General features: G+C 45.3%; 2 protein-coding genes across 7 annotated transcripts in view; both read right to left on the bottom strand.

Moving 5' to 3' along the window:
- Positions 1-36,657, bottom strand: part of YEATS2 (YEATS domain containing 2) — a 94,051-nt gene extending 57,394 nt beyond the window's left edge. The window contains exons 1-13 of one of the 3 annotated variants that reach the window (XM_044290798.1): positions 36,489-36,657; positions 36,116-36,231; positions 32,494-32,591; positions 31,856-31,948; positions 25,155-25,382; positions 18,906-19,015; positions 14,840-15,001; positions 12,765-12,876; positions 11,675-11,719; positions 11,046-11,199; positions 7,076-7,297; positions 6,888-6,985; positions 4,257-4,364 (exon numbers count right to left, since the gene is read on the bottom strand). In XM_044290798.1, the coding sequence (XP_044146733.1) occupies positions 4,257-4,364; positions 6,888-6,985; positions 7,076-7,297; positions 11,046-11,199; positions 11,675-11,719; positions 12,765-12,876; positions 14,840-15,001; positions 18,906-19,015; positions 25,155-25,382; positions 31,856-31,948; positions 32,494-32,591; positions 36,116-36,215 (1,530 nt within the window). In that variant the 5' untranslated portion in view covers positions 36,216-36,231; positions 36,489-36,657. Of the gene's footprint in view, positions 1-4,256; positions 4,365-6,887; positions 6,986-7,075; positions 7,298-11,045; positions 11,200-11,674; positions 11,720-12,764; positions 12,877-14,839; positions 15,002-18,905; positions 19,016-25,154; positions 25,383-30,522; positions 30,633-31,855; positions 31,949-32,493; positions 32,592-36,115; positions 36,232-36,488 lie in introns of those variants that run through there. The other 2 variants (XM_044290797.1, XM_044290800.1) reach the window with 2 other exon arrangements.
- Positions 36,658-39,124: 2,467 nt separating this feature from the next.
- On the bottom strand, positions 39,125-120,789 carry KLHL24 (kelch like family member 24). Of its 4 annotated transcripts, none has more exons than XM_044288550.1 (9): positions 120,654-120,789; positions 104,437-104,633; positions 98,663-99,628; positions 97,799-97,983; positions 89,154-89,272; positions 88,318-88,506; positions 86,528-86,716; positions 67,567-67,602; positions 61,264-67,320 (listed from the first exon to the last, which is right to left on the bottom strand). In XM_044288550.1, the coding sequence occupies exons 3-9, from the start codon at positions 99,577-99,579 to the stop codon at positions 67,120-67,122; spliced, it is 1,836 nt and encodes a 611-aa protein (XP_044144485.1). In that variant the 5' UTR covers positions 99,580-99,628; positions 104,437-104,633; positions 120,654-120,789; the 3' UTR covers positions 61,264-67,119. The 4 variants fall into 4 exon arrangements, with proteins under 4 accessions (XP_044144489.1, XP_044144485.1, XP_044144486.1 ...); XM_044288551.1 differs by having other exon boundaries at positions 104,499-104,633; XM_044288554.1 differs by lacking the exons at positions 61,264-67,320; positions 67,567-67,602 and adding an exon at positions 39,125-39,271.
- Between the last annotated feature and the right edge of the window lie 23,390 nt (positions 120,790-144,179).

The raw sequence follows: 144,179 nt of genomic DNA, 5'->3' as shown, positions 1-144,179 counted from the left end.
AGATCCTGGACGACGCAGGCTTCCTGGCCATGAATCATAGTGTGCCTCTGAAAACCCTCTGCACGTTAGAATGGCGGTTCAATGGCCACGCCGTCAAACGAAGAGGCCTTAAATGCTGATGGAAGACTGATCCCTGCGAAAGAAGGTCGTCTCTGAGAGGTAGTGACCACGGGACGTCTCCTAGAAGGTCGGCGTACCACGCATGACGGGGCCAATCCGGGGCGATGAGGATCGTCGGAATGCCCTCCATCCTGATTTTCCGTAGAACCCTGGGTAGGAGGGGGAAGGGGGGAAACACCGTAAAGGAGGGAGCCTTGAGGCCATCAAGTCCAAGTCGGGTCGCCTCGAATACCTTCGGGTGGAGGGACCACTCGCCCGGATCTATTGTTGTCCTGCTGAGGAAGTCCGCAGTCCAGTTCTCCACACCCGGGATGTAGATTGCTGAAATTGCTGGTACATGGGCCTCCGCCCACCGCAAGATCTTGGCAGATTCCTGCATCACAGCGAGGCTGCGTGTACCCCCCTGGTGGTTGATGTAGGCCACCGCCGGACTCTGACCGGGGCGACCCTTCAGGAGGTGGGTCCAGTGCCGTAAGGATAGAAGAATCGCCCTGGACATTGATCAGGAGCTTGGACTCCAACCGAGACCATGTGCCTTGGACTGTCCTGGGAGGGAACACTCCTCCCCTGGGAGAGAGACGGATGGGATAGTCCAGGCTCTCGGACGATTTGTCCCAGGAGGACAGGATCTCTCTCTGGAAAGTGCGAGAGTGGAACTGGGCAAAGGGAATCGCCTCGAAACAGGTGACCATCTTCCCTAACATCCTCATGCAGAGGCGAATGGACGGAAGCCTGCAATCGAGAAGAACCCTCACCGAACGGTGCAAGGCCAGTTGCTTGTCCGGAGGAAGGCGAACTTGTGTCGCTTCCGTGTCCAGAAGCATACCCAGAAAGACCAGTTGTCTGGAGATGACTGGAGATGACTTCTGCAGATTGACCAGCCACCCGAAACGTGCAAGGGCTTCCAGCGTGATCCGTATGCTGCTCGACGCCCAAGCGAAAGAGGGAGCCTTGATGAGGATGATGTCCAGATAAGGCATGAGGAAGATGCCTCTGGAATAGAGCAGGGCAAGAAGAGGTCCCAGAATTTGTGTGAAGACCCGAGGAGCAGTTGCCAGTCCGAAAGGGAGGGCGACTAACTGGTAATGATAGTCTCCTATCGCAAACCTCAGGTAGCGTTGGTGACTCCGCACGATGGGGACGTGAAGGTATGCGTCCTGGATATCTACGGCCGAAAGGAATTCCCCCTGCTCCAGAGAAGCAATTACGGAACAAAGGGATTCCATCCGAAACCGCTGGAGACAGAGGAACCTGTTCAGCCGTTTGAGGTCCAGGATTGGGCGCACTGAGCCCTCCTTTTTGGGGACCACACAAAGGTTTGAATAGAACCCCTTGAACCTTTCTGCTGGGGGAACAGGAGCGATGACTCCCCGGTCCAGGAGGGACTGAATGGCCTGGGAGAAGGACGGCCGCCCGCTCGGGGTCCCGTGGAAGACGGGATTGAAAAAACCTGTGTGGGGGAAGAGACAGGAACTCGATCACGTATCCCGAGGATACAATCTCGAGTGCCCAAGTGCCAGAGACGTGGGCCCGCCAGACGTCCTGGAAGAGGAGGAGGCGGCCCCCCACCCTGTTGGGCGGGGGCGCACCTTCAGGCTGAGGACTGCTTAGCCGCAGAAGGTCGAGCGGCTTGAGGCCTGGGATGCCAGGAGGGCAGTGCCCGAAAGGATGTCTTTTTGCGTCGATCTTGGGAAGTAAACCAGCCCCCCAGCGGAAGAGCTCGTTGTGGAGCGGGAACTAGAGAATCGACGAAAGGGCCTACCACGTGAGGAACCTGACCTAATGTGAGAGGCCCGCTTGGCTCTAGGCTGTGGGAGATGCGTGCTCTTGCCTCCCGTGGCCTCAGAAATAATTTCGTCCAGCCGAGAACCAAAAAGACTGGCGCCGGCGAAGGGAAGTCCGACTAAAGAACGATTGGAAGTCGCGTCCGCTGCCCACACCTTCAGCCAAAACTCGCGGCGTAAGGTGACTGCAAACGCAGAAAAGCGCGGCGCCAGTGTCCAAAGAGACATCGCAGAGGAACTTCCCCGCCTGGGTGATCAGCTGTGCCAAGGATCGGAGATCATGAGCAGAGACCTCGGATACCAAGTCCTGGTCCAGCTGGCTGCCCCACTCAGAGATTGCCTTTGCCACCTACGCAGAGGCAAACACGGGCCTAAGGGCTGACCCTGTAGCTGCAAAGAGGGACTTCGTCAAGGATTCCATCCGACGATCTTCAGCTGACTGGAGGGAGGATCCATCGGTAATAGGAATAGCCGTATTTTTGGCGAGCCGTGCCACTGGTGGGTCGACCTTAGGAGGGGATGCCCACATGGACACACAATCCGCTGGGAAAGGATACAGGACATCCAGCTTTTTGGGGGTGGAAAAATGCATGTCCAGATGATCCCAAGTCTTGGAAACCACCGCCGAAAAATCATTACGGAGAGGAAACACCTTCGAGGCCTGTTTTGGACAGAAGAAGGATACCGCCTGTTGGTCAGTGGGGGGGGGGGGGGGGGGGATCATCCTGCACCCAGAAGGTGTCGCGGATGGCAGAAATGAGCCTATCCACAGTGGAGGCCAACTTGGAAGGCTGCTCCGTATCCATGTCCAAATCAGAATTCTCAACCTCTCCTTCGGACAGCACGTCCCCAGGAGAAGAAAAACCTGAGTGAAGACCGTACACGGGGTGGAGAGGGAGATGCGTCAGAGGAAGAAAAGTGGTCTACTCTGGGACGCTTTTGTGAATACCGTGCGCTGACGGAATCACCGGAGGGAAGTGACCTAGGGGGGTCGCCCGAGCAAGAAGCTCTGGAGGGTACAGCCTGCGCTGGTGGCGGATTCTCAACCAAGCGACCCACTATAGATAGGGTGGATTGGGAGACTTTAGCAAGGTTTTCCACCGCCTGAGAGAGAGTTCTGGCCCAAATCGGGTAACTCAGATGCCAGAGGGGGAGGCAGCAGTACGGGCTGAAAGGGGGGCCCCTGCCGGGCGTCTGACAAGCAGTGAAGACAGAATCCGGTTGCCTGCAAAGGAATTTTGCATGACACATAGAGCAGGCATAATGGACAGCTATTGGCAGCCGAGGAAGAGCACCAGAGGGATCAGACATGATGGTACCCAGGAAGACACGCCTGAGGCTGGAGAGGAGACAACAGATCCTATCAGAGCCAGGAGCAGATGCCGTCCGGAGAGGATGTCCCACAGAAGACCTGCCTGAGCACTGTGGCGGGAAGAGAAGGTCCCGCCCCCTCAGGTCCTGCATCTCCCGGTCAGTGCCGCGGTGGTGCGCGCGCACACCTCCCAGTAACCCTCGCAATGCCGGAAGACAGTAACCCCCGCAGTGCCTGGAACAGGCAGCCGCCCAAAGGATAGAAGCCACCCTCTAAACCTGTGACGCTTTCTTCCCGCTCCAAGCGCTAAGATATGCCCCGCCCCCTCCCAACCCGATGTGCTCCCGAAGCGCTAAAGAGAGCGTGAGTAATGATAATAATGATAATCACCCCCGCCGGTCAAGTCACGCAGGAGACCAGAGAGTGCCTCTTCTAGAGAGGGAGGAGGAAGGGAGAGAGGAGAGGAACTGTGCAGCCGAGAGGGGGGTGGGGGACGACGGTCGGGAGCAGGCATCACTTATCTGTGCAGCCGCCATCTTCACCCTGCCTCTTCTCCAGCAGGGCCACCCCTTCAGCTTCTGGCACCGTAGTGGCAGGACGCTGGAAGAGGGAGTTGGACGGGTTACCCTTCTGCTGGCGGGATGCAGGGGAGCGAGGCTGCCCTGGTCCCCTTGTCTTCTTGTGGGGGAGGAGGCAGCGTGGCGGACCAACGCTGGCGTGCTCCCCCGGGAGAACAGGGAGGCTAAGCGATCACTGTTTCCCGCCTGAAAAAGAATAAAAATAAAAAGACTAAAATAAAAGATCTTCAGGAGCTACCCTGCAGGGAGGTATTGCCTCCTATTGACACTAGAAAAAACTGAAGCTCTCTCTCCAGGCTGGAGGGGGTATAGCTGCCAGGGGAGGAGCTAACAGCTTTATCTAGTGTCAACGCCTCCTAGAGGACATAGCTATACCCACGGTTCCTGTGTCCCCTAATGAATATGGGCGAGAAATTATTGTACAGTAATTTCTTATAGATTAAGGAGAATAAAAAATGTTACCTTTGTGAAAGCACCAAGTCCTCCTGCCACTGGTTTTGGGCTCTGAGCCTTAGAATGACTTCCAATAGGACAAAGTGGAGGCATTGCTGCAAAAAGAGACTCCTCCTGCTAAGAAAAAAAAGTAAACGTTGGTGTGGTTTATTCATGGGAAATACAGGGAAGAGAAATTAAAATTTACATCATTTTGTAGTGAAAAATAAATTTTTTAAATCATTGAAGGGTTGTCTGGCTCCTGGTCTGCCCAGTAAGCCACGGAGCCCAAGTCTAACGGAGCGGCAGGCAGTAGATAAGTATAGCATTATTCACAGACCCGATTGGGGAAGAGGGGTATTAGAAAAAAAATAACCCTCAACAACCTCTTTAAGGTTTATGCTGATGGACTAAAACAACAATTAACTAGCTATTGCAATATCATGTTCTGAAAGGAAGATGTTAAAGAAATGGGTAGTCTCCCCATAGACTACTGTGTTGCAAGGTTACTTTTTAATGTGGGGATATCATTTAAAGGTCCTTTCCCTTTATTACCCTTTAATGTAGTGGATTAGGAATATAAATTGTTTAATGTAGTGAGCTAGTGAGCAGATACAAGCCCAATTGTTCTATAGTTACCAGGACTGGTAACTGGTACTATGCCGCATTCCTAAAGGCTGAGGTCACTATACATGCATATTAGGGATTTACCGATATTATCGGCCGATATTCAGGATTTTGAACGCCATCGGTATCGGCATTTATTTTGCCGATATTCCGATAGCATATGGGGAACACAGATCGCGCTGCTGACAGCGCTCTCCGTGTTCCCCTTAGCAGCACAGGGGAGAAGGAAGCAGTGTCTCCTCCCCCTGTGCTGCTGCTGCTGCCGCTGCTGCCAATGAAAGGACAGGGGACAAGAGGAGGGGAGGAGCTATAGCCACTGCGCCACCAATGAAGCTTAATCTCTCATTTATTCATATACAGGAGGTGGGAGCTGCAGAATGACATAGCCGGCTCCCGACCTCCCGATCAGCTGTTTGAAGAGGAGACTCGCATGGTGTCAGCGCTGCCTCCTCTTCACTGTTTACCTTCTAGCCGTTGCATCTGCAGTGGTGAGCAGGTGTAATTACGGCTTGTCCCATTCATTTCAATAGGAAAGCTTAGGTGTAATTACACCTGCTCACCACTGCAGATGCAACGGCTAGAAGGTAAACAGTGGAGGCAGAGGAGGCAGCGCTGACACCGTGCGAGTCTCCTCTTCAAACAGCTGATCGGAGGGGGTGCCGGGTGTCGGACCCCCTCCGATCTGATATTGATGACCTATCCTGGGAATAGGTCATCAATAAATATAACTTGGACAACCCCTTTCTGTGCGCCCCCCCACCCCAGTATTAAAAACATTGGTGGCGCAGTGCGCCCCTCCACAGGATCCCCTCTCCCCTCCTCCTCCGATCGGAGCCCCAGCAGTGTAATGCTGGGGCTCCGATCGGTTACCATGGCAGCCAGGACGCTATTGAAGCCCTGGCTGCCATGGTAAGCTCCATGCTGCTGTGTGCACAAAGCACAGAGCAGCAGGGACAGTGTGATCCTATTCAACCTGATAGAGATCTATCAGGGTGAATAGGACAAGGGTTCTAGTCCCTAAGGGGGCTAAAAGTTAATAAAAAAAAAAAAAAAAGTTACAAAAATAAAACACCAAAATATTAAGTATAAATGAAAAATAAAGATTTACAAAAAAAAAATACACATTAACAATAAACATTAATTTTCAGCAGATTTGTGGAAATTTTTTTTTTTCAAAAATAAAAATTCCCAGAATATCGGTATAAATTATCGCCTATTGGCCTGAAAGTTCACAAATTATCGGTATCGGCCCTAAAAAAAATCAATATCGGTCGATCCTTAATGCGTACTGCACACTAGAGATCTTTTAGTAGGGGCCAGTCACTGAGCAAGATGCATGTAACAAAGAGCTCAGCTCCACTGATGGCATCGATTGGATAAACACACATGAATGCTTAGTAAACCCTTTTTTATTCACTTAAGCCTTTTTAAGCCTATCTTATTCCCACATCTAAGAATTCACAGCAAAACAGGTACTAACTTATATTGGAGCTTCAGCATTGATCAACTGATCACCGTATGTTTGGTATAGAAGTCCCAAGTCTGAATAATACATGGATGACACAAGTCCCCCAAATTGGCTCCACTTTTTGTCACATAGAGGGGTATTCCCAAGTCTCAATGGAAATAAAATCTCAGGTAAATACTTAAAGTGGTTTTCCGAGATTTTAATACTGAAGACCTAGTATAGGTCATCAGTGTCTAATTGGTGGGGGTCCGATACTCGGGACCCCTGCCGATCAGCTGTTTGAGAAGGCATTAACGCTACTGTGAGCACCGTGGCCTTCTTGCAGCTTTTCCTAGACCATTTCAGCCACATGGCCTAGGTGCAGCTCAGCCCCATAGAAGTGAATGGTGGCTATCAAATGTACGGCGCTGTGCTTGGTAAGCTGAGAGAAGGCTGTGGTGCTCACCAATGGCTTCTCAAACAGCTGATCGGCGGGGATCCTGAGTGTCGAACCCCAAACAATCAGATAGGTCATCAGTATTAAAATCTCGGACAACCCTTTTAAATAACAAAAAATTTATCTTTACCTTTATATTTTGAGTTATGAAACTGCTGCCTTGAATCTTGGGCAAAGGGGAGCGTGTCCCGGCTTGAGATACATTGGAGTAGTTGCTTGTAGGACTACCTGGATATTTAAAGAAAAAACATTTTAAGGATCTATTAAACATACTCATAACGTTAAAATAATTCATTTTAGCACTAACCAATGCCTTACCAGATACAATTTTGCAGCTCATTGTAATTGGCTGGAAAGATTTCCCAGGCGATTCAGCCAAGCTTGTTGCTTGACCCTGAGGAACAATTTTACAGCTGGCAGTAATAGGTTGGAAAGCGGTGCTGCCATGTGCTCCAATAGTGAATCTCTGAGTCATTTTTGTTGGTGTACGCTCAAGTGATGAGGGTTGAGTGTAAAATGTGGGATCTGGTGCTCCATATCCTTATTAAAAAAATAAGTATTAGTCAATACATATGTATGATCATCAAAATCTACACTACTTTATGTACTTCAGCTTAAAGTCCATCTTTAAAAACATCATTAAAATTTTTCTTAACTCTAAACAAGATCAAGATTCTGTGCTAATTATTTCTTTTATATAACTTTATAGTGATCACACCTATTGTGTAACAGCTAGAAAGCTCTTGCATAACTAAATACTGTATATACTGGCGTATAAGACTACTTTTGAGCCCTAGAAAATATTTTTTAGAGTGTGGGGTCGTCTTATACGCCGGGTATGGCGGGCGCTGCAGTGCCGGGATGCCCGAATTATCAACAGAGAGAGCCCGGGCTATTGCCTTGTATCCCCAGCAGCTGAGAGCTGCGATGTAACCCACGGCATATGCCCCCCCTGCGCTGTACCTTGTATACCGCCCCCTGCTCTGTACCTTGTATGCCTCCCCCCTGCTCTGTACCTTGTATGCTCCTTGTACCGCCATCCTCCCGGCCGCTCGCATCTCGCTCCTACGCATGTGCAAGATTTCATGCGGCGAGCGTGGATACACGGGATCCTCACGGCCGCTCGCATCTCGCTCCTGCGCATGTGCGAGATCTCCGTGCGGCGTATCTAAGTGCGGCGCAGATGTGCATATGTGAATGTGAATATGAAGAATAACATAACAAAAACATGTTCAGGGTATAGGTGGCACATGTTTAGGGTCTGGGAGGCAGGGAGGGAGGACAAGGAAGGTGGTGGGATGCAGGGATGGTGGTGATACCTAGGGATGGTGGTGGGATGCAGGGATGGCAGTGGTATCTAGGGATGGTGGTGGGATGCAGGGATGGTGGTGGTACCCAGGGATGGTGGTGGGATGCAGGGATGGTGGTGGTACCCAGGGATGGTGGTGGGATTCAGGGATGGCAGAGGTACCCAGGGATGGTGGTGGGATGCAGTAATGTACTGCTGTGTGTTGAAAAAGGGGTAGTCTTATACGGCGAGTATATCCCAAACTCTATATTTTCAGTGTAAAAGTTGGGGGTCGTCTTATACGCCGGCATATACGGTACTTAAATGGCCCCTGTACTTTCAGACAATTCGACATAAATCAATGCCACAGGCTAAAGAACTTTGTAATATATCTTATCAGAAAAAAATGCCTTGTTGTAAAGTACTCAGCTGCTTTCTCCTCCCTTTCCTAAACTAACTTTCTCTCTTAAAAAATGTGGTCTCCAAGAGGGACTGCCTGCTCACTAAAGGGTCAGAATACATCATCCCATAGAAGTCTATGGAGAGGGGAGGGTTAGGAGTAACAGAAGTGCAGAAAGAAACAGAGAGACACACACAACACAGACATGGTTCATCAGCTAATAGAAAGCATTAATCTCACCCCAACCTGGTGCTTTAATCACATCTACAGTGGATATAAAAAGTCTACACACCCCTGTTAAAATGTCAGGTTTCTGTGATGTAAAAAAATGAAACAAAGATAAATCATTTCAGAACTTTTCCACCTTTAATGTGACCTATAAACTGTACCACTCAATTGAAAAACAAACTGAAATCTTTTAGGTAGAGGGAAGAAAAAAATCTAAAAATAAAATAATATGGTTGCATAAGTATGCACACCCTTAAACTAATACTTTGTTGAAGCACATTTTGATTTTATTACAGCACTCAGTCTTTTTGGGTATAAGTCTATCAGCATGGCACATTTTGACTTGGCAAGATTTGCCCACTCTTCTTGGCAAAAATACTCCACATCTGCCAGATTGCGAGGGCATCTCCTGTGCACAGCCCTCTTCAGATCACCCCACATACTTTCAATCGGATTCAGGTCTGGGCTCTGGCTGGCCATTCCAAAACTTTAATCTTCTTCTGAAGCCATTTCTTTATTGATTTGGATGTATGCTTTGGGTCGTTGTCATGCTGAAAGATGTGCAAATATTGACTGGTATTTGGAACTGTTCATAATTTCCTCCAACTTAACTAAGGCCCCAGTTCCAGCTGAAGAAAAACAGCCCCTTGGCATGATGCTGCCACCACCATGCTTCACTGTGGGTATGGTGTTCTTTTGGTGATGTACAGTGTTGTTCTTGCGCCAAACATATCTTTTGGAATTATGGCCAAAAAGTTCAACCTTGGTTTCATAAGACCATAACACCTTTTCCCACATGCTTTTGGGAGACTTCAGATGTGTTTTTTGCAAAATGAAGCCTGACTTGGATGTTTTTCTTCGTAAGAAAAGGCTTTTGTCTTGCCACTCTACCCCATAGCCCAGACATATGAGGAATACGGGAGATTGTTGTCACATGTACCACACAGCCAGTACTTGCCAGATATTCCTGCAGCTCCTTTAATTTTGCTGTAGGCCTCTTGGTAGCCTCCCAGACCAGTTTTCTTCTCGTCTTTTCATCAATTTTGGAGGGACGTCCAGTTCTTGGGGTAATGTCACCGTTGTGCCATATTTTCTCCACTTGATGATGACTGTCTTCACTGTGTTCCATGGTATATCTAATGCCTTGGAAATTCTTTTGTACCCTTCTCCTGACTGATACCTTTTAACAATGAGATCCCTCTGATGCTTTGGAAGCTCTCTGTGGACCACGGCTTTTGCTGTGGGATGCGACTAAGAAAATTTAGGAAAGACCAACTAGAGCAGCTGAACTTTATTTGGGGTTAATCAGAGAAACTTCAAATGAGGGCAGGTGTATGCTGACTCCTATTTAACATGATTTTGAATGTGATTGCTTAATTCTGAACACAGCTACATCCCCAGTTATAAGAGGGTGTGCACACGTATGCAACCACATTATTTTAGTTTTCTTCCCTCCACCTAAAAGATTTCAGTTTGTTTTTCAATTGAGTTGTACAGTTCATAGGTCACATTAAAGGTGGAAAAAGTTCTAAAATGATTTATCTTTGTCTCATTTTTTTTTTTACAGCACAGAAACCTGACATTTTAACAGGGGTGTGTAGACTTTTTTTTTATCCACTGTATACTGCCCAGATCTTCTCCATAATTTCCTATATGGTGCTTTATAGTGAAAGACAGTTAGGAAACATAATCTGCTGTCTCCATGTGTAGTCTATGAGAAGCTGGTAGTCTCCACCCACCAGTCTAGATACAACAGAGAATTAGAAATACAGTATGGAAAGCAGAGAACTGCTAAAAAAAATGTCTGATAATGATCAGGTTGTGTCAAATAATGATCAGGTAAAGTTTTATAACTCATGTGTGCACATAGTGTATGGCAGCTTATCCTGAAGAGTTATCTGAAGATGTCTGGAGCAACCGACAGCCATAACTTCATCAAATACATGATGATACATGATGTCAGCAGCCCATCCCCGATTTACACGGGAAGATGTGCTGCCAACCAGTGAGCATTTTTATGATCCCATAAAGGATCTGATCAGCTGACAAATGAACAATTGCTTATTTGACATCTTATCGACTCGTGCAGAAGACCTTATGTTTCTGCAGGGATTTGGAATTACCAAACAAAACTCCATCTACTGTAAAAACTATGATCTATTGAAAACAATGTTCTGCTAAAAGGCTGATGGTTAAGCATTACATTTCCACTAAGAAATAGATTGTGAAGGTGTGACACTTCAATGGGGCATCCCGGTCAACACGTCTGAAGACAGTCTAAACGTACAGACAGTATAAAGATGAGAAAGATTTATCACAATCAGTGTGTGAATGGAGGTCTAGTACAAGCTGAACATCTACTTTAAATGCACCTTTTTCTGTTAACTCATGACTCGCTTTCTGCGGTGAAGATTTGATGGCGGTAGGTCCAGGCGCAGATCCTTCAGACTGACTAGATTCATTAGAAGACTGCGAATAGAGGTAATCTTCTCCGAAGGAGTGTCTAAGAAGTTCAACTTCAACAACCTGAAGACAAACAAGTAAGAGAATAAATACCCCTTAGGACTCCGAGGGTCATGTATTATGCGAAGTACGCCAATTTTTGTCGCAAATTCGGTCGCAAAGGGGATATGCGGCCGAATCTGCGACTTCTCCCCACTCATGTAATTATTCTGAGGTGGCGTAAAAAGTAGGCATGGCGTGGGCTGTCCGGCTTATCTCATTTATCATTTTCTACACCAGCACCTCTACATAACTTAGGCGCATCAAGTGCCAGCAGACATGGACTAAGACCGGCGTCTAAATTGCCAGTCTTAGTAAATGTCCCCCTTGGCCTATTAATGTAGAACTATGTCAATACGTCCAAAATATAAGAATTCTGCTTGCACAACCAATTCCAAAGGACCCAACAGCCACATCTGAACAAACTTACACAACGAAGAAAACAAACCAGAGTCTCTGAAAGGTAGAGAAATTTGGAAAGACATAAAACAAACCATACCGTTTCAGCGCCCAGTGTCTGCAAACCAGTGTATGTTCTGTCCAGCTAAAAATTCAAATAAAGAATGGTGTAAAATGATAAATGCAATAACAAGATCCTCTATGATTTAATATAAATTAACTGTTAAACATCTTAGAGTCACTGCACTTTCACACAATTTCATTTCATTTAAAAGAGAATGATGTAAATAGCTAATTTCTAAATCATTTTATTTACAAATTCTGCCTCCATCCACCTAAAAAAAAAAGCTGTAAAGTAATGGCCACTAGAAGACTCACTACCACCTAATTTGCAATCCATTGCCTGTTGTCAAGCAAGATCCATCCCTAGTAATAGAGACTCAGAATAGGACTGAGAGGAAGTACGGCGTGTCAGAGGTAGCTGAGCTCCTTGGCCTCATAAAAAAAAGAAAAAAATGTTTCTACATAGCTTCTGAAGTCACACTGCTTTTCTGTAAGTGTGATCTCCCCATCCTTATCTGGTCTGTGAGCTCAAGATAAACAAAAACACAGTGGGAATGGGAAGTAAGGGAAAGGACGTCACAGCAGTACAATGCAGGCAGATTCCGCAGAAGGGAGACATCCCCTGCTTCTGAGAGAAATGCATCTAGCTGTGCAGCTGAAGTAGGAAATAATTAGGCTCAAAAGACATTAGGGAAGCCCCCCAAAGGAACTGTTCCTTCACAACAATGATAGTACAAAGCACAGCCATTATGCAAACTTTTTTATATTTTTTTTTTAACTCAGGTGCGCTTTATGTCAAATTCACATGGTTTGGATTAATCTAGGGCAGCTAATGTTTTATTTTATTCTTAAATCAATCCTATCCACAACTCAAAAAAAAAAAAAAGATGTGTTTTATAGTGAGTATTACTGCCCCCCCCCCCCCCCCGAGAAAGTAATTTTATAACTGGCAAAGATACTGAAACTGGATAACACAACTAAAGGAGTAATCTAGCTGTATTTAAATGATTAATGTACTAAGACTCTGTTCACACTGCACACGGGCTCTGCCTGCATCTTATAAGCTGATGTGACCAAAGACTCCAAAACCAAAAATGTAGAAAAAATAAAAATAAAACCCAAAATACCTTCAGGTTATGAATGATATCGATCCTCTTATTTTGGCTGTCTTTAAAGTGTATCTGGACTCTTACAGGAAACTCACCCCAACCTCTGCGTGTCAAGTGGAAAGGAGGCTCCCTAAAGACAAAAAGGTTTCGCAAACAATCATAAAATCAACACAACTGCATAATACGAGCATAAAAGGGAGTAACAAGGGAACCTGACTGCTCTTCTTATACAGGTGAAACTCGATAAATTTGAATATCGTGCAATATCTTTATTTGTTATAATTTGGATGATTATGGCTTGCAGCTTATGAAAACCCCAAAGTCACAATCTCAGGTACCCTCCGCTCAGGGGGTATGGATTAATTAGCTGACTAGAGTGTGACATTTTGGGCCTAGAATATTGAACCTTTTCACAAAATTCTAATTTTAAGCTGCATTAATGCATTTCCTTTTAATTTGCATTACTGAAATACATTTTTGCACGATATTCTAATTTTTCGAGTTTCACCTGTACAACAACTTCCCAATATATAACATAACCAAAAGCAGGTGGACAACTGAAAATCCCATTCACAAGTACTTTTTGAAAATCTTACCCCAAATCCAGTTTAAATTAAGACTCTCTAGAAGAAGATTCTGAAATATGCTTTATGGATTTTAAGCCCATTTAGCATGTTGCAAAGGCACAATGCATGAAAAGCCGATGCAGTGCAGTTCTCAATGGAGAATCCACCATAAATATGCTTGGCTAAGTGTGCATGTTTATTTCAATAAGAAGTAGGAAATATTCACTGCCGGACCCTATGCAGCTCAGTTACTTGAATGCGACTGAGCTGCAGCACCAGGGACACCGACATTTTCATGCATGGTGCTTTGCCAGTGTAAGTGTCCAGTTCATTCTGCTGATTGGAGGGCGTCCTGAGGGTCGGATTGGCTATCAGTGTTTATAAGTCCTGGAAAAACCCTTTAAGATTGGCTCAAAGTAAGGCCTCATGCACACGACCGTTGTTCTGATCCGCATCCAAGCCGCAGTTTTTGCGGCTCAGGTGCGGACCCATTCACTTCAATGGGGCTGCAAAAGATGCGGACAGCACTCCGTGTGCTGTCCGCATCCGTTACTCTGTTCCGTAGCCCCGCAAAAATAATATAACATGTCCTATTCTTGGCAGTTTTGGGGAAAAGATAAGGCATTTCTACAATGGGCCGCCTGTTCCGTTCCGCAAATTGCAGAAGACACACAGACGGCGGACCGTAAAAAATGGCACAGTCGTGTGCATGAGGCCTAACAATCAGAAAAATCTATATAATAAAAAAAAGTCATGAAGTGTCATTTTTATTTGTTAAATGGGTTTTCTGGGAATACAATCTTGATGACCTATCCTCAGTATAGCTCATCAATACCTGATTGCAGTGGCGTAACTTGAAATGACCGGGCCCCACAGGAAATGTTTGAACGGGCCACCCTCTTTCCGAAACTTCTTCCCAACTCCTGTGCAACCCCCACCCCTGAGGATAATTAAGATTGCGCTCTCAGACGAGGCCCAGCAGCCGCGCCTTTCGTTTCCTACAGTGTCACTATATATAATGTCATTTTATAATACAGTTGTGGGGCCCTGACAAAATATTTTAGTCGTCCTCCTAGGTGGGCCCCTTCTGAGTTTGGGCCCCAAAGCAGTCGCTACACCTATAGCTATGCCCCTGCCTAATTGGTGCTGTTCGACTGATGGCACCCCTACCGATCAGCAGTTTGAAGAGGTCGTAGCACTCCGGTGAGTGCTGTGGACTACTCATAGCAAATCAAGAACAGTGCTGTACACTTTATAGTGGGTGTCCTTGGTATTGCAGCCCAGGTCCATTCACTTAAATGGGACTGAGCTTGCAACTAGGCCATGTGACTGATGAACGTTAAACTGGCATAGAAACAGGCCCTTCAGTGGTCATAACCCTATAAATCTGATTTTGATGACTTATCCTGAAGATAGGTCATCAATACTATACTCCCGAATAACATGCATATTATATAAGTTGTCCTTACTTCTTAATTATTTCATTATATCTATGGAAATTCCAATAATGTTTGTTCTAAAACTCACCTGACTTCAACAAGGTCATTAGGCTTGTAGCTCGGGTGCAGAAAGAACCAGACCTTTTTCACAAAATGATCAATGCTTGGTTCCTTTCTAGACCCCCTCACATAAATCATCCACTTGTGAGTTGACTGATCATTTTCTTCTCGCTTGTCTGGAGGAATATACCTTAAAATAAAGGAAGGAGTTAAGATAGCGTTGGAATAATACAAATGCAGTCACACAATCAGTTGATTTCAGGGTATAATTTTCATTTTACAAAGTTGATTAACCCTTTCATGACCAAGGGTCATTGATGCCCCAGTCTCCAGGTCAAAATTTACAAATCTGACATGTGTCGCTTTATGTGGTAATAGCTTTGGAACACTTTTACTTATCCAAGCCATTCTAAGATTGTTTTCTCGTGACACATTGTACTTCATGATAGTCATATATTTGAGTCAATATATTTCACCTTTATTTATGAAAAGATCCCAAATTTACAAAAAAATTGAAAAATTCACAATTTTCCAAATTTCAATTTCTCTGCTTCTAAAACAGAAAGTGATACCTAATAAAATATTTATTACTTAACATTGTCTACTTTATGTTGGCATCATTTTGGAAATGTCATTTTATTTTTTTAGGATGTTAGAAGGCTTAGAAGTTTAGAAGCAATTCTTACAATTTTAAAGAAAATTTCCAAAACCCACTTTTAAAGGACCAGTTCAGGTCTGAAGTCCCTTTGTGGGGCTTACATAGTGGAAACCCCCATAAATGACACCAATATAGAAACTGCACCCCTCAAGTTACTCAAAACTGATTTTACAAACTTTGTTAACCCTTTAGGCGTTCCACAAGAATTAAAGGAAAATGGAGATGAAATTTAAAAATTTCACATTTTTGGCAGATTTTCCATTTTATATATTTTTTTCTTTAACACATTGAGGGTTAACAGCCAAACAAAACTCAATATTTATTACCCTGATTCCGCGGTTTACAGAAACACCCCACATATGATCGTAAACTGCTGTACGGGCACACGGCAGGGCGCAGAAGGAAAGGAATGCCATACGGTTTTTGGAAGGTAGATTGTGCTGGATTGGTTTTCTGAACGCCATATGTTTTTTGTTTTTCTGCCGATTGTCTTGTGCAGGAGCTCGTTTTTTGCAGAAAGTGTTGAGGTTTTTATTGGTACCATTTTTGGGTACATAGGATTTTTTGATCATTCATTATTACACTTTATGGGGCAAGGTGACCCAAAAATTGGCTGTTTTGGAACAGTTTTCATTTATTTATTTTTACAGCGTTCATCTGAGGAGTTAGGTCATGTGATAGTTTTATAGAGAAGATCGTTACGGACGTGGCAATACCTAATATGTATACGTTTTCTCATTTATTTAAGTTTTACACAATAATAGCATTTCTGAAACCCAAAAAATTATGTTTTAGTGTCTCTATAGTCTGAGAGCCATATCTTTTTTATTTTTTGGGCGATTTTCTTAAATAGGGAATCATTTTTTGCGGGACGAGATGACGGTTTGATTGGTACTATTTTGGGGGGTCATAAGCCTTTTTGATCGCTTGCTGTTGCACTTTTTGTGATGTAAGGTGACAAAAATAGCTTTTTTGGCACTGTTTTTTTAATTTTATTTTTATGGTGTTTATCGGACGCGGTCCATCATGTGATATATTTATAGAGATGGTCGTTACGGACGCGGTGACACCTAATATGTGTATTTTATTTTATTTTTTCATTTTTTTATAGGAAAAGGCAATGTCTTTTTTTATTTAAATTTTTTTTATTTATTGATTTATTTTTACTTTTATTATTTTCACTTTTTTTTTAATCAGTTCCCTCTTGGATCTTGAAGATCCAGTGGGGCTGATAGTTGTACTATACTTTGCAATGCTCTTGCATTGCAAAGTATAATACTTCCAGATTGCCTGTAGGTGGCAGCACTGGACACCTTTGCCATGGCAACCGGACGCTTTTGCAAAGCGTCCGGTTGCCATGGCAACCATCGGGTGCTGCAATCACAGCGCTGCAGCCCCGATGGTGGAGAGAGGGAGCTCCCTCCCTCTGTTAACCTCATGGATGCCGCAACCGCGGCATCTATGGGGTTACAGGAGAGTGTCAGCATAGAGCTGACACTCTGCTGATGGCGGCGGCTCAGGAATGGAGCCGCCGCCATCACACACAGAATGGGGAATCGGGGGCAGCGCTGGAAGGGAGGGGGGATAAGTCGGGGGGTACAAACTACAGGAGGGGCGGAGGGGCGGCTAGAAAATTAATGCAGGGGGCGGGAAGGGGGCGGATCGCATGGCAGGAAGGAGATGAGGGCACAGATCGGCGAGGCACAGTGGGGCATCATGGTCTTAGAGCGGCACAGATCGGGGGGGCGGGGGTGCATGAGGAACACTATCGGCTTTCAGGCTCTGATCTGCAGAGCGCAGATCAGAGCCTGAAACCGGCATTTTAACGCTGCCGCGATCCGATTGGTTAGTCTGCACAGACTAACCAATCGGATCGATTGCCGGCAAGGGGCCACTCTGATTGGTCCCTTGCCGGCATTACTGCACTGGATGCTGTCCGTGACAGCATACAGTGCAGGGGCAGAAGCTTTAATCCAAGCGCTTTGCAGCGCTTGGATTAAAGAGCTTGTTTGACGTTTATATACGTGGTAGCTGCACGGGGTATGTGCAGCTATCACGTATATATACAGATTGCGGTCCTGAAGGGGTAATATCAGCATCACTTAATCACCAGATCAGTTATAAAGCTTAACCCGGTTGAGCATTTTCGAAACAGTTAGGCTCGGTCACATCTGCATTACGGTAGTCTGGTAGTCCGTTCCGGCAGAGCTGTAGGCTACTAGAATTAATGCATCAGGCATTGCCTGGCACTGCTGGGGCCCTTCCGGATCCTGTGCGCCACAGCTATGCTGGATACTTAGTTCTGGTAGTCTGCTATTCTGCCAGAACAGACTACCAGAATTACGTAATGCAGATGTGGATGCAGCCTTAAAGGCTATGTACACATCTGGGGCAATTTTTTTATTACTGCACTATACTCATTTTAAGCTTAAAATATTTTTTTCAATTGGTCTTTATTAAAAACATGGAGTCCTTTTTCTGTACAGAGCTGAGATGCTCTAGTAGCAAGCTTTGGATTTTATGGATTTTTCGTTACACCAGGAGCTGACTGGGCTCCTTATCTCTGCTCTCTGACCTCCTGAACAATGATTATAGCTCAATTCTTATCTTACTGATAAGAATGTGGCTTAAATAAGTGTTAGATAACTGGCACAAAGTGAAAGTAATAGTGACACAGATAGAAAAACTGTTAAGCCTTTGTGACAGAACAGCTCAATGTTTTTAATAAAGACCGATTGACAAAATTATATTTAGACAAAAATGAGTAACATGCAATCAAAATAAAATAGTCCATATGCCCCAACAGCCCCTTTAAAGAGGACCTTTCACCGATTATTACAATGTGAACTAATTATACAGACATGGAGAGCGGCACCCGGGGATCTCACTGCACTTACTATTATCCCCAGGCGCCGCTCCGTTCTCCTGCTATGCCCTCTGGTATCTCCGCAAAGTTATAGTAGGCGGAGATTTCAGTCACTAAGTTATGGTAGGCGGAGATTTCAGTCACTAAGTTATGGTAGGCGGAGTCTGCCCTTGTTCTGCTCTAGCGCTGGCCAATCGCAGCGCAGAGCTCACAGCCTGGGAGGTTATTTTCTCCCAGGCTGTGAGCTCTGCAATGCGATTGGCCAGCGCTACAGCAGAACAAGGGCAGACTCCGCCTACCATAACTTAGTGACTGAAATCTCTGCCTACTATAACTTAGTGAGCGAAGATAACAGGGGGCATAGCATGGGAAAGGAGCGGCGCCCGGGAATAATAGTAAGTGCAGTGAGATCCCCGGGCGCCGCTCTCCATGTCTGCATACTTAGTTCACAGTGTAATAATCGGTGAAAGGTTCTCTTTAAGTAACATTTAAAGACATGGACCCTGCAGAATGAACCAGTCGGCATACATGAATAGGACCAATATTCCATTTTCAATAATGAAAACATACTTTGAGACATTTCCCACTACGATAGTTTTCTTCACAAAACGTCGAGATGTATCTTCAGATCCTGCAAACCCAGTGGATTTGTCGTTAATATTTTCTGTTGAGGCAGCATCCTACAGAAATAAGAAATTACTTCACTACATTGCAATGTGAATAAACTGTGCTGCAAGGCAGGATCACAAGATTTCATTTTATATAGTGAATATAGCATTAGTTCATATTTTCTATGTTTGCAGAGTGCTACTGCATTGTGTTTGCTTCTACTTTTGCAGTCTGAGCCTTGGCAACGTAGATTTGTGCATTTACTTCAGTTTACAGGAAGTGCTGACTAAGGGCTCTTTCAGATGAGTGTGTGCAGTCTGGAAATCATGTTCCATGTGCGAGCGTGATCCTCTGTTCTGGACACTGCTCGTCTTGCAGGAGCACACAGGATTATAAATCATGATAATGCTGTGTGCCTCTGCATGATCGTCCTTCTGCAGGATCATACTGAAATAACACTGTCACTATGATTCTGTAGCAATATAATCATGCAGAGGCATATAGCATTATAAATCATTATAATGCCATGCGCTCCTGCAAGACGAGCAGTGTCCAGAACGGAGGATCATGCGCAAACACGGAACGTGATTTTCGGACTGCACATGCTCATGTGAAACAGCCCTAAGCTTGCCGTTCGTTTTTGCAATATGCATTCGGAGGTGTGGTGGTCTCCACTTTGGTCGTGTACTCCTGAGTAACTGCCCTTTTCACAGACTGTGCAGTGTATATAGCTGTCGTTTGCTCTCCCTGAATTCACCTGACGCCTGCAGGCACAGATAGGTATCCTATAGGGCAGATTCATTATATATGTAGAGCCTTCTCTCCTTCAATTAATTTGAGACCGTTGGCATAGGAGACGTACGATACATAGTAGGCTCCTGTCCAGAATAAGGTCACCTTGCCGTGGTGGATGGGCACAAATTATTTTTATCCAAATACATTTGCTAAGTACCTCATAATTACTTTATATAGTGAATATAGCATTAGTTTATATATTCTATGTCTACTGTTGTTGTTTTGTTTATTTTTTCAGGATCATTAACCCGTAAAGGACCTTCGTCTCTGCTGCATACGCTGGCATTGGTGAAAACACAGATGCCAGTGTATTAACCCCTTGTATGCCGTGGTCAGCTAGCTGACCGCGGCATGAAGAGGGTTTGCGGGGGGTACAGGTGCCCTCCGCATCTCCATCAGGTCCCTGCACTGCAGTAACCGAGACCCGATGGCAGCCCGATGTCTTCCATAGGCCTCGGGACCTTCCTTCTACGGAAGCCTGTGAGATCCAGCCCCTTAGGCTGGGTCTTACAAGCAGGCTGTCAACATAAAAGCTGACAAGCAATGCATTACAATACATGATGTTTTGTAATGAATTGCAGAGAGCATCAGAACCCAGAAGTTTTAGTCCCAGAGTGCGACAAAAATAAAAAGTAAAAAACAATTATTATTTTTGTTTAAAAAATGCTTTTATTGTGTAAAACTTAAAAAAAAAAAAAAGTATACATATTAGATATCACCGTGTCCGTAACGACCTGCTGTATAAAAATATCACATGACTTAACCCCTCAGGTGAACACCGTAAAAATAAAATAAAAAAAAACTGCTATTATTGGTTACCTTGCCTCACAAAAAGTGTAATATAGAGCAACCAAAAATCATACATACCCTAAAATAGTACCAACAAAACTGCCACCTTATCCTGAAGTTTCCAAAATGGGGTAACATTTTTGGATTTCTACTCTAGGGGTGCATCAGGGGGTCTTGAAATGTGACATGGCAACTTAAAATTATCCCAGTGAAATCTGCCCTCCAAAAAACACATGACGTTCTTTTCCTTCTGCGCCCTGCCATGTACCCATACAGCAGTTAACAATCACAAATGGGGTGTTTTTGTAACCTACAGAATCAGGGCAATAAATATTCAGTTTTGTTAGGCTGTTAACCCTTGCTTTGTTACCGGAAAAAATAAATGGATTAAAATGGAAAATCTGCCCAAAAATTTGAAATTCTGACATTTCATCTACATTTTCCTTTAATCTTGTGGAACCCCTAAAGGGTTACCAAAGTTTGTAAAATCAGTTTTGAATACCTTGAGGGGTGTAGTTTCTAAAATGAAGCCATTTATGGGTGGTTTCTATTATGTAAGCCCCAAAGTGACTTCATAACTGAACTGGTCCTTAACCCCTTTAGGACACAGCCTTATTTCACCTTATGGACCAGGCCATTTTTTGCAAATCTGACCATTGTCACTTTAAGTGGTGATAACTTTAAAAAGCTTTGACTTATCCAGGCCATTCTGAGATTGTTTTTTCGTCACATATTGTACATCATGACACTTGTAAAATGAAGTTAAACAAAAAAAAATTCTTATTTATAAAAAAAATAAAAATTTACCAAAAATTTGAAAGAAAATTGCAAATTTTAAAGTTTCAATTTCTCTACTTCTATAATACAGTCCTGATCAAAAGTTTAAGACCACTTGAAAAATGGCAAAAAATCATATTTAGCATGGCTGGATCTTAACAAGGTTCCAAGTAGAGCTTCAACATGCAACAAGAAGAAATGGGAGTGAGACCAGACATTTTTTGAGGCTGTGATTCAGCCGAAACGTTGCTGTTTTTACTCGTCTGGGGGTCGCAATAAAAGTTTGGAAGATGTGAGATGCTGCCGGTGCCATTTCTTTTCTACATGTATCTTATGGCCTGTTGGATTAAGGGCCAATGGTGAGGCTGCTGCATCCCTTTACACATCGACAAAGGACCGTATAGTGCTGCTTCTATTTACAATTTGTGCAGTTCAGGTCTGAAGTCACTTTGCGAGGCTTACATAATAGAAACTACCCAAAAATGACCCCATTCTAGAAACTACACCCCTGAAGGTATTCATGACTGATTTTACAAACGTCGTTAACCCTTTAGGTGTTCCACAAGAAGTAATGTAATATAGAGATATAATTTCAAAATTTCACTTTTTGGGCAGATTTCCCATTTAATATTTTTTTTCCAGTTACAAAGCAAGGGTTAACAGCCAAACAAAACTCAATATTTATTGCCCCGATTCTGTAGTTTACAGAAACACCTCATATGTGGTCGTAAACTGCTGTACGGGCACACGGTAGGGTGCAGAAGGAAAGGAATGCCATATGGTTTTTGGAAGGCAGATTTTGCTGGACTGTTTTTTTTTTTTACACCATGTCCCATTTGAAGCCCCCCTGATGCACCCCTAGAGTGGAAACTCCAAAATGTGACCCAATTTTAGAAACTACGGGATAGGGTAGAAGTTTTGTTGGTACTAGTTTAGGGTACATATGATTTTTGGTTGCTCTATATTACACTTTTTGTGAGGCAAGGTAACAAGAAATAGCTGTTTTGGCACCATTTTTTTTTGTTATTTACAACATTCATCTGAGGAGGTTAGATCATGTGGTATTTTTATAGACCAGGTTGTCACGGACGCGGCGATACATAATATGTATACTTTTTTTTATTTATGTAAGTTTTACACAATGATTTCTTTTTTTAAACAAAAAAAATCATGTTTTAGTGTTTCCATTGTCTGAGAGCCATAATTTTTTCAGTTTTTGGACGATTACCTTGGATAAGGTATGTTTTTTTTTGCGGGATGAGATGACGGTTTGATAGGCGCTATTTTGGGGTGCGTGTGACTTTTTGATCGCTTGCCATTACACTTTTTGTGATGTAAGGTGACAAAAAATGGTTTATTTAGCACTAGCATTTTTTACGGTGTTCATCTGAGGGGTTAGGTCATGTGATATTTTTATAGAGTCGGTCGATACGGACGTGGCGATACCTAATATGTATACTTTTTTTTTTATTTATGTAAGTTTTACACAATAATATAATTTGTGAAAGGGGCGTCACTGGACCCCCCTGCGCATTTAGCCAAGGAGCCTGCTCAATGATTTCAGCAGGCACCTTGTTCCGATCACCGCCCGCCGGTGATCGGAACAAGGATAAGGATAAGTAAAAGCGTTCCAAAGTTATTACCAGAAAAAGTGACATGTCAGATTTCCAAAAAATGGCCAGATTTCTAAAGGGAACCTGTCACCGGGATTTTTGGTATAGAGCTGAGGACATGGGTTGCTAGATGGCTGCTAGCACATCCGCAATACCCAGTCCCTATAGCTCTGTGTGCTTTTATTGTGTAAAAAAAAACGATTTGATACATATGCAAATTAACATATCTTAGGGTACTTTCACACTTGCGGCAGGACGGATCCGACAGACTGTTCACCGTGTCGGATCCGTCCTGCGACTATTTCGCCGTGCCGCCGCTCCGTCCCCATTGACTATAATGGGGACGGGGGCGGAGCTCCGGCGCAGCACGGCGGTGCACGGAGAAAGGGCGCCGGACTAAAATTACTGCATGTCAGGCTTTTTAGTCCGGCGGCTTTCTCCGTGCACTGCCGTGCTGCGCCGGAGCTCTGCCCCCGTCCCCATTATAGTCAATGGGGACGGAGCGGCGGTCCGGCGGCACTGCGAAATAGCCGCAGGATGGAACGGACGTGGTGAACAGCCTGTCGGATCCGTCCTGCCGCAAGTGTGAAAGTAGCCTTACTTGTATGATAAGAGAAGAGTCATATTTTCAAGCTCTGACTCATCTCAGGTTAATTTGCATATGTATCAAATCGGTTTTTATACACAATAAAAGCACACAGAGCTATGGGGACTGGGTATTGCGGATGTGCTAGCGGCCATCTAGCAACCCATGTCCTCAGCTCTATACCAAAAATCCTAGTGTCAGGGTCCTGAAAGGACCAAATAATTTTGTACAAGATGTATTTGCCAAGAATCTCAACTTTACAAAATAAGCGTAGCATTAGCACCATAATATTTTCTATAACTATGGTATTATTGTACTTTGTGTTTGCAGAGTGCTGTTGCATTGTGTTCTTTTCTTCGTGTTTCTAGCCATAGCAGCGTGCACCTGCGCATTGGGATGTGCTGACTGACCCCTTTTTTTGCAAGGGTTCTGAAAGGGTTAAGTTTACTAATAAAACTTAACCTTTTAAAATCAGAGATCGTTGACAGCAACAAGTTTTTGTTGCTATTTTATGCCTCTCAGCCGATGCTTGTTCATAGACTGGATAAAGATTTTACTACGGTGCTAAATGGTGTATTGTGCAGGTCCCATGAAGGTTTCTCTAATATCCCTCTCCTTTATAAATCCGCCTCCACTGCTTCTGATGAGAGTACGTATTCACTCCTGGCAGGTGGCTCAGTCTGTGTTAGGGACCCCTCTGACCTGATGTACCATAGCACCCTCTTGTGAGTTAGCCCTAATCTGTCCAATTTACAAAACCTGCGAGGAGGAGCATTTTGGGCACTCAAGGGTATTAAATATAGTAAGCACACCTAACCTTGAGCCGTCTGGTTCCCTGCTTATGCACATGTAAAGCTAGTTTAATTTATCTAATTCTGTGTGTTTTACAGATATCCACAGCTTTATTTTTTAACTCCCCCCAAACCCACTGCCAACATATTTTTTTTTCCAGCTGGAAAACTCATTTACCATTGGAGTGAGCACTTAGTAGGGATGTTGTGAATGCACCAAATCCCTTTTTAGTAGGCATGGAAAAGAGTATAAAGGGCTTTCTGGTTCTTCTGTCCTTAGGATAGGCCATCAATATCAGAACGGTGGGGGTCAGACACCTCCACCGGTCAGCAGTTTAAATGGGGCCACACTGCTCCAGCAAGCCCCGCATCTTCTTAGGGTATTGTCCACACAGGACGTAAGATACAGTGGAAATCCCTGCTGCAGATTTTGCACCACAGGTCATTTTATTCTGTGGATTTTTTATGCAACATATTAATGAGAAATCTTAAAATCTCATCCACTTTACTGGTAGAGGACAAAGCTGCATGAAAAGAAATGTATCCACAACATGTGAACGTACAAATCTATTACATTCTCTGGACAGAAAAGCTCAGCACTCTGCATAGTATTACAGCTCAGTCCTACTTCCGTGACCGGGAAGATACTGTACTGAACTTGAATACCAAGCATAGCCACTACTAAAAGTACAAAGCTGTCACTGACAACCAAGGGGACCGCCATGGAGCTTTAAAACTGCTGACCAGTGGGGGAGCCAAGAGTCGTACTCCCAACTGATGTAATATTGATATGCCATTGATTTAGAAGACCTGGAAAACCCCTTTAGCCATACTGATTATAGGACTTCAGAAAATATACCTTCACAAGGTTGACGTCCGTTGGAGAAGTCCCTTTATGAATTGCTTTGCTAAGAACTTGGTTGTCTTTATCCAACTCACTATGGGTGCAGACCGAGTCAGTTTCTGAATTATTGGCAGAGGGTGTATCAGAGCGGTGGTTTGCGGGAGAAGCAGCCCGAGAGGGGGATTCTATAAACTTCTTTATCGATGGATGGTTCAAAATGGTAGGATCACAAGAAGATGTCGCCTGGGTAAACAAGAGGCAAATTCGTAATTAAATTGTCATTATATTTTCACTGTTCAAAAGTAAACTCTACATAATCAGTGGTACAAAAAGGAAGAAGAGTAAATGACTAAATATCAAACAGCAGTAATAATAATAAGAAGAAAAAAGTATTTTCTTCATTCTCAGACATAGTTAGACTGCTGGGGGCTTCCGAATGAGTTTCCAACTCTGCCAGACACCGCATCACAGATTCTAGGTTAAGCAAGACACAATACCTAAAGTCTGTATCTAAATGCGGGTGTGCAAAACGACCACTGGCAGTGGATCTAGACTCTTCTAAAGTCTTTGAGTCTGTCGAGTAGCAATATTTATGGGAACTCCTCAGCAGATTGAATTTTAAAGCCCTGTTTTCACTACGTTGCCCTAAAATTTCTTGACAAACAGTAAGAGGCAACCTAGCCCTTTGGAAGCACTTGCCAGTGCTCATAGGACAGATTAACATATTCAAAATGATCTACCTACATTTTAGTATGTGCCAGTATTTCATGTTTCACCTTTCCTCATCCCAGAAACGGCATTTGGACTACTTGACTATTTTTTTATTGGCAAGGTCAAACACCTAGATGTAGAGTACGGCTACACTGGTCACGGCCAGGATCGGAGGGGCATCACAGAGTATTAGTGATCACGTAGAAATGAATGGGGTCGCAAATGTGCCGTGACTACGACCAGTGAATCGCATTATGGGTCGCAGTCACAGCTAAAACCCCATCCATTTCTATGCGATGCCCTTGAGATCCTGGCCGCAACCAGCGTCGCCGTGTATAACCATATTCTGGCTGAGTTGCAGGCCCCCAAACACCAGAGTGGCATGCCGGCCCCAAATTAGTATTTATACTTTTTAGCCTCTCAACTGGTCTATGCCTATTGGTGTATAGATATTTACATAGCCATCATGGTGACAACATTAGCAAGGGCCATTGGGAAATCCCATGAATGCCTCACAATCTACTACATGGTATAAATCCCCTTCTTTTGGCTAAAGTGTGGAGGGTTGCTCAGTATCTACCTGAAGGTGCTGACAGCCAAACGTATTTTCCTACAACTTCTCTTAAGTCTAACCCTCACCTGCCCTACTTGCAATCACTGCACCTTTTGCGTGTCCCATTTACGATACACCTATTCTTAGCTACTTGAGAACCACTTTGCGTTGAGGAAATCAGGGACCGGTATGGAACTGCACAAAGCTCATTCTTTTATTCTTTCCAATTCCGTTATGCACTTAGGGCCAGTTCGGCACATTCACTCATCAAACTAGTCTCTCTTAAAACTGTGAGACTCTTGGGACATCCGAGTTACCTAAGCCCCTTGCGTAGGCATGTTTACTTCTATAGACTATAAGTCAAGCCCTTTGATAAAGCCTATGCCAAATTGGTAATGAATTTGCCTGACATCTTCTGATGACTGGAAGGAGGTGACAAATTCCTACAATTCAATAGCAAGTGCTTGTGACTTCTCCTTCCATCAAGATTCCTTAATAGTATACACTATACCCCTGTTTGGCTTTAAAAAAAATTGGAGCTTCCTCATCAGACCTCCGTTTTGGATACCAGGCAATCGTTGGTACCTTAACTTACTCTGTACGGTCCTGTTGTAATGTATTCCCCTTCTGGTCTGATAGTCTCACATTCCTGAATAATCTTTATGGATTCCCTAAAATATTTACCTTACAAATACAGTAATGAGAAAAACAAACTACACCCTCTTTGAACTATCTGGTTTTATACATCAGCACATACGGAGGTAAATACAAATTCAGATGACCAACAATATATGGCATATTACAGTGTCTTTACTTACCAAAAACTAGGCCAAAATGCAGAAGCCGTGTGTGAAATAAAAAATACGCCCTTACCGCTCCCAAGGAAATATAGGGGAAGTAGCAGCCATGTGCTGCTAATCAAAAGCCATTGATTACCTGATCATAAGCAGGAGTGAGCACCTTAAGAAAAGAAGACATTTGGGCAGTTTGCCCAATGCCAATGCCAAGAAGGAAAGACATTGAAAATGATCTTAGAGAAGCAATTGACAACCTTCCCAGAAGTGGACATCCCAGAAAATTCACCTCAAGGTCAGAGAAATTGCAAAAAACTCAAGAGTCACAAGACTAAGACTCTACAGACTTTGGTTAGCATGTTAAATGTTCAATCTCATGGCAGTACAATTAGAAAAAGCCTGAACACGTATGGCCTGTTTAGAAGTGTTGCCAGGAGAAAGCCCCTTTTTCTACAAACAACATGGCAGCATGGCTTAACCACTTCAACCCCCCTAGCTGAAACCCCCTTAATGACCAGGCCACTTTTTACACTTCTGCACTACACTACTTTCACTGTTTATTGCTCGGTCATGCAACTTACCACCCAAATGAATTTTACCTCCTTTTCTTCTCACTAATAGAGCTTTCATTTGGTGGTATTTCATTGCTGCTGACATTTTAACTTTTTTTGTTATTAATTGGAATTTAACGATTTTTTTGATTTTTCACTTTCAGTTGTAAAATTTTGCAAAAAAAACGACATCCATATATAAATTTTTCGCTAAATTTATTGTTCTACATGTCTTTAATTAAAAAAAAATGTTTGGGTAAAAAAAAAACCAATGGTTTGGGTAAAAGTTATAGCGTTTACAAACTATGGTACAAAAATGTGAATTTCCGCTTTTTGAAGCAGCTCAGACTTTCTGAGCACCTGTCATGTTTCCTGAGGTTCTACAATGCCCAGACAGTAGAAAAACCCCACAAATGACCCCATTTCGGAAAGTAAACACACTAAGGCAGGGGTAGGCAACCTCCGGCTCCCAGCTGTTGTGAAACTACAACTCCCAGTATGCATACTTGCTCTGTTCTTCTAAAAACCTCTCATAGAAATGAATGGAGCATGCTGGGAATTGTAGTTTCACAATAGCTGGGAGCCAGAGGTTGCCTACCCCTGCCCTAAGGTATTCATTGATGGGCATAGTGAGTTCATAGAACCTTTTATTTTTTGTCACAAGTTAGCGGAAAATGATGATTTTTTTTTTTTTTCTTACAAAGTCTCATATTCCACTAACTTGTGACAAAAAATAAAAACTTCCATTAACTCACTATGCCCATCACAAAATACCTTGGGGTGTCTTCTTTCCAAAATGGGGTCAGTTGTGGGGTAGTTACACTGCCCTGGCATTTTAGGGGCCCAGATGCGTGAGAAGTAGTTTGAAATCAAAATCTGTAAAAAATGGCCGGTGAAATCCGAAAGGTGCTCTTTGGAATGTGTGCCCCTTTGCCCACCTAGGCTGCAGAAAAGTGTCACACATCTGGTATCACCGTACTCAGAAGAAGTTGGGCAATGTGTTTTGGGGTGTCATTTTACATATACCCATGCTGGGTGAGAGAAATATCTTGGCAAAAGACAACTTTTCCCATTTTTTTATACAAAGTTGGCATTTGACCAAGATATTTATCTCACCCAGCATGGGTATATGTAAAATGACACCCCAAAACACATTCCCCAACTTCTCCTGAGTACGGCGATACCACATGTGTGACACTTTTTTGCAGCCTAGATGCGCAAAGTGGCCCAAATTCCTTTTAGGAGGGCATTTTTAGACATTTGGATCCCAGACTTCTTTTCAAGCTTTCGGGCCCTAAAATGCCAGGGCAGTATAAATACCCCACATGTGACCCCATTTTGGAAAGAAGACACCCCAAGGTATTCAATGAGGGGCATGGCGAGTTCATAGAAAAAAAAAATTTTTGCCACAAGTTACTGGAAATTGATATTTTTTTTGTATTTTCTCACAAAGTCTCCCTTTCCGCTAACTTAGGACAAAAATTTCAATCTTTCATGGACTCAATATGCCCCTCACGGAATACCTTGGGGTGTCTTCTTTCCGAAATGGGGTCACATGTGGGGTATTTATACTGCCCTAAAGCGTGAGAAGAAGTCTGGAATATAAATGTACATGGATCGGATCCGCAAAACACATACGGACGTCTGAATGGAGCCTTACAGGGGGGTGATCAATGACAGGGGGGTGATCAATGACAGGGGGGTGATCAATGACAGGGGGTGATCAGGGAGTGTATATGAGGTGATCACCCCCCTGTCATTGATCACCCCCCTGTAAGGCTCCATTCAGACGTCCGTATGTGTTTTGCGGATCCGATCCATGTATCCGTGGATCCGTAAAAATCATACGGACGTCTGAATGGAGCCTTACAGGGGGGTGATCAATGACAGGGGGGGGATCAGGGAGTCTATATGGGGTGATCATGGGTGATCAGGGGTTCATAAGGGGTTAATAAGTGACGGGGGGGGGGGGGTGTAGTGTAGTGTAGTGGTGTTTTGTAGTACTTTACTGAGCTACCTGTGTCCTCTGGTGGTCGATCCAAGCAAAAGGGACCACCAGAGGACCAGGTATATTAGACGCTGTTATCAAAACAGCGTCTAATATACCTGTTAGGGGTTAAAAAAATCGCATCTCCAGCCTGCCAGCGAACGATCGCCGCTGGCAGGCTGGAGATCCTGTCTCTTACCTTCCGATCCTGTGAACGCGCGCGCCTGTGTGCGCGTTCACAGGAAATCACGGCTCTGCGTATATGCGTCAATCTGCGCAGAGCTGCCGCCTCCGGACCGCGGATCTGCGTTAGGCGGTCCAGAGGAGGTTAAGCTGGCAAAGCTGCTTCTGAACAAACCACAAGACTTCTGGAACAATGTTCTTTGGACAGACGAGACCAAAGTGGTGAAGACCAAATACCTCATACCATCTGTCAAGCGTGTTATGATTTGGGCTTGTTTTGCAGCCACAGGACCTGGGCACCTTGCAGTCATCGAGACAACCATAAACTCTTCCATATACAAAAGTATTTAAGAAGCAAATATGAGGCGATTTATCTAAAAGCTAAAACTTGGCCCAAACTGGTTCACGCAACAAGACAACGATCCCAAGCACACCAGCCAATCTACAACAAAATTGCAAAAAAAAAAGAATCAAGGTGTTGCAATGGCTCATTCAAACTCCTGACCTCAAACCAATTGAAATGCTGTGGCGAGATCTTAAAGGGGTTGTCTCACTTCAGCAAGTGGCATTTATCATGTAGAGAAAGTTAACACAAGGCACTTACTAATGTATTGTGATTATCCATATTGTCTCCTTTGCTGGCTGGATTCATTTTTCCATCACATTATACACTGCTTTTATCCAGGGGTAACAGGAGCGCACGCCATTATACTGATTTATAATGTTATGTGCCTCTGCTTGACCTTACGTCTACAGAATCATTGTGACAGCTTTATGTCAGTATAAGGCCTCATGCACACGACCGTTGTTGTGTTCTGTTCCGCAAAAGGGGTTCCGTTGTTCCGTGATCCGTTTTTGTTTCCGTGTGACTTCCTTTATTTTTGGAGGCTCACCAGACATGAAGGAAAGTAAAAAAAAGTCTAAGTCAAGTTTGCCATGCAAATGATAGGAAAAAAAACTGACACGGATGACAATCTTGTGTGCCTCCGCGTTCTTTCACGGTCCCATTGACTTGAATGGGTCCGTGAACCGTTTTCCGTGAAAAAAATAGGACAGGTTATATTTTTTTTACGGACTGGAACCACGGATCACGTACGTGGATGACAAACGGTGCATTAGCCGAGTTTTCAACTGACCCATTGAAAGTCAATGGGTCCGCAGAAAATCACGAAAAACTGAACAACGGACACGGAATGAAAAAACAGACGTGTGCATGAGGCCTGATTGTGTGGCAGTAAGGTCATGCAGAGAATTAGAAATCAGTATAATGCCATGCGCTCCTGCAAGATGTGCAGCGTCCACTTTAGTAGTGTATACTAAGGCTACTTTCACACTAGCGTTTTTGCCTGGTCTGGCAGGGTTCCATTACCGATAATACAACCATCTGCATCCGTTATAAACATAGCCAAGACGGATCGTCAAGAACTCCATTGAAAGTGAATGGGGGACGGATCCGTTTTCTATTGTGTCAGAGAAAACGGACCCGTCCCCAATGGCTTGCATTGTGGGTCATGACTGATCCGTTTTGCTCCGCATCCCAGGACGGAAAGAAAACCGCAGCGTTCTGCGGTTTGCTCTCTGGTATGGGAACGCAACCAAACGGAACGGAATGAATTTTGGAGCACTCCGTTCTGTTCAGTTAAGTTTTGTCCCCATTGAAAATGAATGAGGACAAAACGGAAGCGTTTCTTTCCGGTATTAAGACCCTATGACAGATCTCAATACCTGAAAATGTAAACGCTAGTGTGAAAGTAGCCTACAATGAGTAAATTGTGGTTTAAGAGTGGAGATTTTGTGGACTGGGAAATGACTGCCTGCTACATTGTAGAATCACCAACTCAGGCTGTATTCACACACAGTGGCGGTCACCCTGAAAATGAAGCTAACAACAACATATGGCAGATAAATATGAGAGAACATGAAGACAGTTGTTGTACCTCTTGTGCTTTGCTGACCCCAGCAGAGGCGTAGTAATTGGCCACAATGTATGCACGAAGTTTATCCATCATACATCTCGCTTCAGTCAAGCGCTGATTAAGAGAAAGTAGGAAAGAATGAAGATTAAATATCATCACGTCATTCACTAAAAAGCCAAAAAATTAGGGCATATGGGTATCACCGAAGGGGTCCCTCTCTCAACATCTGTGCACCTGTCATTGGCCACAACTAGCTCCTCCCACCCAACTAGTTACATAGACACTCCCCTATCACCACCCCTAACAACCCCCAGCTAGTTTATAGCTCCTCCCACCAGCTAGTTACATAGACACTCCCCTATCACCGCCCAGCTAGTTTATAGCTCCTCCCACCAGCTCGTTACATAGACACACCCCTCTCACTGACACTACCATGGACATAACATCACAGATAAATAAGAAAGAGCTGCATGGACATGGTCATGTGACCACAGCCCAGAACAGAAGATAGGAGCAATAAAGGTATAAGAAACACATTACAGAATTACAGGTATCTTCATAAATTATTTTAAAAGCATGTTGATGCAAATAAGGAAACCCCTCTAATGCACTGACTCTGTAATACGTGTCCACCTATGACGAAGCCGTACACAACCCACCTGATCGATGATTTCAATCTCATGCTCCTTGTTCTTCAGCTCAATAGCAAACTGCTCTTTCACAATGGACTCTATCTTGGAGATGGCAGCATCACGAGCTGGAAGACAGAAATAAGAAGTCTTCTTACAGAATTGTACAGAAGCCTAATTTATTATCTGGACCCTCATTATCTTTTTACCTAAAGACACTGAACTAAAAATGTGACAAATCTTCAATCAATTCCTACATGTAATACAACTGAATTCTTCTCGTTAGTCACAGCATACATGTTACATTAGAGGGGTATTCCCACTGCAGAAAGTGACAGCATATACCAATGGCAGGATATGGAATCAGCATAGGCTACACAGCAAACTGCAATGCACTGTGTGCTCTGATCCCTATCATAGGCGCCAATAAAAGGGTTATCCAGGAAATGATAATGATGACCTATCCTCCGACCAGATGTATCAGGGAGCCGTGGACTCCCAGCAGCTCACAAAGCTTAGCGCCGTACATAGTACTGCAGCTCAGCCCCACAGTATTGAAGCCTGCCACAGATTTGAGTCTAGCAGGAGCTGTAATGATCCATCGTGCGGCGCTGCGGGAGGATGGGGGCCGGAGCTGTAATGATCCATCGTGCGGCGCTGCGGGCGGATGGAGGCCGGAGCTGTAATGATCCATCATGCGGCGCTGCGGGCGGATGGAGGCCGGAGCTGTAATGATCCATCGTGCGGCGCTGCGGGCGGATGGGGGCCGGAGCTGTAATGATCCATCGTGCGGCGCTGCGGGCGGATGGAGGCCGGAGCTGTAATGATCCATCGTGCGGCGCTGTGGGCAAATGGGGACCGGAGCTGTAATGATCCATCTATCTCCAGCAGTCCCGCCGACATTGAATGGAGCAGTGGTGTGCATGCTTGACTATAGCTCCATTCAAACCGAGGGACATCAAATCCCTGTTTTCATGATTTTTTCACCCTCTCCCCTTTGAGAACACATGCACACTTGGTAAAAGCCAGGCGTATGTGTATAGAGTGGTTGCAAGTTTGTCTGACAGCTATCTGAGGTGTACGGCCACCCGTAGAGAGATCGGTAAGACCATCACATTGCTGCAGTTGAATTTCTGATCATCACTATGGAGTACTCAGCCCTCGTGGCTGGAAATCTGACCCAACCTACTGATCACACTATTAGGCCTCATGCACATGACCATATGAGTTTTGCAGTCCGTGTGCCATCCACATTTTATTTGCGGACCCATTGTTTTCGTCTTTGCAGTTTGCGTACATGTTCTATCTTTTCACAGAACAGACATACAGATGTGGAAAGCACGCGGATGACCCTTGTGCTTTCCACATTTATATGTCCGTTCCGCTAAAGATAGAGCATGTCCTATACCTGGCGGCAAAATGCGGACCACAAAGTCAATGGGTTTGCAAAAAATGGGGATGCAACACAGACCGCGTCCGTATTTGGCAGATCCGCAATGTGCGGACAAGGGCTGCAGCTATCGACTATTTTTGTAATCAAGTATTTTATCGATTAATCCAACGATTAATCTAGTACTCTAATAACAAAAAACTAAATAAAAGAAAGTTTTTCTTTATAAAAACTCATCAGCCCCCCCAGTGCCATCAACTTCCTCCCCAGTGCCATCAGCTGTCCCCAGTGCCATAAGCTTCCTCCCCAATGCCATCAGCTGCCCCCTAGTGCAGTGATGGCGAACCTTTTACAGACCGAGTGCCCAAACTGCAACCCAAAACCCACTTATTTATCGCAAAGTGCCAACACGGCAATTTAACCTGAATATCACAGTCCAATATAGTATATATTTTATGTACTTTATCATTTATCTATGATAGCCTGCCTACACTCTGTGTGCTGCCCATAGCGCGCCTGCGCTGATGAATGGCAGAAAAAGTGTTAGGCATACTGGCATGCCTTAGACTTTTTTTCAGGGTGTGGGTGCCCACAGAGATGGCTCTGAGTGCCGCCTCTGGCACCCGTGCCATAGGTTCGCCACCACTGCCCTAGTGCCATCAGCTGCCCCCCCCCCCCCCCCAGTGCCATCAGCTTGCCTCCCCCCAGTCGGGTCATAGTGCGCGCTTACATGCACACTATGTGTCAGGATACAGTGCACGCGGTGTGGGTGACCACGGAGCGGTGAGTTATAGCAAGTGCTTCACTCCCGCTCCGTGGTCACATGACACAAACGACTCCTCGATGCCAAAAATTTGCATCAAGGATTTTTTGGTGTCGAATTACTCGATTCAATTGAGTATTCGTTTCAGCCCTAGTGCCGACTACAAGTGTTGAGCGAACTTGTGTTTTAAGTTTGGCGTCTAAAGTTCGGGTTATCGAAGAATCGTGTTATGGATTCTAAATTCCATTATGGTCCGTGGTAGCGGAATCCATAACGTGATTCTTCGATAACCCGAACTTTAGACGGCGAACTTAAAACACAAGTTTGCTCAACACTACCGACTACATAACAGATACAGTCGTGCGCATAAGATCTTAATCCTAAGGCCTCATGCACACGACCGTGCCGTTTTTTGCGGCAATTTGCGGAACGGGCGCCGGCAAAATAAATGCCTATTCTTGTCCGCAAATCGCGGACAAGAATAGGACATGTTATATTTTTTTTGCAGGGCCGCGGAATGGAGCCACGGATGCAGACAGCACACTGAGTGCTGTCCGCATCTTTTGCGGTTCAATTGAAATGAATGGGTCCGCATCCGAGCCGCCAAAACGGCGGCTCGGATGCGAACCCAAACAACGGCCGTGTGCATGAGGCCTAAAGCACACGCCCGTATGTATTTTATGTCTGCAAAACGCGGATCCACAAAATATGGATAACATCCGTATTGCTTATGGTTCTTTCTTTGCAGACTTATTGACTTCAATAGGTCTATGGTCCGCAAGTATAGGACATATTCTATCCTGTGGAATGGACATATGGATGCGGAAAGCTCAAAGAAAAAAAAAAAAACATGTGCTTTCCACACCCTTATGTTCACAGAATATGTCCGCAAAATGCGGACCATGGACTCACTGAAGTCAATGGGTATGCAAAAAAAACATAGACGTCATCCGTATTTTGCGGACCTCAAAATACATACGGTTGTGTGAATGTACTCTAAGGCCTCGTTCACACTTCCGTTTTTCACTGACCACTTTTAGATGGTCTGGAAATTTAATTTTCAGCTGAGCAGTGTCTGTGGAATACAGATGACACACGGAGGGCAAAAAATGGACACACGGGTGAAACATGGACAGATTTTTCGGACACAGAAACGAGGCGTTATTGTTATAAATGGCCCTTTACTTAGCACATAGCGGCACATTTTTAGGTGAGGCCATGTTCAAATCTGCGTCTGGTACGCCATTCGGTGGTCCTCTGAGGATTTCCGTGATGGACTAGTGTCACTGGGGTGTGGCTACAAAGACGGAGCATGCATCCCAACCACAGAAACCTTGATGGAAGTCAATGGGGTGTGACGGACGGACGTTGTCTGTATACATGTGCAGGTCCCACCACTCACCTACGAGGATCGGTTCAGCTGGACTTCCACTTTGACAGGAACGCCTGAATGTAACACAAATGGATTTCTCACTACAATAATGAACGGTGCCACGTACCGGAGGTCTCAATCGCCTTGTGCCGCTTATTCTGCCGCACCATTGATATGTCGTCATAGTCAGGATCCTTATCGTCCATAGTTCTTTTTACCCCGGACATATTGCTCGTTAATTTACTAAAAGGTACAATAAAACACATTAGAACATTAACATAACATACACAGCAGAGAGCTAGAACACAGGAAATGAGCTGTGTGTCCTCACGTATTCCTACTGTAAAAACTAGAAGTAGAATTAGAGTGTATTAGAACTACTGACCACCTGCATATGGTACCATGCAGTTAAATGGCTGGCACCATACTACACTACTGCCTATGGGGCTTCACTGTGGGTGGCCCTGCAAGGGTTAACCTGCAGCCCCAGCGCCGCTCACCCAGCATATAACGGGACCGTGCACGGGCGTGAAGGGGTGTATCACGTGACTGCAGCTGTGGTAAGCCTGCCGGGGGATCGGCCGCAGCTTTGTGTTTACAGCAGTCTCTTGGACGCTCGGTGTGCAGCCCTGGAGAGGATTGCCGATCTATTCGATCATGGTAAGGTAGGTCCCTGATGGAGCGTACCACGTGGGTACAGACGATTGACGTTGTGCGGTACATTGAGGAGAGCGGACGCAGGATTCCTACGTCATCCGGCAGCCATATTTGTTACTGGCGGATGTTGCTGGGCAGGCAGCAGTGGACATGTGAAGTGTTACAGCGCTCATATGCGGTTGTAGATATAGAATATGCGCAGTTTGCCATTTGGGGGCAGCACTTTCTTGACAACCCACTATCAAAAAGGGGAAACCTCATAGTGCTGCATCTGGGATAATCATCTGCATTACACAAAGTGGGGATAATTGTTAATCCTTCAATAACCTGGCAATCTTCCATACTTAATTTTTTATTTTATTTTTCATTTTCACTTTTTACGCCAAGCTTTCCCAAAGCCATAACTTTTTTTATTTTTCCATTCACCTAGCCATGTTGGGCAAGTTGTACTTTCTAATGGCACCATTTACGGTTGCATACAATGTACTGGGAAGCTGTAAAAAAAATATATATATCCAAATGGGGAGGAATTATAAAAATAAAAACACAATTCCTCTACAGTTTTATGGGTTTTGTTTTTTTACAGTGTTTCCTAAGCCGTGAAACTGTTACTTCCATTCTCCAGGTCAATAGGATTACAATGATACCACATATGTATAGTTTTTTTTGCGTTTTAATACTGAAAAAATAATTACTTTGGAAAAAATTTCTTTATATCGTTTTATTTTGACCCCATAACTTTATTTTACTTTTATGTGTACAGAGCTCTGTGAGCGCTCATTTTTTTGTGGGGAAATTTGTACTTTTTTATTGATTTGGGGTGTCTGACTTTTTGATCACTTTTTATTCCATTTTTTGTGGGAGGTGAAGGTTATTTTTAGGGCTGCAACGATTAATCGATGTAATCGATTATATTCGATAACTGGATTCGTCGTCGACGAATCCAGTTATCGAATAATCGCCGATTCGTTGCTATTCGGGCGGGCGGGCGGTCGCTGCATCTTTATTTTACCTTTTTACAATGACGCTCCTGTAACAGCCAGGCAGAGCGGACGGCGGCGTAACGTCACTCACTCACGTGACACGCCTGCTCCGCCTCCTTCATTCATGAGGTGGGCGGAGCAGGTGCGTCACGTGAGTGACGTTACGCCGCCGTCCGCTCTGCCTGGCTGTTACAGGAGCGGGAGCGTCATTGTAAAAAGGTAAAATAAAGATGCAAGCATCGGGGCCGGGGCTGTTAGGGGGAAGGGGGAGGGGGGATCTGTCTATGGCACTGCTATGGGGAGGATCTGTCTATGGCACTGCTATGGGGAGGGGGGTCTGTGTATAGCACTGCTATGGGGAGGGGGGAGGATCTGTCTATGGCACTGCTATGGGGAGGGGGGTCTGTGTATAGCACTGCTATGGGGAGGAGGGGGGGTCTGTGTATGGCACTGCTATGGGGAGGGGGGATCTGTGCACTGTTATGAGGAAAGGGATCTGTGCACTGTTATGCCCATAACAGTGCACATATCCCCCTCTCCATAACTACGCCGTCCACAGATACCCCTCTCCATAACTACGCCGTCCACAGATCCCCCTCTCCATAACTACGCCGTCCACAGATCCCCCATAATAGTGTCGTCCACAGATCCCCCATAATAGTGTCGGCCACAGATCCCCCATAATAGTGTCGTCCACAGATCCCCCATAATAGTGTCGTCCACAGATCCCCCATAAGTGTCGTCCACAGATCCCCCATAATAGTGTCGTCCACAGATCCCCCATAATAGTGTCGTCCACAGATCCCCCATAATAGTGTCGTCCACAGATCCCCCATAATAGTGTCGTCCACAATTTGTTTTAATATGGCCTTTGAACATAATTTTTCAAGTAAGATCATATAAACCTCTCTGTTTTGTAATTTTGTCGTTTTTCCCGATTAATCGATTAATCGTAGAAATTAATCGGCAACTAATCGATTATTCAAATAATCGTTAGCTGCAGCCCTAGTTATTTTGACATTTTTTTTTTCGTTTCACCATTTTGCTATATGGGATAAATATTTTTATATTTTAATACAATGGATGTTATCGCACACGGCTATGTCCATGATGTTTATTTCTTACATTGTTTATTTTTATTTACATTTTGGGTAAAGGGGGGTGATTTAAATATATATTTGTTTTTCATAGATATATATATATATATATATATATATATATATGTATAATACATTTTAGTAGCTCCCATAGGGAACTATAGCAAGCAATTTCATGATTTTCCTAGTTTATGACGTAAAGTCATTATTTTATTAAAGACACGGAGATGAGTATTGCATCAACTCTCTTTACTGATCTACCATAGCAGCAAAGAAAAAAACTGATATTACATAGAAAAAACCATGGTAACCAACTCCTCCCCTCTATCCCAGTATATATAGTCTCAGCCCTCTGGGATCCTCCTCTTCCTTTGCGAAGACCACAGGAACAAAGAACAACTCCAAAATGCCGACTGCGACCTGGAACTGGAAACTAGTAGAACTCTTGACAGCAGAGATCTTCAACGGAAGATGGCAAACTCAACCCTACTGAAAACATCCCCTGGAACCTTGGGTACGACTCCTCCGTCGTGTCGACCGCTCAACCTGTGAACAAAAAAGAGAATCCAAATAACGTGTGACCATAACAACAAATTCCCGTATTCCACAATGAATGATAACAACTAGTTCTTGAACAACACTTCAAAAGAAGTGTGTAAAAACCCTCACATAAACATCTAATAGTGGGAGGGAAAAAGAGGGGGGTCAATACTCGCCTCCGTGTCTTTAATAAAATCATGACTTTACGTCATAAACTAGGAAAATCATGAAATTTTATAACAAGACACGGAGGCTCCTATTGCAAGTTTAAAGCTGAGAGACCACAGACGCAAAAGCATGAGACGGTGGCCTAAAATAGAACTCTCGAAAGGTAGACACCCTAGACCAATCAGCTAATTTCATGACATCCTCCAGGCGAGTGCCTGAGACTGTCATAGAGGTAGCTGTGGTGGAAAAACCTGGTCTGGGAGGCCAGGAAAGGCGAGACCCCTTAAAGAGGACCTTTCACTCGTATACAATCTAAAAACTAACTCTATCTGTGGGCAGAGCGGCGCCCAGGGGTCCCCCTGCACTTACTAGTATGCCTGGGCGCCGCTCCGTTCGCCCGGTAGAGGCTCCGGTGTCTCAGCTCCGTCTGTTGTACTGGACTGATTTTTTTGTAGGAGGCGTGTCCCTTGCTGCAGTGCTGGCCAATCGCAGCACACAGCTCATAGACTGGCTATGAGCTGTGTGCTGCGATTGGCCAGTGCTGCAGCAAGGGACACGCCTCCTACAAAAAATCAGTCCAGTACAACAGACGGAGCTGAGACACCGGAGCCTATACCGGGCGAACGGAGCGGCGCCCAGGCATACTAGTAAGTGCAGGGGGACCCCTGGGCGCCGCTCTGCCCACAGATAGAGTTAGTTTTTAGTTTGTATACGAGTGAAAGGTCCTCTTTAAGCAAGCGCCGGACAAGGGGATGTTGTCCCGCAGGATATCCCTCGAAACCCCTATGTCTGGACGAGATCGCTGACCTAGAAACATTTATGGTGCGATAGGCCTTACCCTCGTCGTACAAGGAAGACAAAAAGGATAAGATCGAACCTACAGGAGCTTGAAAGGGATCCAAATCGTGTGTGTCGCACCAGCGAGACCAAGAGTCCCAGGAGGATCTATAAGCCCGTCTCGTTCCGGGAGCCCATGCGCTCTCCAGTAAGAACGTAGTTGTGTCCGAAAAACCCGAGACGTCCCAGGAACTCCCGAGACCCTGCAAGCGAGGAGACGTAACAAACCTGTCTGAAGCAGGGGGTGAGACAGGTGATCTGGGAGAAGGAGGGGATAATCGACCAACAGATCCAGCAACTGAGGGAACCAGGGCTGTGACTTCCAAAGGGGAATGATCAGGATCAGTTCCGCCAACTGACGCTGAACCTGTAAGAGTACTCGTGGGATGAGGGAGAAAGGGGGAAACGCGTACATCAGAGCGCCTCCCCAATGCTGGAGAAATGCGTCTACCGCTTCCGCCAAAGGGTCTGGTCGCCAGCTGAAGAACCTGGGCAGCTGGGTGTTCAGGCGGGTCGCGAACAAGTCTATAGAGGGGGGACCCCAGTGAGCTGATAAGGCAAGGAAAACCTGTTTGTCTAGCTTCCAGTCGCTGGAATCTGAAGTATAACGTGAGTTCCAGTCCGCTATGGTATTGTGTAGGCCAGGTAGATGTTCCGCAACTACCATGATGCCTCTGGCTAGGCAAAACTCCCAAAAATCCTTTGCTAGGTAAGTAAGGACAGAAAAGCGGGTCCCCCATGCCGTTGACGTATCGGACCACGGATACGTTGTCCATCCGCAATCTGATACAAGACTTGATCGTGCCATTGGCGAAACTGCGTATTGTAAATGACCCTGCCAGCAATTCTAGGCCATTGATATGGAGGCGAGTCTCCTCCGGGGACCAAGGTCCCCCCGTGGACACTCCATTGCAGTGTGCGCCCCAGCTGTGCAAACTGGCATCTGATTCGATGATAAGGTCTGGCTGAGGACCAAAGATCGCCTTGCCATTCCATACCATGAGGTTCTGTATCCACCATTGTAGTTCGTCTCTCGTCTCTTTGTCTAAAACAATGGTGTCGGCATAGGAGGCCCCTGCCCGAAGGTGGGAAATCTTCAGGCGTTGTAAAGCCAGATAGTGAAGAGGGGCAGGGAAGATAGCCTGAATGGACGCAGCTAGGAGTCCGATAATCCACGCCATCTGCGTAGGGACAGGTGAGGATGCAGTAAGGCATGCCGCAACTCTTTGCGGATAGCGTGGACCTTGACCAGGGGAAGGTTGAGGGTCTGGGAGACAGAGTCCACCCTGAAACCTAGAAACTCTATCGAGGTGGAGGGGTTGAGGCAGGACTTCTTCTGGTTGATAATGAAGCCCAGGCTAGAGATAAGGTTGATGGACATAAGTAGGTGATGTAACAGTAGCTGGGGGGTCTGTGCCATAATGAGAATATCGTCCAAATAAATTATCATGCGGATCCCCCTGCTGCGTAGCCATGCAACCACTGGCTTCATTAACTTGGTGAAACACCAAGGAGCGGAGGAGAGACCAAATGGAAGGCAGGTGAAACGCCAGATCTGGCAGTTCCAATGGAAACGGAGTAGGTCTCTGGATCCTGGGGCTACGGGGACTGTCAGGTAAGCGTCCCTGAGGTCCAGCTTGACCATCCAATCTCCTGGGATGAGCATATCTCTCAGTAGGTGGATGCCCTCCATTTTGAAATGACGATATTGGACTGAGGGCTTTCAAATTGATGACTGGGCGCATCTGGCCACCCTTCTTTTGCACCAAAAACATAGTGCTGATGACACCCTCGGTATGCACCAGAGCGCGTTCTATTGCCCCTTTCTGGAAGAGTTCCAGCAGTTCTGAGTGAAGCTGACGTTGGGAAGAGGTTGGATGTGGCGGAGGTGGGGTAGGGAGTAGCCCCGGGTGAGCCACTAGATCTATTACAAAACCCCTGACGGTATTTAGAATCCATGGGTCGGAGGAGATCTCTGACCAGACATGGGAAAAATATTGGAGTCTGCCCCCGACACAATCTACCAAAAAAGGAGGAGAAAACCGGTCTGGACTTACTAACTGTCGCCTGGAGCTGGGAGCACCCCTAAAGCCTCTGGATTGTCCGGGAGCGCCCCGAGAAGGAAAGGAGGAGGGCTGGTGTCTTTGATCCTGCAGAGACGATCTGTATGTGTGCAGCATACGGGTAGGCTACCCGACACTGCTAGATTTGAATGTGTAGTTCCCTTTAAGCCAGTCAGGCCGGTTACTGGCAATCCTTATCACAGCCAGCAGAGGGAGCCCCCAGTTCAGTATAAATAGGCTAGGGCCTAGTTCAGGAAGTGTAGAAGTTTCCAGACTCAGTGCAGAGAGGGTTTCCTCCTGAGTCCATATGCATAGAAGACAGAAGGGCATAGCTAAACAGCCTGAAGACACAGAATACCACAGAGGCCGATCAGATAAAGCAAGAGGTACTCAAGATAACAGAGGAGGTACTAGATAAGGACAGCTTCAAGGGTACGCCAGATAAAGGGCCTTAGACCTTGGAGAGAAAGTGACATGTAGCAGGACCAGTCAGGAATAGTGTGAAAAGCCGCCTGTACTGCATCCCCTGTAATCAACACTCTGTATAATGCCTTGCTAAGACCGGCCATACTGTACTCCCAAGAACCAGCTGTATTCACTGATATTCAGTAAAAGTTCCAGTTTTTGTTGGCTATCCTATGCTTGCTTCATTCTTTTACAATACCATACACGGCGTGTCACCGTTTAATTGACACTGGCGTCACGAACTGTTAAATACCTGCCTGTTCCAGTATTTGCCCCAATTGAAGACGACAGTGGATCCCAGGTTAGTGGTCAATCTGCACTACAAAGCCCAGCATACACTACTGACCCCCTGGGACACTGCATGTGTAGGAGCCTCTTCCCGTACCACGGGAATGGGAGTAGGAACGGCCGGACATTCGGCCCACTGGAACTGCCGCCCCTATTGGAGAAACGGTTATTGAAAACCCTCTTCATTGATGACTGCGCTTTGTCTAGCGCTGTAAAGGCGCCCACATATCTGCCCAGTTCCTTGATGAAAGGTTTACCAAACAAAAGGCCTTGGGCATCCTTGCCTGCCTCAGACAGTGCTAGGTTGGTCAATTTCGGCTCCACCTTCATTAGGATCGCCTTGCGCCTTTCTATGGCCAGGGAGGTGTTAACATTTCCCGTAATGCAGATGGCCCGTTGGATCCATCCGCCCAGTTCTACAGGATCAACCTGCTTGCCCTCTGCTTTAGCGGCCTCCGCCAAATCAAAGATTTTTGCGAGTGGGCCAGTGATGTCCAACAGCTTATCTTGTACCGCCTTTAGAGCCGAATCTAATCCTTTCTTAGGATTGAACCCTGTTTTGGCTAAAAATTGAACCATTTTCGGATCGACTGAGGGCGTCTTACAAATCTTATGCGGTATAATGGGGCGTGGACACTCCGCGCGTAATTTGTTGCGCGACTCTTTGGAGAGAGGAGTGCGTATCTTGGCCTCTAAGTATTGGGCCACGAGTGTGGCGGGAAGCCATTCCGTGGAACGGGGGTGGTGAAGTTCGGGTTAAAGAGTGGCTCCCCCAACGTATCTACCAACAGGTCATCTGGCTGTCTCTCTAAAGGAGTGGATGTGGGTCTCATGACTAAGGGGATCTGGCCTGACCCAGAAGGCTCAACTGCCAGATCTGCGAACTCTTCCCCTGAGCCGCCCAGCGACTCCTCATGTGCCTCCTCTATAGACTCTCTCTCAGAATCAGATAAGGGCTCAGGTAACATCCTGGCCGTCTTCCACGCACGTGATTTTTCCGCCTGACGTGAGCAGGCTCTTTTACGCGGCATGTCCGCGTGTTCAATCGATGGACCTAAGCCATCCGTCAAGCTTGTTCTGGAGGCGGGCGGTAGTGCACATTGGCCTAAACCCGGTGCTTGGTATGAGACACCTGGGTGTGCGCCGAGCGCCTGGGAGATGGAATGGGAAATCACAGATGACCCGGAACCCATTGCAGATATGATGGCATTTGAAATAGACTGATGCAGCAAAGTGGCATGAGCCTCTGACGGTGGAATATCCACTCCTCTGCCCAGGGAAGGGGGGCCTAATAATTGGTGAAGGATTGTCCTGAACAGGGACCACATTAGTGCTTCCAACAGACATGATGAGGATGGCAGGAGTAATTCACCCCACACCACCGAACAAAGTAATGTGTTGAACTGAAAAGGAGAGAGAAAAAATAAGGTAAGGAGAGGGAGCCCTGGATATTGCGCCAGAGAGGGCAAGTGAAGAGGAAAAATGACTCACCAGCGAAAACATCAGGGTAAACGAGCCAGGAGAGCGGCAATGGGGAAAAACCGCCGAGCACAGTGAACGTCAGTGCAGGAGAGGACACGCCTGTGTAGAATGGCGGCGAGATCCCGTGAAATCTCGGGGAAGGCCGCCGCAACGCGCGAGATCGCGCGATACCAGAGCCACTAGCGGGGAAAAGGACTAAGATGGCGTCCGAAATCCCACCTATGGCTGGCGAGATCTCGGGCGGAATCGCGCGATACCAGAGCCACCAGCGGGGAAAAAGGACTAAGATGGCGCCTGAAATCCCGACTATCGCGAGATCTCGGGCGAAATCAATAAGGATGGCGCAAAGACTCCAAGGTAGAGAAACAGACTAAAGGATAAAGTAAGGTGATAAAGGGCTAAAGGGGGGGACGGAAGTGCCTCCACAAAGGGGGAAAAAAGGCACACGAAGAGGGGGGACAACCCAGGGGGCGAACAGATGGAAAATAATATAAGCCAAGTGGAAACCACAAACGGCCGGACAGAAAGGGGTGGGAATACCAGCCCAAAGAAACTGACACTAATAGCAATCAGAAAACGGCAATATATATATCTCTAAAAAGGACAAGTATTTAAACCCGAGAAAGGTACATAGGTACTTATCTGCCATGGTAGCAGCAAAGGAAGAGGAGGATCCCAGAGGGCTGAGACTATATATACTGGGATAGATTGGAGGAGTTGGTTACCATGGTTTTTTCTATGTAATACCAGTTTTTTTCTTTGTTGCTATGGTAGATCAGTAAAGAGAGTTGATGCAATACTCGTCTCCGTGTCTTTAATAAAATCATTAGATTGCTTTTCTCATAGACTTCAATGCATCAGAATTGTATTGCTTTCCTATGGAGCCCTACCACAGGTGCATGGTCAGGAGTGCACACTCCCGGTTTTTGACCTCACAGATGCTCTGGTCACATTTGACTATGGGTTCTGAGGGGTTAAATGTATGCGATTGACCATGGCGTCTGAGAGATTAACCACCTCAGCTCCCCTAGCTTAAACCCCCTTAATGACCAGACCACTTTTTACAATTCTGCACTACACTACTTTCACGGTTTATTGCTCGGTCCTACAACTTACCACCCAAATTAATTTTACCTTCTTTTCTTCTCACTAATAGAGCTTTCATTTGGTGGTATTTCATTGCTGCTGACATTTTAACTTTCGAAATTGACCCAAATTTTTGCAAAACAATTACATTTTTCACTTTCTGTTGTAACATTTTTCAAATAAAACTACATTTCTATATAAATTTTTCTCTAAATTTATTGTTCTACATGTCTTTGATAAAAAAAAAAAAAAATGCAATAAGTGTATATTTATTGGTTTGGGTAAAAGTTATAGCGTTTGCAAACTATGTACAGACTATAGTGCAAAAAAATTAATTTACCGTATTTTTCGCCGTATAAGACGCACTTTTTCTCCCCCCAAAATGGGGGGAAAATGCCCCTGCGTCTTATACGGCGAATGCTGTCAGTTTTACATCGCAAGCTGCGATGTACGAGCGAGCGGGGACTTGGGGAGGGACTGGGAGGAGGAGCTGGGGCCGGCAATAGCGGTGGGGTGGTGCAGTCACTGTACTATAGCCCCGCCCCGCCGCTCCGGTATACTAATATAATATGTCATATTCAATTAATGGTTATTAAATATGCCCCTTTATGCCTAATAGTACCTTAAATCCTAAGCGCTTCAGTAGTATGCAGGCCGGGCGGGCGGCAGCGTAACTCCCTGATGTCACGTGCCTGCGCCGCCTACTTTATGAATGAAGCAGGCGGCGCAGGCAAGTGACGTCAGTGAGTGACGTGCCGCGCCGGCCGCCCGGCCTGCCGGCATTGTACTGAAGCGCTTAGGATTTAAGGTACTATTAGGAATAAAGAGGCATATTTAATAACTATTAATTGAATAAGACATATTATATTAGTATACTGGAGCGGTGGGGGATCTGTGGATGGCACAGTTATGGGCTGGGAGGGTCTGTGGATGACACATGTATAACAGTGCCATCCACAGATCCCCCCTGTAACAGTGCCAGCCACAGATCCCCCTGTAACAGTGCAAGCCACAGATCCCCCTGTAACAGTGCAAGCCACAGATCCCCCCCACAACAGTGTCCGTCATCCACAGTTCCCCCATAACAGTGTCCGTCATCCACAGATCCCCCCATAACAGTGTCCGTCATCCACAGATCCCCCCATAACAGTGTCCGTCATCCACAGATCCCCCATAACAGTGTCCGTCATCCACAGATCCCCCCATAACAGTGTCCGTCATCCACAGATCCCCAGTAATAGTGCCATCCACAGACCACCATTAGTTCCAAACACACAGCACACCTTTTGGTTAAAAATATTTTTTTTCTTATTTTCCTCCCCAAAAACCTAGGTGCGTCTTATACGCCGGTGCGTCTTATACGGCGAAAAATACGGTACGCACTTTGACTTTCCTGAGGTTCTACAATGCCCAGACAGTAGAAACACCCCACAAATGACCCCATTTCGGAACGTAGACACCCTAAGGTATTCGCTGATGGGCATAGTGAGTTCATGGAAGTTTTTATTTTTTGTCACAAGTTAGCGGAAAATTATATATTTTTTTTCTTACAAAGTCTCATATTCCACTAACTTGTGACAAAAAAAAATTTTTTACATGAACTCACCATACCTCTCACGGAATACCTTGGGGTGTCTTCTTTCCAAAATGGGGTCACTTGTGGGGTATTTCTACTGCCCTTGCATTTTAGGGGCCCTAAGGCTGGGTTCACGCGGGCGTGTCCGGATGTGTTTTGACTGCGATTGCGTTCCGATGTTCAGTTTTTATCGCGCGGGTGCAATGTGTTTTACAGAAGTTCAGGTTTGGGTTCGGTGTTGTGTAGATGTTATTATTTTCCCTTATAACATGGTTATAAGGGAAAATAATAGCATTCTGAATACAGAATGCTTAGTAGGTGGTCAATTGAGGGTTAAAAAAATTAAAAAAAATTAACTCACCTTCTCCTCCTGATCACATGGTAATGGACCATGTGATTGGAGCATGTGATCTGACGTTACCACAGGTCCTAGCCGACAGCTCATCATTAAAGAAGTAAAGAAGAGACCGGGAACTACGCGATCAAGAGGAGAAGGCGAGTTAATTATTTATTTATTTTTTTAACCCTCAATTGACCACCTACTAAGCATTCTGTATTCAGAATGCTATTATTTTCCCTTATAACCATGTTATAAGGGAAAATAATACAGTGAATAGACTGTCACCTAGCAACCATGCGTGAAAATCGCACCGCATCCGCACTTGCTTGCGGATGCTTGCGATTTTCACTCAGCCCCGTTCAGTTCTATGGGGCCTGCGTTGCGTGATTTTCACGCAACGCATAAGTGATGCGTGAAAATCACAGCTCATGTGCACAGCCCCATAGAAATGAATGTGTCCAGATTCAGTGGGGGTGCAATGCGTTCACCTCCCGCATTGCACCCGCGCAGAAATTTTGCCCGTGTGAACTTAGCCTAAAGCGTGAGAAGTAGTTTGGAATCCAAATGTGTAAAAATGCCCTGTGAAATCCTTAAAGTACTCATTGGACTTCTTCTCACGCTTTAGGGCCCCTAAAATTCTAGGGCAGTATAAATACCCCACATGTGACCCCATTTTGGATAGAAGACACCCCAAGGTATTCCATGAGGGGCATGGCGAGTTCATGTAAAATTTTATTTTTTGTCACAAGTTAGGCGAATATGAGACTTTGTAAGAGAAAAATATATATATATATCATTTTCCACTAACTTGTGCCAAAAAAAATATATATTCTAGGAACCCGCCATGCCCCTCATGGAATACTTTGGGGTGTCTTCTTTCCAAAATGGGGTCACTTGTGGGGTATTTATACTGCCCTGGTATTTTAGGGGCCCTAAAGCGTGAGAAGTAGTTTGGAATCCAAATGCGATGCAAAATATCATTTATTTTAAACACAAAAGTGATTTTAATGCTGAAAAAGTAGTAAAACATAAAAAAAACTACTGGTACATAAATTTGGTATCGCCATAACCATATCAACCCACAGAATAAATTTATCATATAATATTTACCACAAGAGGAACCCCATAAAAAAATAAAAAAACACTGACAGAGTTGCCACTTTTGATCATTTCACCTACACAAAAAATTGTATAAAAAGTGATCAAAAATACATATGTACCCCAAAATAATAGCAATATAAATTAAAGCCTGTCCCACAAAAAACAAGCCCCAAACAGCTACATTTGTGAAAAAATACAAATGTTATGGCCCCTAAACTAATTTCAGCAAATTACATGTTAGAAAATCCTCAAGCCGCTTTTACCCTTCTGAATGCTGCCATGCGCCCCAAACAGCGGTTTATGACCACGTATTGAGGTGTAGCCGTATTCAGGAAAAAATGCATAACAAATTTTGGGGTGCATTTTCTCCTGTTACGCCTTGTGAAAATGAGAAAATTTGGGGCTAAAGCAACTTTATATTGGAAATAAAAGTTAATTTTTACTTTCACAGCCATGTGTTTTTAAATTCTAGGAAACGCTTGTTGGGTCAAAGCATTCACTTCACCACTAGATTCCAAAATGGGGTCACTTTTTGGGGTTTTCTTTCTAGGGGTACCTCAGGGTCTCTTCAAATGTGACATGGCACCAGAAAACCATTCCAGCAAAATCTGCCCTCCGTTAACAATATGGTGCTCCGTTCCCTCTGCATCCTGCCGTGTGCCCATAAAGCAGTTTACGACCACATATGGGTTGTTTCTGTAAACTGCAGAATCAGGGTAATAAATATTAAGGTAATTTTGGCTCATTAACCCTTGCTGGGTTACAGGAAAATTGGAATGAAATGGATAATCTGCCCCAAATTTTTTTTTTTTAAATGTCCCCTCCATTTTGCTTTACTTCTTGCGGAACACCTAAAGGGTTAATAAAGTTTGTAAAATCAGTTTTGAATAACTTGAAGGATGTAGTTTCAAAAATGGGGTAATTTATAGGTGGTTTCTACTGTGTAAGCCCCACAAAGTGACTCCATAACTGAAATAAAATGACATTTACAAAATTGTGCCAACATAAAAAAGACATATGGGGAATGTAAAGTGATTACTATTTTATGAAGTATCACTATCTGTCTTAAAAGCAAAGAAATTCTAATTTTGAAAATAGTGAATTTTTCTTAAATTTCTGCAAATTTGGGATTTTTTTATGCATAAGGGAAAACATATCAACTTAAATTCACCATTAACATGTAGTACGGTGTATCACGAGAAAACAATCTCAGAATGGCTTGGATAAGTAAAAGCGTTCCAAAGTTATTACCACATAAAATGACACTTGTCAGATTAGAAAAATGAGGCTCCGGCATTTGTTCCAAACTGGCTGTCACTTGAAGGGGTTAAAGTTCTGACTATCGATGTATATATGCGTACGGCGGTCGGAAATGGGTTAAATAGTTGTCCAGCCTTGGATCCAACAACCCCTATGCCAAGAAAACTTGTCTGTCTGTGGTCCTGCCTCTGCTCCATACATGGCCGCTTCCAGTCCCTGGGAGGCGAGAAAGTGGCTGGGCCACTGCCCCCCCCCCCCCCCCCCCCCAAAAAAAATAAAATTAAAATGACTTGGTCTTTTTATACGGTGGAGTCACATTTTTATGACCACCAGGTAATATCCAGAGTGACTGCTGTATCCAGCACACAAAGCAGTTAGATGAGCTGGGAGTGATAGGTATCACCATGCTGACTGCATCCCACAGCTGCCGGAGGGTGCGGGGTGGGGGGGATACATACAGTGATCACGACGATCGAGGTGGTCCCACAAATGCTCAATTGGGTTCAAGTCAGAGGAATTAGGGGCCCGAGTAGTACTTGGAAGTCTTGGTCTTGCTGTTCCAACCAATGCCAGACGTTTCTGGCCCTGTGACATGTCGCATTGTCTTGCTGGAAGAGCCCATCCGCCCTAGGGGAGACAATCGGCATGTAGGGGTATACGTGATCTGCAAGGGTGGATACCCAAAGCGGTTGAGAGTATCTTCCACATGGATGAGTGTCACCCAGAGAATACCACAAAAACATTTCCCAGACCACGCTGCCACCACCAGCTTGTGCTCCTCCAGCAATGGTTGCAGGGTGTTTGTTCTCTGATGTTTCTCACCAACGTCCATCTGTTAGATGAAGCAGAAAAGTGACTCACTGGAGAAGGCCACCCTTTGCGGAGGTCCAATTCCGATACTGCTGTGCAAATTGAAATTTATTTCGCAGATGCAACTTCATTATTAAGGGTGCAGTGTGACCGTCCATCTGCTTTAGAGCCCCATATGCAGTAGGGTTCACTGAACTGTTGTTGTAAACACTAGGATTTTCGTTGAGCAGCAGTGGACTCCAGCATAACGAAAACCGGACGGATCCATTATGAAGGCCATAGACTTCTATTATGATGGAATGCCTCTAAAGGGCAGGGAATAAAGTTTAATTTTCTCTGCAAATCTGAAACACAAAACCAGAACATACCATCGGGGAGAACACGCTAGAAATGACATTGTTTATCGGGGAATATCCTGTTGATGGGTTCCCTTTAAGTAAACAGTGGCAAGAAACTTTCAGGTGACTTTTTTTATGGTTTTTGAGATGTGATATCACACTGTGACGCGGTATTACGGTATTATCGAGTTTAGATCTGGTACATCTGTAACATTATTTTTATCGGCTAGGAAGTGCTGTGAAAAAGAAAACCATACAAAATGGCGGAATTTAGTTGATCCTGAGAACACTTCATTCATTCTGTATGGCACTAGAGATAGCAGAGCACAGCGCTCAGGTATTTCCAGCCTATACCCTATATAATAAGTTATAAATAATAAGGTTATCTGTCGTCCATTTCTCGCAACTGTTCCAACAAGTTTTTCCAGTATCCTTCATTATCAAGACATTATAAAGTTTCAGCCTCTGTCAGTAATGTAAAAAAAAATCTGAGAACTCAAATTGGAACCCAGTAAACTGTGTTTGTATAGCATGCCTACCCTGCATAGAATGAACACAATCTTTATCTGTAAGTGCAAATTCTTACTAATGCCTCATGTAGACAACCATATTTTGCATATATGTCCGATCTGCATTTATTGTGGATTGCACACAAACCCATTCATTTCTATGGGTCAGCACAAAAAACAACAACTGAGAGCACACAGATGTCATCCATGCAGGCTGAGACTGGCCCACCGGGAAGGCGGGGGATTCATCGGTGGGCCCCCAGTCTCCTGCGCCCGGAGATAAAATGGAGGAGTAATTATTTCTCCTTTCTCAGGAGAGATAATTATTGTAGCCACTAGGTGGCAGTATCACACAGTGATGCAGCCTCCTACTGGTGTAAATTGTACAGGAGGCCCCCCGCAGTATCTTCTAAACTTCCCGGCTGCTGGCAGTGAAGGAGGAGAGAAAATGTCTGGGCATCCTCCTGCCCTCCCTGCTGTCAGAAAACTGGCTGCTGGAGAGAAGGACTCCTCTGTGGTGCTGGAATGATTTCTCAGGTGTGTGACAGTAGTGAGCAGTAGGAGACTGTAAGGTCTCTGTCACACAAGTGAGTTTTCTGCGCAGGTGCAATGCATGACGTGAACACATAGCACCCACACTGAATCCTGACCCATTCATTTCAATGGGTCTGTGTACATGAGTGTTGTTTTTCACACATCACTTCTGCGTTGCTCGAAAATCACAGCATGTTCTATATTCTGTGTTTTTCACGCAGCCCTGGCTCCATAGAAATGAATAGGGCTGCGTGAATAACGCATTGCATCTGCAAGCAAGTGCGGATGCAATGCGTTTTTCACTGATGGTTGCTAGGAGATGTTGTTTGTAAACCTTCAGTTTTTTATCACGTGCATGAAAAATGCATCAAAGCGAATTGCACCCGCGCGGAAATAACTGAACAACGGCAGATAAAACTGACTGAACTTGCTTGCAAAATGGTGTGAGTTTCCCTGAACACATCCTGAACGCATCCGGACCTGATCCATCATGCTCGTGTGAAAGGGGCCTAAGGGGGAACAAGGCGATTTGTTGATAGCAGACACAGATCTATGAATGTGTGCTGCTCTCTGGAGAGTTCAGAGTGGCATTAGGGGGACTCTGCCCTAGGTCCCCCCAATGCCTCTGCTTGAGGTGCACCTTAAGGCCTCTTTCACACAGGCGTCATGGATTTAGGCCGGATAAGATGCGGGTGCGTCACGGGAAAATGTGTGATTTTTTCGGCAAGAGTGCAAAACATTTTAATGCGTTTTGCACGCGCGTAAGAAAAATCGGAATGTTTGGTACCCGAACTTCTGTAAAGAAGTTCGGGTTTGGGTACCAAACATTCAGATTTTTCTCACGCGCATGCAAAACGCATTAAAATGTTTTGCACTCGCGTGGAAAAATCGTGCATTTTCCCGTGACGCACCCGCATCCTATTGGGTTAGGTGTTGTGTAGATTGTATGGTTATAAGGGAAAATAATAGCATTCTTAATACATAATGCATAGTGCAATAGGGCTGGAGGGGTTAAAAAAAAAATAATGATAATTTAATTCACCTTAATCCACTTGTTTGCGCCCGGCTTCTTTTCTTTCTTCAGGACCCGGGTAAAGGTCCTTTGATGACATCACTGCGCTCATCACATGGTCCATCACCATGGTGATGGATCATGTGACGGGCCATGTGATGAGCGCAGTGACGTCACCACAGGTCATTTCCTCCTGCACAGCAAAGAAGAAGAAAGAAGAGAAGCCGGGCTGCGCAAACAAGTGGATTAAGGTGAGTTAAATTATTTTTAATTTTTTTTTTACCCCTCCAGCCCTATTTTACTAAGCATTCTGTATTAAGAATGCTATTATTTTCCCTTATAACCATGTTATAAGGGAAAATAATAATGATCGGGTCCCCATTCCGATCATCTCCTAGCAACCATGTGTGAAAATCGCACCGTATCCGCACTTGCTTGCGGATGCTTGCGATTTTCACGCAGCCCCATTCACTTCTATGGGGCCTGCTTTGTGTAAAAAAAGCACAAAATAGAGCATGCTGCGATTTTCACGCAACGCACAAGTGATGCGTGAAAATCACCGCTCATGTGCACAGCCCCATAGAAATGAACGGGTCCGGATTCAGTGCAGGTGCAATGCGTTCACCTCACGCATTGCCACCGGCGCGGAAATCTCGCCCGTGTGAAAGAGGCCTAATAAGTGCCCCCACTCTAAATGCACCCCTAATATTGCATCTTTTCCAGTTGCCCTCCTAATGCCTCTGCTCCAGGATCCCCACTATTACCCTGCCTCAGGCGACCCTAATGCATCTGCCTTAGGTGCACCCCCATTAGTGCCCCATCTCCAGATGCCCCCACTCTAAATGCACCACTAATATTGCCTCTTCTCCAGTTACCCCTGCTGCAGGATCCCCACTATTACACTGCCTCAGGCGACCCTAATGCCTCTGTTTTAGGTGCACCCCCATTAGTGCCCCATCTCCAGATGCACCCACTCTAAATGCACCACTGTAACGGATCTCCTAGCACCCCGACCAGGTACCTCCGTCGATAGATGCTCCTAGTGCTTTCCGAGGACACCAAGCACTCCACTTGACACCGTACGCCCTGCAGACCCCACGAACCGCCGCAGCTTGGTTGGGGTCTCACCGTCCTCCACCCACGCTGGACCTATGACAAGGCTCCAGGCTCCAGTGGGTGAACCTCTCCTACAGCCAGAGAGCAGGAACAGCTCTTACAAGAGCTAGTAGTTATGCCAGGGGAGTATAGCAAATCTTCAGCGTATAGCAATCCCCCAGTTTGATCAGTTATCCAAACACCAGTCTCAACATGATGAAGGATAAAACAGGAACACTTTATTGAGGGCTACTCGCCCGTATTTATGCAGGTCCATATCTGGTGGACACGCCCCCAGGGGACCAGAATGGAGACTGCGACACACCGAACAGATACAGCACATCCCCACAATGCATCATGGTTTCCTCCTCTCTGCCCCAGAGACAACCGAGGGATAATCCAATTATCTCTCAGGACAAAGGGGAGATCGCCAATACACATGCGGGGACAACAGGACAGAAATCACCAGTTAAACACACAATGTCACACCCTCCCAGCAACCACAGACATTTAACATATTCCCAGATAGCTCAAGTCTGAGTGCATATCATTAGGTGAATGGCACTCAGACCACACAAATACAATTAAACTAGCCATCTGGGTACCCTCACATAACAAAATACAATTCCAAAGACAGATTTAAGCTGTGCAGCCGGCCTGTCTTCTTTAAAGTTAGTATGGGCCATAATCCTGAGGCAGGAGGCTGGCAACCTGCCCCCTCCAAAACACCGTGGCGAGGTTGGTTTCGTCACACATCTCCCCCTTCCAGGGAAGACTAACCAGATACCTGACCTCATGGTCAGTACCTGAGTTAGTCTGGCAGTCCAACCACAACCCCATACTGGACCTGTTGAATTTTGGGCTCTGTTCTGTATGTCCCTAGCTGTTGAGTGGGCATCTGCGACTCCTTGCTCCCTTGTGGTTCTCCAGCTTGGAGCTGTAGGTACTTGGTGGGCAGAGGTCGACTGCGCTCTGCCCAGATGCCAGCTCTTCCGCTGGGGTCGCTTGTGGGGAGTCCGGCTCTGAAGAAGAGGATAGGGGAGGGCAGAGGCCGACTGCGCTCTGCCCAGATGCCAGCTCTTCCGCTGGGGTAGCCTGTGGGAAGTCCGGCTGTGGAGAAGAGGATAGGGGAGGGCAGAGGCCGACTGCGCTCTGCCCAGAGGCCAGCTCTTCCGCTGGGGTAGCCTGTGGGAAGTCCGGCTCTGGAGTAGAGGATAGGGGAGGGCAGAGGCCGACTGCGCTCTGCCCAGATGCCAGCTCTTCCGCTGGGATGGGATCAGGAAATCCTATCCCCAGGACCTTGTTGCAGATCGGCTGTGGAGAGGAGGAATCGCTTACCTCCTCCTCCAGGCATTCCTGCAGGGTTGGTGGGGGATCTGAACCGGCCGTCCAGTATCCTGGTAGGCCTGGTGCAGAGACCGCGGTCCCATCTGCACCATCGAAGTTAGGGGTGCTGTCCCCCTGTGGTTGGGGATAGAGACCGGTTGTCTCTTCTCTCTTTACAACACACTGCTGCTGGGGTGTCAGACCGACTGTCTCAACTCTCTGTAACGCTGCCTGGTGCTGGGTAGTGGGTGCGACCATCTCCACTCCTAGTAATGCTGGTTGCTGCAGGGACGGGGGACTGACAATCTCCTCTCCCTGTGATCCTGTCTGCCGCTGGGGAGAGAGACCGGTTGTCATCTCTCCATGTAAGTTAAGCTGTCGATGGGAAGTCAGACCGACTGTCTGGACTCCAGGTAATGCTGGCTGTAGTTGGGGATCTGGGCTGGCTACCCAGCATCCCTGTAGGGCCGGTGGAGAGACTTCGGTCCCATCTCTACCTGCCGTCGGGACGTCTTCCCAGAACCAGTCAATGAAGTTCCCTACTTTGGGAGTTGGTAGGGAAGCAGGGGGTATCGCCGGCAAGTCTTCCCAGTTGTAGGAGGGCAGATCTGGCTCTACTTGTCGAGTAGGTTGGGGATGAACAGAGCTGAGCAGGTGTTGGTAGGTCTGCTCCAGCTCCCACTCCCTTGTTACCAGGTGGATCATGTCTTTGCTCACCTCCCTTCCGTCAGCATAATCATGCATGCCCATCCGGTAGTCGTAGATGTCCCAAAACCTAGACTCCTCCGTGCTGCCAAGATCAATGTCCTCCTCCAAGGCATCCCATAGTAACCCAGGTCCATCATAATCCTCACCCTCGGGTCTGTCGTGCTCAGCCATCCAGGGGGAATGTTGAATGACATGCCATCTTAGGGCCTGGTAAGCGTCCTCTAGCCAAAGCTCCTTACATACCAGGTTCTGGAGCTCTGTTACCCAGTCATCCAGGGGCTGCTCTCCCAAGAGACCCATCCGCATCGCCACACGCTTTTGTAGCCGCTGCTCATAACTGGGGAGACTCTCACTTCGCCGCCGCTGGGCATCTTCCAGGGCATCATACCAGACTTCCTTTCTGTCTGCATCCCTCCAGTCCGGGTCATCATCCTCCTCGTAGTGGAACGCTGTTCGAAGACTAGCCAATTCCATCCTGCTGTAGCCAGGGGCGCTGTACGGATACTAGCGTTGCCCTCAATATACTCCACGAACGGTGTCTCCGAGCTGCTTCTCCTCACACTAGGACGCCATCCCACTGCTGCCACCAATGTAACGGATCTCCTAGCACCCCGACCGGGTACCTCCGTCGATAGATGCTCCTAGTGCTTTCCGAGGACTCCAAGCACTCCACTTGACACCGTACGCCCTGCAGACCCCACAAACCGCCGCAGCTTGGTTGGGGTCTCACCGTCCTCCACTCACGCTGGACCTATGACAAGGCTCCAGGCTCCAGTGGGTGAACCTCTCCTACAGCCAGAGAGCAGGAACAGCTCTTACAAGAGCTAGTAGTTATGCCAGGGGAGTATAGCAAATCTTCAGCGTATAGCAATCCCCCAGTTTGATCAGTTATCCAAACACCAGTCTCAACATGATGAAGGATAAAACAGGAACACTTTATTGAGGGCTACTCGCCCGTATTTATGCAGGTCCATATCTGGTGGACACGCCCCAGGGGACCAGAATGGAGACTGCGACACACCCAACAGATACAGCACATCCCCACAATGCATCATGGTTTCCTCCTCTCTGCCCCAGAGACAACCGAGGGATAATCCAATTATCTCTCAGGACAAAGGGGAGATCGCCAATACACATGCGGGGACAACAGGACAGAAATCACCAGTTAAACACACAATGTCACACCCTCCCAGCAACCACAGACATTTAACATATTCCCAGATAGCTCAAGTCTAAGTGCATATCATTAGGTGAATGGCACTCAGACCACACGAATACAATTAAACTAGCCATCTGGGTACCCTCACATAACAAAATACAATTCCAAAGACAGATTTAAGCTGTGCAGCCGGCCTGTCTTCTTTAAAGTTAGTATGGGCCATAATCCTGAGGCAGGAGGCTGGCAACCTGCCCCCTCCAAAACACCGTGGCGAGGTTGGTTTCGTCACAACCACTAATATTGCCTCTTCTCCAGTTACCCCTGCTGCAGGATCCCCACTATTACCCTGCCTCAGGTGACCCTAATGCCTCTGTTTCAGTTATGACCCTCCGTTTGTGCCCTTAGCTCACATTGCTCCTCTATAGCACCTTTGCTTGGGCTTTGTTAAAGGTATTGACCTGCAAAGGGGGTTGGACTTATGACTGAAAAATTCTGCACAGTGCATCACATTCTCTAGTATTGACACGTATGGTTTACATGGCGGCAGTGATGATATTCCGTATTTACCGTCATCACTGCTGCCATGTAAAGAGATACTGGTGGTGGAGTGGTGGAGGATTTAAAGGGGTTGTCCAGGTTTTCAAGTTATCCTCTCCACACCATAGGGCATAACTACATGATTAGTGGCGTCCGATTCTGCGACCCCCACTGATCCCAGGAATGGGTCCTGTTCCCCCTTTTTGATGGTGTGGCAGGCCACACATACACCCTGTCGCTGCTCCATTCATTCTCTTTGGGACCACTGGAAATAGCCAGTGCCATTTCCAGCGACCTCATAGAGAACGGATGGAGAGGCAGGGCATATGCTCGACCTACTACTTAATCAAGAAGGGGGAACAGTGGGGGCTCCAGCGTTCAGACCCCCATAGATCACTTAGTTATCCCCGATCCTGTGGATAGAGGATAACTAGAAAAGTGGACACAGGTCCTTTAACAGGCGAGCATTTCTATTTTAGTTTGACATATCTTTTGGGCCAGATTTTTTATTGTAATTTTATTTTTTATTTTTACACCCTAAGTGTCTGATGGGGGTCTGACTGCTGGGACCCCTATGATCAAGGGAAATTGGTCTTAAGACTTTTGTGTACATAGATTGGCGGTAATGTAATTGAATGTCTCAGGACCCCTTTTTTCATGATCAGTGGGTGTTCCAGCAGTCAGACCCCAGCAATCTGATATTTATCACCTACTAGCAGAAGGACCCGGCTTTGCTCGGGTATATTTAATCTATTTCATTTAATGCTTGTGTGTGTCGTTAAAAGATATCGACAGTATCCACTCTAACAGTGATGTCTACAGTACCCCGCCCCTTTAACAGTGACCTCCACAGCGGCCTGCCCCCCTAACAGTAACATCCACAGCACCCTCCCCTTTAAGTGACCTCCACAGCGGCCTCCTCTTTATTAGTGACCTCCACAGTACCCCGTCTCGTTAACAGTGATTTCCACAATAACCTGCCCCTTAACGGTGATCTCTACAGAGCTGTTCCCTTAAAATGTCACCTCCACAACACCCTGCCACCTTAACAGTGACCTCTACAGCAGCCGTCCCTTTTTTTGTGACCTCCACAGTACCCCATTTCCTTAACAGTGATTTCCACAACACCCCGTCCCCTTAACAGTGGCCTCTACAGCAATCAGCCCCTTAACATTGACCTCCATAGCGGACTGTCCCCTTAACTGTGACCTCCACAGCAGCCTGCCCCTAGGGTGGCCAGAGGTCCGGTTTTAGACTGGACAGTCCAGCTTTCAGACTCCCTGTCTTCTGTCTGGCGCAGGATTTGGATGGACACAGCGATGTTATTTTGAACAGCTCACTCTCAGACAGCAGCACTGTGATGTCTGAGCGTGAGCTGCAGGGAGAAAGTCACCCTCCCTCCCACCCCTGCAGCTGACAGAAGTTGATTTTTACCTCAATTTGTTCAATCCCCGTCGGCTGTGGAGTGGGAGGGGGCGTGACTTAACGGGACCTGGGGGCGGGGTTTTTTAAGTCCGTCTTTTGAGGATTGCCTGAATGGCCACCCTACCTGCCCCTGAACTGTGACCTTCACAGCTTTCTGCTCCCTTAACAGTGTCATCCACAGTGCCCTGATGCTTTAAATCTGACCTGCAGCAGGGGAAAAAAATGGCTGGGTTGTTATAGAAACCTGGTGTAAAACTGTGTGTATGTGGAGACTAAGGACCTGCGAGCTTCTATTGGCTGATAAGGGTCATGTGACCAGGCTTCTATTGGCTAATGCATTTTTTGGGAATATCTCACACCGGGATGTCCTTTTGAACAGCTCACTCTCAGACAGCAGCACTGTGTGTGAGCTGCAGGGAGAAAGTCACCCTCCCTCCCACCCCTGCAGCTGACAGAACTTGATTTTTACCTTCATTTTTTTAATCCCTGTCAGCTGCAGAGTGGGCGTGGCCTAACCAGATTAGGGGCATGGTTTAGTGGGACCTGGGGCGGAGCTTTTAAGTCCGTCTTTTGAGGGTGGCCTAAATAGCCACCCTACCTGCTTCCTGAACTGTGACCTCCACAAAACACTCTGCTCCCTTAACAGTGTCATCTATAGCGTCCTGCCCCTTTATAGCTGACCTACAGCAGTGAAGAAAAATGCCTGGGCTGTTATGGAAACCTGGAGTAAAACTGTGTATATGTGGAGACTAAGGGCCTGCCAGCTTCTATTGGCTGATAAAGGACATGTGACCGTGTGTATGGCAGTTGGGATATGAAGAGAAATACTTGCAGGCTTATATTGGCTAATGCAGGTCATTTTTTAGGAAAATCTGAGGAACGGTACGTCCTAGAGATCTGTGACCCCCGCAAGATTTCTTTCCAGGTAGCAAGGGATGTGTATACCAAATTTTGTTGCGTTTTTGTGTGATCGCGGAACATACACACATACATACTGTATATACGTCCTTCTTGTATGTGTATATATATATATATATATATATATATATAGATCCTGTAGATAGGCAATAGGTCATTATGGTAGGACAACCCTTTCAAATATACTGTAGATTATGTGCAATCTGAGGAGGTTACGATTTGGTAAATTTCATGCCAGACATTTATGCTTAAAGGGAACCTGTCACCTCCTAAAGGCATGTAAACCCGCCAGCAGTACCTCAGAGTAGCCCGCAGTGTGATACTAATCATACTTTTGATCCTGCAGCCCGATGCTGCCTAAGGTCAGAAAACGATCTTTTATCCTCCGTCCGCGCCAATTTGCACGTCAGCTTGCAGTCGAGGGGGCAGCGGCCACCTTGCTTCAAGTCAAGGTAACCACGCCCCCTCTTGCCTTTGAGTGACAGCCCGCAATTTGGCTTCGCTTTCTGAAGTCTCGCGCATGCGCGGTGCCCTCTATTTTACTGTGCGATCCCATGCCCTGACAAACTCTGATCGGGGTTGACTGGACTTACAGTTAACTCCTATAGCAGTGAATAGGAGCTATGCATACGGCGTAGCACAGCAAGCTACTTGGGAGTTACAGAAATAGCGTAGCACCAGCCGCTTGGCCATTTCCAGACCTCTGCATAGATCCATACATTACCAAGACCAGATCATCAATGAACTCAACATTAGAACTATTTATATATATGTTTTCTATGTTGTGTATACATTTTGTCATGTGAACTTGGCCTACATTTTGAATATAAGTGAGGATACATGTGAGGTTTAAAAAATAGAGTGGATGTGACAAAGCTTATGATGGAGAACTGGAAGAGGAAGATTAGTTGGACCCACTTTCCCCTTTTCTCTGATAGAATATAAACTCACCATAATTCCATAATTTTTTTAATCTTTATTAAGATCAGACATTAGTAACAATATTATAATTGCCATATTACACAGGAAACCGTTCCAACATATTCAAGAAAAAAAAAATACACTAAAATAAAGCATTACTGTACAAAAATAAAGGCTCCGGGCCGCCTGGTAACTGCTCCATCCTCTAGTCTCCCTTCATAACTTCCGGGTTTGTGTCCATCAATGAACATTTTAACAGATTTCAGATTTGTGGAAGGAAATCCCAATGACGAGATGCTGTCAACTCTGCAGTATCGTTATGTACTAACAATTACCAAGCGCGTCCCTATTGCAAGAAGGAAATCCTCTACAGTTTGTATATACAATACAAAACTCAGGCACGCAGATCATCCCTTTGTCCAAATGAGGTGAAAACCAGTTAAAAGATATCAGTACTGGTAAAAAACTGGCAAAGAAAAATTGCACTTAAGATACGCTTGTTATGTGCAAGCAGGCATGAGAGTTTTATCTGTGAAAAGTTAACAAGGACAGATGATAGACTTGGCTAAACTAATGTCTTACGAAATGAAGAATTAGAAAAGCATGTAGCATGGAGTATGCTGTATTATGGGGGTATATATTCCTACAAGAGTATGGCGGCGCACGGAGCACTATGAAGAGTCATATGGAGTGCCTACAGCTCCATGGTATGGGGTTACAGACTTCTGCATCAGGCTCGAGGCCTAAATCAAAGAACTTCTCTGTTTTATCAATATGTGGACACCAACTAGTGTCAATGGGGCCGGTGGGCATTGCAGTAACATCTGACTAATGCCAGATCCAGAGAGCTCCTGCAGGCTGTCCTCTGCCACAACAGCCTACTGGAGCTCTCGCCTTGCCATATCTGTGGCTACATGCGGTAACATTTGGCCATGCTGGATCCACAGAGCTGCCGAAACAGCCTGCTAAAGACCATCAAACTAGCTTTAGCTCTTTAGCATTACAATTCAGTACTAGAGAACATTAGACAGTGTGAAGCCTCTGTGAAGCACCAAACTCAACTCTAAAATCAATGCTCCTAGGGAAGAATACCGCCATAATACGGCATCCAATGAAAACACACCACCACATACTTTCTATAAATTCAGAAAGAATCCTTGAGGAAAAACCTCCACATCACTGTATGAAATGAGATAAATATGGAGTTACTATATGGGACCACACATTCCATATATTTGTATGCACAGATTACAACCCAGATCTGTAGTAAGGTTGTGTGTACGAGGCCTCATGGTGCACATACACCTGCTATAGGTATCCTACAGCTATCTTTTCTGTCTCAGGGCTCAGCTCGGGCGAATCTATATGAGTCTTCAACGGGGAAAGAGCAGAAATCCTCCCAGAAGAACAAAAGGTTCATTTGCTGAAATTCAAAGTTCCCGATCCTTCTCTTCCCCAACATCAGCTGTTGGGGCAGCGTTGAGAGCGCCCTATAGACATTAGATTGTCGGACAGTGGGTTTGGTCGACAATAGTCTAATGTGTATGGGGGCCTTTAGGGTACTTTCACACTTGCGTTGCTGATTTCCGGCAGGCAATCTGTATGCAAACGGATACCATTTGTAGACGGATCAGTCTCACAAATGCATTGCAATACCAGATCCGTCTCTCCGGTTGTCATCCGGAAAAACGGATCCGGTATTTATCTTTTTCACATTTTTAAAGGTCTGCGCAAAACCGATTCCGTTTGTTCTAGAACACTTGTGGCCGGATCCAGCATTAATGCATTTCAATGAAAAATAATGCCGGCATTTCAGCATGCTGCAGTATTTTCTCAGTCCAAAAACCGTACAGTGACTGAACGGAAGACATCCTGATGCATCCTGAACGGATTGCTCTCCATTAAGAATGCATTAGGATAAAACTGATCATTTTTTTTCCGGTATTGAGCCCCTAGGGCTAGTGTGAAAGTACCCTTAGAAAGAAGGGACATCCAGATTCCTGCAACTGCTCTGCAGCCTTTCAAAGAGCCAGTCAATAGTTTGATGAATTCTAAATGCAACCATGGCGAACCCGGCTTGCTGCTCTGTAGCTTTGGATTGCTCACTCTGCTATTCAGCTAATAAGGAGAGTTAATTCTGAAATTGCATGATAGATTAGCTCGGGCCCAAGTAAAACCATTAATAACATTAAACCTAAAGGGGTTTTTCCAGGATTATGGCCCTTTTTAACTAGCCCGTGGAGCGAGTGGAACCTTATGTAATAATAAGTGTAGCTGCTCCCCGCTGCTCTGTTTCAGCTCCATTTGGCTTTCTTCCGGTTCCTGGCCTCCAATTTGTTTGGAGCAAGTGCTGTTACTTTGCCGATCTCGCCACTCTGGCCAAAAGGCAGGGAGGGGGCTGGGCCAGTGGCCGGATGGTGCACCTAATTTATGATGAGGCGCATGCCGTGTCATAAGTCAGGCTCAGCATTCGGCAGTGCGCTGGGCTATGATAAATCAGGGTCATAATCTTGGAAAACCCCTTTAATGAAAACTATTTTCTACTAACAGCAGTTCACACGCAAACACAATACAGAGAAGTTTTTAAAGTGATGTTCAGCAATGCCAATAATAACTAAGACAGCAAATAGAAAACTGGAAGGCACATCGCATGTAGCCACAGGTATAGTCCTGGCGATCAGTGGATCTGCGGGATTTAGAAGACACACAGCTCGGAAAATAATATATACTGTATATATATATATGAAAGAAGTCTAAAGCTCCTACACAAAAACACACTTCTGTAAAATCTGCCTGCAAAACTTACTGTTCTACTTGCTTCACATGGATCAGACCTATAGCCAGACGTATAATAAAAAATATTAAAAAATTATGAAAAAATTAAAAGCAATTAATAATGAACATACTATAAATTTTAGGAAAAAAAATGTGATTTAAAAACATATAATGGCAAATGTTTGGATCAAAACTGGCCAAACTTTTGATTTATATTTTTGGTACATCTCTTGGCAATGCAGCAATCTTTAGATGGCCCAAAGCTGAGAACAAACCTTACATTCCATTGCTAGAGTCGTCCAGAGACAGGAACCTCATCCAGGAGAAGTCATTAAAGGGATCATCTATCAATGTCATGCCCGCCGATCAGCAGAAAGAAGGGGCGGTGGCGCACCAGTGGGAACCGCATCCCTCTCATTTTTTACACAGGCGCTATCTGTAGGACAGCTCAGCCCGCTATTGCATCTCAGGAGACAAACATTGGAGAGAACATGGGAATCACTGCATTCTGCTGGAAACCAGTGCGTAAAGGAGTTGTCCAAGATTAGAAAAAAAATGTCCAAAAACAGCAGCTTTGTCTATTGACTCCAATGGAGCCGAGGTGTTACACAACCCATGGAGAGAGGTGGTGCTATTTTTGGAAGAAAGCAGCTATACCTTTCCAATCCAGGACAACCCCTTTTAAGATCCGAAAAAACTTCTTTAAACAGCAACCAGCATTATTTTAAAGTGAATCTTAAATTCCACCTTTGAACACCCTGTTATTCCATCACCAAGTTTCTCTGCTGATTAGTTTCTGGATACACTTTTATAGCAGTGGAAGCTTAGTCGTTATAATACACAGCTCAAATGACCTCTATAGTCCTATAGGTACACATAGATAATATTCTGGCTGGGAGAAGGTAGGTTCTTGCTCTGTACTCTTTCATTACTGAGTTCAATGTATACATTTGCATCAAGTAAGCTCTGAAGCTCCCCCTATTGGTGGCTGTAGGCAGCCAGAATTGAATCATTTCACTCCATATTTATACGGGGCATATGAAGACCGATCACTTTAAAAGGTACCGCCACATGTAGCAAAAACACTGCAGAACTGCATGCAGAAACGCCACAGTGTTTACGGGTGCAGAGAAGTGGATAGATGTGACGAAATCAGCCTCACACACTGCAGAGAGTGTCCACACTGGAATCCACACATAACTGGACATGCCATGCAGAATTTACATCTGCAGTAAGTCAATTTACCTTATCTGCTGCATGTTGTCACTTGGGTGAAATCTGCCGCATTGTCGCACCATAAACCGCACAAAATCCATACGATTTGTGCCACTGTGGACTTTTCTCAAAAAGCAAAATCAAAAGAGGACATTGTACCCTAAAGACTTTTTAAATCCTGTTAAAACTTTGGTGAGGGCGCATGCACACAAACGTATCTTTTGTCTGTGTCCGTTCTGTTTTTTTGTTTTGTTTTGCGGCCCGTATGGGGAACCATTCATTTCAACGGGGCTGCAAAAAACCGGAAATGACTCTGTATGCTTTCAGTATCTGTATGTCCGCAAGTCAGTTTTGATAAAAAATTTAACATGTCTTATTCTTGTCCATTTTGCGTACATGGTTAGGCATTGTTACAATGGATCCACAAAAAAAAAAAAAGGATGTAACACGGACGTCACATGGATTTTTTTGGGGGGGGATCTGTGTTTTGCAGACCTCAAAATACAAACGGTCGTGTGTACGAGCCCTAAAGAGGAGAACACCGCTGCACCTAGTAGAGGATAGCACTGATTCACCCAGGGGCGTAGCTATAGGGGGCCCAAAGACCCTTGTGCCACATAAGAAGACACTGGTATTATAGAGAGCTGGTCAAGTTACACCTCTGGCTGGAGGAAAGGGGTGAGGTCAAGAATTTGGCATGGGGGGGGGGCGGGGGGGGGTTGTCGTTTAAATTTTTGCGTCAGGCAGCACAAAGGCAATGTGCTTCTCTGCCCCTGGCCACAAGGCACTGAGGGAAGGGGGGCCCAAGCTGAACTCTTGCACCTGGGCCCAGGAGCCCATAGCTACGCCTCTGGATTCACTTACTGCACTGCTGCAAATATTGTGTGTAATCAGGGTCCACCAAACACAATGCTTTTATTGGTTTGAGTTGGAAATACTGTAGGTATAAACTAAAGCTGCTCTGTCTTACCTGGGCATACCAACTAGGGTTGGACTCACTAGAAAATTACCATCTGTGATATCTACTCCTTGTGTAGGCACAATAGTCTGAATGCAACAAAATCTTGTCTGATCTGTTTGTCCACTGAATGAATAGTGATCCATTTGCCCAGTGTTAGAATACAGGATCTGCATTTTTGTTTCTGGAAAGAGCGCCACCTCTGTCCGTGGGCTGTGTTAGGTACTGCAACGGGTCCCCAATGCAGTAAATAGAGCTGAGCTGCAATAACGGACGCAGCCCATGGACAAGGGTGCTGTTGTTTTACTCCTTCCAGGTTTAGCTAGACATTAGGGGTAAGTACATACAAGAACTTACAATAGCAGTATTTTACCAGTAGCTTGTCGTTACCTCTCAACTACGCTTGAAATACCGTTTATACAGTGAACGCCCCCCACACAGGCAAAATCAATGATACTAAAGGGCAATACACAAGAACCTCTACCATCTGCGTAATCCTGAAATCACAAAATGCTTTCATGCGATTCATGTTTTAAATACACTCAGGACGCATACACACATAGAAAAGAGTGCATAGAAAAAATAGTTGTTTTTTTTTACAAATAATACAGATAGTCCTTTCGGCACGCCGATAAATAATAAGGCATTGGCCGCACAAAATCTATTTGGCGTACTTAAAAGAATGAAAAAAAAAAAATCTGAAAAATGTGCGATCTATTGCTGAGCACCGCCATCATCTTCTCGCCCCACACTTTCACCTGTAGGCCTCAGCTTCTCTCTGGTGACACCCCACCTGTGGTAAGAAAGCACATGGTCCCTTTGGTGCTTCATTTTAAACCACGTGACGGGATCCCAAACATTTTCGATGGCCTGAATAAATGACCAGTTTGCAGATAGTAAAGTGTCCTTTAATTGTGTTCGTGTATTAGTCCCTTCTTCTCCAGGAGGTCACATTTTGAAGGACTTCTCGTTGTATCTGTGAATTGTCACGCAGCCATGGTATGAGACTGGTCTGGGCATAGCTGCCACCCCTGTAATGATGCTGGTTGCCGGATCGTAACATAAGATGGTGTCTGTCGCCTCTCCATTCTCACCTCGTCCACCAAGTATGAAGATTTTCCCATTGCAGACAGACATACCGCAGTTCTCCTTAAAGAAGACATGAAGTCATATTAGTGATGTGCTGGAACTGTATTGGGATGCTACTAGATGGCAGAGACATTCCTATGTGGACATTATAATTACATGGCTTATTACACCCAGTGCCTATACTGTTTAACCCTGTGTGGTGCCATAGAAATATACAGAAACCAGTGCTACTAAACTGTTATCTGAAGTACATGGTGACAAAGGGTTAGAAAGTGAAGTTATTTTACATCACTGGTGACGTCTCACCTTGAGAACTGTGTTCAATTCAGAAGGCCCTACCACCTAAAGGACATGAAAAGTAGAGACATTCAGGGCAGGGCTACATAAAAACCTAAGCAACACAGGACAACAAAATGTAGATTATAAAACATAAAAAACATTGGAAATTAAACGGGTTTTCTGGGAGTAGAATATCGATGACCTTTCCCCAGGACAGGTCAGTAATGTAGGATTGGTGGGGATGCAACAAGCGGCACCTCCACCGATCAGCTGCTCTGGCGAGCTCTGCGGCCTCTTCCTAGGCCAGTACTTTGGTCACGTGGCCTAAGCACAGCTCAGTCCCGTTCATGTGAATGAGCCTGGGCTGCAATACCAAGCACAGTTGCCATACAATGCACAATGCGCTGTGCTTGGTAAGCTATAAGGAGGCAGCAACCCTCACCAGAAAAGCTGATTGTTGGGGTTGTCGGCACTTGGACCTCCACCAATTGGATATTGAAGGACAAATCCTGATTATAAGCCATCAATACAAAACTCCAGGAAAACTCCATTTAAGAACAATACACTAAGGCCGGCCACACATATTAGAGAACTGTCAGTTGACTGTTATAATATCTCTTCTTGGTTCCCCGTACACATATACATCCGACAAGCTGAGTAGGCATGTATCCCGAATAGGGGGTGAGTGGAGAAATCTGCTGCCGGACACCTCTAGCAATTTCTTGTCTTCCAGGGAACAAAAGGCTGAAAGCCAACTGCCTGATCCTTATCTTCCCCGACATCTAGTATCGGAGGAGAGTTGGGAGGCCCTAATATGTATTAGATGGTCACCACATCTGCCAAAATTGGAGGTTTGGGTTGACCTTTATATAGTGTATGGCCAGCTTAAAGAGAGTCTGTGGCCAACTTCACTCATGTCAAACTGTTAATACCGCAGTGTGGGTCACACACACACAGATAACTCATGGTACCTTTTCTTGCCACTTCTGTGGCTGCAATGTTCCAAAAATGAATTTTAAACCATATGCAGATGGGGTTTGGACATACCCAGGGGTGGTGTTTGCTGCTCCAAGTGCCCAGGCCCCACGACGTTACTCGCGAAAAATCCTCCCCTCTATCGCAGTTAGCGTGCTCAGTATCCATGTGAAGTGCATGCTGCTGCCCTCAGTGGGTATCGTATGGCACAGGCGTGGGCCAGCGCTGGTGTTTGCAGGCACACATTGAAGATAGGCACGTCACATGGATACTGGGCAGGATAACTGCGATAGAGGGGGGAGTTTTCACAGAGTAACGCCGTGGGCCTGGGCACTTGGAGTGGCAAACACTGCCTCCGGGGTACTTGTAAACCACATCTGCATATGATTTAAACTTCATTTTTGGAACACTGCAGCCACAGAAGTGGCGAAAAAAGGTGCCAGGTGTTATCCGTGTGTGTGGCCCACAATGTGGTATTAACAGTTTGACATGAGTGAAGTTGGTGACAGACTCCCTTTAAGGGTACAACAATAGCTTAGTGGGGAAAAATACACAACCAGCGGTATACTGTATGTGTTGATCCAGTCATCTAGTTGTATGTAGATAGTAGAGAGGAGCTGAAGCATGTGAGATATCCATTATTAAAGTCACAACTATAGGACGTTCTCTGGAGAACTGGACCTTTTCTCACATGGTATGGAAATGAATGACCTCTTAGATGGGTTAGCCATAAAAAAAAAATATATATATTCTTAAAAGGGTTACTGTCACCAGATTTAACCCTATTAAGCTAGCTGACATTAGCGATGTGCTAATGTCAGCTAAACCTAACTAGTCTACTCCTACTTTTATCTATGCCCCCGTTACGTCACCTCCCTCCAAGTCCTGATTGACAGGGCCAGGCAGCACTCGCATCTGTCTGCCAGCCCTGTGCTCTGGTGAAATCTTGCGCTTAATTGGGTCAAGTCTGGTGACAGAAACCCTTTAAATGCAAAGAGCATGTAAAAAAATTATTTATCAATTCAAATGTATAAAAAATATGTTGGGGGTCATTTATGAACAGATATACGCCACTTTTGTGGTGTATATTTGGCACAGATTCTGTCGCACGCCATGTTGCAGCAGAATCTGTGTCTTCTTCCCCGCTCACACCAGGTCTAAAAAAGGGCAGGACCGTCTCATTCGTCATTTTCTATGCCTGGTTTAGGCGTAGAAAATGGTCTACATAACCACCAGCGCTGGGGCTTATTAAGACTGGCATCTAAAATGCCGGTCCTAATAAATGTGCCCCGTTGTCTTTATTGAGATAACACACTGGTGGACGTGGTTGCACCTAGATATTCCTTTATCTCTGATCGCTCTGCCAACTTAGTGAATCCAGATGTGATGGATAAACATGAGCCATTCATTTTGGTCCACAAGCTCCTTCTCCAGTCTGGTGGTGCTTCATCTCTACTCGTCAGAGGAAGCTGAGCAGGCACAGTTGCACTACCACAAGTAGAGAAGAAACATCACCAAGCTGGATAAATGTGCAACCCCCAAGCCAAGTTGACCAAGCTTGACATGAATGCAACCTGTCTGATCCCTGTATCACCTGGCGACAAATGTCAGGGGGTGGTTTGCCAGTCACCATAATACCTGGCTGACAAAGATCTCATATCTATGGCAAATATAAGGCAGAGAATAGAACCCTTGCAAGATATTGATGTTCATATCTCTCGACAAGGGTAAATTCACACTAACGTAAGCCATCCATGCCTGTGCTGTGGACTGCAAATTGCGGTCCACAATGTATGGGCACTGACTATAAGAATCCAGTTTTGCAGCGCGGACCCATTCAAGTGATCCACACTATATGGCAAAAGATAGCACATGTCCTATCTTTTGCAGTGCGGAGGCATGGATTAAAAAGCCCACGTTAGTATTTCAGAGTGCTTCCGATCTGTGTATCTGCTCCTCATTGCGCTTCATCTTGAGGATTGCGGACCCATTCAAGTCAATGGGTCCGCATCCGTGGTACGGGATTCACAGGGCCGGTGCCCGTATATTGCGGAAATACCATTTGCTGTCCGCATTAGGGGCATGGATGCCTACGGTCGTGTGAATGGACCCCAAGGGAAAGGAAATGTCAGTATGGGACTTTAAATGAGTTTTCCTGCCCGTAGATACTGATGACCAATCCTCAGGATAGGCCATCTGTTTTAAGAACCTGGATAACTTTAAAGTGATGGTTGTCTAGTCAAACAGCACATATTGAGCATTATCAGGCTCCTTTGTCCACTAAGTGATAATTTTATAGATGAGTGTAATACTGGAAGGTGGAAGACAGCAGCATGAGACAGAAAGGCCGATTTATATTTATGATGAAGACGGCAGGTAACAATAATCGCCAGCAACCACTAGAGGGACCCTGAGCACTTCATGGGAGGCTCTCTGCATGTGTAATGAAGAACACAGGATAGGGAATAAGTGTCCGATCTGTGGAGGTCCAACTGTAGGGTCCCAGACAATCACAAGAAAAGGTGCCCATCCCCCCCCTTTGTAGAGTCAGACACACATGCATATCCAGAACTTCATTCAACTCTACTACTGGGACTGCCGGGGTACAATCGCTTGTACTTGACTATCTCTGACAGTCCCATAAAGCCGTATGGAATGGCAAACATGTCTGCCACTCCAGTCAAACGGGGGAACGTGGGCCCCTGTTCTTGTGATCGGCAAGGGCCCCATAGGTCAGACACCCATCGAAGCTATTGTGATATTGCATGTTTTGTTCTGGAAGGTAGCTGTGGCATCACATGTCTAACAAGTAAGCTGCTATGACATCACGACTGGGTTTCCCACTGTGACATCAACACTGTGTTTCTATCAGGGATGCTCACATCAGTGGGGCTGAGTGGGGGAAGAAGGGGATATGTCTGGTTTCAACTCTGGAAGACAAAAACGTGATGTAAACCCAGCCCAAGTTTGCAAGAAGCAGGAGACAGATGGGCGCAATTGTCCTAGACTTTAATAATGAGTCTATACACAGGTTTATTTTTTAGTGTAGGAGACACTTAAAGGGAATGTCCTATCTGGACATTTGCTGCATATACACAGGATATACCATAATTGTCCAACTTCTGTGAATGCAGAGCAGGGGGGGCTCTCTCCATTCACTGCTATGGGAATTCAGAAAAGTGAGAGTGCTTGGAAATCCAACAGCAGTGAATGTAGACAGCCATACAACTTTCACCAGTCATAAAATTTAAGGACACAAGTTTAAAAAATGTAGGGAAGTTGCATGGAATTAAAAGTGCAATCCCCAAAAATTCTGTGTTGCTAAGGCTACTTTCACACTAGCGTTCGGCTAGCGTTCGATCGGATCCGTTCTGAACGGATCCGATCATAATAATGCAGACGGAGGCTCCGTTCAGTACGGATCCGTCTGCATTATTTTAGCAAAAAAAAGCTAAGTGTGAAAATAGCCTAGTACGGATCCGTCCAGACTTTCAATGTAAAGTCAATGGGGGACGGATCCGCTTGAAGATTGAGCCACATTGTGCCATCTTCAAACGGATCCGTCCCCATTGACTTACATTGAAAGTCTGGACGGATCCGCACGGATCCGCACGCCTCCGAACGGCCAGGCGGACACCCGAACGCTGCAAGCAGCGTTCAGCTGTCCGCCTGTCCGTGCGGAGGCGAGCGGAGCGGAGGCTGAACGCCACCAGACTGATGCAGTCTGAGCGGATCCGCCTCCATTCAGACTGCATCAGGGCTGGACGGCTGCGTTCGGGTCCGCTCGTGAGCTCCTTCAAACGGAGCTCACGAACGGAAACCCGAACGCTAGTGTGAAAGTAGCCTAAACCGGAACACACACACATATATATATGTATATATGGAAAGGGATCCTGATAATAGCACTATATCGGGCAAATACATGCACTGACATATTTCTTCTTAAAGGAACAATAAACCTAGAGTGGATGCTAAAAATAAGCAAGAAAGATAGTTGGCCTTCTGCACTTTCAGCAAGGTCCTAACACAAACAGTCTTGTAGAAATCCTCCAGAGAACAAAGGGGTTAATCTCCTGATTTAGCTGGAGGGGGTCGGGCTTAGAAAACGGACAAGGTATAATGATCTTTTTGCTCTGCTGCCGACAGGCTCCAGGCACTTGTCTTACAGGTACTGCGCTGGGAGGAGGAGGAGGAGGGGGGACATGACTGTCCTCCTGAGACACAGAGAGCAGATTTAGGCCTCATGCACACGACCGTTGTTTTGGTCCGCATCTGAGCCACAGTTTTTGCGGCTCGGGTGCGGACCCATTCACTTCAATGGGGCCGCAAAAGATGCGGACAGCACTCTGTGTGCTGTCCGCATCCGTTGCTCCGTTCTGTGGTCTGCAAAAAAAATATAACCTGTCCTATTCTTGTCCGTTTTGTGGAGAAGAATAGGCAGTTATATTAATGGCTGTCCGCTTCGTTCCACAAATTGCGGAACGCACACGGACGCCATCCGTGTTTTGCGGATCCGCAATTTGTGGACCACAAAACACACAATGGTCGTGTGCAGGAGGCCTTATTTATATAGGAGAAAAATCAGAATCAAGAGAAATGAGGAGATGATGGGCGGGAGTGCTGGGATACTTTACTACTTACATGCTAACGCATACCGAGGACTCCTAAACTCTGATATAATGGAAAGGACTCCTTCTTCAGCGCACAGGCCCTTTATGGGCTTACTGTGAGGGAATGAAGATGAGTAGAACACTAAATATTGCATATTCTGAATTTGTGTCTTTTGAGCTATCCGGTCATTACAGTAGTTGTGGAGAAGGCGGGTGTTGTTTCCAGATAACAGATTCTCTTTAAAGGGCATGTGTCAGCAGGATCATCCCTATTACACTAGCTATAATGATACATATGCAAATTAACCTGAGATGAGTCCTGTCCCTGACTCATCTCACATACAGGACTCATCTCAGGTTAATTTGCATATGTATCAAATCGTTTTTTTTTACACAATAAAAGCACACAGAGCTATGGGGACTGGGTATTGCGGATGTGCTAGCGGCCATCTAGCAACCCATGTCCTCAGCTCTATACACAAAATCCTGGTCACAGGTTCCCTTTAAGCCCTGATTTGCATATTTTAAAAATACTTTATTTTGCTTAAATGCAGCAATGGATCTGGACATGAAAGGTATTTTCAGCAAGGTCAGCCCTACCAGGCATTGTGGCTGGTTTAACAGGGTTGATACTGCAAACAGATGCCCTTTAAGGTTAAGGCTAGGTCTACACGACGACATTTGTCGCGCGACATTTTGTTGCACCAATGTCGCGCGACAATTTTTATAATGGCAGTCTATGGTGTCGCACTGCAACATGCGACATGCTGCGACTGCGACGCGACAGTCGCAGAAAATCCATTCAAGATGGAATTTTCTGCGACTGTCGCGTCGCAGTCGCAGCATGTCGCATGTTGCAGTGCGACACCATAGACTGCCATTATAAAAATTGACGCGCGACATTAGTGCAACAAAATGTCGCGCGACAACTGTTGCGCCCTATCTGTCGTGCGACTTTTTGTCGCGCGACAAATGTCGTCGTGTAGACCTAGCCCAGTGATGGTGAACCTTTTACAGACCGAGTGCCCAAACTGCAACATAAACCCACTTATTTATCGCAAAGTGCCAACACATCAATTTACCTTGAATACTACAGTCCAATATAGAATATCTTCCATGTACTTTATCATTTATCTACAATATCCTGCCTACATTCAGTGCGCTGCCTGTGCTGTTCATAGTGCGCCCTGTGCTAATAACTGACAGGAGAAGTCTAAGGCATATTGGTACAACATAGATGTTTTCCAGGGTGTGGGTGCCCACAGAGAGGGCTCTGAGTGCCGCCTCTGGCACACGTGCCATAGGTTCGCCATCACTGACCTAGCCTTACATTACAAGTAATACACTGGTAAATATAATACGCACTTTGTTTTTGATCAGCAGGAAACGCCCTGCAATGACCTGACATGTACTTCCCTAAAAGTATTAACAGAAAAATGCAAAAGAAAGACTTTAAAAAAAATTAAAAAAAAATCCAGCCACGTAAAAGAACAAAGACAAAAGTGATGGCGTATGAGAGGGTGGATAAGACAGCAGGTGGCTGACAACGGAGGCTTGTGTGTTAGGCCCTTCAGTTGTGGAGTCATACACATGGAGATCCATTCATCTATTTACACCCTGAAGGCAATCCAGATTCATTTTTCAAAGGTGCCGGAAATCCACATTAAAGTGTAAAAAAACATTTGTATAAATCATGTCTGCTATGACTCCAGAGATATGAGGTGAATTTACTTCTGGTCCGTGTGGCCTGTACTATATAGGCAGGAACATTCAACCTATGTTTTTGCCGAGATTTAACTTAAAAAAAAAAAGAGGCACCACTCCAATATGGGTGAAAGAGTGATGGATCCGCTTTATTGCCCAAAATTGCAATGTTTCAGCCCAGCTCAATGGGGCCTTTCTCAGAAAAAAAAAATAATAATAAAAAATAATTACGGGACCGTTCTCAAGCAATTTTATTGATGGAACAGTGGTCAAGTTTATACTGCTGGCACTCCTTCTCTTTATACAAAGGTGTGCTCCCGTGTGTGTGTGTGCGGCACTTAAACGCTGGTCCGGTATTTGATCTCATCTAGCTGGAAATCAGCCCAGCCGCCCATGTTGGGAGGAAAATACCTGCCTTCTCAAACAAAACCCCTTGCTATGTCACATAGCACCCTCCCCCACCCTTTGTGTTTCCCTGTAACCGGCCTGCCCTGTGTTCTAACCATCTGGTGACCCAAGAATTCCTCTCTTTGGCCTGGCTCATCCACTTGAGTGGGGAGTGGCCGGTGGTTATCAGACAGAACTTTCTCCCCAACAGATAATAGCGGAGAGACTCGAGTCCCCACTTGATGGCCACTATCCACTATACTATACCGGGTCTCCGCTGGAGTGAGCTTACGGCTTAGGAAGACGACGGGATGCTCCTGACCTACTTCGGAGGCATCGGTCTGTACTATAAACTCCCTTTTGAAGTCGGGCGTCACCAAAACCGGGGACCCACACAGGGCCAACTTCAAAGTGGAGAAAGCCTCTTCCGCCTGGTCATTCCAGCGAACCATCACGGACTTCCCATCCCTTTAAGAGACCTGTCAATGGAGCTGCTAAAGTGGCAAAATGGGGAACGAACCTCATATAATAGCCCACCATTCCCAGGAATGACTTTACTTGCCTAGAGGTGACAGGTCGGGGCCAATTCCTTATCTGGTCCTGTGTCTTCTGCATTCCCAGATGACTCCCGAGAACATGCTGGTGGGCTAACGCTAACACGAGTTAGCCTGGGGCACCACCAACTGTTCAATGGATTCACCTCGCAGCTGGTTTACCCGGTACAACATATCCTGATGAACCACAAAATGGGGGAACACCGACTCTGCCCCTGGTTGTTGTGGTTCACCATCTACTATTAATACATTTTCCCAGGCTCGGGATAGGGTTGGGTCCCAGTGTTGGGCGGTACCAAATTTATCCCCGGAGACACTGAGGTCTGCCAATTCAGGACCCAGCGGCAAGTCCTCCATGTCTCCCACCATCACAATTAGCGGGGTTGTCTCAGCCTCTTCCACCGAAGTGGCGGTCACCCCTAAAGCTGGCCCTTCAGACTCAGGTTCCCAGGGTTCTGGTCTCCCCCCTGAGCCGAGCCACTCTGCTAGGGTTACGCCTGTCTCATGGGTATCAGTCACTCTCATAGCAGGCCACAGTGCCTGGAAGCCTGGGAAGTCTCTCCCTATTATAAGTTCGTAGTGTACAGGGAGTGCAGAATTATTAGGCAAGTTGTATTTTTGAGGATTAATTTTTATTATTGAACAACAACCATGTTCTCAATGAACCCAAAAAACTCATTAATATCAAAGCTGAATATTTTTGGAAGTAGTTTTTAGTTTGTTTTTAGTTTTAGCTATTTTAGGGGGATATCTGTGTGTGCAGGTGACTATTAATGTGCATAATTATTAGGCAACTTAACAAAAAACAAATATATACCCATTTCAATTATTTATTTTTACCAGTGAAACCAATATAACATCTCAACATTCACAAATATACATTTCTGACATTCAAAAACAAAACAAAAACAAATCAGTGACCAATATAGCGACCTTGCAAGGACACTCAAAAGCCTGCCATCCATGGATTCTGTCAGTGTTTTGATCTGTTCACCATCAACATTGCGTGCAGCAGCAACCACAGCCTCCCAGACACTGTTCAGAGAGGTGTACTGTTTTCCCTCCTTGTAAATCTCACATTTGATGATGGACCACAGGTTCTCAATGGGGTTCAGATCAGGTGAACAAGGAGGGCATGTCATTAGATTTTCTTCTTTTATACCCTTTCTTGCCAGCCACGCTGTGGAGTACTTGGACGCGTGTGATGGAGCATTGTCCTGCATGAAAATCATGTTTTTCTTGAAGGATGCAGACTTCTTCCTGTACCACTGCTTGAAGAAGGTGTCTTCCAGAAACTGGCAGTAGGACTGGGAGTTGAGCTTGACTCCATCCTCAACCCGAAAAGGCCCCACAAGCTCATCTTTGATGATACCAGCCCAAACCAGTACTCCACCTCCACCTTGCTGGCGTCTGAGTCGGACTGGAGCTCTCTGCCCTTGACCAATCCAGCCATCTGGCCCATCAAGACTCACTCTCATTTCATCAGTCCATAAAACCTTAGAAAAATCAGTCTTGAGATATTTCTTGGCCCAGTCTTGACGTTTCAGCTTGTGTGTCTTGTTCAGTGGTGGTCGTCTTTCAGCCTTTCTTACCTTGGCCATGTCTCTGAGTATTGCACACCTTGTGCTTTTGGGCACTCCAGTGATGTTGCAGCTCTGAAATATGGCCAAACTGGTGGCAAGTGGCATCTTGGCAGCTGCACGCTTGACTTTTCTCAGTTCATGGGCAGTTATTTTGCGCCTTGGTTTTTCCACACGCTTCTTGCGACCCTGTTGACTATTTTGAATGAAACGCTTGATTGTTCAATGATCACGCTTCAGAAGCTTTGCAATTTTAAGAGTGCTGCATCCCTCTGCAAGATATCTCACTATTTTTGACTTTTCTGAGCCTGTCAAGTCCTTATTTTGACCCATTTTGCCAAAGGAAAGGAAGTTGCCTAAAAATTATGCACACCTGATATAGGGTGTTGATGTCATTAGACCACACCCCTTCTCATTACAGAGATGCACATCACCTAATATGCTTAATTGGTAGTAGGCTTTCGAGCCTATACAGCTTGGAGTAAGACAACATGCATAAAGAGGATGATGTGGTCAAAATACTCATTTGCCTAATAATTCTGCACTCCCTGTAGATTGGTGGCGACAGCCACCTCATGGTCCAACTGCCGGCAACCGTGGATAGAGACACCATAGCAGTGGGATAATCTTTTATGTCTCCATGAATACACATAACCCCAAATTTCCAGCCAGTATACTCAGTGGACCGCGTACCAGGGGATCCCTTACCAGGGTCACCAGACTCCCTAAAACCAACAGAGCCTCCGCTGGAGTGTCTCCCACCTCCACCTGGCAAAGGTGATTCAGAGTCTCCAGGGCACCCGCTGGTAAGTGACAGATCATTAAGCAATGCGCCGCACAGACCTGTCACTTACCAGTAGGAGGAGCTCCCGGCCGGTCACAGACAGCGCAGCAGCCAGCAGGTAAGTATGATGCTTCTAATATTGCTAGGTAACCATGGCAACCAGGACTGCAGTAGCGTCCTGGTTGCCATGGTTACCGATCGGAGCCCCAGCGATTAAACTGGGACTCCGATCGGAACTCCGCTGCCACCAATGATCGGGGGGGGAGGGGGGGGGAGGCTGCACACTGGCCACCAATGTTATAAATACAATAGAGGGAGGGAGGGGGGGCCGGGGCGCACACTGACTACCAATGAAATTGAAACTGGGGAGGGGGTCTGCCCCCTGCTGCCTGGCAGCCCCGGATCTCTTACAGAGGGCTATGATACGCACAATTAACCCCTTCAGGTGCGGCACCTGAGGGGTTAATTGTACGGATCACAGCCTCCTGTAAGAGATCGGGTGCTGCCAGGCAGCAGTCATGTACACAGTACGTAGTATATTCTAACTAGAAGCGTCCCCATCACTATGGGAACGCCTCTGTGTTAGAATATACTGTCGGATCTGAGTTTTCACGAAGTGAAAACTCAGCTCTGAAAAAGCTTTTATGCAGACGGATCTTCGGATCCGTCTGTATGAAAGTAACCTATGGATCACGGACACGGATGCCAATCTTGTGTGCATCCGTGGTTTTTCACGGACCCATTGACTTGAATGGGTCAGTGAACCGTTGTCCGGATCACGGAGGCGGATGACAAACGGTGCATTTTCCGAGTTTTCAACGGACCCATTGAAAGTCAATGGATCCGCAGAAAATCACGGAAAACGGAACAACGGCCACGGGTGCACACAACGGTCGTGTGCATGAGGCCTAAGATGTAGATTTGAAAACTATTCAAGTTAACCGATTGGTGCATTACTAATCATGCCGTTTCTGATTGATGCATCATGTGTTTCAGTTTTTATTTTTTATTCTAATGTTACAACCTTTTTTCTACCCTGTATTTATTCCCCTGATGAACTGAAATTTGGGGACACGCGTTGGAAATTTCTAGGGTAATGAAAGGGTGAGTGAGGATAGGCACGAGACCACAGGCCACCCACCATCAGGGTGTTCCTGTGCGTTGAGGCATTAGTTAGGGTCCCACTTTTTCCCACGTGCATCCCCGAGACTCTCTCTCTCTCCTCCCCTTTTTGGAATAGTGTTATTTTTATTGACAGATTACCGTATTTATCGGCGTATAACACGCACTTTTTCCCCCTGAAAATAGGGGGCAAATGATGTATGCGTGTTATACGCCGATTAGGGCTGAGAGGCAGGACTGAGCCGGCCGGCACAGCGGAGGGAGGAGGAGGGAGGAGGAAGGAGGAGGGAGTCCCTCCCTCCCCACTGTGCGCGGCTGCCGCTGAAGACCAACGAGGACAAAGTAGGAGGAGGAGGGGAGGGACTGTGGCCACTGCGCCACCAATGAATGTGCCGGCCATATCCCACAGGGTCCCCCTCCTCCCCCCCATCATTGGTGGCAGTTTGCAGTTCCGATCGGAGCCCCAGCAGTGTAATGCTGGGGCTCCGATCGGTTACCATGGCAGCCAGGAGTCACGCTACTGAAGCCCTGGCTGCCATGGTATGTTAGTGAGCAGAGAGCAGCGCATTATACTCACGTGCACTGTGGCCGCCGGTCGCTCCTTCTTCTGTCTGTGCGGCGGATTGCTAGTGCTTACAGCATTAGCAATGCGCCGCACAGACCTATGAGAAGGAGCGACCGTCGGCCACAGCGCACGTGAGTATAATGCGCTGCTCTCTGCTCACTAACATACCATGGCAGCCAGGGCTTCAGTAGCGTGACTCCTGGCTGCCATGGTAACCGATCGGAGCCCCAGCATTACACTGCTGGGGCTCCGATCGGAACTGCAAACTGCCACCAATGATGGGGGGAGGAGGGGGACCCTGTGGCCACTGCCACCAATGATTAATACTGGGGAGGGAGGGGGGGGGGTTTGCGTTACCAGAGGGGGCAGATCAGAGGCTTTATTTGAAATTTAATTTTTTTTCCTGAAATTTCCCTCTTAAAAGGAAGGTGCGTGTTATACGCCTGTGCGTGTTATACGCCGATAAATACGGTAATATAAAGTTTTGTATCTATTATTTGTTTTGTAAGACCTGGAAGTGATTCTATTGCCTACAACTAAAAGGAACTGTTCCAGGTACACACCCCTTTAATGTGAACATGTGTCACTTAGGCTGAGTTCACTTAGGCTTTTTCCCATCCATTTAACGTATACAAAAACGTATACGTTAAACGGATGCCTCAGACTAATACCATACAGTGGCATCCATTCACCATAGAGTTCCATTGTAAAAAAAAAAAAAAGGTATCCTTTTTTTTCTAACGTGTACATCAAACAGAGGCATAAAACGTGATGTGAACCTACCCTTATTGTGACACGTCACAAATATTTGGCTCAGCTGTGTACAGGAAATACATATATATATTTCACACACACTGATCAAAAAATATAAATGCAACACTTTCGGTTTTGCTCCCACTTTGCATGAGCTGAGCTCAAAGATCTGAAACATTTTCTACATACACAATAGACCCATTACTCTCAAATATTGTTCACAAATCTGTCTAAATCTGTGTTAGTGAGCACTTCTCCTTTGCTGAGATAATCCCTCCCACCTCACAGGTGTGGCATATCAAGGTACTGATTAGACAGCATGAATATTGCACAGGTGTGCCTTAGACTGCCCACAATAAAAGACCACTCTGAAATGTGCACAGTTTTGCCTTACTATGGGGGAAGGGGTCAGAAAAGCAGTCAGTATCTGGTCTGGCCACCATTTGCATGAGGCAGTGCAACACAACTCCGTCGCATACAGTTGATCAGCTTGTTGATTGTAGCCTGTGAATTGTTGGTCCACTCCTCTTCAGTAGCTGTGCAAAGTTGCATAATATTGGCAAGAACTGGAACACCCTGTCGTATACGCCGATCCAGAGCATCCAAAACATGCTCAATGGGTGACATGTCCGGTGAGTATGCTGGCCATGCAAAGACTGGGATGTTTTCAGCTTCCAGGAATTGTGTACAGATCCTTGCAATATGGGGCCTTGCATTATCATGCTGCAACATGAGGTGATGGTCGATGGATGGCACAACAACGGGCCTCAGGATCTCGTCACGGTATCTCTGTGCATTCAAAATGCCATCAATAAAATGTACTTGTGTTCGTTGTCCATAACATACACCTGCCCATAACCATAACCCCACCGCCACCATGGGCCACTCGATCCACAACATTGACGTCAGCAAACCGCTCACCCACACGACGCCACACACGCTGTCTGCCATCTGCCCTGAACAGTGAAAACCGGGACTCATCCGTGAACAGAACGCCTCTCCAATGTGCCAGACACCATACAATGTGAGCATTTGCCCACTCAAGTCGGTTACGACGACGAACTACAGTCAGATTCAGACCCCGATGAGGCCGACGAGCATGCAGATGAGCTTCCCTGAGGCGGTTTCTGACAGTTTGTGCAGAATTTCTTTGGTTATGCAAACCGATTGTTGCTGCAGCTGTCCGGGTGGCTGGTCTCAGACGATCATGGAGGTGAACATGCTGGATGTGGAGGTCCTGGGCTGGTGTGGTTACAAGTGGTCTGCAGTTGTGAGGCTGGTTGGATGTACTGCCAAATTCTCTGAAATGCCTTTGCAGACAGCTTATGGTAGAGAAATGAACATTCATTGCACGGGCAACAGCTCTGGTAGACATTCCTGCAGTCAGCATGCCAATTGCACGCTCCCACAAACATTGCGACATCTGTGGCATAGTGCTGTGTGATCAAACTGCACATTTCAGAGTGGCCTTTTATGGTGGGCAGTCTAAGGCACACCTGTGGAATATCAGCACCTTGATATGCCACACCTGTGAGGTGGGATGGATTATCTCGGCAAAGGAGAAGTGCTCACCAACACAGATTTATGAACAATATTTGAGAGTAATGGGTCTTTTGTGTATGTAGAAAATGTTTCAGATCTTTGAGTTCAGCTCATGCAAAGTGGGAGCAAAACCAAAAGTGTTGCGTTTATATTTTTCCTCAGTATAATATATATATATATATATATATATATATATATATATGTATATATATATATATATATATATATATATATTATATAATAATACTAATACTACAGGGTGGGCTATTTTTATGGATACACCTTAATAAAATGGGAAGGGTTGGTGATATTAACTTCCTGTTTGTGGCACATTAGTATATGTGAGGGGGAAACTTTTCAAGATGGGTGGGTCATGAAGAGGAAGAGGGTCATGTGACATCAAACTTATTGGGAATTTCACAAGAAAAACAATGGAGTCTTGCTTTTAACGTAACTTTATTCTTTTATGAGTTATTTACAAGTTTCTGACCACTTATAAAATGTGTTCAATGTGCTGCCCATTGTGTTGGATTGTCAATGCAACCCTCTTCTCCCACTCTTCACACACTGATAGCAACACCGCAGGAGAAATGCTAGCACAGGCTTCCAGTATCCATAGTTTTTAGGTGCTGCACAGCCTATGCTGTGAAGATACGAGATGTGCAGCACCTGAAACTACGGATATTGGAAGCCTGTGCTAGCATTTCTCCTGCAGTGTTACATGATGTGTCACATGACCCTCTTCCTATTGAAAAAACAAAAGTTGGATTTAAAATGGCCGACTTCAAAATGGCCGCCATGGTCACCACCCATCTTGAAAAGTTTCCCCCCTCACATATACTAATGTGCCACAAACAGGAAGTTAATATCACCAACCATTCCCATTTTATTAAGGTGTATCCATATAAATGGCCCACCCTGTATAGAGAGAGAGAATAAATAATGGCAGCAGCAGACAAGAGAAGGCAAACAGAGGTGAAAGCTCAGTGGGACAAGACTATAACCCAAATATACAAAAATAGCAAAAAGACAGCACTCTCAAATGGAAAAAAAGTTTGGTAAAAACACTCCAGTATAGAGCCAAAACGTTGCGTCCTGCATGGGTGAATAAACTTAGTTTGTTTGTTTTTTCCATTTGAGAGTGCTGCCTTTTTGCTATCTATATATATATATATATACACCGTATATATATAGAGAAGCAAAGTCCGCAGCACTCCTTTAAGTAAAAAAGTGAAATTTATTCACACATGTCAGACAACGTTTCGGTCCTCTCACAGGACCATTTTCAAGTCAAGTGAACAAAAAAGTGCATAGTGCAAAAATAAATACAGCTCTACAGCATGACACAATCCATTATCAGCCAATAGAGTACTAGTGCACTCCCATTCATGGGTGGACTACAATTCATATAATTAACTCCATATATTGCCGTGCATATCGACCTCAGTAGCAATACATCAGTGATACATTCAATAATAATTCATCATAATATGTGTATATAAGTGTGTATAATAAAGTGAACCGTGCAGTTTTAAAAGATTCTTGACTGTATTACCTTGCCTTAAGCCTGCTGGAGAACCGAGATAGTTTGTGGAGAAGGCGTCTCTACCTGTATCTAAACACGCCACTCATCCGCGTCCTCTACTCCTTACTGCGCATGTATTCGGCCCCCTTCTGTTCACGCGGCTTCTAATACTCCTACGTCACCTCTATGGTGGAAATCAACGCGATGACGTACGGTCGATCACGTCCAGGCGCCGCACACAGATAAGTCTGCGTCAGCGTATAGACAGATCGTCCGCGCCCCATCACGAATCCATATCCACCATCTTTTTTTAGGTAATGTTTTTGGGCAATAATATCATGCCTCCATAACTCACATATTTATCTCGTCTCCATCCATACACGGCCCGGCACTGGCAAAAAGTCAGCATACGTATATATCTTCAGACAAATCATTGTAGCTTCCATTTAATTCACTGCATATAGAGAGCAGACAACATCGGGGTATAGGCCATGTAAGCTGGGTATCTAGCTAACCATTCCTCCTGTCACCCTAAATTCTACATTTAACCCTTTGGGTTTAAGGGTATCAAGCCGAAAAATCCACCTAAGTTCAGTTTTTTTTAGTTTGCTTAATCGATCACCTCCTCTTTCCAGTGGTTTAACATGATCTATAATCATAAATTTCAAATCACTTTCTTTATGATTTTTTTCGGCAAAATGCTTTGATACAGGCAGATCTCTTCTTTTATTCCTAATAGACTGCCTATGGTTATTTAACCTGGTCTTTAGATCGCAAGTGGTTTCACCAACATATAATTTTTTACAAGGGCACCATAGTACATATATCACCCATGACGAATCACAGGTGAGATAATGCACTATATCAAAGGTCTCGCCCGTGTCTGGATGTGCGAACGTCGATCCCTTGACCATCTGTTTACAATTCACACATCCCAGACACGGGAAAGAGCCCGTGCGCCTTGTTTTAAGGAATGTCTGTCTAGATTGTCCAATCTGGAACTTTTTTAGGCCCACGAGTTGCTATGGGAGACGCCCCACGAGACGGGGAGGGCTCAGACATAGAAGAGCCTGGAAAAACCAGAGCGCAGAGATTAATGAGGACCAACAACTCCAAACAGATGAATACAAACAAGAAAAAATAGAATCGAATGTGGTGGTTAATATTTCATCCTACACATTGACTGAGCATGAATTGAAAGCCCTAAATAAGGGATTGTCCTTTTGCCCACAGGCTAGGCCGGATTGGTTTCAGTTGGAACTGGACTTGAACCGCCTCCTCAGGAATCTTAAACTGAGGGTGTGGTTCGACTCCAGTTCCACTGATACCATGAATGTGAATGCTAATGAGCCTGGTAATGCTGATGGTCAACTTACTTTGAAACAGTTTGATTTGTATTTAAAAAGTGATTTTGTTCCACTTGTCAATTCACATGCCCTAGACCACTGGAAAGAGGAGGTGATCGATTAAGCAAACTAAAAAAAACTGAACTTAGGTGGATTTTTCGGCTTGATACCCTTAAACCCAAAGGGTTAAATGTAGAATTTAGGGTGACAGGAGGAATGGTTAGCTAGATACCCAGCTTACATGGCCTATACCCTGATGTTGTCTGCTCTCTATATGCAGTGAATTAAATGGAAGCTACAATGATTTGTCTGAAGATATATACGTATGCTGACTTTTTGCCAGTGCCGGGCCGTGTATGGATGGAGACGAGATAAATATGTGAGTTATGGAGGCATGATATTATTGCCCAAAAACATTACCTAAAAAAAGATGGTGGATATGGATTCGTGATGGGGCGCGGACGATCTGTCTATACGCTGACGCAGACTTATCTGTGTGCGGCGCCTGGACGTGATCGACCGTACGTCATCGCGTTGATTTCCACCATAGAGGTGACGTAGGAGTATTAGAAGCCGCGTGAACAGAAGGGGGCCGAATACATGCGCAGTAAGGAGTAGAGGACGCGGATGAGTGGCGTGTTTAGATACAGGTAGAGACGCCTTCTCCACAAACTATCTCGGTTCTCCAGCAGGCTTAAGGCAAGGTAATACAGTCAAGAATCTTTTAAAACTGCACGGTTCACTTTATTATACACACTTATATACACATATTATGATGAATTACTATTGAATGTATCACTGATGTATTGCTACTGAGGTCGATATGCATGGCAATATATGGAGTTAATTATATGAATTGTAGTCCACCCATGAATGGGAGTGCACTAGTACTCTATTGGCTGATAATGGATTGTGTCATGCTGTAGAGCTGTATTTATTTTTGCACTATGCACTTTTTTGTTCACTTGACTTGAAAATGGTCCTGTGAGAGGACCGAAACGTTGTCTGACATGTGTGAATAAATTTCACTTTTTTACTTAAAGGAGTGCTGCGGACTTTCCTTCTCTACTGAATTTGTCCCATATTGAGGGACCACCGCGGGCACCTGCATTATTATATTTGCACTAAAGGGAGTGCTGCCTGAATCTCTTTATGGATCTATATATATATATATATATATATATATTTACACACACCACCACCAGCAATGTTGAAATCCAATTGCCCAGTCCTCCCTTCCTTGACATCTCCCGCTGGAGGAGAATCAGAAGGCCCTTTACACATTATATGGTCATCCGGTTCTGCTGAAATCGGTGGGCTCGGCCGACAATCTTAGGATACACATATGATAGAAGGTTTACACTCACTCACTGTGGATGTCTGTTAAAAGTCAGTTTCAAGCATCAAACAAACAAAAACAGGTAGGAGTTACCCCTAAACTGCATATTACGGGAACATGTTTTGCCTTAATCCTAAGGGTGAAGTTGCAAAAAGGGAAGAACCTTTGAAACTTCCTAGACGATTAAGACATGATTGATTACCTGTCTGCTGAATGTATTCTGCACATGTATCCAGTAATCTTCCACGGGGTCGTAGCAGTAAATTGCCTTTGTGAGCCCTCCGGCAACATAGATGAGGTTATTTAAGGACACTGCTGTAATACATCTCTTTGCTATAGGAATTGTCGCGCGTAGTAACCAAGAGTTTGTGTCTGGATCGTAGCACTGAACCTGAGTATCAAAGCATATTACTTGTTACGTGCAGGCATTCAGAAGAAAGAGTATATCTATGACATGTTATACCGCTGAACACGCAATGCGTGTCTACAACTACCTGGACTCCTCAACTACAGCTATTAATAGGTTAAAAACAACAGAGACATTTTACTCACTTTCACCGATCCTCAAACGACGCCGTTTTCGATGCTGTTCTAGTCCCTGCTGCTCCCCACCTCCTGTCCCAGATCCACACAACAGAAATGCCAGGAAAAGCCCACTTAGCCACACGAGCATTAAAGGGGTCACCCATGCAGAACATCACTGGGTCACGTGCCGCACGGCTGACAGGTTCACTTGGGGCTCGTCAACAGGATGTTGATGCCAGAGCATTGCAGAGCGGCAGAGAGGGCCGGCACCCAGTGGTGGGGACCAAGTATGTATGAACCCCATTGCGGGTCGGCCATTCTCTGAGGTCTTTTTAACTCTTGGATATTCCCTATAATGAGGTTGGGCAACGATTTCTGGCATTTCTATTTTTTTTGCTCGATGGCAGTTCTTCTACAGTAAACTATTTTTTATAGACCTTATTTATGCATGACCCACTCATACTCTGTGCTGCACTGGCGTGAGATGTACCACAAGTATTAAGCTTCCATGCCAGTTTTCTGGCATAGAATAAACAACAACTTTTGGTGTAAGTCCTGGTTTGCGCCAAAATTTGCAAACTTTTAAAAAAAATGTCACTTTTGTAAAAAGAGGCTGGACAAGACCTCCGCGGCCCAACACATTTACCAACACCAGAAAACTGCCACACGTTACACTTGAAATCCACGCCTAGAGTAGATTTCAGTTCTGCCACCATTTCATGCGCCTCTTAATATATGTCCCCCAATAAGTTACTTAAACAATGTAAGAAAATTGCAAAGAATAAGAAAGAGAATAGTTTTTTTCCCATTCTCTTCCCACAAATAGTGTTAATCAATAAGTCCCATGTACCCCAAAATGGTACTAATAAAAACATCTTGTTCTGCCCACATATGACTACATTGACAGTAAAATGAATAAAGGTATGATTCTTGGAATGTGGTGACATAAAAAATTTTATTTTTATTTTTTTGCATGAGACAAATAGTAAATCGCTAATTTAAAGTATAAAAAAATAATAGCAGAATTATTATTTTTTCCATGACCACCTTAAAAAGGTAATTACATTTGATCAATACATTATATGTACCCCAAAATGGAGTTGCTAAGAAATACCTTCTGTCTGCAAAAACAAGGCCTCATAGAAATGAAAAGGGTATTTCTTTTGAAATACCACAACAAAAATAAATAAAAATATTTGTTTTGCGTAAGTGCAAAAGTAGTAAAACATTAAAAAAGAAAAGTAACATTACTTATGCTGCACAATGACAGCACATTTAAAACAAAATCAATGGCAAAATGTGTTTTTTTTTCTAACCCCCCCCCCAATTTAATATGTACCCCAAAAATGGTGCCACTGAAAAATACAACTCATCCACTGGGTGTGTGTGGCATTGCAGTTGAGACCCCTTTACTTCAATACAGCTAATCTGCAACATCAGACACAAGCCATAGCCAGGATCACTTACCTTGTCAGAACACGTGTTGTCATCTGGTCCTCCTCCAATCACGAATAATTTGCCAACACAGCTTGTAACGGCGGGCGAGCTCACAGCCTCCTTTAATGGAGCCACATCTGTCCACCGATTAGAAAATGAATCATAGCATTCAACACTGCTCAACCTGTTCTGTCCATCATATCCCCCAACCACATAAACCTAGAAGAGGAAGGGCAGGGAGTCAGTCATAGGACAACGGAAATGGTTACAATAAATACATGAGGGGAGTCTGTCAGCAGCTCTGACCATACTAAACTATAGACAGCACTATGTAAGGGTAGGGGAAAGCAGGACCAACATACATTTTGTGGAGCTTTTATTATCAGGCGTAGTAAGAATATGAACCTTTATTCTGCTAGATTTTGCTCCTGCAAGCTCCCTGGAGGCGGAGCTTCATTGTGAAGTGATATCTGCATTGAGCTGCTTCACAGCCCCTCTCTCTATACTGAATGACAGCTGTAGCAGCCAACTAGAAGACCACTACTGCTATCACTTAAGGCAAAGGGGGAGGGGGGGGCTGTAAAGTAGATGACTGCAGAGAGCAGTTAAAGGTAAAAGCTCCACCCCTTGGGCACCTGCAGGAGCAGAATAAAGGTTTATATTCACATTACTCCTGATATTAAAGGGCATCTGTCAGCAGATTTGTACCTATGAGACTGGCTGACCTGTTGCATGGGCACTTGGCAGCTGAAGGCATCTGTGTTGGTCCCATATATATACACACACGCCTGGAAATTTTGAAGCCTCTAGAAAAGGAACAAGGTACACAATTATTTCTATTATTATATTGCACAATCATAACTTACCTTCCCTAGAAGGACAGCCATCTTATGACGCCATCTTCCTTTGTTCAAGGAGGCAACTCTGATCCAAATATTTAGCTGAGAATTATAGATCCATACGTCACGACTGTTGATCCTCCCACCTGAGAAGAAAGATTTGATTGTAATCAGGTCATCCAGATTCATGTATATCCATTTATTGCATCATGTTATATCAGTATGACAAGATGCACTGTCTAGTCTCCATCATGCTATATCAGTATGACAAGATGCACTGTCTAGTCTCCATCATGCTACATCAGTATGACAAGATGCACTGTCTAGTCTCCATCATGTTACATCAGTATGACAAGATGCACTGTCTAGTTCTCCATCATGCTACTATCAGTATGACAAGATGCACTGTCTAGTCTCCATCATGCTTACATCAGTATGACAAGATGCACTGTCTAGTCTCCATCATGTTACATCAGTATGACAAGATGCACTGTCCTAGTCTCCATCATGTTACATCAGTATGACAAGATGCACTGTCTAGTCTCCATCATGTTACATCAGTATGACAAGATGCACTGTCTAGTCTCCATCATGCTACATCAGTATGACAAGATGCACTGTCTAGTCTCCATTAATGCTATACTCAGTATGACAAGATGCACTGTCTAGTCTCCATCATGTTACATCAGTATGACAAGATGCACTGTCTAGTCTCCATCATGCTACATCAGTATGACAAGATGCACTGTCTAGTCTCCATCATGCTACATCAGTATGACAAGATGCACTGTCTAGTCTCCATCATGTTACATCAGTATGACAAGATGCACTGTCTAGTCTCCATCATGTTACATCAGTATGATAAGATGCACTGTCTAGTCTCCATCATGCTACATCAGTATGACAAGATGCACTGTCTAGTCTCCATCATGCTATATCAGTATGACAAGATGCACTGTCTAGTCTCCATCATGCTACATCAGTATGACAAGATGCACTGTCTAGTCTCCATCATGCTATATCAGTATGACAAGATGCACTGTCTAGTCTCCATCATGTTACATCAGTATGACAAGATGCACTGTCTAGTCTCCATCATGTTACATCAGTATGACAAGATGCACTGTCTAGTCTCCATCATGTTACATCAGTATGATAAGATGCACTGTCTAGTCTCCATCATGCTACATCAGTATGACAAGATGCACTGTCTAGTCTCCATCATGTTACATCAGTATGACAAGATGCACTGTCTAGTCTCCATCATGTTACATCAGTATGACAAGATGCACTGTCTAGTCTCCATCATGTTACATCAGTATGACAAGATGCACTGTCTAGTCTCCATCATGCTACATCAGTATGACAAGATGCACTGTCTAGTCTCCAGCAATTTAAGAGAGAAGAATAGTGGGGCGTGGTCTGGCCGGCAATGTAGGAAGACGCGCGTGTTAGAGCTCCTGAGCAGGGCCTGAGACTATCCTTCTCCATCCTGTGGTTGAGGCGATTTAAGCAGCCAGACAGCACCAGCACACCAAGGGGAACCTCTCTGTAACCCCTGGCAGCATAGGCCAATATGACCTGCTCAGCCAGAAAGGAGAAGGCCACGCCAGGACCGACCCCGGGAAAATAACATGGCGCTGCCGTGTCTTCTAAAGTGGCGGAGGTTGCGGCGCGCCTGGAGCAGTATGCCCAAGTCCCCCCCCACAAAAGAGAGCCTTGTACCTGAGGACACCCTGCCTGGGGCGACGGCAGCACAAGCGGCGGACCTGGTCGTTCACGCTGCAGAGCAAGACTCTGGCTCCCAAGATCACGGACCCCACGGGGAGGAGATGAAGGCAGATGAAGGGGGGGGGGCCCCATTGAGAATGGCCCATTACACACTGCCCAAGTACAACCCTCTACCCCTACACTGCCACTGCTGGCTGATCCTACTATTAAGGACATATATGCGGCCGTGCAACATTGTAGTGCAACCCTGATGACCCTTAACCCCTCCATTGGGTCCCTACAAGAAAATGTGTCCTTTATCAGACAGTATATCAGGAAAGTTAACGAAAGGGTCGCTGAAGTGGAAGGAGGAGTGAGTCAGCTGGAAGACCAAGTCCCACCCATGAAACGCGATCTGGCCAAAGTAATACACAACATTACCCTCCTAATAAATAAAACGGAGGACTTGGAGTATAGATCGCGCCGAAGTAACCTTCGCCTAGTGGGAATTCCTGAAAAAGCCGAAGGGCCCCACGCTGTCCAGGAAAGAACTCTCTATCTCCCTTTTATGCTATAGAGAGGGCGCACAGAGTACCATTCTGCCCACCACCAGCAGGGGGCCCTCCCAGGCCAATGCTAATGAAGATTTTACATCTTCAAGACAGAGATACCATTCTCCGCAGAGCAAGGGAACACCAGAATCTATCTATAGATGGACATAAAGTCTCTATTTTTCCTGACTTCTCAGCGGAAATGCAGAGGCGCCGTGCACGATTCCTGGATGTTAAAAGGCGTCTACGCTCACAGAATGTACAGTACTCCATGCTTTATCCTTCAAAGCTGCGGATAGTATTTAAGGGAAAGACCCACTTCTTTGAGTCCCCGGAAGATGCCACCTGCTGGATTGAACAAACGGTAAGTCTTTCCTCCGAAACAAGCGGAAATGACTGATCGAAGGCCCGGAGACGTCACGCTGGGGACTATACTGAGAAAAATCTGGATGACTCTGGGGACGGGCGGATAAGTATAATGTTTCCTGTCTGCTAAGTGCTTACTCTCCTAGGGACACCACTGTGCTCCTGAGTATAAATATGCTGCTATCTCATAATAATACTTTTAGCAGGCATACTTGTGCTGCTGTTTCACGTTCAGTTGCACAACCATGAGCGGTTTTACTGCTGCTCGGATCTCTATTACTGAGCTATATTTTCCATACCTAGTCCGTGAATGCGGATGTGTTACTGCTTCCTATTTTGCGGGTTACAGGAATTTTTTCTGTGCCTCATGTCCTGTTCGGGGACTACCAAAAGTTCTTTTCGTTGGGAATATTATGTTCATGGTTTATTAAGGGATAAGACCTGCAGAGAGATGGTACATGCAATTGTTCTTTTTGCTGTCTGGTAGATGCCTTATTTGGGTGACTCGATCTCCTCTCCTTTTATATCTCCCTCTGAATAATGGTGGATAAAACCCACATTATAGCGTGGAATGTTAGAGGCCTGGGAGGGCCTACTAAACGCCAAGCGGTTTTTATGGCCGATCAGAAGTATCAGCCAGCTATAATATGCCTCACTGAAACGCATTTGCCTAAACAATCCCATAGGCTGCTTCACAAACCGTGGATCTCGCAGGCCTTCCATTCCACCTTTTCTACACACGCTAGGGGGGGGGGGAAATTAATTGGAAAATTACCTGCATCTATGAGGGAGGCGATAGTGGTGGTTATTCCGAAGCCAAACAAGGACCCAGCTAGACCTGACTCCTACAGACCCATCTCTCTTTCACCAAATGATGTGAAATTGCTACTGTAGCTAAAATACTGGCCAATCGGCTTAATAAGGTTATTACTCCTTTGATACACAAAGACCAGGCTGGCTTCATGCCAGATAGGAGTACAGCCAATAATCTCCGTAGACTGTTCCTGAATCTCCAGAGACCGTTAAATACTGGGGGATGTTGTGTAATAATATCCTTGGACGCTGCCAAGGCTTTTGACAGCGTAGAATGGGAATACTTATGGGAAGTCTTGGTAGTCATGGGATTTGGTCGGGGTTTTGTCTCCGGGGTCAAATTACTGTATAACTCTCCACTAGCAAGGATCAGAGCAAATGGGATACTTTCCGATCAATTCCCTTTGCATAGGGGTACGTGACAGGGTTGCCCCTTGTCCCCCCTGCTGTTCGCGATAGTAACTGAGCCCCTAGCTTGCCTTCTACGTACTTCCCCAGACTGGCAGGGATTCCCAGTAGGCCCCCGAGAGGAAAGAGTCTCGCTATATGCAGATTGTTGATTTTGGGAAATATTCTGGTCTAAGAATTAATTGGGATAAGTCCACAATTTTCCCGCTGGATCCTACCCCGCCGCAACTAGACCTTGGTCGTATACCCCAGCAGATGACGACTAACTTCAATATCTAGGTGTGGTGATAACACCACTGAAAGCCGAGTACATAAAAATGAACTTAGAGCCACTAAACTTGCTAAATTTGTAGCCAAAACTAATGCTTGGTGTAAACTACCCCTTACAGTAATTGGCCGTTGTAACTTACTTAAGAGGATACTCATGCCACAGCTATTATACATGTTACACAACTCTCCGGTATGGGTCCCACAAAGAATATTCTACAAGATTCAGGGGATTTTTAGATCACTGCTCTGGAAAAAAAGCAACCGAGAATTCGCATACAGACACTCCAAAAAAGTAAGGAAGAGGGCGGCTTGTCCCTCCCGAACCAATGGTCCTACTTTATAGTTGCCCAACTGCAGCATAATAGAGGGTGGACAAGAAAAGTTGACCTAGACACCTCGGCTGATCTTGTCTCTTATGTCATGAAACAAAAAGCACCTATTGCCTCGGTGGAAATAGGTAAGCAGCAGCATCATGGTAGGAAACTCCCCACAATCTCCCTCCTAACCAAAATATGGTCAAAATTCAAGGAATTGGCAAATCTGACAGGATTCAATGACAACACGCCATTATGGCGCAACTCTCAACTAACAGAAATATTCAGGCTGGGAGGCTTTTCCCCATGGGAGGAGAGGGGCGTATTGTTCCTGGGCCAAATTCAATCATGTGGAGTGATTAAAGGGCTTCTGTCACCCCACTAAACCTTTTTTTTTTTTGCTTACTTATAATCCCTACACTGCGATTTATGGCTACATGATCAAATTAATCATTTTGGTCCTGTAGATTTAGTTTAAAACAAGCTTTTAAAATATGCTAATTACCTTGCTACCAGCAAGTAGGGCGGCTACTTGCTGGTAGCAGCCGCATCCTCCGATCGTAATGACGCCCCCTCCACATTGTGATTGACAGGGCCAGGGAACGGGATCATTCTCTGCTGGCCCTGCCTGTTTGCATTTAAAATCTTGCGCCTGCGCCGCGGCCGTACCGTCTTCAATTGGCGCAGGCGCACTGAGAGGCGGCCGCTCCATCCTCAATGCGCCTGCGCCGGGTGTAGATGTGACGTCATCGGCGCAGGCGCATTGAGGATAGAGCGGCCGAGCGAGCGGCCGCCTCTCAGTGCGCCTGCGCCAATTGAAGACAGGTACGGCCGCGGCACAGGCGCAAGATTTTAAATGCAAACAGGCAGGGCCAGCAGAGAACGATCCCGTTCCCTGGCCCTGTCAATCACAATGTGGAGGGGGCGTCTTTACGATCGGAGGATGCGGCTGCTACCAGCAAGTAGCCGCCCTACTTGCTGGTAGCAAGGTAATTAGCATATTTTAAAAGCTTGTTTTAAACTAAATCTACAGGATCAAAATGATTAATTTGATCATGTAGCCATAAATCGCAGTGTAGGGATTATAAGTAAGCAAAAAAAAAAAAAAGGTTTAGTGGGGTGACAGAAGCCCTTTAAGTCTTTTACCTAGCTTCAGGAGGAGTTTGGCCTACCCAAAACGGCATTTTTTCAATTCCTCCAATTAAGACATGCATGTCAAACGCAATTCCCAAAGGGTATGGAAGTTGCCTTTTCCCCTCCCATGGTGAAACATTTACTGGAGGGTAGGTCTACCAAAGGCCTGATATCTCTGTTATATAAATATATGCTTAATGCCAATACCTTATCAACCCCCCTGGTGGTAAAAGGAAAATGGGAAGAGGATATTGGGGCAATATTTCAAGAACAATGGAATGACGTTCTGGCTTTAACTCCTAGTCTTACACTTAATGAATCTCAGAGACTGTCTCAGTTATATCTAATACACAGAGTGTAGAGAACCCCCCAAACTTCTATTTAAGATAAGTATACGTCCAGACTCCACATGCCCTCGCTGTGGAGTAACAGAAGCGACATTGCTTCACATGGTTTGGAACTGCCCAAAATTGAGAAAATATTGGGAGGAGATACGAGAAATTATAGCTGTAACGACCCAGATAAGATTACCCAATGATCCCAGAGTCTGTGTGATGGGTATACTGAACTCCCCAGGAAAAGACGACAAAACGTCCCTATGTATTCACAGGATGTTGTTCCAGGCGAGGGTTTTAATCGCTAAACATTGGATACAGGAGAATCCACCCAATAGACAAGAATATATATAAACAGGCTGAATACAGTTTTGCGCTTTGAAAGGGGGGTGTATGTGAAACGGAAATGTCCCAAAAATTTGTGTGAATATGGCAGGGTTGGCTGGAAACCGTGAATTTGGCTTCATTAGCATTAACAAGAGATTGCATGAGAGGGCAACTACTATCCCTACTAGGTCACCTATCCTAACTTATTAAGTTATCTATTATGGAAGATCGCATACACACACTAGTGTTATTTTTCATTGTCACGCCCTTTCTGATTTATGACTAATAAGAAGGTACAATCCTCTCTTTGCATGGTCAAGGGTGGGTGGGGGGGAGTTGGTATGTTGTTTAGGCTACTTTCACACTTGCGGCAGTGTGATCCAGCGGGCAGTTCCGTCGTCGGAACTGGCCGCCGGATCCGCCAATCTGCCGCTGACTGAAAGCATTTGTGAGACGCATCCGGATGCGGATCCGTCTCACAAATGCATTGGAAGGACGGATCCGTCTCTCCGTTTGTCATGCAGACCGACGGATCCGTCTTGTACATTTTTTCTCATTTTTACCGATCTGCGCATGCCGGAACGACGGATTCAGCATTCCGGTATTCTGAATGCCGGATCCGGCGCTAATACATTCCTATGGGAAAAAATGCCGGAGATGGCATTTAGGCAAGTCTTCAGTTTTTTTCGCCGGAGAGAAAACCGTAGCATGCTGCGGTTTTCTCTTTTGCCTGATCAGTCAAAACGACTGAACTGAAGACATCCTGATGCAAACTGAACGGATTGCTCTCCATTCAGAATGCATGGGGATATGCCTGATCAGTTCTTTTCGGGTATAGAGCCCCTGTGACGGAACTCTATGCCGGAAAAGAAAAACGCAAGTGTGAAAGTACCCTAAGTTGTTATTTAACAAGGTCTATGTAACACCCTGTACCATAATAGTATCACGTTTCTGTCTACACAACTTATACTAAGCTGATTTGACTTTAATAAGGTGTTGGTACCAACATGTTTTCAGGAAATTGTTGCATAGTATGACTGAATCCTTGCTGGTGTCTACAAATCTTTATTTTGAATAAAAAACTAATCTGATAAAAAAAAAAAGGAGAAGAATAGTGCAACATCGTGAAGGATAGATGGCACATCTGAGGTGCACTTACATTAGAGGGGTGTTGGGTCAAATTTTATTAACTATTCTGTTAAAGGGTCCCCAGTCAGTAGTACCATCTGTTAGCCAGGGAGGAGAGCAGCTACAAAGAGCATCTCTCACTCTGGGGAACTCTTGTTTATAATGGCAACCATGCAGTGCCTAAATTATCCTGTGGAGGCACTGCAGGGAACTTGAACACCTAGTAAAATGTGACATGGATCTAAGCTGAGGATTAGGGATTAGGGGAATACTGAGGATTAGGGGTGTTTGGGATGCAGATATAGCAGTTGCACCTAGACCCTGATGCCTCAGGGAGCCTAAAGAACCCTGTTCCACATAGTGCCAGTATTATAAATGGCACATGGGTAGAGGCCCTGTTACAGATATTGAGGCCCAGGAGCTTCCAGTTACGCCTCTGCTCAGAAGTCCAGGTCTAGGTACCAGAGTTGACTCAATAACAAATAGTGCTCCCTACTTGAAGCGAAATGAATCATTGTCAACAAAGCTGACAACCGCTGTGGCATAAACAACCAACCCCATTTACAATTCAATGACCGGAGTTTAGCAGCAAATTTGTCCTGGCTGCCGGCCTGGAAGAAATGTTTGTTACAGGGCTGGTGAGTAACTCCTAAAACACAGAGCTCCTGGGAACTGGACCCTCATTGTTGAGCAACTCTGAGAAACCGTAAACTGAGCAAATATTAAGAAAGGTGTAGGCCTGTCTTAAATTAGCCTAAACAACTCTGTAAGGCCACAGACAAATTAGGAGGAATGGTGTACTGCCAAACACTCTAACTGCCAATGTAATTCAAGATAGCATATACCAGCTATTCAATAAAATATTCTACTAGTAGTAGAAAAATTTAAAGGGCGTCCATCAGTAGTTTTGATCAGGCTAAACTGCTGGCCGCATCAGACAGGAGCAGTGGAGAGCAGTACATACATACTTTCTGTGTAGATTTCCTCATCAGGAGTAGTGAGAATATGAAGTGGTATTCTGCTAAACTTTGCTCTCTTAAGTGCCCAGGGCGGAGCTTCATTGTAAAGTGCTCTCTGCTGTGAATGCAGCTCAATGCAGAGAGAGCTTCACAGTGAAGCTCCGCCTTGAATGCGCTTCAGGAGCAGAATCTCGCAGAATAGAATTTTATATTCTCAGTACTCCTGATAATAAAACCACCACAAAAGGTATATTTTTACTGTTCTCCCCAACCAACCTAGTGCTGTCAGCATTTTGGCATGATCAAAATTACTGACAGACTCCCCTTAGCCACCAATCACTTCACCATATTTCTTACCTGAGACAAGAATGTCATTTCTTAAGGCACACACTGCATATTCTGACTTTGTAAATTCTGGAAGCTTTGCCAGTGATTTCCACTCTCCGGTCACTGGATCGTAGCATTCAGTGTAAGGAAGATTAAAGCCTCCAACACGTTCACAACCTCCGACTACCACAATGACCTCAGAGTAGCCAGTAGACCTGGAAAAGTGCCAAAGATGTCATCAGGCATTTATAGTCACTACAGCAAATTCTGTGTCATAAAATGTAAATTTTGGAGTCTTAGAAATATGTGTTATATACAGTATGTGTCATTATCATCTGTTTTGCAACTGTTACTTTAAATGAATTGTGCAGTGAAAGGTGTTGTCTCACCAGAGATGCCCATTTAACTATTAAAGCCAAAAGACAGGACATATAGACGGGTTCAAGAGTCGAGGGTGATTGTTTTTTCATGGCTGCAGAACTGACATGCCATTTTGTGTTAAATGGGTTATCGGAGATTTTACAACTGATGACCTATCATCAGGATAAGTCATCAGTATCTGATCAGTGGGGGTCCGACATCTGGGAACTCCGCCAATCAGCCATCTCACAGCTTTTCGTAGGCCGAGTGACGACACGTTCATAAGTCACGTGGCCTAGGAGCAGCTCAGCCCCATAGAAGTGAATGGGGCTGAATTGCGATACCAAGCACAGCACCTGTACAATGTATGGCACTGTGCTTGGTACCCCCTCTGATCAGATACTGATGACCTATTCTGAGGGTAGGTCATCAGTAGTAAAATGTCGGAAAACCCTTCTAAGTGTCAAGTCAACGTTTGCTACATCTGTGTATATACCTTGTGAATAGAAAAGAGGTTGTCAAAGACACACAAACCTGCGTGGCCTGGTCCGTGGTGACATCATCTCATTTCCGAGTATGTGATATCTCCTGGCTTCATGGAGCAGCTGGTAGCATTCTGAGGAGTTCTGGATTATCTGATCAACTTCTACGGTTTGCACAAAGTAATTAGGATGCAGCAGAGGTAGCCGAACATGTGTCAAGAGTTCATGCAACATAGGTCTCCTGAAATCTACGTGGTGGTACACCCACCGCATGACAGCCTCAAACACAAACTCTTCTTTGCTGACAACCAAATCATCACTACTGATGTAGTCAATGACTTCAGCCTTTCCCAGCTCCAAAAACTCTTCATGCTGGACAACAACTTCAAATGACTGCTGTGCATACATTTTACACTTGGTGAAGAGTGTCTTCAGTGAGTGAGTGTCAGCGAAGTGTTGGATTCCTAAGCAATTGCATGGGTCAAGCTGCTCTTCCAAAAATTTGGCGCATGCGTCACGCAACACACTGATCTGGAACAAGCTGGAGGTTTCAAAAAGATACTGGACATTTTCAGTTGTGATCTTGACTTTCCCTGTATAGACATACTGCAGAAAGCAATCCATAGCTTCAGAGAAGATCCCATTGATTTCCACCAACATCTCCCGGCTTTCTCTGTGATCATTGCAGAACATGGCCCGGAAGTAGCTGCTACAGGCTGAGAGGACAGCTCTGTGACATGGGAACTCTCTGCCTTCCACACATATGATGACATCAGTAAACAAACGGTTCTCCCGAAACTCATTGAAGACTTGCAGGATACTTTCAGAATGGGAAGAACCAGAATTAAAATCAAACATTTCGTGACCCGACAACTTTTGGTCCATCTCAAAGACTTTTCTCTTAGTTGCAGGAGACTCACGAACTCCACTCTCCTCTCTGTTTAATCGGCGTCCTAATATGAGTACCATTGTTCAGTTGTGAGGATACACAACAGCTTTGGAAGAATTATTCTTCTGCCTGCAAGATGACAGCCCAGTAGTTAGGAAGCAAGGCCAACATTTGATCATACATTACAATTGACTGACTTTGCGCTTTGTATTAACCCTTTAGGATACCAGAGATTTTTTTTTGTTTTTGCGTTTTCATTTTTCTTCCCTATCTTCCTGGAGCCATAGCTTTTTTATTTTTTCCCTTCACATAGCTGTATGAGGGCTTATTGTTTGTGGTACAAGTGGTACTTTCTAATGCCACCATTTAAGGCTACTTTCACACTCGCGTTTTGTGCAGATCCGTCATGGACGGATCAGTTCAGAACCGATCCGTGTGTATTATCTTTAAGGGTTCTTTCACACTTGCGGCAGGACGGATCCGACAGGCTGTTCACCCTGTCGGATCCGTCTTTCCACTGTTTCGCCGTGCCGCAGCTCCATCCCCATTGACTATAATGGGGAAGGGGGCGGTGCTCCGGCGCAGTACGGCAGTGCACGGCGAAAGGCCGCTGGACTAAAAGTCCTGCATGTCCGACTTTTTAGTTCAGCGGCCTCTGACCGCGAACTGCCGTACTGCGCCGCCCCGTCCCCATTATAGTAAATGGGGACGGAGCGGCGGTCCGGCGAAACAGCGGAAGGACGGATCTGACAGGGTGAACAGCCTGTCGGATCCGTCCTGCCGCAAGTGTGAAAGTAGCCTAACATAGCCAAGACGGTTCCGTCTTGAACACCATTGACTTACATTGTGTGCCAGGACGGATCCGTTTGGCTCAGTTTCATCAGACGGACACCAAAACACTGCAAGCAGCGTTTTGGTGTCCGTCTCCAAAGCGGAATGCATTCTGAGCGGATCCTTTTCCATTCAGGATGCATTAGAATGCAAACTGATCCGTTTTGGACCGCTTGTGAGAGCCCTGAACGGATCTCACAAACAGAAAGCCAAAACGGGAGTGTGAAGGTGGACTAATATGGCATACAATGGGGTGGAATTGGAAAAATAACGCAATTCCTCCACCGATTTACGGGTTTTGTTCCCACGGTGTTCCCTTTGCGGCAAAACTAACCTGTGCCCTTCATTTTTTTTACATTACCATATTCTGACCCCCATAACTTTTTTTATACATCTACTGAGCTGTGTGGGGGCTCATTTTTTGCGAGACAATCTGTAGTGTTTATTGATACCATTTTGGAGTGTGTGTGACTTTTTGATCACATTTTATTAATTTTTTTGGGTAAGAGAAGCAATGAAAAAATGTCAAATTGCCCATTTTGACCCTTTTTCCCATTACACCATTTGCCGTACTGGAAAAATATTTTAATAATATGGCCGTTTTCAGACACGGTGATGCCCATGATGTTTATATTTTTTGTAATTTATGTATTTATTTTTTTATTCTATGGAAAGGAAGATGATTGAAACTTTTATTTATTTATTATATATTTTTGACCATTTAAAAAAAAAACTTTTTTATGGTTTTGAAGCTTGTATTTGAGCCTACAAAACCCTTTTTTTTTATAAATTATGAACCCTCGTGGGTCTTTTAGACTTATGATGAAAGGACAATTGCTCATTTCTTTTTTTTTCTTTCAACTTTATGTTTATTAAACATTTTTTTATATACATGTAAGAGTTTACTTTGAGATATTGCATAGATATCATTAAATGATTAAATGACATGAAAAAACAAGACATAGGATATTTTTGCACCAAATTATAGAAACAAAAACTGCCATACAGTACATGTGAAGAAAAACTGAAGGAAAACAAAAGGAGAATTGCTCATTTCTTATGTTGGCCTACTACCTACTGGCCAAAATAAGAATTGCAGCTTCAATACCCTGGGCCTCTTCAGAGAGACCCAGCGTATTAAAACCAATTAGCGAAATCCTCATTGGCCACAGAGGATGCACACTTCCGGGTTTTTCACCCTTTAGATGCTGTGATTACACTTTATCACAGCATCTAAAGGCTTTAATGACCACGATTGGTATTATTGCTGGTTGCAGTCATTAGCCGCTGGCCACGAAGCCCGATGCACATGTGAGTGGGCGCCATGTTTGCACTTCGCTCCAGCGCTGTATATGTCCTTAAGCCAGTGCTAACAGGTAAAGGGGTTGTCCAGCCTTTACTAAGTGTAGGAGATGCCATCACTAGAGATGATCGGGGGGCACCTCCACGTTCAGCTGTTTGGGTGTAGCTTTGTTGTCGGAAGTCACCCAAACAGCTGACCTATGGGAGTGCGGGGAGTCAGACCCCGCCAATTGAAAATAGGCCATTACTTAGAAGAATCCACATTTCAGCACGATTGCTTTACTGCCACATTTACCATTCACGTCAGCTGCCATCATAAAGCCTCATTCACATGTCAGTGATTTCCATCAGTGATTGTGAGCCAAAACCAGGACTGGAGCATCCACAGACATAAGGTATATAGGAAAGATCTGCCCCGGTTCTGTGTTTAGATCCGCACCTGGTTTTGGCTCACAATCACTGATGGAAATCACTGACCGAACACTGATGTGAGGCATAACACTTCTGATGTAATCAATGACTTCACCCTTTCCAGCAGTAAAAACGCTTCGCATTGCATTTATCATAGGTCAGCACAGGAGCAATAAAACACTACGTGCCACATGTATGACTCACATGCCAGCTTTCATTACTCTCACTTTCAGCCCCTGCACATCTAATGCACTGAGACAGCTTACAGGAAAGCATTGCTTTTTGCAGCAGTTTTTACAGAAATCCCTCTATTCGCTTTTTTTTCTGGCTTCTACGATGGATTTCTGTAGTGAAGGTTTTCCAGACGTGATGTGACATGACAGAATAATATTTATTCTATAGAGAACTTCTGGACTTGTCAGTGCTTCAGATATAAAGGCAAAGACAAGTAATAACTTGGCGTTAAATGTACATCTCAGAATAGTCTGACAGTTGTATCAGACAGAGAGCTCATTACAAAGGCAGATCTGTCAGCAGTCTCGCCGCCCTCTGTAAGGGCGGTCTAGTATGGGTGGGGGCAGACCCGCTCTCCCGTTTGTCCTACAAAAAGCACTTATTTTTCAAACCAGCACCTGTATCTCAATACTTTTGTAATTGCATGTAATTGAAAATTTGGTTTAGCCACTGAGTTATTCAACAAAATGCATCTGTATAGCGCCACCTTCTGCTTGTTCTTTTCCTTATTTCTCTGTCCACCTCCGTAACATCACGGAGGTGTTTGAACATGCTTAGTTCCGTTCTTCAACTGCCGCCCGCTCTATCTTCTGTTAGAAGCTGTGGCAGTTCCATGGAGAGAGCTGCAGCAGAAAGGACACACTCCCTTGATTTATCAGCTTGAAATAAATCTAGCAGGGTAATTGGAGCAATGAATGGGGAGATCTCTGGATCCATGTGAGGTACAGGGCTGGTTCTAGCTTTGTTAGAAAGAGATTGTCATGTACTATATAATGTCGGATTTTCATTTTTTACATTAACCATGGGATAACTATTTTAATATATCTGGCATAATAAGTATGTGCCACAAATAACGTAAGATTCTGGGTTTACATATTTATGACTCTCTAATTCTCACCTGTCTGCCGCCGTACAGGGCATCTTTGCCGTCAATGCACCACTCGTGTTTTGGTGCATTTTCACTTCTGGCAAAATGCTGTTGTTGTGCAAAACCGTGTTTTTTGTTTGTTGCAACTTCAAAAACCAGTGCAATGTGTACCCCAAGGTTTATTTTTGTTTGGCACCTTGGGGCAGCATTATTGGACCACTATAAAGGGGTTATTTTCATTATGGGGAGGGGCACTAGGAGGACATTAGTACTACTGGCAGCACTATTTTACTGCAATACATTATGGGGCTTTATTACTACTGGGGGCACTATGGGGGAATCATTACTTCTGGGGCTTATTATGGAGGATTTACTACTACTGGGGGAGCACTATGGTGGGCTTTATGACTACTGGTGGCACTATAGGGGGGCATCAGTACTACCAGGGGCACTATAGGTAGGCATTATTACTTCTGGGGCATACTATGGGGGCGTTATTACTACTGAAGGGGACTATGGTAGGTTTTATTACAACTGTGGATCACTTTATGGGGCAGCTTTACTAGTCTACTACAGTAGGTCACACTATGAAGGTCTGATACCTCGCAACCCCTCCCAGCACTACAAGGTTGATGGTGCTGTGTAGTTCCAATCCCGACTTCCGGCGATGTAGCTACACCCAAACATCTGATCGGTAGGGGTGAGGAGTGTTAGAGACCCTTGCCGATCAGCTACTGATAGCCTATCATGAGGATTATAAAAGGCTGGACATCCCCTTAAGGCCTGAATGTTGTTTGTTTTAGTGTCCGTTCTGTTTTTTTTTTTGTGGATAGGATGCGGAACAATTCATTTCAATGGGTCCGCAAAAAATGCATCAATATGTCCGTTCCGTAGCCTCACCCAAAAAAATAGAACATGTCCTATTCTTGCCCGTTTTAGGCATTGTTACAAATAAAAATGGATAGCATACGGATGTCATCCGTTTTGTTTTTTTGCGGATCGCAAAACACATAAGGCTGTGTACATGTAGCCTAAAGCTGATCACTCCGTTGATGGGGGTCTGTAGGAGTTGCAATATGTGAGGCAGACTGCAATATCTCTGCTTTCAAAGCTACCATAACGCCCGCATAAGTGTGAACAGAGCCTGACATCACTTTAACCCTAAATCAACAGACAATAAAAGATAATACATAACATAAAGTATATATTGACTATACGTTACCAGAAACTAAGCATGTGCAATTAAACACACAGTGTATGGGAAAAGGGAGCCGATCACCTTCCTCCTCACCTGAGTTAACCCAAAATCCTCCGCCTCTCCCAGTTTTTAAAACGACTTCCACATTCACACACCTAGACGAAACCTGGAACCCTGTGATCTTCTCAAGACTGCATCTATTAGTGATCTGAGTCCTGGCAGACAGTTGATGCTTTGCTCCTCCAGGCCATAAGATACACTTCAGCTTCAGAAGTGGCAAACGAGGTGATCTGTAAAAATTAAAGGGGTATTCCCATCTTAAGACATGTATGGCTTATTCACAGGTTATCACATAAATGTTTGACAAATATGAGGCTCTCCACTAGGACCAATGGGGTCCCCTGGAATAGTAGGCTAGAATGGTGGAGCATGCATTGAACACTAGGATGAGACACCTGTTCATGACTCAGGCTGCATGGAAGTAATGGTCAGCCATATAAGACAAGAGGTCACTGTGGAGGTGCATGGTGAGACATGGCCCCCGTCCAGGCCAGGGTCAGGAGTGGCATGGACTGACCGGCCGCTCTTCGCCTTCCCTACTGTCAGCACTTGGCCAGTCCAGCTGAGCTGTGGAGTCGTCAGGGACAGTCCAGATTGTCCTTAGCAACCAGTCTGTCTTAAATTCCATGGGCCTTTATCAGAGCCAGCCTGGCATTGAGCTGAGGGCAGAACGAGAGGTTGTTTTTGAAGGGGTTGTCCAGGAATTAAATATTAATGACCTATCCGCATGAGGGGAGTCTGACTCCCAGCACCAATCAGCTGTTGAAAGGGTTGCAGCCTATTTCTAGGCCTTGGACATCTTGATATCACATCCAAGGTCATCAATATTTGATTTCCCGAAAAAAACATTTACCTATTTAAAGGCCAGGTATTTCTACATTATTTAGATGTCTGTTGGAGTAACTACTTACAACCCCCATGTAATAACAATTATGTAGCGTGTTTTCATATAGTTCTATGTTGTGCCATTCCTCTATAATTCCTTCTAGAATTTTTTATGAATGAATTGCGAGCAGTCTCTAAAAAAAAAAATTCTTTGGGGGGGTGGATGTCCCTGCCCAGTCTAAAGCCTCAGTGTTCCACATACGTGTGTGCTGTATGTGTTTTAGGCCTCATGCACACAACCGTTTTTCGGGTCCGCATCCGAGACAGTTTTTGCGGCTGGGGTGCAGACCCATTCACTTCAATGGGGCCGCAAAAGATGCGGACAGCACTCCGTGTCCTGTCTGCATCCGTTGCCCTGCAAAAAAAAATTAGCATGTCCTATTCTTGTCTGTTTTGCGGACAAGACTAGGCATGTCTACAATGGGCCGCCCGTTCCATTCCACAAATTGCGGAAGGCACACGGACGGCTTCCATTTTTTGCGGATCCGCGGTTTGCAGTCCGCAAAAAACAGCACGGTCACGGCCTTATACGGACGGCACACGTCCCCATTCATTTTATTGTGTGTATTCCGCACTTATAGTAGCACTGCGGCCATCTTGCAGCTTTGCCTAGGCCATGTGACATTGTGTTCTCCGGTTACATGGCCTAGCCGCAGATTATCTACTCTAGATAAGCTGTGCCCATCACCTATTGTGAATCATGGATCCTGTGTTATCTATTCTTACATTTAGTATAATCCAGCCTTTGATGATAATGAGATGACTACTGTAAAAGTGATCTGTACAGAACAGAAAGTAGTTGGCCTCATGCACAAGACCATGTGCCGGCCTTGCCCGTTCTGCGGGTAACGGCTGTGTGTTCGCTGCCTGCGGACGTGGACCTATTCACTTGAATGACTTCTGTGATCTGCATCTGACGGTCCGCACCGCAAGAAGGTAGTGCTTGCACTACATATAAGCGGTGCGGAGGCACAGACAGAAAACCCATGTAAGCACTCCGTAATACTTCTGTGGGCTTCTGATCCGTGCCTCCCACACCGCACTATATCTTCTGGATTGCGGACCCATTTGAGTGAATCTGTGATGCGGTGCCGATGCCTGTATACGCAATACGGCCATGGACCTGCTACGGTCGTGTATATGAGGCCATAGCCTATAATTAGGATAATGGCCAGTGTGAAAACTGCAAGATTTTAGGATATTCTATTAAATATAGTGACATGGAAAGATTCACAAAAAAATCGAAAACATTATATTTAACATAAAAACACGACAAACATTTTCTGATGACACATTCCCTTTAAAGGGGAAATCCATTCAGACGACCCTCTGATAGGTCACAGATACTGGTCAGAAGATCACCCTGCTGATTTCCAGGATATAATGGCAGTGTAATAAAGCGCTCAAACAGCTATGGCACCACTCCAATATTTCTGTTCCTAGAAATGTGAAATATAATTCTACGTAAAGGAGCAGTAAATATACACAGAACACTGGGGGAGACAGCAACCAATCACAGCACTGCTTTCATTCCTTACAGTGCTCTTGAAACATGAGATCTGTGCTGTGATTGGTGGTTGGGGGCAACAAAAAACAGTTTTTCTTGTAGACGATTTCACAAATCCTAAACCACTGTGTCAAATGTACAGAAATCTGAGCAGAGGGACTGATGGTTCTCCAGAGCGCCCTCATTCCAGGAATCGGGTGGTGGAGCTCACCATCTAGGAAATGGCTGACAATGATTTTGACCCTACTTCCCCTTTAAATGACGCAATGTATGTTTCCAAGTCCTTGGCGTGAACTCATACTTTCTTCTGGTTTGCTCTTTGACCTGTTATTGTTCCATCTCCGACCTGTCAGCTCATCGCACCGCCCCGGGACAGCATTACAGTCAACGGTGCAGAACAGGTCTGTTAGGTGAGCCCAAACAATGGCGGAGAAAGGGATTAACCGCTTAGCAGCCAAAAGAAGGAGATGACATCTGGTCTTAGAAAGATCAACATGTGATACCCTATCCTGTTTACAATTTTTGGGGACTTGCACATTCATTACCTGTCTTTCAGATAGGATATCACTATCAGATAGGGTTGCCACCTTTCCAAACAAAAAATACCTGCCAAGTTAAGCCATACCCCAAAGGGGGTGTGGTTGTGGGGGCGTGGCTTAATGCAGGGCGTTAAAGGGTTTCTACCACTTCAGTTTGGCCAAATTAGCTTTCAGACACTAGCGATCTGCTAGTGTCTGATCTCCATTACCATGCAATTCTTAGACCTGTGTGTGGAGCCGTTTCATTAAAAAACTAACTTTTATTCCTATGCAAATGAGCCTCTAGGTGCTATGGGGGCGTCTTTTCAGCACCTAGAGGCTCGGTCTACTCACCCTGTATTCCGCCCCGCTCGTCCGTCAAGCCCGCCCATATCGTCTTGAATGCCTGCCTCCATCACAGCTATCGGACGAATTCACACGCCTGCGCCGTTCACTTCTGTCATCGGCGCGGGCGCAGTAAGTAAATGATACACTCCTGGTGCCGGATTCCTCACTGCGCCTGCGCCGATAAGGAAGCCGGCATCAGGAGAGCGGCCTTCACTCACTGCGCCTGTGCCGAAGACAGAAGTGAACGGCGCAGGCGCGTGAATTCGGATCCCATTAAAGTCAATAGGGTCTGGCGGGCAAGAGGCACTATCCGGCAATGCTGGATCCAGAGAACTCTGAAACAGCCCACCGGAGAGCTGTGCCGCAGATGTGAAACTAAGATAAGCAAGTCCCAGAAAAGGCACTTTAAATGACTTTACATAGTAAAACTGCTTTACTGTAGCATTAATGCTGGAATATTACATATTCTGGATTGCTGGTTGGGCACAGAAACATAACTTGAAGTTCCTAGGCCCTAATTAACAAAATGTGTCAGGGCTCTCATCTACCATGTGACATTGGTAATAACGGGGCCCTCTCTTCTTCTGTACCAGTTTGTAACTTGTCTTGTTCATGTTTATTGTAATTGTTTTGTATCATGTATGTATATCCTTTATCATATGTACAGCGCCATGGATGAATTACGCTTTAATAATAATTACAACCCAACAGCCGCCATAAACAGGTATGGCGGACATCAGAGAGCACCAAGATTATAGTGAGCAAGTCTCTATGAACATGTAACATTATGAAACCTTCTTCTCACACTTACATGCAGTTCGCTTACAGTCTATAGTTATCAAATACTGAAATCCCCCCATCCCCTATCACCTCCCCCCGTCCTTCACAGCCTGTTTACTATTCTTTTACAGCCTCCTGGCAGCATTATCTTTTCATCATTTTCCCCTTCATGGTGCCTGATATTTCTCTAGCTGTATAGCGGTCAACACCTTCATAGATTCCTATCAGTTCAGCTTTTTTTCTCTTGACATTTGGTTGACCTGCAGTACAAAAGCAGTACTACTCCTTCCTCCCCTCTTCCACGTCCTTACACTAGGTTGACACGTGCCCAAGTTCCAGTGCCAAGCTCCCTTTTCCTCCACGTCCGATCCCTGCTGGATCAGAAGTGTGTCATGCTGCCTATAGCACATCACTACTGCTGGCCATGGCCTTAGCGGTGGCAGCGGTCACATGCCTCTAAGGTCACTGACTGTCCAGCAGCAGTGACGTGTGAGCCGAGAACTTAAAGGGTGTTCTACCGTATTCTACCGTTTTTGAACCGGCACCTGGATCTGACTACTTTTATAACTGTAATTAGAAATGTATTAGAACCACTGAGCTATTCAATAAAATGTTTCTGTATAGCGCCACCTGCTGTTTGTTGCCATGGAGATACACAGGTCTGCATAGGAGCTGTAGACAAAAAACTGGTTATTTTTAATTACCGTTATTAATATTTGCATAGCTGCCTCATTTTTCTATTTTAGATGCTGGCGAGGAACATAAAATGTATGTCAAGAAATGAGACATAATCAGAGAAGGTGGAGTCTTGGAGTCCATAGTTATACTGGAGACTTACATAGGGAAGCTTGGACTGAACCTCACAAGGCTTCGAGGTGGTGGCGTGCCTTTACTACAGGAGAGGCCCTATGACCACACCGCGTACTCCTGTGGACACAGACCCACACTAGACTGTTCTTACTACACCACGGACTGTAACCATCGGGACGATGCCTATTGTGTTTTCCCCATGAGGTTAGTGACAGGAAGTCTATGAGCAGGAACATGTTTCCTTCCGTTGCATCTTCCCTCCTCATACATGCTCCCAATAGCAGTATGTTTTTATGCTTGGCTAATAGCGGGTTTTATGTACACCAGTTTTCAGATTTTACATGAACTTTGATAAAGATATTGGGGCAGAAGACTGGAGCTAGAAATGCACAGAATGAGACAAATTTACAAAGAGGCACAGGCTGCTTCATAAATTTGGCGCATCTCCTAGCAGTCTGTGCGCCGGAAGTTCAAATCTGCAGCGGCTGTGAGCTAGTTTCTTGTGTAAATGCTAGTATATCTGTTGGGTCGTCGGAAGCCATGCCCTGTCCCGCCAAGCCCTGCCTCTTCTCTCACCAATTTTGAAAAGTACAGAAAGAAGTGAAAAGTTGCAAATTATAGAGCAAATATGCATTGCGCCATAAACTATTAGAACATAAGAGGTTTAATAAATATCCATAATTTTGTTTTCCCTATCGCTTCCTCCGGAGGTCTGCTGCTTCGGTTTTCTGACAGAGAACATATTGCCTGTGTTTCTTCCAAGAAGATCCAGGACCATGAAGCGGACCCGTCCTGCTCCACTGACAAAGACGGTATGTAAGCCATCAGTCAACATTGACTGCCCTTTGAGGAAGGACACACAACCGCCCTCCATTCAGCAGTCTTCTAGTCTCCATCCTGTAAACTTATAGACAGACAGGGTCAGTTGAACAGCTGCAACCAATGAGTGGCCTCAGCAGTAATGTGGGCCCAAGCAGCAAGTGTCAGGGCAGGTGCTTTTGGACATGTCACCACTAAAGCCAGTCATTGGCTGCAGCGGTGCACGTGACCCTGTCCAACTGAGAGTTTACAGGATGGGAACCAGACACCTCAGGTGGTGGCGTATCTTCTAGGAGAACAAAAGGATCAGGCAAAAATATGTATTTGCCTGATCTTTCTCCGCTCCCCCTGACATTAAATAATGCCTGCAGAAGCATTGTAAAAATAATGATCAGTACAAGAGTATCTAAAGATATCTTCTTATGTTCTCCTGACTCTTGCTGGACAACTCACACTCTATACAGTCCACTGGAGAATAGAGCGCGGCTCTTTCCTAACTCCCAGAATCTTTGATGATGAGGGCCATGTGCAACTGCAGCCACCTCTTCACAGATCACTATGGAGGATTCAGAGTCGAGAAATTACAGAATAGGGCCCACTAGACATTCTCGTGATAGAAACATGCCACCGCTAAAGCAGGTGGATTGCTGCAGCGGTGTACAAGATCATATACAAACCCAGCCATAGGAAAACAAGACCAGGACTGAAAGATGGAGGAACGGGAGCCAACATGCAGGACCGAAGTGGAGCAGTTACATATGAATGTTTCAGCATTAAGTTGCTTGTGGTTTGTAATCCTTTCTGTAACTGAAATCAGTATTCACTGCATTTACATGCATCTTGGATTGTGAGAGATGAATCAGACACTTTTCATATATAGCAGCAAATGTACTTAGATCTAAATCTAATATGACTTCAGTTCTACACGTGAAAGTGTTATCAGTGATTGATAGCATTCTCTGTGTAAGTGTGTATACAGAGATAGCTGTCAGTCACTGATAGTTGTACATGGGGGAGGTGTTATCAGTGATTGATAGCATTCTCTGTGTAAGTGTGTATACAGAGATAGCTGTCAGTCACTGTTAGCTGTACACGGGGGAGGTGTTATCAGTGATTGATAGCATTCTCTGTGTAAGTGTGTATACAGAGATAGCTGTCAGTCACTGATAGTTGTACATGGGGGAGGTGTTATCAGTGATTGATAGCATTCTCTGTGTAAGTGTGTATACAGAGATAGCTGTCAGTCACTGATAGCTGTACATGGGGGAGGTGTTATCAGTGATTGATAGCATTCTCTGTGTAAGTGTGTATACAGAGATAGCTGGTAGTCACTGATAGCTGTACACAGGGGAGGTGTTATCAGTGATTTATAGCATTCTCTGTGTAAGTGTGTATACAGAGATATCTGTCAGTCACTGATAGTTGTACACAGGGAGGTGTTATCAGTGATTGATAGCATTCTCTGTGTAATTGTGTATACAGAGATAGCTGTCGGTAACTGATAGTTGTACACAGGGAGGTGTCATCAGTAGTTGATAGCATTCTCTGTCTAAGTGTGTATACAGAGATAGCTGTCAGTCACTGATAGCTATACACAGGGAGGTGTTATCAGTGATTGGTAGAATTCTCTGTGTAAGTGTGTATACAGAGATAGATGTCAGTCACTGATAGCTGTACACAGGAGGTGTTATCAGTGATTGGTAGAATTCTCTGTGTAGGTGTGTATACAGAGATAGATGTCAGTCACTGATAGCTGTACACGGGGGAGGTGTTATCAGTGATTGATAGCATGCTCTGTGTAAGTGTTTATACAGATGTAGTAGAGTTAACACACATGCTTTATGAGACGTGTTTTCTAAACTGAATGCATTATGCAAACACCTTCAATTGCTTTTGTTTTAAGATAACGCAATGAGTTTAGAAATTTGAGTTAAGAGTTTGTGTGTTAACCCTGCTACATCTGTAGCGGTACATGAGGGAGGTATTATCAGTGATTCTTTGTGTAAAGCCCCATGCAAACGACCGTATGTATTTTGCGGTCCACAAAAAATGGATCCGCAAAAAATACAGATGACGTCCGCGTGAATTCCGTATTTTCAGGAACTGAGCATCTGGCCCCTGATAGAACAGTACTTTCCTTGTCAGTAATGCAGACAATAATAGGACATGTTCTATTTTTTGGCGGAACAGAAATACGGACATACGGAAACAGAATGCACACGGAGTAACTTCTGTTTTTTTTGCAGACCCACTCAAATGAATGGTTCACAAAAAAAAACTGAACGGACACGGAAAGAATATACGTTCGTGTGCATGAACCCTAAGTGTGTATACAGAGACAGCTGTCAGTCACTGATAGCTGTACACAGGGAAGGTATTAACAGTGATTGATGGCATTTTCTGTGTAACTGTGTATACAGAGATAGCTGTCAGTCACTGATAGCTGTACACAGGGGAGGTGTTATCAGTGATTGATGGCATTTTCTGTGTAAGTGTGTATACATAGATAGCTGTCAGTCACTGATATTTGTACAAGGGGGAGAGGTTATCATTGATTGATAGCATTCTCTTGGTAAGTCTGTATACAGAGATAGCTGTCAGTCACTGATAGTTGTACACGGGGGAGGTGTTATCAGTGATTGATAGCATTCTCTTGGTAAGTCTGTATACAGAGATAGATGTCAGTCACTGATAGTTGTATAAGGGGGAGGTGTTATCAGTGCTAACATTTTCTGTGTAACTGTGTATACAGAGATAGCTGTCAGTCACTGATAGCTGTACACAGGGAAGGTATTATCAGTGATTGATAGCATTCTCTGTGTAAGTGTGTATACCGAGGTAGCTGTCAGTCACTGATATTTGTACAAGGGGGAGAGGTTATCACTGATTGATAGCATTCTCTTGGTAAGTCTGTATACAGAGATAGCTGTGTCTGAGAGATGTACAAGGGGGTGGTCTTAAGTTAGAAAAAGCATTTCCCAGAAAACTCAGTCTGCTCAGCTCCTCCTGCTCTATAACATGCTGCCTGCTGATTGCACTGCATTTTGTTTGTGGTGACAGGTTCTCTTTAACATCTTTCTGTTGGAAACAGGACAAGAGCACTTACTGAAAAAAATAAAACAAAAAAACAATTCAGGGCAGAAAGTCAGTGAATGAAGAACAGAGTCCCCTTCAGTTATGGGTCATGGACAGTTCCTTTCTATGCAGCACGGAGAAGTATTTCAGGATGCTGATAAATGCTGGGACCATATGTGAAAGCGATAAATAGTGGTATTCAGAACAAGAAAGCGCCACATATGTAGTCTGCCAACAAGGTGAGGTGTCACATCAAACATCTGCACCTCTGTATACCGTATGCCTCATACCCTGAGGTAACAACGGTCTGCAGAACTTACAGGGCTGAGCCATACACAAATGCAAATCGGAAAAATGTGTATCTGCCAACAAGAGAATCTGAAAATAATGGCAACAGATGGAGCTGAGGTGCAGTACCGGCCACGACCACACGGGGAGGAGTGGCACTGTATTGTGTGGTTCTGCTGACTGGTCCCTCACCCCTGATACCACATCCATTGCCTATCCTAATCAAAGCAATTCTATTTTTACCATGTTTATTGCTTCTAGGAATTTTGGATGGGGACAGTGATTTGGCAGGTCTTCCTAGTCATGTGCTGGTAGATTCCACTGCATAATAACATATCATGGATGTTCAGGACTCTAGGGAAATTAGGTGATGACCTCTATGGAAGCTCTGATTTCAGTTTTCCCAGGAACAGATTTGCCTGAAAGAAGGGAAATAAAAGGACTTCCATGTTTTGTGGTGTAGTTTGTAGAATTTAAGGGTAAAAGAGGTTTCCCAGGAATATGCACTGATGACCTATCCCAGGGGAGGGCAACCTGCAGCACTCCGGCTGTTGAGGAACTACAATTCCCAGCATGCTTCAAGAAAGTTCTGGGAAACAAGTATGCATGCTGGGAGTTGTAGTTAATAAGAATAAGTCCAACAACCAATATCACGTCAGTGCTGAGCTACACTACCAGCCACAGCTGCACGTATGTATGCATGGTTGTCTCTGCAAAAACATTAAAGGGGTTGTGTAGGACTTAAAGGGGTTATCCAAACCATAAAATGATCAGTTTTATCCTAATGCATTCTGAATGAAGAGCAATCCGTTCAGGATGCATCAGGATGTCTTCAGTTCAGTCACTGTACGTTTTTTGGACGGAGAAAATACCGCAGCATGCTGCAGTATTTTCTCCGTCCTAAATTCCGAAACACTTGCCATAATCCCGGATCCGGCCCTAAGTGTTCCGGAAAAAACGGATCTGGTTTTGCGGTCTGCGCATACCTTTAAAAAAGTGGAAAAGATAAATACCGGATCCGTTTTTCCAGATGACAACCGGAGAGACGGATCTGGTATTGCAATACATTTGTGAGACGGATCCGCATCCGTCTACAAATGGTATCTGTTTGCATACAGATTGCCGGATCCAGGAGGCAGTTCCGGCGAAGGAACTGCCTGCCGGAATCCAGCGACGCAAGTGTAAAAGGACCCTAACATATGGATTAAAAGGCCTCTTGCACACGGCCATTGTGCTCCCGTGGTTGTATTACAGGCCGCATGCAGCGGTTCCGCAATACACGGGGCACCGACCGTGTGCACTCCGCATGACGGGTGCGGACCCATTCACTTGAATGGGTCTGCAAATCAGGAGATGTGGTGTGGTGCGGAATGGAAGCACTAGGGAGTGCTTCCGTGGGGGTTTCCGATCCGTGCTTCCGTTCTGCAAAAAAATAGAACTTGTTCTATTTTTTTGTGGAACGGACGGATCACGGACCCATTCAAGCTGAATGGGTCTGGATCCATCCCGACCGCCGCACGGATGTTGCCCGTGCATTGGGGACCGCAAATTGCGATTCCCAGTGCACGGAACGGAACCACAACGGCCGTGTGCATGAGGCCAAAGTACTTTTCCTCCAGATCACTGTGAAAGGTATCATTACATACAGAAGACCTAGTCCTACAGGGCATTGTGCCTGGTTTACCAGTGAACTTCCTGGTGACACACTCCATTTAAACGCCCATTTTAAAGTTCTTGAAGGAGCAGCAAATAAACATTCTGTCCCTTTAAGAAGGAGAGAAAAAAAAAAACGAAACCAAGGAACAGCCTGATAAACACACCAGAGAAAAAAAAGCAGCACAAACATTGGGCCGGACTACGACGTAAGCTTCCTTGTGGGTTAAAAGTAGAAACAAAGCGAGACGTCCCTTCCTCTTCTGTGAATTCTATGGACAGGAGAAAAACAGCTGAAAAAAGCAACAGCAGGCTGACACAGGGACAGAGATTCGTTAAACCGCCCGAGGCCTAACGTGCTGGCAGAGTGCCCGAAACTGAAAGAAAAGACACTAAAATAACCTCCTCAGCAACAGCAAAGAGCGAGCCAATCCTTGAGCGGAGCCAACACTCCAGTATGGAAAGCAGAACAAATATATCCTGTGTCTCAGCGCCTCCGACAGCCAAGCATGCAAATAGGGGAACAATGCCGCTCAGGTTAGCCGAGTTCAACCGAAGAAGGCCCCAGCAGATGGCACAGCTGGCGGATCAGGACGCCACGTCAGCCTCAGCACCTGCACGATCTCTTCTGCTCATAGCGTCAGCAATTCAGGGATAACATATTCGGGGAATTATGCCATTCCCTGTGATGAAAACTGACGGAGCAGGTACCTGAGCTGGTTCACAACCTGGGCAAAAACTGGTGACAAAATCCGCGAGTAACACGTGTGGATTTGGTGCGGAAACACAGCGAAAACCGCGTAAAAATCTGCACCGAAAATAAACGACACTGTAGTGCGCACGTACCGTTAGGACAGGAATGCCCAACCTGTGGTCCTCCAGCTGTTGTAAAACTGCTACTCCCACCATGCCCTGCTGTAGGCGGATAGCTGTGGACTGTCTGGGCATGCTGGGAGTTGTAGTTTGGTGGGCCGCAGGTTGGACATCCCTGCCTTAGGGTATATGCACACGGTGCATATTGCACATGGATTTTTGTAAATGGCCCCCCGACGTCTTGTAGGGCTACATCAGCTTTGCGAACTGTTGCTTTATTCTGGAGAAAAAGTACTTTTGATCCATATGCAACTGAGCAGTTAAGTGCACCAAGGGTGGGCCTAAGCCACTCTGTGCACCCCTGCAAGCCCCTCCCCCTCCTTCTTGATTGACGGGACTAGGTTCCTGCATAATCATCTCTCCTGTCAATCAGGAAGGAGAGGGAGAGTCGGGCAGGGTGCACAGAGCGGCTTGGGCCCGTGCCAGGCTCCCTTTAAATAGAGTCACTTCAGGGGATCAATTATGAGTCACTTAAGTCAATATTGAAGTGCGGAGAATCTATTTATAAGCAGAGACAGATGCTTTATTCATGGCTGGCAACGGGTGATCAGCCCAGAAACGAGAGGCGAGTGGATGGGTGTTTTTGCTAGGGTGACCTGTTCTGCACACTGCGCACGCTCCACCTCTGAAAGTGGCCAGATCAGTTTCCTCTTCGCAAAACCTTGGCAGGCAGCAGAGCTGATATAAACAATGCAGAATAGAAATGAGGGCAGGAGAGATGTGTGAGCGCACAGTGCCAGCGCGGCGGAGGGTGCAGCTCGCTCCAGTTTTTACACTTAACCCAAGCCTGACCATTAAACTGTCAACCAATCTGCCGTCAACAGGACAACGAGCTCAGAAGATATTGGCCATTCCGTGTGAAAACACTCACAAAGACAAACAAGCACAGAAGCTTCGCTGATAAGTCACACTTACAGCTGGGGATCTTGAAGTGACGCATTCTTCTTTAAGAACCTCGTTAGCTGATAATAATGGAGGTGTCACAAAGGGTTAAACAATGGTAGGTGCAGGTAAGGTTGTCTACACACATCAGACAGCTGTGTCCTGTTATCCTGAAGTGCTCCTTTAAACTTACACGGCTTTCGTCATTTGTATTTTGTATGGAAGGAACTTTTACAGATCTCCACACCAGAGATGGAATCTGTTGATGGAGCAGAAGATCTGGCAAAACGTTCTTCACCGTCCATGACTTATACATTTCCTTCTTCCCACTCCACATAAATTTGTTCACATGTTTGAAATGGATGTTCCATGCCCTGCGATCTTCAGGATGTCTCACATAGTGGTTTAGATATACCAATCCTGTGAAGAATAGACCGTGTGTGTCCATACCATAAATAAAGCTTCTATGGAAGTCAATGCTAAAATCTGGTGATGACTCTTCGCATAAAAACAGCTCATCACAAAGGAGGCGAGCATCCACATGGTCACATTGTCCTGTCAGATGTAAAGGCAGGACACAGGCTGTGCCCTCCTTGGTAGATGTGGTCGTGAGCACCACGTAGAGGCTTCATTTTTCTGACTATACTTTGGCCACATATGTTAGAAAGCTTCAGACCAAACACTCATTCAGATGATGACTATGATCCCCCCCCCCCCTAACACTTGTACACTTGGGTCGGTCAAGTGTGCATGTTTTCTCAAAAGAGAGAGTGGAATAAGTTGCTGGTGGACATCTCTGACAGGGGTGTATCTACTTTGACATCAACAAAATTGGGCAGTTGAAACTTATTCCACTCTCTCTTTGAAACCAAACATGACCTACTGCTCTTGCTCAGACATCTGCTGTACACCCCTTGTGGCAGTTTATCTACTTTTAGAGCAACAGGATCGGCAGGTGAAACCCAACTTGGCCTACCCTTCCCGCCCGGACATCTGCTGGACAACAATAGTGGCAGCTTATCTACTTTGAGAACAAAGGGATCTGGCAGGTAAAACCCAACACAACCAACTCTTCTTGTTCAGACATCTGTGAAGACTTCTGGTGGCAGCTTACCTACTGTGAGAACAACTGATTGGGCAGGTGAAACCCAACATGACTTACTCTTCTTGTCTGAATATCTGCTGGATACCCCTAGTGGCATCTTATCTAATTTCGAGAACAACAGGATTGGGCAGTTGAAACTTAACATGACCTATCTTTTTTCCCAGCACGTCTGCTGCCAGGGGTTGTTGGGACACTACCATAGACGTTAGATGGCCGGTCGATGTCTACAGTGTTTGGCCATCTTAAGATTTAGATGGCTCTGTGATAGGTTGAAGAAGGTGCTGCCAGAGCTCCTGCTCCATCCTCAGATACCATCTCTGGTGTGGAGATCTGTAAGTTCCTTCCATACGGAACTGCTGCTCATCAGCGTCTATTTCTGATCACACAAAAGGGATGATATCCATGTTCCTACATCTTACACGTAACGACTTTGTCCTTAGGAGCAAGATAACAAAGAAAGATCTCACAATAAGCTGCAGAAGACATGAGAGCATAAGTCAGGCATGTGAGGTAGCTAAGCACAGTGCCTTAGGCTGGTTAACAGTAAATAACCCTACCTAATGTTACGAAACCATGCCCTCCCTCTGATGTAAGCAGAAGCTGGGACACAATGTCAATAAACAGCCGGTTCACGTGACCGCACCAAGGCAAAGGCTGCCCCCTGTGAGAGAGGACAGGTGAGCGGTGTCCAGATCACTGAAGGACTTGATCTATGGCCTAAAGCCTGTATTGGACAGATCAGCAGGCATTCCCTCCTGGCAATTGCTTGCTAGCTAGTGGAGGAGACCAGTACTATTACATGCAGCGATCTCCTCCACAGTATGGTGAGGAGCGATCATTATGCCATTGCTCGTCGCCATACCGTCTAGGGATGTACCGGCGCCAGATACTTATTGGACAGCACAATCTACCGCCTGCAAGCGCTGATTTTTAGGCATGCCTAAAAATCTGAACTGTCTGATGCTCTTTCATCAGGCAATCGGGGGCAGTATTACACTGCCAGTGTAATATAGTCTTTATTCACACAGTCAGTGTTTGGTCAGTGATTTCCATCAGTGATTCTGAGCCAAAACCAGGTGCGGGTCTAAACACAGAACAGGAGCAGATCTTTCCCTTAAACCTTATGTCAGTGAAGGCTCCACTCCTGGTTTTGGCTCACAATCACGGATGGAAATCACTGACCAAACACTGACATGTGAATGACTCCGGCTGTAACCTAAGGGAGAGGCTTCTCCATAGGGCTGATGTTCACCAGAGACCCCCTGAAGCTGGGGCTCATAAGAATCATCCACAATATAGCCTCAATTTCAGGGGCGTAGGTGTAGGGGGTGCAGCGGTAGTGGTCACTACTGGGCCCAGAGCCTGAGGGGGCCACATAAAAAGACACCAGCATGATAGAAAGCGCGCGGTAGGTGGGGGCCCCGTTAAAGATTTTGCCCTGGAGCCCAGGATATTTATAACCCATCATATGAGCAATTTCTAAGGAGGACAGACCCGTGCCAGTCAATAGTGTACTCACAATCCATGATCTTGCACTGTACCCGGCTGCCATCGTCCTCTCCCTGGCATCTAGAGACTGAACCCCTCATCTCCATGCAGGTGGCAATACTGGACCTACATAGACTGTGCAGATCATCTGTTAGCACCCGGTACCCCACATTGCCTGCAAATAACCAGTACCACAAATATATTCATTCTTCTGAGTTCCAGACCCCCATGAGAAAGTCCAGTTCTTACTTATGATTCCCTTTCAGTTGGAAAATCATTGGGGCTGATCCAATCCATAATCTGTAAAGTCGGCAATACCCATAAGACCACTGTCGGCCTCACCCGACCCCCTATAGACATGCATGCTCAGCTTGGGTTGTCCAGTAGAAAACAAGCCCGAAACAGCACCGACCCTGTCCATGGGTTGTGTCTGGTAAATGGGGCTGAGCTGCAGTACCTCACACGTCCTGCAGACAGGTGTGGCGCTGGAAGAAAGTAGACATATTTTTCCAACCCCATTACACATTTTTCTATGCTTCCTGGCTGTGATGACCTCAATCTTCACATGGGAACGGGCCTCACTGTACAGGAGTACGGCCGATATCATCGACCCCAGGGAACGGCAGTAAGGCGGAGAGTTCCTCATGCCGTGGATAATAAATACACAGAATATGTAATATTAGCTACCATAAGTCGCCTGCGTCCAGACCACCTACAGTTTCTCCACATTCAGGGCCTCTGCTTGCTGTACACTGCCCCCCTGTAATCTCTGGTGCACTACAGAGCCCAGCGGTCTCTTTGGGGAACCACAAGGGGTGCAAACCAATGCTATGTCCTGACATGTCTATACCACACTTCTAACTTCAGTTTTAGGTGAACTTCCTCTTTAAGTCAAAGTGATGCAAGACATCAAGAGCTTCCAGCAGGTTGGATGTCATCCGGTGTAACGGGCGTTTGGGGCGTATTAATAACGGTATCCATTGGGGGGGGGGGGAATAAGTTATGTACATACCATACTGACCTCCAGTATGGAGACTGCAGAGTGTGACCTCCATGTCCTCCTCTCAATACTTTACTGCCCCCTCTGTGCTGTGTACAGAGCCCCCCCAGTTGTTGTGGAAGAACTCCTAGCGTGCCCTGACAGCCTGAGGATGTGCAGTAGTAAGTAAGACACATAATGAGAGTCTATGGGATAGTATGGAGGGTTATAGACACTGACCTGCCTGCTCCTGCACGGGGTGTAGTGCCCGGCTCCCGCTCTGCTGTGCTCAGGGATCACACAATGATGACACAACTCCGGGGAGCACAATCCGGTCTCCTTCAAAACAAAGAGCACTGAACACATGACAAGAAAGATCCAAAACATGTGACGTCATCAGGGGCGGACCAATCACAGCGCGGCCGGGGATGCCGGGAGGTGTAGTTCTTCTCGCCGGGGGGGGGGGGGGGGGGGGACGACAGACGTGGTGCACTGGTCCCGGGGGTTTACTGAACTACAAGTCCCAGAAGGCGTGCTGTCACCAGTGCTATAGTTACCTGCATCCCATATATAACTGTCTAGTGTTCTCTGTTATGTCAGGCTGGTCCCAGGGGGTTACTGAACTACAAGTCCCAGAAGACGTGCTGTCACCAGTGCTATAGTTACCTGCATCCCATATATAACCGTCTAGTGTTCTCTGTTATGTCAGGCTGGTCCCGGGGGTTACTGAACTACAAGTCCCAGAAGGCGTGCTGTCACCAGTGCTATAGTTACCTGCATCCCATATATAACTGTCTAGTGTTCTCTGTTATGTCAGGCTGGTCCCAGGGGGTTACTGAACTACAAGTCCCAGATGGCGTGCTGTCACCAGTGCTATAGTTACCTGCATCCCATATATAACCGTCTACATCTAGTGTTCTCTGTTATGTCAGGCTGGTCCCAGGGGGTTACTGAACTACAAGTCCCAGAAGGCGTGCTGTCACCAGTGCTATAGTTACCTGCATCCCATATATAACCGTCTAGTGTTCTCTGTTATGTCAGGCTGGTCCCGGGGGTTACTGAACTACAAGTCCCAGAAGGCGTGCTGTCACCAGTGCTATAGTTAGCTGCATCCCATATATAACCGTCTAGTGTTCTCTGTTATGTCAGGCTGGTCAAGCACATGAAACCGCCACAGTCAGTCCTATATGGCGGATTTTTCCATGTGAACAGGCTGCTGTGGATTTGCAGTTGTAGATATCCGCACGCATATTTAGCGCCATTCAGTGCGGTTAGAAGGAACACATTGACCTGAGTGAATTATACCTAGATGTATGTTCACACAGCAGATATTGACGCTGTCAAAATCCGCCGCGGTTTCCATCAGGACACTGTGCCAAGGAGGGCAGCGCAGATTCAACCTGAGCAAGAGCTGAGCCCTGTCATCTCTGCGCTGTATATTACAGGATCGGCACAGACACAGCGCAAGCGAGAAAAGGCAGCGCTGCTTGGGGAGTGCAGCAGGAGAAACACTAAGCATAGAAGGAAAGATACCGCGCGTGTCTGGGTCCTAGGAGCATAGGCGTCGCTACAGGGGGACAATTGCCCCCCCCCCCCAGGTTATTCCTTGCCCCCCACTGATTCCCCTTTAAACCGCTGGACGCCGCTAGTACAGCAGTGAGGCGACCTGTCAGTTTTGCCAAACTGAAAGTACTGCCCACCCGCTGCACTACGGCTCCTCGGCAGTCAAGTCAATCTACCCCCGCCCACCTCAGCTGCTATTGGCTGGGAGGGAGAGGGCAGCACCGCCATTGGCTGCCTGTGTATTTCAGCCTAGCAATGCGGCTTGGGGAGGTGTCCCTGCATACCGCAATACTCTCCTATTTTGTAATCTTATTTATATATACTTATTTAGGTTTTTTTCAGTAGTATGATTAAGTGGTGAAAATTATTAGTGCCCCCCCCATTTTTGACTGTGGTATCTTATGTGCCCCCCTATACTGTATATTGTTCCGAGAGTCGCCACTGCCTAGGAGAGCAGCAGGGACTAGAAGACTAGCCCTGGCAGTCCAGGGGAGGGACTGGAGGGGGTGTATCAAACTGGTGCTGCCAGGGATCTGGCCAGCCCCTCATGCACACGACCGTTGTTCTGGTCCGCATCCGAGCTGCAGTTTTGGTGGCTCTGGTGCGGACTAGGGATGAGCGATATACCGCTATCCACGATATAACGCGATATTAAAACACAGCGATATGGCGATATCACAGTTTCCGAAAAACCGCGGTATTTAATGACGTCATAGGAGTGGTCGCATGTGTGCTGACCTACTTCTAAAATGTCCGATTCCACCTGCTTATGTTCCCCAGTCACTGGCCTCTGCCTCCTGCATTACTACTAACACGCGGAAGGGCAGAACCTTCACTTTATATAAACCTGTGATGGCAACTTTAAGACTTTGTACAAACATTAAAGAGGACCTTTCATGGGTCCAAAGAATATGAACTTAGTAGCAGGCTACATAGAGCGGCGCCCAGGGATCTAAGTGCACTTACTATTATTCCTGGGCGCCGCTCCGTTCGTCCGCTGTGGCCCCCGGTAATTTCTCAACATTCGGTGCAAGTAGGAGGAGATGCCAGTGTCTCTCCTTCTCCCTGACAGCAGCACTGTCCAATCACAGCGCAGAGCTCAGAGCCAGGGAGAAAAAAAACGGAGCGGCGCCCAGGAATAATAGTAAGTGCACTTAGATCCCTGGGCGCCGCTCTAGGCAGCCTGCTACTAAGTTCATATTCTTTGGCCCCATGAAAGGTCCTGTTTAAAATGTGTCACCAACACATGTGTCTTCACTCCAGTGTCCACCTGTGATGTGATAGGCATATAAATAGAGATGTCACTGTGTACATACATGACGTGTATATCTGTATATATCGTGTGTGCTGGGCTCCGGTAGACTGATGGTTTACATTGATGGTGTTTTCTGTGTTTTCATCTGTGTCGCCCTCTGACCGACAGCCCGCTACTGACTGCTAACATAACCCCTGGCTACTTTACTACTCCTTCAGGTAATGACTGCAGTCACTGTCCATGGGGGTGATTTATAGGGGTAGGAGAACTTCATATTTGAAGTCAGCTTCCTCATGTACTGCTATTTTGGGGGTGGAGAGTGACATCACCACAGAATGACCCCCCCCCCCAATACCAGTTGTCACTTCTAGCCCATGTGGAGCCCTGTCCTCTTCTTTAAAATCTCCCAAAGAAGACTTCCTCCACGAATTATCCTAATAGGATTTTACCCCAGTTAGATGGATCGTAAGAGGCATCCCTACACTACCACACACCTCCCCATAAAGTATAATGTCTCCTTGTGGCCTACCGCCCCATATAGTATAATGTCTCCTTGTGGCCCACCGCCCCATACAGTATAATGTCTCCATGTGGCTGCCCCATACAGTATAACGTCTCCTTGTGGCTGCCCCATACAGTATAACGTCTCCTTGTGGCTGCCCCATACAGTGTAACGTCTCCTTGTGGCTGCCCCATACAGTATAACGTCTCCTTGTGGCTGCCCCATACAGTATAACATCTACTTGTGGCTGCCCCCATACAGTATAACGTCTCCTTGTGGCTGCCCCATACAGTATAACGTCTCCTTGTGGCTGCCCCATACAGTGCAACGTCTCCTTGTGGCTGCCCCATACAGTATAACGTCTCCTTGTGGCTGCCCCATACAGTATACCGTCTCCTTGTGGCTGCCCCATACAGTATAACGTCTCCTTGTGGCTGCCCCATACAGTGTAACTTCTCCTTGTGGCTGCCCCATACAGTGTAACGTCTCCTTGTGGCTGCCCCATACAGTATAACGTCTCCTTGTGGCCCACCACCCCATACAGTATAACGTCTCCTTGTGGCTGCCCATACAGTATAACGTCTCCTTGTGGCTGCCCTATACAGTATAACGTCTCCTTGTGGCTGCCCCATACAGTATAACGTCTACTTGTGGCTGCCCCCATACAGTATAACGTCTCCTTGTGGCTGCCCCATACAGTATAACGTCTCCTTGTGGCTGCCCCATACAGTGTAACGTCTCCTTGTGGCTGTCCCATACAGTATAATGTCTCCTTGTGGCTGCCCCATACAGTATAACGTCTCCTTGTGGCTGCCCCATACAGTGTAACGTCTCCTTGTGGCTGCCCCATACAGTATACCATCTCCTTGTGGCTGCCCCATACAGTATAACGTCTCTTTGTGGCTGCCCCATACAGTATAATGTCTCCTTGTGGCTGCCCCCATACAGTATAACGTCTCCTTGTGGCTGCCCCATACAGTGTAACTTCTCCTTGTGGCTGCCCCATACAGTGTAACGTCTCCTTGTGGCTGCCCCATACAGTATAACGTCTCCTTGTGGCCCACCGCCCCATACAGTATAACGTCTCCATGTGGCTGCCCCATACAGTATAACGTCTCCTTGTGGCTGCCCTATACAGTATAACGTCTCCTTGTGGCTGCCCCATACAGTATAACGTCTACTTGGGGCTGCCCCCATACAGTATAACGTCTCCTTGTGGCTGCCCCATACAGTGTAACGTCTCCTTGTGGCTGCCCCATACAGTATAACGTCTCCTTGTGGCTGCCCCATACAGTATAACGTCTCCTTGTGGCTGCCCCATACAGTGTAACGTCTCCTTGTGGCTGCCCCATACAGTGTAACGTCTCCTTGTGGCTGCCCCATACAGTGTAACGTCTCCTTGTGGCTGCCCCATACAGTGTAACGTCTCCTTGTGGCTGCCCCATACAGTGTAACGTCTCCTTGTGGCTGCCCCCATACAGTATAACGTCTCCTTGTGGCTGCCCCATACAGTATAACGTCTCCTTGTGGCCCCCCATACAGTATAACGTCTCCTTGTGGCCCCCCATACAGTGTAACATCTTCCTGTGGCTGCCCCCATACAGTGTAACGTCTCCTTGTGGCTGCCCCATACAGTATAACATCTCCTTGTGGCTGCCCCATACAGTGTAACGTCTCCTTGTGGCTGCCCCATACAGTATAATGTCTACTTGTGGCTGCCCCCATACAATGTAACGTCTCCTTGTGGCTGCCCCCATACAATGTAACGTCTCTTTGTGGCTGCCCCCATACAGTATAGCGTCTCCTTGTGGCTGCCCCATACAGTGTAACGTCTCCTTGTGGCTGCCCCATACAGTGTAACGTCTCCTTGTGGCTACCCCATACAGTATAACGTCTCCTTGTGGCCCCCCATACAGTATAACGTCTCCTTGTGGCCCCCCATACAGTATAACGTCTCCTTGTGGCCCCCCATACAGTGTAACATCTTCCTGTGGCTGCCCCCATACAGTGTAACGTCTCCTTGTGGCCCCCCATACAGTGTAACGTCTCCTTGTGGCTGCCCCATACAGTGTAACGTCTCCTTGTGGCCCCCCCATACAGTATAACGTCTCCTTGTGGCCCCCCATACAGTATAACGTCTCCTTGTGGCCCCCCATACAGTGTAACATCTTCCTGTGGCTGCCCCATACAGTGTAACGTCTCCTTGTGGCTGCCCCATACAGTATAATGTCTCCTTTTGGTCCCAAATGTTTTTTTTCTGCTAAATGGGTATTTATCGCGATATATATCGTTATCGCAATAAATTTCTTAATATCGTTATCGTGGGAATATTTTTGATATCGCCTAAACCTAGTGTGGACACATTCACTTCAATGGGGCCGCAAAAGATGTGGACAGCACTCCATGTGCAGTCCACATCCGTTGCTCCGTTCCGTGGCCCGCAAAAAAAATATAACCTGTCCTATTCTTACACAATAAAAGCACACAGAGCTATGGGGACTGGGTATTGCAGATGTGCTAGCGGCCATCTAGCAACCCATGTCCTCAGCTCTATACACAAAATCCTGTTGACAGGTTCCCTTTAAAGTTTCCCTTTCCCTTTTATTCAACCAGCAAGAAATTTTTTGACGGAAAATGACATAGGTGTCTCCCAAAAGATAATAAGACGATGTACAAGAGGCATTATTGTAGGGAAAAAAAAACATTTCTCAGCTTTTATTTACATTTGAGCAAAAAGTGTCCAGTCCAAAACTATTCATACCCTTCTCAATAATCAATATCAAACGCTTCCTATAATTGCAGACCAGCTTTTTGCAGGTCTCCACAGGTATTTTTGCCCATTCATCTTTAGCAATGAGCTCCAAATCTTTCAGGTTGGAGGGTCTTCTTGCCATCACCCTGATCTTTAGCTCCCTCCACAGATTCTCAATTGGATTCAAGTCTGGACTCTGGCCAGGCCACTCCAAAACGTTAATGTTGTTGTCTGCTAGCCATTTCTTCACCACGTTTGCTGTGTGTTTTGAGTCATTGTCATGATGAAATGTCCACTGGTGCCCAAGGCCAAGTTTCTCTGCAGACTGCCTGATGTTGTCGTTGAGAATCCTCATGTATTGCTCATTTTTCATGGTGCCGTTTACTGTGATTAGGTTCCCTGGTCCATTGGCTGAAAAACACCCCCAAAGCATTAGGTTCCCACCACCATGTTTGACAGTGGGGATGGTGTTCTTTGGGTTGAAGGCTTCTCCTTTTTTCAGCGAAATGAAGGAAACATCATTGTGACCAAACAATTCAATTTTTGTTTCATCTGACCATAACACAGAAGACCAGAAGTCTTCTTCTTTGTCCAGATGAGCTTTTGCAAAGGTCAAAAAATTACTTGCTTGTTGAATAAAAGTAACTTTAACCACTTCAGCCCCGCTAGCTGAAACCCCCTTCATGACCAGGCCACTTTTTACACTTCGGCACTACACTACTTTCATCGTTTATCGCTCGGTCATGCAACTTACCACCCAAATGAATTTTACCTCCTTTTCTTCTCACTAATGGAGCTTTCATTTGGTGGTATTTTATTGCTGCTGACATTTTTACTTTTTTTGTTATTAATCAAAATGTAACGATTTTTTTGCAAAAAAATGACATTTTTCACTTTCAGCTGTAAAATTTTGCAAAAAAAACGACATCCATATATAAATTTTTTGCCAAATTTATTGTTCTACATGTCTTTGATAAAAAAAAAATGTTTGGGCAAAAAAAAAAAATGGTTTGGGTAAAAGTTATAGCGTTTACAAACTATGGTACAAAAATGTGAATTTCCGCTTTTTGAAACAGCTCTGATTTTCTGAGCACCTGTCATGTTTCCTGAGGTTCTACAATGCCCAAACAGTAGAAAAACCCCACAAATGACCCCATTTCGGAAAGTAGACACCCTAAGGTATTCGCTGATGGGCATAGTGAGTTCATAGAACTTTTTATTTTTTGTCACAAGTTAGCGGAAAATGATGATTTTTTTATTTTTTTTTTTCTTACAAAGTCTCATATTCCACTAACTTGCGACAAAAAATAAAAAATTCTAGGAACTCACCATGCCCCTCACAGAATACCTTGGGGTGTCTTCTTTCCAAAATGGGGTCACTTGTGGCGTAGTTATACTGCCCTGGCAATTTAGGGGCCCAAATGTGTGAGAAGAACTTTGCAATCAAAATGTGTAAAAAATGACCGGTGAAATCCAAAAGGTGCACTTTGGAATATGTGCCCCTTTGCCCACCTTGGCAGCAAAAAAGTGTCACACATCTGGTATCGCCGTACTCAGGAGAAGTTGGGGAATGTGTTTTGGGGTGTCATTTTACATATACCCATGCTGGGTGAGAGAAATATCTTGGCAAAAGACAACTTTTCCCATTTTTTTATACAAAGTTGGCATTTGACCAAGATATTTTTCTCACCCAGCATGGGTATATGTAAAATGACACCCCAAAACACATTCCCCAACTTCTCCTGAGTACGGCGATACCAGATGTGTGACACTTTTTTGATGCCAAGGTGGGCAAAGGGGCACATATTCCAAAGTGCACCTTTCGGATTTCGCAGGCCATTTTTTACACATTTTGATTGCAAGGTACTTCTCACACATTTGGGCCCCTAAATTGCCAGGGCAGTATAACTACCCCACAAGTGACCCCATTTTGGAAAGAAGACACCCCAAGGTATTCCGTGAGGGGCACTGCGAGTTCCTAGAATTTTTTTTTTTTGTCACAAGTTAGCGGAAAATTATGATTTTTTTTTTCTCTTTTTTCCTTACAAAGTCTCATATTCCACTAACTTGCGACAAAAAATAAAAAATTCTAGGAACTCGCCATGCCCCTCATCCTGCTGCTTTTGTCAGCAGTCACATCATCAATAAATACAAGAGAACCAGTTCCATTGGCAGCCATACATGCCCACGCCATGACACTACCACCACCATGCTTCACTGATGAGGTGGCATGCTTAGGATCATGAGCAGTTCCTTACCTTCTCCATACTCTTCTCTTCCCATCACTATGGTACAAGTTGATCTTGGCCTCATCTGTCCATAGGATGTTGCTCCAGAACTGTGAAGGATTTTTTAGAAGTCGTTTGGCAAACTTTAATCTGGCCTTCCTGTTTTTGAGGCTCACCAATGGTTTCCATCTTGTGGTGAACCCTTTCCAGAGTATTCACTCTGGTAAGGTTTTCTCTTGATTGTTGACTTTGACACACATACACCTACCTCCTGGAGAGTGTTCTTGATCTGGCCAACTGTTGTGAAGGGTGTTTTCTTCACCAGGGAAAGAATTCTTCAGTCATCCACCACAGTTGTTTTCCGTGGTCTTCCGGGTCTTTTGGTGTTGCTGAGCTCACCGATGCGTTCCTTCTTTTTAGGAATGTTCCAAACAGTTGTTTTGGCCATGCCTAATGTTTTTGCTATCTCTCTGATGGGTTTGTTGTGTTTTTCCAGCCTAATGATGGCTTGCTTCACTGAAAGTGACAGCTCCTTGGATCTCATCTTGAGAGTTGACAGCAACAGATTCCAAATGCAAATAGCACACTTGAAATGAACTCTGGACCTTTAATCTGCTCATTGTAATTGGGATAATCAGGGAATAACACACACCTGGCCATGGAACAGCTGAGAAGCCAATTGTCCCATTACTTTTGGTTCCTTAACAAGTGGGAGGCACATATGCAAACTGTTGTAATTCCTACACCGTTCACCTGATTTGGATGCAAATACCCTCAAATTAAAGCTGACAGTCTGCAGTTAAAGTACATCTTGTTAGTTTCATTTCAAATTCTTTGTGGTGGTGTATAGAGCCAAAAATGTTAGAATTGTCCTGATGTCCTAATATTTATGGACCTGACTGTATGTTCTATGTACACAATATGTAGGACATGTTTTTGGAATTGGGGCTGTAATAAGGCCTCCTGCAGTATGCTCCCACCCAGTAACAAAGAAAAAAAAGTCACTCGCCTGACTTCCATTCCATGCCACCATCTGCGATGCTGCACAGGCTGCTTCTGGCCCACAACCTGATATGCCATCATTGGCTGTCTGGGGCATTTACAGACGTGGACAAAATTGTTGGTACCCTTTGGTCAATGAAAGAAAAAGTCACAATGGTCACAGAAATAACTTTAATCTGACAAAAGTAATAATAAATTAAAATTCTATAAATGTTAACCAATGAAAGTCAGACATTGTTTTTCAACCATGCTTCAACAGAATTATGTAAAAAAATAAACTCATGAAACAGGCATGGACAAAAATGATGGTACCCCTAACTTAATATTTTGTTGCGCAACCTTTTGAGGCAATCACTGCAATCAAACGCTTCCTGTAACTGTCAATGAGACATCTGCACCTCTCAGCAGGTATTTTGGCCCACTCCTCATGAGCAAACTGCTCCAGTTGTGTCCGGTTTGAAGGGTGCCTTTTCCAGACTGCATGTTTCAGCTCCTTCCAAAGATGCTCAATAGGATTGAGGTCAGGGCTCATAGAAGGCCACTTTAGAATAGTCCAATTTTTTCCTCTTAGCCATTCTTGGGTGTTTTTAGCGGTGTGTTTTGGGTCATTGTCCTGTTGCAAGACCCATGACCTGCGACTGAGACCAAGCTTTCTGACACTGGCTAGTACATTTCTCTCTAGAATTCCTTGATAGTCTTGAGATTTCATTGTACCCTGCACAGATTCAAGACACCCTGTGCCAGACGCAGCAAAGCAGCCCCAGAACATAACAGAGCCTCCTCCATGTTTCACAGTAGGGACAGTGTTCTTTTCTTGATATGCTTCATTTTTTCGTCTGTGAACATACAGCTGATGTGCCTTGGCAAAAACTTCGATTTTTGTCTCATCTGTCCACAGGACATTCTCCCAGAAGCTTTGTGGCTTGTCAACATGTAGTTTGGCATATTCCAGTCTTGCTTTTTTATGATTCGTTTTCAACAATGGTGTCCTCCTTGGTCGTCTCCCATGTAGTCCACTTTGGCTCAAACAACGACGGATGGTGCGATCTGACACTGATGTTCCTTGAGCATGAAGTTCACCTTGAATCTCTTTAGAAGTCTTTCTAGGCTCTTTTGTTACCATTCGGATTATCCGTCTCTTAGATTTGTCATCAATTTTCCTCCTGCGGCCACGTCCAGGGAGGTTGGCTACAGTCCCATGGATCTTAAACTTATGAATAATATGTGCAACTGTACTCACAGGAACATCTAGTTGCTTGGAGATGGTCTTATAGCCTTTACCTTTAACATGCTTGTCTATAATTTTCTTTCTGATCTCTTGAGACAGCTCTTTCCTTTGCTTCCTCTGGTCCATGTCGAGTGTGGTACACACCATATCACCAAACAACACAGTGATTACCTGGAGCCATATATATAGGCCCAATGGCTGATTACAAGGTTGTAGACACCTGTGATGCTAATTAGTGGACACACCTTGAATTAACATGTCCCTTTGGTCACATTATGTTCTGTGTTTTCTAGGGGTACCATCATTTTTGTCCATGCCTGTTTCATGAGTTTATTTTTTTACATAATTCTGTTGAAGCATGGTTGAAAAACAATGTCTGACTTTCATTGGTTAACATTTATAGAATTTTAATTTATTATTACTTTTGTCAGATTAAAGTTATTTCTGTGACCATTGTGACTTTTTCTTTCATTGACCAAAGGGTACCAACAATTTTGTCCACGTCTGTATATGTCCTGCCATGAGCTTCAGATCTAGTGGCCTGTGGCATGAGAGTGGATGGTGTTGGCTCTTGTAGCTCGCCACAGTATACAACTGTATCAATGTCCTGGGGACACCAATGCAGTTGATTGTAGTGCACAGCAAGGCTATCACCCTATGTAAAAGGCCCTTCAAAGGGTTTTCCGAGACTTAGGCCTGTATTACACCAACAGATTATCTGGTCAGATGGCCAATTACACCCACAGATCTTTTGTTATATACACCAACTATTGATCTGATTGGACAGATATTGATCACATAATATGTTGGTGCAATACAGGCCTAACATACTGATGACCTATTGATCGGTGGGGGGGTCGACACCTGGGACCCCCACAGGTCAGCTCTTTGAGAAGGCACCGGCGCTCATCAGTATTTAAGTTTCGGAAAACCCGTTTAATAGCTGGCAGCAAAAGACAACTATGTTCCATGCCTCCCCCCTTTATAAATATGCATTCTCGGATCAGCTGAGCATACATGTTTACTGTATGTCAATAGGGAAACTGCCCAAAGCAGATCTGAGTAGTAGACAAAGAAGTGGACAAGTTCAAAGTACATCAGTCGGAGCATCTTTCCCCCCCGACGTCTCACTATAAAGTGACATTCACATGACCATAAGTGTCACCGCTAGGGATGAGCGAATTGACTTTGGATGAAACATCCAAAGTCGATTTGCATAAAACGCAGGAGCTCCGTACAGTATTACGAGACTTTGCGCAATAACTTCATAAATTAATGGTACCTTGGAACCGAACCCAAGTTCGGGAAATGTTTTTCTACAGTACAAATTAATTTATGAAGTTATTGCGCGAAGTCTCGTGAGACTTCAGTCATCAGAGCCAATACATTCTAATACTGTACGGAGCTCCTACTCCATACAGTATAAGGGTCCATTCACACGTCTGTATGTGTTTTGCGGATCCACAAAACACGGACACCGGCAATGTGCGTTCCACATTTTGCGGACCGCACATCGCCGTCAATCTCATGGAAAATGCCTTTTCTTGTCCGCAATTGCAGACAAGAATAGGACATGTTCTATTTTTTTGCGGAAGGAAAGTGCGGAACTGCAAATACGTATGCACATGGACAGCACATTCCGGCCCCATTTAAAATGAATGGTTCCGCATCTGTTCGCAAAATTGTGGAACAAATGCGGACCCATTTTGCGGATGTGTGAATAGACCCTTGGAACGAAGTTCTATGCGAATCGACTTCAGATGTTTCATCCGAAGTCGATTCTCTCATCCCTAATCACCGCCATTGGGGGTTGTGGGAAGAGCCCTGAAGTTGGGACCAAGAGTTTTGCAGAGTGCTGGGTAATTTGCATACTGGATGAACGTCTTATTTAAAGTCCTTTTTTTAAAAACATTTTTAATAACGCATTTAGAAAAATATTTATTTCTTAAAGTGTAACTATTTGATAGTTTATTAGAGCTAGGCAGGTATACCTGAGTTAAAGTCCATTCACACGTCCGTTTTTTCTTTCCTGATCTGTTCCGTTTTTTCAGGAACAGATCAGGACCAGATCTGGACCCATTCATTTTCAATGGGTCCTGGAAAAAATCGGACAGGTTCCGTTCCGCATGTCCGTTTAAATATAAAACATGTCCTATTCTTGTCCTGAAAAATCGGATCCTGGTACAATACAAAGTCAATGGATCCGCAAAAAACGGATGACATTCGGATGTCATTCCGTATGTCATCCGTTTTTTGCGGATTCCGTTCCTGGAAACACATAACAAATTTTTTTTATTTTTATTTTATTTATTTTTTTTCTATTTTTTTTCAAAGAAATCCAAACAACTTTATTTGATTATTGAAATGTATACATGTTCCCGTTTTTTGCGGATCCGCAAAAAACGGATGACATACGGATGACATACGGAAACATTTTCAGGAACAACGGATCCGCAAAAAACGGACCGTTTTTCAGGATGAAAAAAAACAGGACGTGTGAATGGACCCAGTCTGTCAATGATTGTCAAAAGATCTGTAATTACCTTAGAACAACAGCTTTCATTAATGTCCCCTGTCCCTTTCCACTGCTCCCTTAACCCTTACATATCCAGGCCATTCTGAGACTGTTTTCTCATGACACATTGTACTTCACGACAGTACAAAATCAGTCAATATATTTTTCCTTTATTTATAAAAAAAAATCCCAAATTTACCAAAAACTGGGAAAAGTTTTTAAACTTTAATTTCTCTACTTTTAAGGGCTCATGTGCCTGGGCCCGTGTTGTGGACGACAAATTGCGGTCCGCGATGCAGGGGGAACCGACCGTTGGGCAGCCGCATGCAGTTCGAGGGCCCATTCGCTTGAATAGGGTCCGCGATCCGCATCTGCATGCACTCCTTTTTTGCGGTGCGGAGGCACGTCCAGAAACACCACGGAAGCACTTCATAGTACTTCCGTGAGGTTTCGATGCATGCTTCCACACCGCATCTCTGGGTTTGCGGACCCATTCAAGTATGCAGGCCGCAATACGGCCACAGCGGGGCAACAGTCGTATGCATGGGCCTTAAGACAGATAGTAATGTCTCATAAAATAGTTATGAGTCATCATTCCTCATAAGTCTGCTTTATGTTGGCATCATTTGTAAATGTTGTTTTCTTTATTTAGGACATTAGAAGGCTTAGAAGTTTAAAGCCATTTTTCAAATTTTCAACAAAATTTCCAAAATCATTTTTCTAAGCACCAATTCAGTTATAAAGTGATTTTTGAGGGGCTTACATAATGGAAACCACCCATAAATGACCCCATTTTAAAAAAACTACACCCCTCAAATTATTCAAAACTGATGTTACAAACTTTGTTAACCCTTTAGGCCTCTTTCAGAAGGGCGTTGCGGGAAAATGTGCGGGTGCGTTGCGGGAACACCCGCAATTTTTCCGCGCGCCTGCAAAACATTGTAATGCGTTTTGCACTCGCGTGAGAAAAATCGGCATGTTTGGTACCCAAACCCGAACTTCTTCACAGAAGTTCGGGCTTGGGATCGGTGTTCTGTAGATTGTATTATTTTCCCTTATAACATGGTTATAAGGGAAAATAATAGCATTCTGAATACAGAATGCATAGTAAAATAGCGCTAGAGGGGTTAAAAAAATAATAATAATAATTAACTCACCTTAGTCCACTTGCTCGCGTAGCCGGCATCTCCTTCTGTCTTCATCTTAGCTCTGTGTAGCAACAAGGACCTGTGGTGACGTCACTCCGGTCATCACATGATCCATCACCATGGTAAAGGGCTCATGCACACGGCCTGAGAGCAGGAGCGCACGGCGTCATTGGTTGCTATGACGCCGTGCGCTCCCTGCTGCCGCCGCAATACAGTAATACACTGGTATTTTTTATGCAGATTTTTCATGTTAATCAATTTTTTCTAGCAACACAGCAAGGGTCAACAGCAAACTAAACCTCAATATGCATTAGGCTACATGCACATGACCGTATGTGTTTTGCGGTCCCATTATAACAATGCCTATCCTTGTCCGCAAAACGGACGAGAATAGGACATGTTCTATTTTTCTGCATGGCTACGGAATGGACACACGGTTGCGGATAGCACACAGTGTGCTGTCTGCGTTTTTTGCAGACCTATTGAAATGAATAGGTCTGCATCCTATCCGCAAATAAAAAGGAACCGACACGGAAACCAAATGCGTTTGTGTGCATGAGACCTTACTCTGATTCTGCAGTTTACATAAATACCCCATTTGTGTTGGTATACTCTATGGGCACGTGGTGGTGGTCAGAAGGAAAGGAGTGCCATATGGATTTTGGAGGCAGATTTTGCTAAAATGGTTTTTAGGCACCATTTTGTATTTGAAGAAACCCAAACGTAAACCCTACAGTGGAAGCCCTCAAAAAGTGACCCCATTTTGGAAACTACACCCTTCAAAGAATATATTAAAGGGGTTGTCTGGGATTGGGGACATTGTTGTAATAGTACTAGAGTGACATACATATTTCACAAATGCATGTCCTACCTGCGCCACATATTTCTGAAGCCCCATTTTGATAATGCAAATTATTGGCCGGAAGTGACTATTTTTGTAAAATCAGTGATGTACCGGATCCCTTGCAGGCAAGCGAAGCCTCTTCTTCCACTTCGCAGGGAGCCCAGTGACGTCACCGGCAGTCTAAGTCATTATGCAGAGAGCACGGAGGGGCGGTAACGAGGGCCGGTCTGGTGACATCACCGGGGATGGATCTTTTTAATGGGGGAGTAATATGTGTCTTAGGTAGGGTCTCATTTTTTTTGTGGGATGAGATGGTGGTTTGATTGGTACCATTTTGGGGTACATACGGTAATACTTTTTGATCGCTTGGTGACAAAAAATGGCTGTTTTGGCATAGTAAATTATTTTTTTTTTTTTACAGCATTCACCTGAGGGGGCATCTCATGTGATATTTTTATAGAGCAGGTTGTTACGGACACAGCTATATCTAATATGTCTATCATTTTTATTTTTGTTTAGTTTTACACAGTTAATGCATTTTTGAACAGAATTAAATTTTGTTTTTGTGTTGCCATTTTCTGAGAGCCATATTTTTTTTATTTTTTGGATGATTGTCTTAGGTAGGGTCTTATTTTTTGCAGGATGACGGTTTGATTGGTCCCATTTTGGGCTAAATACGCCTTTTTGATCGATTGGTATAACACTTTTTGTGAGGGAAGGTGTCACGAAAGGTAGGGATGAGTGCTGCCCTAATCTCCACCCACACGTCTATCTCTACCTACTTGCACGGGCCGCCCTAACCGACGGGGTACAACTGAGCAGCAGTCCCTAGCTTACGTGCGTGCAGGGGCCTAAGAAAAGGAACAACACAAAGTGTACACAATAGTGATACAGATCTCACAGAAGCGAGGCTTCCAGTCCGGCACAGAATAGTAATAGAGCGAAGGACCCAGGTAAAGGATAGGAGGGTACAAAAGCACACAATAAACTATAATGCCAAGTGAATACAAGACGAGGTCAAAAGCCAGGAGGTCGCGTCAGTACCAGGGGTAACACCAGGTCAGGGTCAAATACAAGCCGAGGTCAGGCGTCAAGAGATCACGTCAATACAGGGGGTAGAACCAGGTCAGAGTTAAGTTCATGCCGAGGTAAAAAGGTAGAAGTCGCACAAACAGGAATCACTAGATGAAGTAAGACCAATCACGGGCAACCTGTGGCCAGCAGTTTACCTGTTTAAATAGGTCCACTAGATGGGTCATGTGATGTAGCCAGAGTCACATGACCCATGTCCCGCACCTCAGTGCAGCTGAGAGCCGATTTATTAACGTCGGCGCTCAGTTCCCCAGCTGCTTGTTGTCTAGGGGATAGAGGACTCCAGCCACGATGTGGAATGGTGCGCGGCCGGGTTCTCCCCGTCCCCTTGTCACCATGGAGATGAGGACGCCGGCCGCGTCCTCGCTCCTCCTCACTAGTGGGATGCCGGAAGCTCTGAAGGGGAAGAGTGTGTCGCCGGCTCCCCGTTACAGAAGGTGACCAAAAAATGGCTGTTTTCTCACTTTTTTTGTTTGTTTTTTACTGCATTCACCTGAGAGGTTGGATCATGTGATATTTTGATTGAGCCGGTCAATACGGACACAGCAATACCTAATATATATACTTTTTTTTTTTTCCTTTTTCCCCCCAATTTTTTTATTACTTAATTATGGGAAAAGAACGATTACATTTTTTTTACTTGAAACTCTTTTTAAACTTTTTTTTTCCCCCAAAAAACTTTTGGGGGGTCTGATCCCCTGTTCAATGCATTACAATACTTCTGTGATGTAATGCATTGGCTGTAAGTGTATTACACACTAATACACTTACAGCCTTCCTAGTTGTGAGATCCAGGGGGCTGGATCTCACAGGCTTACATGGAAAGCAGCCCCGATGCCTGTGGAAGGCATCGGGCTACCATCGGGTCCCCGTCACAGCAGCGCGGGGACCAGATGGGGAAGGGAGCTCCCTCCCTGCACACACCCCGCACATGCCGCGGTCAGCACTGACCGCGGCATAGTTAGGGTTAATGTGCTGGCATCTGTGTTTTCACTGATGCCGGCGCATACAGCAGGGGTCCGGCTAAAGGGAAAAGCTGGTCCCCTGCAGATGATCGGGCAGGTGCAGCTCCGCAGCGCTGTACTATTATCGTGCTGGTCGGGATGGGGTTAAAAGACCATTGCTAAGGCTTGTTTGTCTTCTTCCCTTTAGTATAAACAGAAGACAGAGGGGCAGTCTCTCAGTAATTCAATCTGATTGGCTGGCAGGGAGCTGCTGGATACAGCAAGTGTGTATGTGAAGTGAGGGAAGGCAGTTTTGGCCTCAGAGAACTGGCAGAAGAGCCATCTTGAGAAGGTCCTCATATTGTACAGTAGAGGTTAAAACAGCCGTACCAAATGGAAAAACTCTAAGAAAACTGGTATGTGAAGAAACTAAAGATTGCTTTATGCATAATGCTGCACCAGCAGTAACATATGCTAAAACTGATCTTTTGATTAAAAAAAAAAAAAAAGCGGTTACAATTTAAGAGGGTTTTCTAGCATTTTAATATTGATGGCCTATGCTCGGGATTGGCAAGGATCCGACACCCTGCCCTTTCACCGATTTGCTGTTCTGGAGTAGCTCCGGTTCTGGAAGTGGATCCCAGAACTACACAGCTTCGTCTATTGTGTGATCCCTGCCGATCAGATATTGATGGCCTATCCGGAGGACATGCCATTGATATAGAAGAACCGGAAGACCTCTTTATGAGGCTATTGATTTTTTTAAAATAAAACAGGTCCCCTGTTTCTATCTATAAGATAGTCTCCATCAGCTGTGGGCGTGGAGGCAGATTGTGGGGCGTTCCACTCTCTTGCCCTTGAGAACAGTCAGCAGACACAGGACATGAAGGACTATAGCCTGGAGTCCAGTGACTCGCTTGCTATTATGTGTGCAGTACAACCACAGCCAGAATTCCTCCTGGGATTATCACAAAGTTTTCCCCAGTTATTGTTTCTAGTAGTAACATTGTAAAAGGAAATTGCTATTTCAGCGATTACCTGACATACTAACATTGCATGAGATCATTTATAATGGGATGCACTAAAACGGTGTCCATCTATTTGGATTCTTTGTACTGTGAATGCTCGTGATACCTGATTTGGATGTACACATTGACCATACACCTATCACATATTATATTTCAGTTTCTCCATGCTATCCCTCTGTAGCTCAGGACCAGGACTGAACACAAGCCGATATGGACCCTGACATAGTCATCATGATCGCTTCATAGTTTTCTCCTGCAATATGGAAATTTCACTCAGATTTTGGCTGGTATTCCGCACCAACATCTGTGTGCAATCCTTAACCAATGCATATGAATGATGTTTTTGAAACCCTGTTCACATGCGTAGGATCGGGGCTGTGAAGTTAGGAAGCCAAAGTTCTGACTCCAAATCCTCTATTTTATCACATTCCAGCTCTGACTTCGGCTCTGACTCCGACTCCAGCTCCGTCATAAATTTACTGTAGTAAGATGGTGACGTAAGGACTTTTCTCGCCATCATGTAAGTAATCAGGCTACTTAGATAGAACTCACAGCAGATTTATACGACTACAATTTCTGAGGCTTTATGAGGATTGGGGGTCTGATCTGAGGTTTTATGAAGATTGGGGGAATGACTTTGGGGTCTGATGAAGATTGGGTGTCTGATCTGAGGTCTTATGAAGACTTGGGGTCTGATGAAGATCGGGGGTCTGCTCTAAGGATTAAAGACACATATTTTTATCAGATTTTCCTACTCTAAAAACTTGATGCATCTTATAAAACAAAAAATATGTTAATTATTTTGGAACACAGAACAACCTCTCTACACTAACGTGGATTGGTGGCAAAGCAGTGACCACAAGGGCAACATCCAGCGGCGTAGCTAAAGGCTCATGGGCCCCGGTGCAAGAGTTCAGCTTGGGCCCCCCTTCCCTCAGTGCTTTGTGGCCAGGGGCCGGGAAGCACATAGCCTTCAAGCTGCCTGAGGCAAAAATTGAAACGGCACCTCTCTCCCCACCATGCCAAATTCCTGACCTAACCCCTTCTCTCCAGCCTGCAACTTAACCAGTATGCAATTGCTATAATACTGGTGTCTTCTTCTGCAGCACAAGGGTCTTTGGGCCCCCTCAGGCTCCTGGGCCCGGTAGCAACTGTTACCTCTGCACCCCCTATAGCTACGCCCCCTGGCAACATCTTTGACAATTTCAGAATACTAAGGAATAGCTTGCTGAACGGTTAGGCCTTATCCATATCTGTGTTTATGGTGACATCTATGACAAGATGGTCAGCGGTTCATCTGTAAAGTTGTCCGAGAAGGATCCATATTTTTTGCCCTTCATGTGTCATCTGTATTCCACATACACTGCTCAGATGGAAATTAATTTCCAGAGCATCTCCTACCAATGGTCATGAAAACCACTGATGGAACTTGAATGGCATTTTTGTTGTGTCAGTGGTTTTCCATGGACCCATAGACTTCCATGAGAGTTAGGTCTGCATCATGGACCAAAATACTGAATGTCTCCTTGGTTTCTATAGTGATGTGTGTATTAAAAGTCAATGGATACGTGTTCTGTCCATGGAGAACATGGCCAGGACACTTGAGTGTACTCTTAAAAATAATTCAGAAGTGATACAGAAAGTATGTTGGAAAATAGAATATTTTTTACCTTTAACAAAAAGGTGTTTATGTCCTAAAATGTAAAACCCCTTTAAGGTAATAAAATAAAAAACATTTCCTGAAACTCATCATGCACATCCTGTTTCCAGGAAAAAAGGTAATTTCTTTTTGTTTTACTAGATGGCATCACTTAGGAAAAAAATGAATTAGTTATGAAATTCCTTTGCACCAAATTAGCATGCTCTTTGCGATAGAAGGAGCACATCATCAATATAACGCATTCTATGCTGAGCTGTTGGCAGAATGAAATAAGAGACGTGGTTGGTTGGTTTTCTAGCCAGAATGCTTCGGTTAGGTACCTGGATAAACAATATAAGTTTATAGGAAACCATGGTAGTCAGACCGGTCGTACTGCTGAAATAATCAAATCTATAATTATCTTTTCAGTTATTGTGCAAGTCTTCTCTTTGTTTTAGCTTCGGAGGTGTGCGCAGAAGAATATGACATATCCTGCAGGCCCTCATTTGCCTAACAACAGTTGACACATTCAGATGAGCAGCCCAGAAGACGTATAGTTTCTACAGCACCTGAACCGACAGGTTTACTTCATAGAGTGGTTCATAATAAGGTGTGTGAACCTGATGGAAGCCACATCGAGTGTGTTGCTTCCCCTGCAGCAGAAATTATGCTATGCATTAAGAAAGTCTTCAGACACTTTTTTCACATTTTGTTATGTTGCACTCTTGTGCTTACATTTTTTTTCAAGTTTTTCTCCATCATTCTGCACTCAATGCCCCACAATGAGTAAGTGTAACAGAATTTTAGAAATTTTTTCAAATATATTAAAAGGGAAAAACTAAAATTTCGCATGGACATAGTTATTCAGAGTTTTAGATCCTTAACTATGACACTTCAGCTTTGGGGGCCTCCCATTTCTGTTGATCATCTTTGAGATGTTTCTACACCTTGATTGGAGTCCACCTGTGGTAAATTTAGGTGATTGGACATGATTTGGAAAGACACAGTCCTGTCTGTATAAGGTCTCACAGCTAACAATGCATATCAGAGCAAAAACCAAGGCATGAGGAAGAAAGAACTGCCTGTGGAGATCATAGACAGGATTGTGTGGAGGAACAGATCTGGAGAAGGGTAACAAACATGTTTTGCAGAACTGAAAGCTTTGAAAAGCAATGGCCCTGATAATTCTTAAATGGGAGAAGTTTGGAACAACCAGGACTCTTTCTAGAGTTGGCCACCCCACCACTACACTAATGTCAGGGAACAGAGAGAAAGGAAAGAGGGTGCACTCTGACTCCACCGTCAACCCCTGTCCCTGCCTACTTATACTACGTAACTGGGGCGTAACTGGGTGATGGTCCCTTACTTACGTAAGTGCACAGAGGAAAGATACAGAAGGTCAACTAGCCAAGGGTCAGAACCAGGAGAAGCGGTAGTACAAATGGAGCGGGCAAATGTAAAGTCAACAGTCTGAGCCGAGGTCAATCCAGGAGAGCAATACGTACTAAGGATGAGACAAAGTCGAGGTCAAAGAACGAGCCGAGGTCACAAGGTCAGGAGGTCAATCAGAACAAGCAACCACAGACAAGGAACAAGGAAGCACCAATGGACCAGTATCACAGGCAACCTGTAGCCAGCAGGTTGCCTGTATTTATAGTGGGGAGTCAGGGTCATGTGACATGTCCAGTGTCACATGACCGACAGACAGACAAGTCGAGCACTGAGTGATCAGCTCGGCGCTCAAGGCAGACCTAGGAGCAGGGAGCCTCCCAGCTACCAAGATCGCCCTGGAAACGAGGCCAAACACAGATCCTCGCTCCCGAAGCTAAGCAGCAGGTCTGCGGCTGATGGGAGACCGTGATTGCGCCTTCGGCGCCCCGTTACAACTAAGTAAGGCCCAAGATAAGAGAGGTGATCAAGAACCCAATGGTCATTCTGGCTGAGTTTCAAAGATCCTGTGTGCAGATTGCAGAAACTTCCATCACTGCAGCACTCCAGAGTGGCCAGAAAGAAGCCTCTCCTCAGTAAAAGACACATGAAAGTTTACAAGAAAAGCAGCTAAAGTACTCTTGCACTGTGAGAAACAAGATTCTCTGATCTAATGAAACCAACTTTTTGGCCTCAAAACAGGCACTGCTCATCACCCACCCAGTACCATCTCCATAGTTAAGCATGGTGGTGGCAGCATTGTTCTGGGGGGGGGGGGGGGGGGGGGGCGTTCAGCAGCTGGGATAGGGAGACTAGTCAGAGTCGAGGGAAAGCTAAATAAAGCAAATACATAGATATTCTTAATGAAAATCTGATCCGGAGTGTTCTGTATCTCAGATTGAGCCGAAACTTCATCTTACAACAAGACAGTGACCCTAAGCACACAGCCAAGACAACACAGGAGTGGCTTGGGGACAACTCTGTGAATGTCCTTGAGTGGCCCAGGTCACTGGAAAGACCTGAAAAAATGTCATGCACACCCAGTACCCCAATATGATACCCTTGGAAACTACAAGTCGTCTCTCAAAAATCGAGTCCTTACTAGTGTTGATCGAGCACCAAAGTGCTCGGGTGCCCTGGTGCTCGAGTAGAACACTTTGGGATGCTTGGGTGCTCTACAGAGCACCAGAGCACAATGGAAGTCAATGCGAGAACCCGAGCATTAAACCAGGCACTCCCTGGTCTGAAGAGGGGAGGGTGTCTGGTTCATAGCAAAGGGCCAAAAATGGATGAAAACACCACTTAAATGGTTCGGGAACAGCATGGGGAGGATGTCTGGATGCATCTTGGACTCCCAGGTTGCTGCTGAGAACGATGTTGTCCGAGTACTACGCCACTTTTACAAACTGACAATAATATAAAATAAGATAAAATTGAGTTTAGAGGAAAAATTGTTAGGAAACATCCTTTCCTGTATATTTACTTGTATATAAAGTGCAAGTGCTGCCAAAAATTACAAGGAAGAGGCACTCCGATACAACCTGTATATCACATAATGGAGGGCCTCATTCACATTGTGGTACAATTGTTCAGCTAGTGGTGCTCCTACACTCATAAAGCCTATGCACTTAGTGAAAGGGCTGCCAAAAATTACAAGGAACCCGCACTTCAATACACCCTTTATTACACATAAAGGAGGGCATCATACACACCCTTGAAAAATTATGATTGATGGCCTGCTGGTGACCCTCAAAAACATTAAGGGCGAGGGCCTGCTGCTGAGCTGACCATCTAAAACATTATGGGCGAGGGCCTGCTGCTAATCTGCCATCTAAAACATTAGGGGTGAGAGTCTGCTGCTGAACTGACCATCTAAAACATTAGGGGTGAGGACCTGCTGCTGAGCTGACCCTATAAAATATTCGGGGTAAGGGTCTGCTACTAAACTGACCCTCTAAAACATTAGGGTGAGGGTCTGCTTGCTGCTGAGCTGACCCTATCAAACATTAGGGGCGAGTGCCTGCTGCTGATCTGACCCTTTAAAACATTAGGGGAGAGTGCCTGATGCTGATCTGACCATCTAAAACATTAGGGGCCAGGGCCTGCTGCTAATCTGACCATCTAAAACATTAGGAGCGAGGGCCTGCTGCTGACCCTCTAAAACATTAGGAGCGAAGGAAGCCTAATAAGCATGTTGATATGATGGAGGAGGACGAGAAAAGGAAGATTAAACCATATACCCTTTTTTGTGGTGGAAGGGGTGCATGGGAATACAGTGTATTCAATACACCATAAAAGCCACATTTAAAGTGCATTTATGTTCAGCCGCTTTCCTCTAGTGAAGTAGAGAAGTCAGGGGCAATCCAGGCCTTGGTCATTTTTATGAGTCAACCTGTCAGCATTTTTAGTTGACAGGCTGATGCGCTTATCAGTTATTATACCCCCAGCAGCACTAAATACCTGCTCTGACAAAACGCTGGCGGCAGGGCAGGCCAGGACCTCCAAGGCATAGAGCGCCAGTTCATACCACGTATCCAGCTTGGACACCCAATAGTTGTAAGGCACACAGGGATCACTGAGGATGCTGACACGGTCTGC

This window comes from Bufo gargarizans, chromosome 4 (genome assembly GCF_014858855.1).
Source record: "Bufo gargarizans isolate SCDJY-AF-19 chromosome 4, ASM1485885v1, whole genome shotgun sequence".
Classification (NCBI taxonomy): Eukaryota; Metazoa; Chordata; class Amphibia; order Anura; family Bufonidae; genus Bufo; species Bufo gargarizans.
Note: the sequence above shows the minus strand (reverse complement) of the source record. Positions and strands in the feature narration are given on the sequence as shown.

Bases quoted from the DNA above. Each gene is read 5' to 3' on its own strand.
- KLHL24 (XM_044288550.1), bottom strand. From the start codon at position 99,579: ATGGTACTCATATTAGGACGCCGATTAAACAGAGAGGAGAGTGGAGTT. The intron at 67,603-86,527 runs GTAATCAATCAT...CATGTCCTTTAG, and splicing joins AGAATACATTCAGCAGACAG to GTGGTAGGGCCTTCTGAATT. The intron at 67,321-67,566 runs GTGAGACGTCAC...GTCTTCTTTAAG, and splicing joins AATTGAACACAGTTCTCAAG to GAGAACTGCGGTATGTCTGT.